The sequence below is a fragment of the Neoarius graeffei genome, chromosome 20 (genome assembly GCF_027579695.1).
Source record: "Neoarius graeffei isolate fNeoGra1 chromosome 20, fNeoGra1.pri, whole genome shotgun sequence".
Classification (NCBI taxonomy): Eukaryota; Metazoa; Chordata; class Actinopteri; order Siluriformes; family Ariidae; genus Neoarius; species Neoarius graeffei.
This window is the reverse complement of record NC_083588.1, coordinates 64,523,928-64,668,106: the sequence shown is the minus strand read 5'-3', so window position 1 is coordinate 64,668,106 and position 144,179 is coordinate 64,523,928. Positions and strand designations below refer to the sequence as shown.

At 42.0% G+C, this 144,179-nt stretch overlaps 2 protein-coding genes across 5 annotated transcripts; one reads left to right on the top strand and one right to left on the bottom strand.

Annotated features, from left to right (window-relative positions):
- Window positions 1-29,715: 29,715 nt before the first annotated feature.
- ppfia3 (PTPRF interacting protein alpha 3) lies at window positions 29,716-99,742 on the top strand. Its single transcript, XM_060902248.1, has 31 exons — window positions 29,716-30,021; window positions 38,897-38,998; window positions 39,605-39,769; window positions 39,887-39,961; window positions 40,096-40,155; window positions 40,240-40,368; window positions 41,006-41,098; window positions 44,503-44,555; window positions 47,065-47,158; window positions 56,901-57,035; window positions 57,378-57,461; window positions 59,126-59,257; window positions 59,345-59,407; window positions 61,812-61,891; window positions 62,333-62,498; window positions 62,581-62,774; window positions 63,022-63,262; window positions 63,760-63,893; window positions 64,146-64,297; window positions 65,371-65,464; window positions 66,242-66,323; window positions 67,506-67,706; window positions 68,527-68,589; window positions 71,944-71,970; window positions 76,815-76,990; window positions 78,404-78,501; window positions 85,121-85,296; window positions 87,221-87,289; window positions 89,630-89,792; window positions 95,963-96,021; window positions 98,037-99,742. Exons 1-30 carry the CDS (start codon window positions 29,716-29,718, stop codon window positions 96,007-96,009), a joined length of 3,654 nt encoding a protein of 1,217 aa, XP_060758231.1. The 3' UTR covers window positions 96,010-96,021; window positions 98,037-99,742.
- Window positions 67,055-138,908, bottom strand: LOC132868929 (neurotrophin-3). Of its 4 annotated transcripts, XM_060902246.1 has the most exons (3): window positions 137,960-138,895; window positions 137,737-137,770; window positions 108,042-109,686 (listed from the first exon to the last, which is right to left on the bottom strand). In XM_060902246.1, the coding sequence occupies exon 3, from the start codon at window positions 109,665-109,667 to the stop codon at window positions 108,324-108,326; it is 1,344 nt and encodes a 447-aa protein (XP_060758229.1). In that variant the 5' UTR covers window positions 109,668-109,686; window positions 137,737-137,770; window positions 137,960-138,895; the 3' UTR covers window positions 108,042-108,323. The 4 variants fall into 4 exon arrangements, 3 of the variants coding, with proteins under 3 accessions (XP_060758229.1, XP_060758228.1, XP_060758230.1); XR_009650898.1 differs by lacking the exons at window positions 108,042-109,686; window positions 137,737-137,770 and adding an exon at window positions 67,055-67,704 and having other exon boundaries at window positions 137,960-138,908; XM_060902245.1 differs by lacking the exon at window positions 137,737-137,770.
- Window positions 138,909-144,179: the final 5,271 nt, after the last annotated feature.

Below are 144,179 nucleotides of genomic sequence, written 5' to 3'. Positions count from 1 at the left end.
ATCTCATCTCATTATCTGTAGCTGCTTTATCCTGTTCTACAGGGTCACAGGCAAGCTGGATCCTATCCCAGGTGACTATGGGCGAAAGGTGGGGTACACCCTGGACAAGTTGCCAGGTCATCACAGGGCTGACACATAGACACAGACAACCATTCACACTCACATTCACACCTACGCTCAATTTAGAGTCACCAGTTAACCTAACCTGCATGTCTTTGGACTGTGGGGGAAACCGGAGCACCCGGAGGAAACCCACGCGGACACGGGGAGAACATGCAAACTCCACACAGAAAGGCCCTCGCCAGCCACGGGGCTCGAACCCGGACCTTCTTGCTGTGAGGCGACAGCGCTAACCACTACACCACCGTGCTGCCTAATAAAAAACCTTCACAACCAAACTCAGATGGGAATGCTTCTTTATCTGGGTGACACCAGGTAGTGAGATTATAAATAATTCCCTTTCTGTAACTACACAGCCAAAAAGTGCAATTGTGTAACTAGGAATTTATGAGCGTCTGAGCAACTTCTGAATATGAGCATCAGAGTCATTAATGAATTCATTGTGGTTTTAACTTGAAGTCTGTTTTGTTGACGTTATCAACTGTTCAGTGATGGAGACTTGAGTGCAAAACTGAGCATCGCTATTGCAGTCCGAAGGCGATGCAAGGAGGAACATTCACAGCCGTCCTTATGGTTTCTATGCGGTAACATTTACGTATTTATCTAATCAGCCAATTCTGTGGCAGCAGCACACTGCATAAAATCATGCAGACACAGGCCAAGAGTGTCCAGTAATGTTCAAACATCCAACATTTGCATGGGGGGAAAGTGTGATCTCTGTTACTCTGTTAACCGTTGCATGGATTTTGGTGCCAGATGGACTGGTTTGAGTCGTTCTGAAACTGCTGATCTCCTGGGGTTTTCACACACAACAGTCTGAAGAGTTTACACAGAATGGTGTGAAAAACAAAAAGCATTGAGTGAGTTCTGTTTGTTTCCTGATCTTCTCCTCCTCCTTCTTCTTCTTTTCCCATGCTTAACTTATGATCGTGCATAAAGTGTGTGTGTGCTGCGTAATGCTTTGCATGCTGGCTATTAACTTTCAACAAACAAACAAAAAAAGGTCAACCAAATTGTTAATACAAGTTGCCAAAATGTACAAACTACGTAATTATGAGTTGACAGCACCTTAAAAGGTAAGATTAAACATACACTAATAATTGAGAAACAAAATTGTTTAAGGTTAATTGATTAATACAGTGATTGATGGAATTATATACATTCGTGTTTCTAGACACTTAAAATCAAGTCAAGTCAACTTTATTGTCAAATATGCTGTACATGCTCGATATACAGCACAGATGAAATATCAGTCCTCTCTGACCCACGGTGCAAACAGGCAATGCAATAAATAAAAAGAGAATAATTGAAAAAAACAAACAGTATAAACACTCTAGATAGGAACTAAACGTAGACTAAACACTCAAACAATATAAACAGTATAAACACTCTAGATATGAACTAGACGTAGACTAAACACTTTATATATATATATATATATATATATATATATATATATATATATATATATATATATATATACACACACACACATAAATTGGTTCAAATAACCAAACAGTCAAGGGCACTTGAGGTATATATTTAAGTCATAAAAATACAATGGCTATATAATGTGCAACTGGGCACGGGGTCTTACAAGAGAAAGAAGGGCTGCATTAGCACATTACTAGAGCTTTGTGACCAGCGATGCCCAAATCTAGAAAGACACACGGAGTGCAACCATGCCATACCTGTCCAAGTGCAGGTATTAACGGTCTTGGGGTTCCTGGTTACAGGTACCAGTCACAGGGTATTCAGTGACCACACAGGAATTTCACAGCCATCATTCAACCACATCACACTGCCTGTGCTCCAGGTCATCATTCGTTTGTCTCCTGTCTACATTAATTTTTCATTCACAGCAGCTGAACAAGTGCGCGTAAAAGAAGAGTTTCTGTACTCAAGAAACTTCCACAGTGTTATAGGTGCAATCAACTGTACCCACGTTGCCATTCCGATAATGTGCAGCTCATTTGTGATGCCCGTATGCCAATACTCACTTCCATTGCTTGACAGCACGGATCAACCCATGATTCGTTCATTTTGTACACCAGCAGCTAATGGAAACACTAATGCAGTGGTGTTTATAAGACGATGCCAGTTGGTACACATTATTTTGTCATGTATGAAAACATCAAAATAATCAACAAATAAGAAGACTGTTTGTGAATCGTTTATTTATTCATTTTTCTGACAAGTCCAGCATCCAAACTTGTTCCACTGTGATGAGTTGGAGTCTGTGAGGCGAGTCGTACTGAACCCCGGCTGTGTGTTTTTTATAATGATGTTGATGATGAATTGCTGGATTTTGCCTCGTCTTCATCTCCTTGCTACGTGCTAACAGCATGTGACTCATGGTGTCTTTGTTGTGATGCATTTCTGCCGTTTGTTAAAGGAGTACCGAGACAGCGTGTCTCCTGGGCGTTGGTGGTGTGTGGGACTGCACCTCGTCTCACACTTCCTCTTCCTTTCCTGGAGTCATGATCCCTCCTTTCCTTCTCCGAGTCTCTGGAAATCCGTCATCATGCTGAAAATGAGCAGTGAGGAAGATGAGCGTTTCAGCTCAGGCTTTATTAAAGCTAATTCACTCCTCTGTCTGCTGACTATCTCTCCATTCATCTATCTTTCTGTTCTTCCAACAGTCCATCTATCCATCATCAACTTGCTTAACCTTCCTACCTCCAATCTCTCCATCCATGACTTGCTGTTCTTCAAGCCATACTTATGGTGCATTCATCCTTCTGTCAGCCTCCTTACCATCCATCCATCCATCCATCCATCCATCCATCCACACCACTCCAACAGCTTGTTCTCCAGCCAGCCATCCAGCCTATCCTTGTTTTCACTTTCTCTCTCTCTCTTATCCTTCTTTTCCATCCTTCTTTCTCTCTCATCCTTCTTTTCCATCTATCTTTCTCTCTCGCTCTCATCCTTCTTTTCCATCCTGTTTTACTCTTCCTTGCTCCACATCATCTCCACCACTCTGTCATGTTTTCTCTCTCCTCCTCTATCTTTCCATGCTGTTTTCAGTCTCTCGAACTGGAACAACATTTAAGGTATACATATTAATATTCATGAGGTAACTATATAAAGAAGGTGTTGGTCAGATGACATCACACTGATTATTCAGTGAGAGTCTCAGCTCTGGCTGTATGTGGGACACGTTGCAGTTATGTGGATTATCAGGAAGAGGGCGCACTCCGCACACACACAGGAGCATCACAGCTTCCATCCACATTTTCACGCTAATTATTTAGTGATTCATCTCGATGCTGATGTTTTATTGTTCTGCTCGATTCCCATGAATCCGTCCTCAGCAGCGTAAACTAAAACATCTGCTCATCCAGGGTGTTAAATAAAAGTATAATTCCAGCAGCCATGGGGATGATTTCAGGTCATCCATCTTTCTGGATCCTGAGGCCCTTTCTCTATCCACTTTAGAGTGAGTGTGTTCTTCACAGCGCTGTTGAATTCTGGATTCTGATTGGTCACAAGGTTTTGATTTGCAGCTTTATGTATATTAATGCACTCATCGTAATAGGTTATCATTGTTGTTGTTGTTGTAATAACAGTTCCCTCCTGGGGCCAGGTACAGCAGACACTCCACATCAACTGCTTTGTAAAAACTCGCTGAAGTGTTGAACGTTTCTGGAAGGAGTCTCCAGTTTGAGCGCTGTAATAGTCAGAAGTGAAGCTTTTATTTTACGTTTTTCAACTTCTTCAGGACAGAGGAGATTATGCTAGTTTACGGTTTCTTGTAACATGACAAGGTGAGAGACTTTGAGAGAGAGAGAGAGAGAGAGAGAGAGAGGCTAGTGAGGGGAAGACTGTTTACAGCTGCTATAATGTAATTGAGAACAGGAAGTAACGTTACGTTGGCAGCAGTGTTGGCAAGTCGCTGAGATATAAGAGGAATAAAACACTTGGGGACGTGCTGTTAGAGGAAAATAATCAATTTCAGGATTGCACTGGAGCTGTGATGCTAGTCTTGCTAACAAGTAATGGAACATTATAGGCTCCAGGCTGGCAAGATGCAAAGTGCATAATGTTTGGAGGATCATTTGGACTCCAGACTCCAGATATACGAGCACGAGCCTTGGAGCACGACTTCTTAAAGAAATCTCTCGGTGTATAGTGAGAGAAAATGTGAAGAGATCGAGGAGTCTGAGTGTGGTGTGTGGATTAGCGGAAATCCTGCTGCCTTTGGAGACACAGTGATGAACATGTGGTTGGTGTGATCGTAGCCACAGGTCTGCTAGAAGGTGTGGAATGTAAAATAATGATGGCTAACTTGGTAGCCTCAGCAGTAACAGTGTAGTACAGCGAAGGAAAACCACGTTAGTGGCACATTGACACAGGCACACTAGTCGGCTACAGGACAGGAGGTGTGAAATACGCTCGGAGACAACGCAGAGGAAGGAGCTGGCCAGAGGTGCTGTGAAAAATCTAATCTCTACAGTGTACGGTAAAGTCATAGATAACGTCAGCAATCGCTAATAACGTTAGCAATGATGCTATCCAGGTCACTCTCACTGCCGCAACTGGGGATGAAGTAAAGTGCATTAGTCATGTCTGTATACCATATCACAGAGCCATGACACTCACCAGCCACTTTATTAGGAACACCCCTACATCCACCTGCTGTTCTGTTTTCTGCAGTTCTGTAATCAGCTGATCGCTCAACAGCAGCACGATGCATCAAATCCCACAGATACAAACCAAGAGCTTCAGTTAATGTTCACAATGTTCAGACATCAGAACGGGAAAAACTGTGATCTCACAGTGTGACTTTCTCTCACTGTGGTATGGGTGTTGGTTTGATCCAGATGGACTGGTTTGAGTATTTCAGAAGCTGCTGATCTCCTGGGGTTTTCACACACAACAGTCTCTAGAGTTTACACAGAATGGTGCAGAAAACAAAAAACACTGAGTGAGTGAGCGACAGTTCTGTGGGTGGAAACAAACACCTTGTTGATAAGAGAGGGTCAGAGGGAAATGGACAGACTGGTTCGAGCTTTTCTTTTTTGCCAGGAAGGAACTCAGTAACTCATATAATCACTCTTTACAACTGTGGTGAGCAGAAAAGCAATCAACAAGTTCCTATTAAAGTGTCCGGTGAGTGTATATACAATTAAGTGCAAACGTTTGTACCCCCACGGTGCAGGAAATGTACTTTTATTTACCGAGCACTTGACGGTACCTTTGTGTAAACAAACAAACAAAAGATTTTGTTATAAAGGATGATTATCTTGTGCTCATGTGAATATGAGCTAATTTTAAAGATTAGAGGTTTTTTTATTCTGAATTTGTGCACTATTTACTAGCATGTTTTCTTTAAGAACAAATAATCTCATGAAAATATGATGTAATTTTTTAAAGGTAATTCTCGCAAACTGACTCACTTCAAAGATTTTTTTAATATGCATGTTTTTTTCCCCAAAAAAAGGTCCTTTCAGGAGCGCCGTAATTTCATAAGACGTTTATTAAAAATAGAATTCCACAATTAAAATTTGTGGGCGTCCTGCAGAAAGACAATGACGAAAATCGAAAATTTTGAAATTATACACACTACACAATTTTAAAGAAATATTTATTTTGCTGTTTATGTATCATTTTTATTTATCTGTTTTTTATATTATAAAGAATAATATATTTATTTTTATATTTCCAAATATTCAAAATTCAATCTTTCTTTTGCTGCATTTTCTTCTTTTTGTTTTGTGCTTTATATAACATGCAAACATTAATGTAAATATTTTAGCTTTTATAAAAAAGTATATATATTTTATTAATTTTTAAATCATATTATTATTATTATTATTATTATTATTATTATTATTATTAAATGATGAGAGAAGATGGTATTAGAAGCACTGTGATTAAAAATACATTGATGTGTGACCTCTGTCCTTTCCCTGACCCGTATAAAAGTGTAACGATGTCGTGCGTGGACGTTCTCTCAGAGGGCTTCCCCCATCATCTGCTGCTTCAGCTGCTACGCTGTGCTCCGAGCCGGACGCCGGTGATGCCGCAAGCTCCAGACAAACACGCCGGCTGTGCTGCCTCTGTTGCTATGGAGACCGCAGGCTGGCGCTGATGGGTGGACGGTGAGCAGTTTATTGTTCGGGTTTATGGATCTGTGTGTGTTTTATTTTCACAGTTTTACTGGTGCGATGTCGTCCAGTGTTTTGGATCGATATCGCTGTGAGCGATGCTTGGTATCGTATCATATCGTATCATATCGTATTGGTGTGGCCCTTTTGAATATATGCATGTTGAGGGGGGAAAAACGTGTGTGTGTGTGTGTGTGTGTGTGTGTGTGTGTGTGCAACCTGAATTTCCCAGAACAGCATGAGACTCATCAGCAGAACTGCTGGTAAACACCAGAACAAAAAAAAAAAAGGAACATGAACAACAGCAATGATGCGGCTGCTCGATATCCTCATTTGAGGAAAAAAATAGTAAACAGTAAAACGTTCCAGCGTAACACCTGACACCTTTACATCAACTGAAAGAACTATGGTGAACGTGAAACATCTTCTTCACTGCTAATTATTAACAGTCCACAAGAGTGGAGAGATGATGGAGGAGAGCGAGACAATCTCTGTGGCTTTAAATCCTTCCCTTGTGCAATAGGGATGACATCATCCTCTAAAAAACCCATTACGTCATCCCTTCAGGGAGCCTCCTCCCCTACCCCACCCTGCTCCCTCTCAGCACCTTCCTCCTCCACCACCTCCTCCTCCTCCCCGACACCTGATTGGCTCGCATCAGTGTAAGGACCCTCCTCGTCTTGGCTCTGATTGGCTGAGATAATCCACTGGTTCCACTGGAGAGAATCCTGTGTTATTGGTCTGGTGCTCTCTGGGATGCTTGAACACACACACACACACACACACACACCATTATCCTCATGCACAATGCACTCATTATTAACACAATAACAGCATCAGAGATGCAGCATCACATTTAATGGAAGATGAGATGAGTGATGTGTGTGAAGGACTAGAACAAAGAAATGTTTCACACTTTAAGTGAATCTCAGGGTCTGAGTAAAAGACATCTTAACAATTGTCTTTGCATTGTGTGTGTGTGTGTGTGTGTGAGAGAGAGAGAGAGAGAGAGAGAATATGGAATGGAAGGAGTTGTAATACCAGTGATGGTCACTAGAGGGAGGCATTAACTCGGGTTGCCAGATTGGGGATTTTTCCTCCTAATTGAAACACTTATTTAAAGCAGGGATATAGTTCTGTGTCCCGTGTGTACTGGGAATTCAGGATTTTCGAGTTCCCAGACATAAATATCAGCTGGAACACCCGCTGAAGTCAGAATTTTGACTCGGAAAATCCAAGGAACCTCACCAAGCCCTGACTTCAAAATCCAAAATGGCTGCTCCATGCATCAACATGAGTGAACACTGTAGTAATATACTGTTTATTAGCACTTCTGTCTTATTTGTGTCCCATTAACTCAGTCATACACACAGAACTGTCCAACTTCTATCTGTGGGAACGTTGCTGCACTGTTTGTATTACAAAATAACACTTAATGCATTGTTATCAACTGGTATTGCTAACAACAGCTAGAACTGGTATTGCTAATTGCTGGTACTGTTGTACTGGAATGCAGTCAAGTCATTCAACTCAACTTGGGAATAGGAAGTCATAATGTCTGTAATAGATCTAAAGCAAATAGTATTTTATACTGACTTTCCGAGTCGATTGAAGGGACGTTTTCTTTGTTTTTGTTTTTTTCCTAGTGAGAGTCAGAATCAGGTCTGAGTTATAAGTTTTTAGTCAAATGTAGCATTAAAAACTTCACAAGGACAGAAATCCAAAACCAAAAATAAACAATTAATAGTTCAATATTAACTGAACATCATCAAAAACACAAAACAAAATCACTCTAAAGTGTTCCAGAGTGAAAACCTTATTTTTTAAAAGTGCTCACCTGCTTCAAGGCGTTACGTACTTTTCTGTTGAAGTGTGATTTAATTAAGTGACTCCTAAGAACCGACCTCCAACTTGGAAAAATAAAAGAAACGCACCTAAACTCAGACTTCCTACACTGGAAATCGGCATGGTCTCCTAAACCCCGAGTTCAGGAAGTGACATCAAATCAACCTGGTGGCTCACAGCATCAGCAGTAAACACAGCAGCGCGTCTTCCCTGTAAACAAGTTCCACTGTATTTACACTGAATTCACTTTAGAACAATCAACGTAGAAACATGTTCATGTGTTAAATTTGTAACCCTGACTATACAGTTCACTTCTTGAGGAAAATATACTTTAGCACAGTTAGCTAGCTTGCTGCTAACAAACCGATGAACATGGAGGTGTGTCTTTCCCCCCTCCCCCCAGCTCGAACCTACGAAGGCATATTAGGACCATTGTTATTAAAAAAATATATATATAAGATTAAAAAAAAAGGTTGTTGGGACAGATTGTAATATTCCGAGAAAAAAAACAGAATTTCTGAGATTAAAGTCATCCATTTATGAGAAAAGTTAGAAATTTGAGAGAAAAAAAAACCCTCAGAAATTGAGATTAAAAAATCAGAAACTCCAAGATTAAGAAGTCAAAATTTTATGAGGGGAAAAAAACTGGAATTTTTTTTTGGTCTAGGAACCACATTGCATTTTTAACTACATTTCCTAGAATGCACTGCAGCCAGGAAGCATGTGATTGATTGTTGTGCTTATTGGCTATAACAGGAGTTTCATTTTTTTTCTCGTAAATTTATTATTATTTTTAATCTCGGAATTTGAGTTATTTTTTTTTCTTGCAAATTTATGTTATAATCTTGAAGAATATCCTAGGTTTTTTTTTAACCCTACAAAGTCCCTAATACGCTGTTGTACAAACGCTACCACGGACGTCGAAAATGATATAGTTACAAGCTCCGACTTCCCATTTCTGAGGTAAGTGGAATGCTGTGTATAGCCTACTTCCTGTCTGGAGTTCATCACTTCCTGCACATCTGGTTACAGGAACATCTACAGCCAGGATTTCTGAAGATTTCAGGAAAATCTGCGTAGAAATAATTTTTTCTGCTATTCTGGAAATAATAAAATTAAAAAACCCCAAGAAACAAAACACAAAATGGAAAAATGCTCTGAATATATTAAAAATAAATTAGTGTTTCTGGATGAATGCAGTGTTTGTGTATATTATATATTAGTGTTTATTATACAAAGTCGTAACAAGCAGTAAAAGATGGTAATGATAAAAAAAGAAACTTTAACAAACACCATGAAAATGTTTTAAACCAGGGGATGGAAAGGGGGGAGGGGGAGGGGGTGTATTTAAAATCGATAATGTAACTGATCTGAAAAAATGAATTATTTCTTAAAAATAGTGTGAACTCTGACATCCTCAACAGGAGAGTCGCATGAAACATTACGACTGTGTAGTTGAATGTTTGTAGGATTTATATGGAATCATCATCATCATACCCAGCAGGTGAGCTGATTCGATTTTAGAATTGATCCAAACAGGTTGAAAGTCACTGCAAGGTCAGATGTCTGAAATAGGGTTTTTTTAATGAATAAATTAAAAATTAATGAACGTTTTTAAACTTTTTAAATCAAACAAACAAAGTGGTTCATTCTCAAGATTAGGATCAAAATACAAATCTATCATCTCATTATCTCCTTTATCCTGTCCTACAGGGTCGCAGGCAAGCTGGAGCCTATCCCAGCTGACTACGGGCGAAAGGCGGGGTTCACCCTGGACAAGTCGCCAGGTCATCACAGGGCTGACACATAGACACAGACAACCATTCACACTCACATTCACACCTACGCTCAATTTAGAGTCACCAGTTAACCTAACCTGCATGTCTTTGGACTGTGGGGGAAACCGGAGCACCCGGAGGAAACCCACGCGGACACGGGGAGAACATGCAAACTCCGCACAGAAAGGCCCTCGCCGGCCACGGGGCTCGAACCCGGACCTTCTTGCTGTGAGGCGACAGTGCTAACCACTACACCACCGTGCCGCCCCACAAATCTATCATCTGTAATTAAAAACATCAATATTTAATCTTTGTTTTCTGTATTTAACACTTAATTACTTTCATGTAAATAAAGTTTTAACCTTTTTATATACGACGAATATGTGCATAAATATTCACCCCCTTGAACATACTATGTCCATATAATGGATTTGTTTGAAATTATACGTCATGAATCTCTACACACAGCCCATCATATTAAAGGGGGCTGGTTGCAAAATTATTTATAAATAAAAAATGTAACATTTGTGATTGCAGAAGTATTCACTCCCAATCCATACCCCGTCAACTGCCCCTCTCTCCAGTTAGTTGAATGGAGTTGACCTGTGTATGATTAAAGGGTGACATGATCTCGGTATAAATAAACATGTTCCTGGAAGAACCCAGAGTGTGTCAGAGAACCTTCATAAACACACAACATCTTGAAGACCAAAGAGAGATCAAAGCAAATCCAGGAAAAATATTGCAAACTTTAAACATCTTCAACTCTGAAATTTTATGAAAATAGAAAGTAATACATTACAACTTATTTCTTATAGCAAGAAGTAGTCTTGGGCCCCACCTCCTCAGAAGAAAAGAACTATTGATGGATTTTACAAAATTCTATCATTTCTATCAAGAACACAGACAAAATGAAGTGGCGGTTGTGGAGTTGGGAAATAAACATGAAGGAAACGGATACAGATGGAACTCACTGGTATTACGATAAATATCACTAAGAACAAAAAAGTGCATAGGCTGGAAAACTATGGTGATCAGTGATTGCTCAGTAGGAACAATGGTGAATGGTGATTGGTTGTCAGGAATAATGGTGATTGGCGATTGGTCATTGAGAACAATGGCAATCAGTGATTGGTCATTGGGAACAATGGTGATCAGTGATTGGTCATTGGGAACAATGGTGTTCAGTGATTGGTTGTCAGCAACAAAGGTTATTGTTGATAGGTCATTGGGAATAATGGTGTTCAGTGATTGGTTGTCAGGAACAATGGTTCTTGGTGATTGGCCATTGGGAACAATGGTGATTGGTGTCCCACGGAGCAGTTGGGGGTTAGGTGCCTTGCTCAAGGGCACTTCAGCCCAAGGCTGCCCCACATTAACCTAACTGCATGTCACTGAACTGTGGGGGAAAGTTACAAAAGTGGTCTCAAAAGACAAGACTGCAGCACTTCCTGAGTCATTCTCTGAAATACAGCCACTGCCACTTTGCAGTTTTCAAAATTTTTATCAAAAACATTTTTTTTCATCCACATCATGAAAGGTATGCTAATCCTCCAAAAACATATGTACCCACCTCAGGCATAAAATCCATATTCATATTATTCTTTTTAATTCAGACAAAGGAGCCATTCTTCTACCACACCATCACGGACAATACGGCCATCATTTGAGTAGCAATACAGGAAATACCTTTTAAACATCTGATGATCTCCTACTAGTAAAATGTCCTGTTTTTGGAAACCATCTACAGAAAGAATGTACTTTAATCCTTTTTTCATTTTTAGATTCTTAATCTCAAAATATGAATTCTATATGTCAGTGAGCTCACTTTTGGACAAAAAGTACGAATTCACTTCAAACTTTCGAATAAAAATTACAATTCCTTGATTCATCCACAAAACAAGAATGTTATTCAACATTAATTTATGGAGATTTTCGCTGCCTTTGCATTATTTTTAACAAAATGTCAGTTACCACAGTAACTGATGTGATGGGGTGGTTCACTGTGACAGGGTGGTAACTGATGTGATGGGATGGTAACTGATGTGACGAGGTAGTTCACTGTGATGGGATAGTAACTGAAGTGAGGAGGTGGTTCACTGTGATAGGATAGTACTGTAACTGATGTGATGAGGTGGTTCACTGTGATGGGATAGTAACTGATGTGATGGGGTGGTTCACTGTGACAGGGTGGTAACTGATGTGATGAGGTAGTTCACTGTGATGGGATAGTAACTGAAGTGATGAGGTGGTTCACTGTGATGGGATAGTAACTGATGTGACGGGGTGGTTCACTGTGACAGGGTGGTAACTGATGTGATGGGATAGTAACTGATGTGACGGGGTGGTTCACTGTGACAGGGTGGTAACTGATGTGATGGGATGGTAACTGATGTGACGAGGTAGTTCACTGTGATGGGATAGTAACTGAAGTGACGAGGTGGTTCACTGTGATGGGATAGTAACTGAAGTGACGAGGTGGTTCACTGTGATGGGATAGTAACTGAAGTGATGAGGTGGTTCACTGTGATGGGATAGTAACTGATGTGATGGGGTGGTTCACTGTGATGGGATAGTAACTGAAGTGACGAGGTGGTTCACTGTGATGGGATAGTAACTGAAGTGATGAGGTGGTTCACTGTGATGGGATAGTAACTGAAGTGAGGAGGTGGTTCACTGTGATGGGATAGTAACTGATGTGATGGGGTGGTTCACTGTGATGGGATAGTAACTGATGTGATGGGGTGGTTCACTGTGATGGGATAGTAACTGATGTGATGAGGTAGTTCACTGTGACAGGGTGGTAACTGATGTGATGGGGTGGTTCACTGTGATGGGATAGTAACTGAAGTGAGGAGGTGGTTCACTGTGATGGGATAGTAACTGAAGTGAGGAGGTGGTTCACTGTGATGGGATAGTAACTGATGTGATGGGGTGGTTCACTGTGATGGGATAGTAACTGATGTGACGAGGTAGTTCACTGTGATGGGATAGTAACTGATGTGATGGGGTGGTTCACTGTGATGGGATAGTAACTGAAGTGACGAGGTGGTTCACTGTGATGGGATAGTAACTGAAGTGATGAGGTGGTTCACTGTGATGGGATAGTAACTGAAGTGAGGAGGTGGTTCACTGTGATGGGATAGTAACTGATGTGATGGGGTGGTTCACTGTGATGGGATAGTAACTGATGTGATGGGGTGGTTCACTGTGATGGGATAGTAACTGATGTGATGAGGTAGTTCACTGTGACAGGGTGGTAACTGATGTGATGGGGTGGTTCACTGTGATGGGATAGTAACTGAAGTGAGGAGGTGGTTCACTGTGATGGGATAGTAACTGAAGTGAGGAGGTGGTTCACTGTGATGGGATAGTAACTGATGTGATGGGGTGGTTCACTGTGATGGGATAGTAACTGATGTGACGAGGTAGTTCACTGTGATGGGATAGTAACTGAAGTGATGGGGTGGTTCACTGTGATGGGATAGTAACTGATGTGATGGGGTGGTTCACTGTGATGGGATAGTAACTGAAGTGAGGAGGTGGTTCACTGTGATGGGATAGTAACTGATGTGATGGGGTGGTTCACTGTGATGGGATAGTAACTGATGTGACGAGGTGGTTCACTGTGACAGAGTGGTAACTGATGTGATGGGGTGGTAACTGATGTGACGAGGTAGTTCACTGTGATGGGATAGTAACTGAAGTGATGGGGTGGTTCACTGTGATGGGATAGTAACTGAAGTGAGGAGGTGGTTCACTGTGATGGGATAGTAACTGATGTAATGGGATGGTTCACTGTGATGGGATAGTAACTGATGTGACGAGGTGGTTCACTGTGATGGGATAGTAACTGATGTGATGGGGTGGTTCACTGTGATGGGATAGTAACTGATGTGATGAGGTGGTTCACTGTGATGGGATAGTAACTGATGTAATGGGATGGTTCACTGTGATGGGATAGTAACTGATGTGACGAGGTGGTTCACTGTGATGGGATAGTAACTGATGTGATGGGGTGGTTCACTGTGATGGGATAGTAACTGATGTGACGCGGTGGTTCACTGTGATGGGATAGTAACTGATGTGATGGGGTGGTTCACTGTGATGGGATAGTAACTGATGTGATGAGGTGGTTCACTGTGATGGGATAGTAACTGATGTGACGAGGTGGTTCACTGTGATGGGATAGTAACTGATGTGATGGGGTGGTTCACTGTGATGGGATAGTAACTGATGTGACGAGGTGGTTCACTGTGATGGGATAGTAACTGATGTGACGGGGTGGTTCACTGTGATGGGATAGTAACTGATGTGACGAGGTGGTTCACTGTGATGGGATAGTAACTGATGTGACGGGGTGGTTCACTGTGATGGGATAGTAACTGATGTGACGAGGTGGTTCACTGTGATGGGATAGTAACTGATGTGACGAGGTGGTTCACTGTGATGGGATAGTAACTGATGTGACGGGGTGGTTCACTGTGATGGGATAGTAACTGATGTGACGGGGTAGTTCACTGTGATGGGATAGTAACTGATGTGATGGGGTGGTAACTGATGTGACGAGGTAGTTCACTGTGATGGGATAGTAACTGAAGTGATGGGGTGGTTCACTGTGATGGGATAGTAACTGAAGTGAGGAGGTGGTTCACTGTGATGGGATAGTAACTGATGTAATGGGATGGTTCACTGTGATGGGATAGTAACTGATGTGATGAGGTGGTTCACTGTGATGGGATAGTAACTGATGTGACGAGGTGGTTCACTGTGATGGGATAGTAACTGATGTGATGGGGTGGTTCACTGTGATGGGATAGTAACTGATGTGACGAGGTGGTTCACTGTGATGGGATAGTAACTGATGTGATGGGGTGGTTCACTGTGATGGGATAGTAACTGATGTGACGAGGTGGTTCACTGTGATGGGATAGTAACTGATGTGACGGGGTGGTTCACTGTGATGGGATAGTAACTGATGTGACGAGGTGGTTCACTGTGATGGGATAGTAACTGATGTGACGGGGTGGTTCACTGTGATGGGATAGTAACTGATGTGACGAGGTGGTTCACTGTGATGGGATAGTAACTGATGTGACGAGGTGGTTCACTGTGATGGGATAGTAACTGATGTGACGGGGTGGTTCACTGTGATGGGATAGTAACTGATGTGACGGGGTAGTTCACTGTGATGGGATAGTAACTGATGTGATGGGGTGGTAACTGATGTGACGAGGTAGTTCACTGTGATGGGATAGTAACTGAAGTGATGGGGTGGTTCACTGTGATGGGATAGTAACTGAAGTGAGGAGGTGGTTCACTGTGATGGGATAGTAACTGATGTAATGGGATGGTTCACTGTGATGGGATAGTAACTGATGTGACGAGGTGGTTCACTGTGATGGGATAGTAACTGATGTGATGGGGTGGTTCACTGTGATGGGATAGTAACTGATGTGATGAGGTGGTTCACTGTGATGGGATAGTAACTGATGTAATGGGATGGTTCACTGTGATGGGATAGTAACTGATGTGACGAGGTGGTTCACTGTGATGGGATAGTAACTGATGTGATGGGGTGGTTCACTGTGATGGGATAGTAACTGATGTGACGCGGTGGTTCACTGTGATGGGATAGTAACTGATGTGATGGGGTGGTTCACTGTGATGGGATAGTAACTGATGTGATGAGGTGGTTCACTGTGATGGGATAGTAACTGATGTGACGAGGTGGTTCACTGTGATGGGATAGTAACTGATGTGATGGGGTGGTTCACTGTGATGGGATAGTAACTGATGTGACGAGGTGGTTCACTGTGATGGGATAGTAACTGATGTGACGGGGTGGTTCACTGTGATGGGATAGTAACTGATGTGACGAGGTGGTTCACTGTGATGGGATAGTAACTGATGTGACGGGGTGGTTCACTGTGATGGGATAGTAACTGATGTGACGAGGTGGTTCACTGTGATGGGATAGTAACTGATGTGACGAGGTGGTTCACTGTGATGGGATAGTAACTGATGTGACGGGGTGGTTCACTGTGATGGGATAGTAACTGATGTGACGGGGTAGTTCACTGTGATGGGATAGTAACTGATGTGACGAGGTGGTTCACTGTGATGGGATAGTAACTGATGTGACGGGGTGGTTCACTGTGATGGGATAGTAACTGATGTGACGGGGTAGTTCACTGTGATGGGATAGTAACTGATGTGAAGGGGTGGTTCACTGTGATGGGATAGTAACTGATGTGACGAGGTGGTTCACTGTGATGGGATAATAACTGATGTGACGGGGTAGTTCACTGTGATGGGATAGTAACTGATGTGACGAGGTGGTTCACTGTGATGGGATAGTAACTGATGTGATGGGGTGGTTCACTGTGATGGGATAGTAACTGATGTGACGAGGTGGTTCACTGTGATGGGATAGTAACTGATGTGACGAGGTGGTTCACTGTGATGGGATAGTAACTGATGTGATGGGGTGGTTCACTGTGATGGGATAGTAACTGAAGTGACGGGGTAGTTCACTGTGATGGGATAGTAACTGATGTGATGGGGTGGTTCACTGTGATAGGATAGTAACTGATGTGACGAGGTGGTTCACTGTGATGGGATAGTAACTGATGTGATGGGGTGGTTCACTGTGATGGGATAGTAACTGATGTGATGGAGTGGTTCACTGTGATGGGATAGTAAGTGATAGTAACTGATGTGATGGGGTGGTTCACTGTGGCGGGTGGTAACTGATGTGATGTGGTGGTAACTGATGTGATGGGGTGGTTCACTGTGATGGGTGGTAACTGATGTGACAGGGTGGTAACTGATGTGACGGGGTGGTTCACTGTGATGGGATAGTAACTGATGTGACGGGGTGGTTCACTGTGATGGGATAGTAACTGATGTGACGGGGTAGTTCACTGTGATGGGATAGTAACTGATGTGAAGGGGTGGTTCACTGTGATGGGATAGTAACTGATGTGACGAGGTGGTTCACTGTGATGGGATAGTAACTGATGTGACGAGGTGGTTCACTGTGATGGGATAGTAACTGATGTGATGGGGTGGTTCACTGTGATGGGATAGTAACTGATGTGACGAGGTGGTTCACTGTGATGGGATAGTAACTGATGTGACGAGGTGGTTCACTGTGATGGGATAGTAACTGATGTGATGGGGTGGTTCACTGTGATGGGATAGTAACTGAAGTGACGGGGTAGTTCACTGTGATGGGATAGTAACTGATGTGATGGGGTGGTTCACTGTGATAGGATAGTAACTGATGTGACGAGGTGGTTCACTGTGATGGGATAGTAACTGATGTGATGGGGTGGTTCACTGTGATGGGATAGTAACTGATGTGATGGAGTGGTTCACTGTGATGGGATAGTAACTGATAGTAACTGATGTGATGGGGTGGTTCACTGTGGCGGGTGGTAACTGATGTGATGTGGTGGTAACTGATGTGATGGGGTGGTTCACTGTGATGGGTGGTAACTGATGTGACAGGGTGGTAACTGATGTGACGGGGTGGTTCACTGTGATGGGGTGGTTCACTGTAACGGGGTGGTAACTGATGTGACGGGGTGGTTCACTGTGATGGGGTGGTGACTGATGTGATGGGGTGGTTCACTGTGACGGGTGGTAACTAATGTGACGGGGTGGTACCTGATTTAAAATCAGAACTGTAACTGGTCATGGCCCTGATGAAATGAATTATTTCCTAAAAGAGTTGGATCTCTGACATCCTCAAGAGCATCAGGACAGTGAGTGGAAGAGTCGCGTTCATACATCCCTTTGGATTTCCATGTGATGAGATGAGTGATTGAAAGTGTGTGAAATACCCTTTCACACCCCTGAACATCTCCCTGGGGGACATCTCTATGTCACCTTCACCCAGCACAAAGAACCTATGGGTGGTGTTCAACAACAGACTGTCATCCTCCGCAAACATCACTGGAGTGACCCGGACATGTAGATTTCTCCTTTACAACATCCAAAGGATCTCCCTCTTCTTTACCACCTGCCCCTTCTTCACCACCTACTCTACTCAGCTCCTGGTCCAAGCACTGATCCTCTCCCACCTGGACTACTGCAACTCTCTCCTTGTTGGCCTTCCAGCTTCTGCCATCAGACCCCTGCAGCTCATCCAGAACACTGTGGCCCACCTGGTCTACAACCTCCCTCGTTCCTCCCATGTCACCCCTCTGTTGCTGACCTGCACTGGCGACCTGTTGCAGTTCACATCAAATTTAAAACATTGGTGCTAGCTTACCAGGCTATCAAGGGGTTAGGGCCAGCATACCTCCAGAGTCTGATCCGCCCCTACACACCAGCCAGAGCCCTACACTCTGCTTCTACTGGTCATCTGGCCCCTCCTCCCCTCTGCTCCTGTGCAGCCCACTCAAGACTGCTATTGGTCCTGGCTCCCCGTTGGTGGAATGACCTTCCCATTGAGGTCAGAAGTGCCGACTCCCTGATCGCCTTCAAGTTCAGACTGAAGTCCCACCTCTTCAGGCTGCACCTCTCCCCTGCTTCCCTGCCCACTGTGTAACTGCATAGTAGTCTTGACTAACCCAGATTGTGTACTGAGCCCGGGGTTAGCCACTGGAGTTTTATTTTCTCTATTTAGTTGTACTTTGTATGGTTGGTTTGTTTCCTTGGCTGTTTGCTGAGTGTTGGTACTTCAACAGGATATTACACTAAGTATTGTTCTATCACTCATTCAGTTGGCATTAGAGCTTTCCTGTCTTGAAGTTCAGCACTTCATGTACCTGACTTTTGCACTTGTTGTACATCGCTCTGGATCAGAACATCTGCTAACTGCCTGTAATGTAATGTAATGAAAGAGTGAGTGAGTGAGTGAATAGGTGAGTGAGTGAGTGAGTGAGTGAGTGAGTGAGTGAGTGAGTGAATGGGTGAGTGAGTGAGTGAGTGAGTGAGTGAGTGAGTGAGTGAGTGAGTGAATGGGTGAGTGAGTGAGTGAGTGAGTGAGTGAATGGGTGAGTGAGTGAGTGAGTGAGTGAGTGAATGGGTGAGTGAGTGAGTGAGTGAGTGAGTGAGTGAGTGAGTGAATGGGTGGGTGAGTGAGTGAGTGAATGGGTGGGTGAGTGAGTGAGTGAGTGAATGGGTGAGTGAGTGAGTGAGTGAGTGAGTGAGTGAGTGAGTAAGTGAATCGGTGGGTGAGTGAGTGAATGGGTGAGTGAGTGAGTGAATGGGTGAGTGAGTGAGTGAGTGAGTGAGTGAATGGGTGAGTGAGTGAGTGAGTGAGTGAGTGAGTGAATGGGTGAGTGAGTGAGTGAGTGAGTGAGTGAGTGAGTGAGTGAGTGTTAGTGAGTGAGTGAATGGGTGAGTGAGTGAGTGAGTGAGTGAGTGAATGGGTGGGTGAGTGAGTGAGTGAATGGGTGGGTGAGTGAGTGAGTGAATGGGTGAGTGAGTGAGTGAGTGAGTGAGTGAGTGAGTGAGTGAATGGGTGGGTGAGTGAGTGAATGGGTGAGTGAGTGAGTGAGTGAGTGAGTGAGTGAGTGAGTGAATGGATGAGTGAGTGAATGGGTGAGTGAGTGAGTGAGTGAGTGAGTGAGTGAATGGGTGAGTGAGTGAGTGAGTGAGTGAGTGAATGGGTGGGTGAGTGAGTGAATGGGTGGGTGAGTGAGTGAATGGGTGAGTGAGTGAGTGAGTGAGTGAATGGGTGGATGAGTGAGTGATATAGTGAATGAAAGATAATGAGTGAGTGAATAAGATAAAAAGGGAGGGAGTGAAAAAGAGTGAGTGGGTGGGTGAATGAATAAGTGAGTGAAACAGTGAGTGGGTGAGATAGAGAGTGAGTGAGTCAGTGAGTGAGTGAGTGAGTGAGTGGGTGGGTGAGTGAGTGAATGGGTGAGTGAGTGAGTGAGTGAGTGAGTGAGTGAGTGAGTGAATGGGTGGGTGAGTGAGTGAATGGGTGAGTGAGTGAGTGAGTGAGTGAGTGAGTGAGTGAGTGAGTGAGTGAATGGATGAGTGAGTGAGTGAATGGGTGAGTGAGTGAGTGAGTGAGTGAGTGAATGGGTGAGTGAGTGAGTGAGTGAGTGAGTGAATGGGTGAGTGAGTGAGTGAGTGAGTGAGTGAATGGGTGGGTGAGTGAGTGAATGGGTGGGTGAGTGAGTGAATGGGTGAGTGAGTGAGTGAGTGAGTGAGTGAGTGAGTGAATGGGTGGATGAGTGAGTGATATAGTGAATGAAAGATAATGAGTGAGTGAATAAGATAAAAAGGGAGGGAGTGAAAAAGAGTGAGTGGGTGGGTGAATGAATAAGTGAGTGAAACAGTGAGTGGGTGAGATAGAGAGTGAGTGAGTCAGTGAGTGAGTGAGTGAGTGAGTGAGTGAGTGAGTGAGTGAGTGGGTGGGTGAGTGAGTGAATGGGTGAGTGAGTGAGTGAGTGAGTGAGTGAGTGAGTGAGTGGGTGGGTGAGTGAGTGAATGGGTGAGTGAGTGAGTGAGTGAGTGAGTGAGTGAGTGATATAGTGAATGAAAGATAATGAGTGAGTGAATAAGATAAAAAGGGAGGGAGTGAAAAAGAGTGAGTGGGTGGGTGAATGAATAAATGAGTAAGACAGTGAGTGGGTGAGATACTGTAGTGAGTGAGTGAGTGAGTGAGTGAGTGAGTGAGTGAGTGAAAGATAATGAGTGAGTGAATAGATAAAAGGGAGGGAGTGAAAAAGAGTGAGTGGGTGGGTGAATGAATAAGTGAGTGAGTGAGATAGTGAGTGGGTGAGATAGTGAGTGAATGAAACAAAGTGAGTAAGTGAATGAGTGAATGAGAGTGAATGAGGGAGTGAGATACTGAGTGAGTGAGAATTCAATCAATTTTTACATTCCAATGTGAAGCAGAATCACCTTCACAATTAAACATGTTTGTGGTAAATTTCATCCTAAATGGTTCTGGTTCTCCTTGGGGTCGAGTTCCTGATACACACATTCAGTTCAGCAGTCAAAAAGTGTTAACAACATTTGATTAAATAAATCTAATATAAATCTGGACATACACATAAATTATCCTGATAATAATAAAGATTTGATAAAAAATAAATAATTTATTGGTGAAATTTTAGCTGCAGATGTTTTTAACACAGATGTGTGAAAATGGCCATGTGCTCCAGAAAACTGATGTAAAAGAGTATTTCACTTTTTGTAAATTGTATTTTCTCATAAAAAAAATCTTAACAAAAAGACTTGAATTAATAGCGTTAAGCTTTGGACACACTTTGGCACATTTTCTGTCTCTTATGCATCTCATTAAATGTTGGACCCAACGGTGCCGGTTCTCCTTCAGATCACAAGAACAGGAAGTTTCCCATCCGCCCGGGTTCTTACTCCCACGTGACCTGAATGCGATCATCTGTGGTTTATTTATGACTTTTAGATAATCAGGTTGGTTTATGGAGAAAAGGGGCGGGGCTTTAAACCGGGATTGAGAGGAGGCCCAATCTGGCAACCCTGATGGTGTGTGTGTGTGTGTGTGTGTGTGAGAGAGACTGGGATTGTCTGTAGTCGCTGTGTCCTTACACATGTCGGGTTGATGGGGATGAAATTGGGATTAAAACCAGGAAAACTCTCTCGGATGGATTTGACCGGATGTGACTGAAAGAGCACCGGCGATGACAAGGGTGAGAACCGGCGGATAAAGGCGCGCGCATCCGTGCCTTATTTTTCCTCTCCTCGATGTGTGTGTGTGTGTGTGTGTGTGTGTGTTATTATCGGCCAGCTGTGAGGAGGGTGAAGAGGGGGGAGGCGGAAGGATGCTGAGGGGAAATAACGGGGAGGAAGGAGTGATGCAATGGCTGCGACGTCGTCGGTAAAATATTCAGCGATTTTAGTGCGGAGTTCCTTCTTCTTTTCCTTCTTCTTCTTTTCATCATCATCATCATCATCTTCTCCTTCTTCATGTGCGAGCGTGTAATGGTGGAGTAAGAGTCGCCACAGCATCCGTGTGCTCCATAAACACCACCCCGGTGATGCTGATGCTGAGATGATGGACAGGATGCGCTCAGGCGTCGCGTGCGTATTTGCGTTCAGATCTTTTTCTCTTCTTCTTCTTTCACCTCCACGCCATTTTGGAGCATCACGACTCCAAATGTGATCTTTTGCAGACTAAATGTGACATCTCTGCATGCGTTTACCATCTCCTCCCTGTCTGTCTGTCTGTCTGTCTGTGCACACACACGCGCGCGCTCGCGTCTCTCCCTCTCTCCATCTCTCCCTCTCTCCATCTCTCCCTCTCTCCATCTCTCCCTCTCTCCATCTCTCCCTCTCTCCCTCTCTCCATCTCTCCATCTCTCCCTCTCTCCATCTCTCCCTCTCTCCATCTCTCCATCTCTCCCTCGCGCCTCCATTACGAGCCTGATGGCTTCTACACGCGCGCGCACGCGGATGCATGTATTTATTCATCACGAGGCTTAATTACAAATAAACAAATAATCATTCTGATTGAAGAGGGGAAACGCAATCTGTAAATGATTTGACGGGTAGAGGTGTGTGATGGAGGGAGGGAGGGAGGGAGAGAGAGAGGGAGAGAGAGACCAAAATAGATATGGATTTGGTTCTCGGTGATGAGCTTCGTATCGCCTCCGCCTCAAACTGCGGCCTGCTTTCAGATCAGGAGGAGAGAGAGGAGGAGAGAGAGGAGGAGAGAGGAGGAGAGAGGAGAGGAAGAGAGGAGAGGCCTAAACATCCTTAACCATTCTGACTAAACTGTGACTGGCTGGGGTTTATCTGTTACAGAATGTTCACTCTCTCTCTCTCTCTCTCTCTCTCTCTCTCTCTCTCTCATTCTATCACTCTCTCTCACTTTCTCTCTCTCTGTCACTCTCACTTTCTCTCTCTCTCATTCTATTACTCTCATTCTATCACTCTCTCTCTCTCTCTCTCTCTCTCTCTCTCTCACTCCATCAGTCTCTCTCTCTCACTCCGTCTCTCTCTCTCTCACTGTCTCCATCTCTCTCTCTCTCTCTCTCTCTCTCTCTCTCTCGCTCACTCTTTCCGTCTCTCTCAGTCTCTCTCTCTCAGTCTCTTTTTCTCACTTTGTCTTTCTCAGTCTCTCTGTCTCTTTCTGTCTCTCACTCTCTCTCTGTCTCTCTCACTCTCTCTCTCAGTCTCTCTGTCGCTCTCTCACTCTATAAGTCTCTCTCTCTCTCTCTCTCTCTCTCTCTCTCTCTCTCACACACACACACACACACACACACACACACTTTTCATGTTAGGGTTCACACATTTTTCACATGCAGTGCATTTATTATTATTATTATTATTATTATTATTATTATTATTAATGTATTTATTGTCACCTGATTTATTTTTTGTCATTTGATTTATTGATGTCATTTCCCCCCAAGATTCCTTTATTTTCACATATGATTCCTCAAACAAATCTTTTCCCCACATGATTCATTCCTTTGCACATATGATTTCTCACATGATTCTATTTGAACGTGTGAGCTTTCCCAAAATTATTTCCCCCGATGTTTATGTTCACGTGATTCCTCACACGAATTATTTCCCCCGAAGCGATTCTTCGATTGCAATTCATGATCCACATGATGTTTTTATTTTCACATGTGATTCCTGACACGAATGTAAGAATCTTTCCCCCATGATTCATTCAGTTTCACATATGATTTCTCACATTATTTATTTTCATATGATTTATTTTTAAAGACATGATTCCATTTTAACATGTGAGTTTCCACAAGATTCTTTTATGTTCACTTGTGATTCCTGACACAAATCTTTTTTCCTCCACATAATTCATTCGTTTGCACATCGGATTTCTCAAATGATTCTATTTGAACATGTGAGCTTTTACCAAGATTCTTTTATGCCATGATTGATTCATTTTCATGTTTGATTTTGTTTATGATTCATTAATTTTTAATCTGATGTTTTGACATGATTTATTTGTCTCACGTGACTTTTTCATGATTCATTTATGTTCACATGTGACTTCCTCATAGAATTCATTTGATTTTGTTCATAATTCATCGATTCTCACATGTGGCTTTTCTCATTATTCATTTATTTTCACGTGTTATTTTTACAGTTCTTATATTCACATGTATTTATTTCACATTGTTCATGATGCCCTCATTTTCATATGTAGTTTTCAGTGATTCATTTTTCACTTATCACAGTTGATCCATATGTTTTCACACGTGTTTCACAGTAAAGCAATTTTATCGGTTCATATTTTCACATTTTTTCTTCATGATTAATTACATTTTATGTTTTTCTATGTATTTCATTTATTTTCACACATAGAGCAAGTGCTTTTATGTTTACATGTAATTTTCTCATATGATTTTCACATGATATTGTGTGTGTTTACTCGAGCTATTTGGTGCACTCATCTCATCTCATCTCATCTCATCTCATCTCATCTCATCTCATTATCTGTAGCCTCTTTATCCTGTTCTACAGGGTCGCAGGCAAGCTGGAGCCTATCCCAGCTGACTACGGGCGAAAGGCGGGGTTCACCCTGGACAAGTCGCCAGGTTATTTGGTGCACTTTCAGGGCAAAACATAATGAACCACACCATGTGATTGTGTAATGCTCCTGTAATCACATGGGGGAAAAAACAATGATCTCGCCAGATTCTGTAAGGTCCATAGTCATGTTTTGATGCTTTTTTTTTTTACCTTTTATATATTTATACTGCGGGTTTTGTCCTGTTCAGTTTAGTGCTGTTCCTCCTCAACTCTGCACAAGTCTTCAGTTCAGTGAGCATGTTTATCATCAAATCGTTCTGGACCACAGATGGTCAGATGCTCTAATGCTCACATCCGGCTCGTCAATAAGCCCATAAACTGTCATCAGCGTTACTTATCATCAGGATGTGAGTGTTTGCCAATAATGTGTTCTGTGATATTCTATCATGACATCTGAATTCTTCTTGAATTTGTGGAAGGAGTCTCCACTGCCAAATTCGGGGTGGGGTTGGGGTGTAGGTTCAAGAGCATGGAGGTGTTGGGATAGAGCTACTTTTAAATAGTTATTTTCAGTTTCATGGTTAGTTTTGAATAAATATGGAAGTTGTTGTTTTTTACAATGTTTTTGTACGATTTTAAAAAATATTACTTATTATACCTTCAGACTGAAAAAGCTGAGCCACAAAAGCAAGTATAAAAATACAAAATAAGAGATTCGTAGGTTTAAACTTCTTTATTGTGAACAATTTATTCAAAAGCACAATTCACTTCGATTCAAATCCATTTCATTTTTGCTTTTTAAAAATTAACTAATTAAATACGTACGAATGGACAAGACGAACGTTCACTACTTTACTGCATGTCAGTGTCCCACTGATGTCAGATCACGTTTATCGATCAGCTGCAGATCTTGAAACTTCTTCTTATCCCTGTGAGAAACTAGCGGTTGTGTGTCGCTATTAGCATGAACGTTGACGCTTCGGAAGCTGATCTGTTTAAGCAGAGTGGTTAGGGTTACAAACCAGGAAGTGAGAGAGCTGAACACGCTGAAGCTATAAAGCGCTGCTGCATTGCTCCTTTTAGGTAGAAATGACATGAGCGTTAAATCCTATTGGACCATGGTTAGCAGGTAATCGATTGAATGGCATTATGGGTAATGTCAGAATCTGTTTAACCAAAGAGAGAAACTTCAGAATTTCATTATGAAACAAATATTGGATGTCGTTTAAATATCATGTGTTAATTGTACAGATTAATATGCAGACCATTCAGTGGAGTGGGTGGAGTTTTCCTGTAAGTGTTTGCGATGTGACTGAAAATCAGTACAAATCGGTATTTCTGACCTCCAATTGGAAAATGGCCCTTCAGTCTGGAATTCCTACCAGGAAAGTCAGAAAGGTGGGTTCAGCAGGATGTCATATCAACATGGCCGCTCAGAAATGTCAGCAGGAAATAAAGCAACACCTCAACTTTTAAATGAGATTAAAAAGTTAAACCCGTAACAATGACCAGCTGTCACGAAGATGTCCATGTTTTTTCCCATTTTCTAGAATTTCCAACTTCCCACTGCCAAGTTAAGATAAACGCATCAGTAATGTGAAACAATCGAGCAACATACAGTTTAACTTTGGTTTAAATGTCAGGATTTGATTGGATTGTTTAGTAAACGTGCGATGTTATGTACGATATGATAAGCTAGAATTTCAGGTAGTACATTACACCCTACGATTAAACTTAGCAAAACTAGCGAGCGTTCTGTAATTGTGTGAAGATTTGAGGAATGTGATAAACGTTGTAGCTTTAATACTCGTGCTAGCACGTGCACTAACTCATTGTTTATGAAGGCAGAGTCGAGGAATCTGGGTTTCATGCCATTAGACACCTAACTTCAGTTCACAAAAAGACTGATTGATAAATATAAATGAGGCTCATCATACATCATTGCGAAGGTTTAGTTGTAACATGCAAAACTTTACACGTTTTTGTCACGTACGCAGTGATGTAATGAGCTCTAGTGATGATCTTACCGTATATCTACAGTGGATGGAAAAAATTGCAGGCTTTGTTTTTTCATTAATGTTTTACCACCTTTAAGAAGACAAAAAGCAAACTTTCATTAACCTGCTTGCGTAAGTGTGCGCATTGTTTTATAATGGGTCATGTGACTGTGCGCAGGATGAACCAATCACATCCAAGCTCATGTTCAAAAGTAATTCTCACACCCGATCGTCAGTGAAGTGATTCTGATGAACCGTAAAAAAAGATCAGCTGTTTCTTTACAATTTTCTCAACATCTCTTTAGTTTGTTATGACCGTTGAAGCCACCGTCTGTAAAGATCTTACAAAGCACGGACTATACAGGATCTCATTTTCAGAAGGTATTGATCAGAAGAAGGCTACAAAAAAACCTTCAAAGTATTAGCTGTACCAGCATTTCTCAACCTTTTTTCAGTCACGGCACCCTTCAGAAGTATGCAAATTCTCAAGGCACCTCCATATAAAATGTACGCAGTCACGCTGACCCCGACAGTGATGTTGTGACATGGGAAACGGGGCCGTGAGACAAATTTTGATGATGCATGAAGCGGCGATGATCTGCATTAGTGTAACTATTGTTTTTTGGAATTTTAATTCATTTTATTTATTTCAATGTTTGAATATATAATTGATGGCACCCCTAACGAAGCCAGACGGCACCCCGGTTGAGAAAGACTGAGCTGTACCATGGAATATGGTGAACGGTGATCATGTACAAGTGGAGGAAATGGGGCACCACAGTGACATTACTGAGAACAGGTCGTCCCTCTGTGACTGATGGAAGGACAAGATGAAAGCGTAGGGAGACTACCATGTCTGGAGACCTAAAATAACATTAATGAAGCTGCAGAAATACTTGGCAAGTTCTGGTCACTCCCTGCATGTGAGAATAAGTTCTCATATTCTTCCTGTGTCTGGGTTATGGGGCAGGATGGCTTGGCTAGATGGAAGTCAAAAACATATATAATTTGCCAAAACAGACATTAAATAATTCCAACCCATGTAGGAAAATGTATTAAGGTATGATGACACTAAGAACATTTTGGGCATAATTCTAAAGCATTTGGTGCAAAGGTGCAAAAAAAAAGTCCCAAGACCATTATCACTCAAAGAACACCATATTTCAAATGAAGCATGGTGCTGGCAGCATTGTGCTATGGTGCTGCTTCTTTTCAGCTGGGACTGGAGCTCTAGTCAAGATATTTTGTCACAAAAGTCGCAGGCATATGTTAGAAGAAGAAGGCTTTGTCACATATATACTCAAGCACAGTGAAATTCCTCCTGTGCATTTAACCCATCTGAAGCAGCGAACACAGGTACGGTATGTGAAAAACGAGCAATGAGATAGGTGCCTTGCTCAGGGGCGCTTCAGCCATGATACAGAGAAAGGGGAAAGTGCTGTTCATTCACTCAAGTCCCCTCACATTTTCCTTGCTGGTCCCAGGAATCAAACCAGCGACCCTTTGAGCCCAAGGCTGCTTCTCAAACCTATAGGCCATGGCTGCCCCTATTAGAGAGTTGGAAAATTTCACCTTACAGCATGATAAAAAAAAAGCACAAATCAACAAAGGAATGGCTTCAGAAGAAGATGGTCAACCTTTTGGAACGGTCCACTAATACTCAACTGTACTACTCAAGTCCGGTTTCAAGACCACTTTTTGAAGGTCTCGGTCTCGTCTTAGAATCGACTGCGTTTTTACTTGGTCTTGTCTCAGTCTCAGACATAGAGGACTCAGGATTTTATTTCAAAACCAGTCAAGACCACAACTGCAGGAGGATTTCACTAAACTGCCTGTGCATTGTCTGATTTATTTGTTAGCATCCTTACTGTGATTGGATGTAAAATTTCCTGCTTCAAATGCAACCAATAACGTGGCTCATTGCTAATTCGAAATTTTCATTACTGGTAACAGCTGTCACCCCTCGTCTTCCCCCGCCCCTTTCACATACATTGGTCTGGTTCTGGTTTTGACTTGGTCTCGCTCTGCCTTGGTCTTGGTCTTGACTTGATCTGAACCCCTCAAAGTCTTGGTCTTGTCTCAGTCTTGATACACTCTGGTCTTGGTCATGACTTGGTCTCGGTTTAGGTGGCGTTGACTCCAACACTACGGCCCAATCAGAAACCAGATCTAAATCCTATCGAAAACCCATGGAATATCATGAAGGAGCTCTCCTTACTATCTCATCAATCTGGAGAATTTTTGCAATGAAGAGTGGAACAAAACTGCTAAATCAGGATCTGCTAAGTTGGGAGACTCGTAACCAAAACCACTGATTGGTGCATTACAAAAAAAAAGTGCTTTAATAAAGTCTTAATTAAAGCATATGCATACAGTTTTCCCTTAAATTGTTTCTATTTGGTGTTTACTTTGTCGGTTGTTATCTCACATTAGCGATCAAGAAAGTTCTGAGATGATTTATCTTGGTTTCTATACCAGTGGCGGGCATACTTTTTATATTGACCGTATTTGGAACTGTTGTATATCTGTGCATTCAGACTGACAATGATAACGTGCGACAAAGCATGCGACCTACATTAATCTGCAGAGAATCAAAGATTTTGCATGTGAAGGCAGCCATTGCATTAGCCAGATGCTAACAACTAGCAAGAACTCTGGCTCATGACCTGTTTTTTTTCTTCTTCACCCTGTGAGGTGTTTATTGCTATTTAGATCATCCAGAGTTCCCTAAGTTTTGGTGTAATTATGTAAACAGTGTTTGCATTGATGTGAGATGTGAGAAACCACGCCTCTTTTCCCTAGACTGGCCAATAGAGACTATGCCTTTTTCACTGAGCCGAGCTATTGTCTGGGTTCCATTGCTAATTTCTTCTCTTTGTTCCTTCTCTCCACAGCTGTCTCATAGCTGATCATCCCTAGAGGGTTTGACAGCCCTGGTTTATGCCCCGCCCACCTCTCCTGCCCCTCCCCCACAGCCCATTCGTCCTCCTAGATCCTCCTGCTGGTTTCTCTGGACCACGCCCATTTTCTCCATCCCAAATTTCACCCAAACCGAGGAGCTCAGGTGCGTTCTGGATGAAGAGCAATTAAACAGAAAGGACTACGTTTAAAAAAATGGATGATTTGAAGAAAACAAGAGGACGCAATCTACCCGTGAGCGTCCATATTTAGAGGAGAAGAAAAAATTGTGGGTTGAGAAAGAGGACATTTTGGTTGGAGAAAGGATTGAAGAAGGGTGGACATTTGTTGATTAAAGAAATACTTTCTGTTTACTTAAAGCATCATCTTTACAAGAGTACATACTTATACACTTCAGAAGAAGTCGTAAGTGTTTTACACACACACACACACACACACACACACACTATCACGTAGCCCACTCCCACACATCCCGGCCTCAGGATGATGTGCGAGGTGATGCCCACTATCTCAGAGGACGGTCGTGGCGGAGGAGGAGGAGGGCCGTCCTCGCCTGCTGGGGGTGGGAGTGGCATGGGAGGGGGTATGGGGGGCATTGGGGGCGGGTATGAGGGTGGCAGCACGGGCAACCTGGAGTCTCTGATGGTGAACATGCTGACGGAGAGGGAGCGGCTGCTGGAGAGCCTGAGAGAGACACAGGAGAGTCTGGGGACAGCACAGCTCCGCCTCCGGGAACTGGGACACGAGAAAGACTCGCTCCAGAGACAGCTGTCCATCGCCCTGCCTCAGGTATAGCAGCATCTGTGTGTGTGTGTGGGGGGAAGCTATGTAGTAAAATAGAAAACTTCCATCAAATTTCTGGATCTAAAAGCTCCAGAATTCCAAAACTCTCCTGAAAAAGGATCTAAAAGAACCTAGCGTTGATTGAGAACAGAAACAGAAAAAGTGCAAACAAGCTGAAGTGCTGGTGGAAATTGTAAAAATCTGATGATGTAGATGAGAGGCTGAGCAATGACTAAACATTTTCTCATGAGGGAGAGAGAGAGAGAGAAGATGATGACCTGCTTTCGCGCATCGGGACCTGTTCTCCTTTGACTCTCACTCATCTGCTCTGCTACGTTGCCGTTATGTCTGAACTGAGCGGCGTTTGTTGACCCACCGGTCTTTATTTCCACAAAGCGTGCTTCCCGTAGTGCATCCCAGATCACTGATCTCAATGAGAAAATAAAAATGGGGCAGAAAAAAGAGAAGAAAAGAGAAGAGATTTCCTCATAACCTGAGCACACAGGATTGTACTTAACAGTTAGCAGATAACATTAGAAATCAAAAACAACACAGAGATAAACCATTTATACACATATACAGTATATATATCATGACATGGTTAGCTCTTTTTGATTTTAACTTGTTGATTTTTGTGTGGTTTTGCAAAACATTGTTCCTAAACATGGCTCTGGATCTCGTCTGCAAATACACGAGTTTATCTCGTTTACTCACCACTGACCAAAAACTACAACGTTAATATCATTAAAATGCTGTGAATTTCTTTTTTATTCAGTGGTTAGTCTAAGTCTTGCACACATTGTTTCAAAGCGTTCAAAAAAAGATTTTCCGTCATAAACCGGAGCACAGATTGCATCCTGCAAGATCCTGAAGCTCAGCGCCAGAAAGTGTACAAACACTCCGGGGCCGTGGGGCTGTGATTACTCTTTTCATACAGCCGAGTGAACTGTTAGGCCTGTTAGCTAAACGCACATCAAGCTAGCTAAAGTTAGAACAGCTGAGGGACGTCTCGCACTCTGTAAAATAAACAAACTAAACTAAACTGTAAAGGAGACAATATAACACGTTTACATTTTCTACTTCTGTTAAATACAAGATTATTCCAAAAGAACATCTACAAAAAATCAATACAAACACTGAAAGAAAGAAAGATTTAATCTAGTGATTAGATGTGAAAGAAAGAAACAAATAATAGAAAGAATGAATTTAAAGAAAGACATTTAGTTTTGTGATGTTATAGAAAGAGAAAGATGCAGTTTTTAGTATGATACAAAAAGAAATAAAGAAAAAATAAACAGTTAATTTCATGATTAGATGTTATAGATAGAAAGAAAGAATTAATTGTTTTTAGAAAGATTAAATGTTATAGAAAGAGAGAAAAAAGAAAGAAAGAATGGATAGAATTAAGGTGTTACAAAAACAAAGACAGAAAGAAAGAGAGAGAGAATGAATGTTGAGATGAGGGTGTGGTATAAACAGCTGTTGTGAACTCTCAGGTATGGAGTGTAATGTTCCTTTCTCTCTTCCGTGATCCGGTCTGTGAGCGGTTCTCTTCCTGATTGTCCTGGAGATTGTCTCGGTCCTGCTGTGTTCCACAGGGTTGCGTTAGCAGTGTGTTGTGATGGTGGTGTTGGGGAGGTTTTGGGGGCAGTGTTGGGGCGGTTTTGGGGCGGTGTTGGGGAGGTATTGGGGCGGTGTTGGGGAGGTTTTGGGGCGGTGTTGGGGAGGTTTTGGGGACGGTGTTGGGGAGGTTTTGGTGGCGGTGTTGGGGAGGTTTTGGGGCGGTGTTGGGGAGGTTTTGGGGCGGTGTTGGGAGGTTCTGGTGGCGGTGTTGGGGAGGTTTTGGTGGCGGTGTTGGGGAGATTTTGGGGCGGTGTTGGGGAGGTTTTGGGGGCAGTGTTGGGGAGGTTTTGGGGTGGTGTTGGAGAGGTTTTGGGGCGGTGTTGGGGAGGTTTTGGGGCGGTGTTGGGGAGGTTTTGGGGCGGTGTTGGGAGGTTCTGGTGGCGGTGTTGGGGAGGTTTTGGTGGCGGTGTTGGGGAGGTTTTGGGGGGTGTTGGGGAGGTTTTGGGGCGGTGTTGGGGAGGATTTGGGGCGGTGTTGGGGAGGTTTTGGGGCGGTGTTGGGGAGGTATTGGGGATGGTGTTGGGGAGGTTTTGGTGGCGGTGTTGGGGAGATTTTGGGGCGGTGTTGGGGAGGTTTTGGGGGCAGTGTTGGGGAGGTTTTGGGGTGGTGTTGGAGAGGTTTTGGGGCGGTGTTGGGGAAGTTTTGGGGCGGTGTTGGGAGGTTTTGGGGCAGTGTTGGGGAGGTTTTGGTGGCGGTGTTGGGAGGTTTTGGGGCAGTGTTGGGGAGGTTTTGGGGCGGTGTTGGGAGGTTTTGGGGCGGTGGGAGGTTTTGGGGCGGTGGGAGGTTTTGGGGCAGTGTTGGGGAGGTTTTGGTGGCGGTGTTGGGAGGTGTTGGGGAGGTTTTGGGGCGGTGTTGGGAGGTTTTGGAGCGGTGTTGGGAGGTTTTGGGGCGGTGTTGGGAGGTTTTGGGGCAGTGTTGGGGAGGTTTTGGTGGCGGTGTTGGGGAAGTTTTGGGGGCGGTGTTGGGAGGTTTTGGGGCGGTGTTGGGAGGTTTTGGGGCGGTGTTGGGAGGTTTTGGGGCAGTGTTGGGGAGGTTTTGGTGGCGGTGTTGGGAGGTTTTGGGGCAGTGTTGGGGAGGTTTTGGTGGCGGTGTTGGGGAAGTTTTGGGGGCGGTGTTGGGAGGTTTTGGGGCAGTGTTGGGAGGTTTTGGGGCGGTGTTGGAAGGTTTTGGGGCAGTGTTGGGGAGGTTTTGGTGGCGGTGTTGGGAGGTTTTGGGGCAATGTTGGGGAGGTTTTGGGGGCGGTGTTGGGGAAGTTTTGGGGTGGTGTTGGGAGGTTTTGGGGCGGTGTTGGGGAGGTTTTGGGGCGGTGTTGGGGAGGTTTTGGTGGCGGTGTTGGGGAGGTTTTGGGGCGGTGTTGGGGAGGTTTTGGTGGCGGTGTTGGGGAGGTTTTGGGGCGGTGTTGGGGAATGGGAGAATGTTTGTTAATGGGATCTGCAGTATTTCAGCTTTCGAGTTTAGCTGCTGTGAACATTTCCCCGCCGTATCGTCCTCTTAAGTGTGATCACTGAACACATGGAGCCGTTTCAGAGGGGGTCTGTTCATTGGAATTAAATCCTCCCTCCTGCTAACTGATCCCAGTAGATCCGGAGAACATCTCGGAGCAGTGAGAGTGTCATACTGTTCACCTTAAACATCTGCGTTCAGAACTAAATGCTTTCTTCTTCCTGGATTTTATAAAAGGAATAAAATGTATTTATCAGATTAGATTCCATCAGTCTTTACTTTTCACTGTGAAGATTTTTACATGAGGAATTAAACACCGAGTTGTTCTGTTATGGGAAAATAATAAACAACAGGATGGTGTGATGTAGAGGAGTTACTGTTCCCACCCTGAAGTTGAATATTTTCCAATATCAGCACATAGCTGAGTGTTTTATTCCTCTTTTACCAACAATTATAATTTACATTATTTATTACTGAAGTGTTTTAAATAATGTACAGCACTTCTTGTAGTGGACTCAGACTTCAGACCGTGCTCTGTGTGTGTGTGTGTGTGTGTGTGTGTGTGTGTGTGTGTGTGTGTGTGTGTAATGCAGAGCTGTGCACTTCTTCACTTCCTGCCTGTGGTCGGATCTGAATGCTGTTAGATTCCATTAGCGTAGGATGAAAAAGCAATGAGTGACGGTAATGTGAACATGTGGGCGGAGCTGTGATATTTTTCTGGGGGATGTGCTGGGGGACATGTTTGGGGGATGTGATGGGGACGAATTGAGAGGTTTAGTAGATACAGTATGCTGGGGAATGCGTTAGGGGATGTGCTGGGGTTGTGTTAGCGGTGTGTTGTATTAGGAAGTTGTTAGGGCTGAGTTGGGGATGTTTTGGGGATATGTTGAGAATGTGTTAGGAGTGTGTTTGGGACATGTTTGGGGGGTATTTAAGGACATGTGGGGGGAGGCAGTGTGGACATTTTGGGGGATGTGTTAAGGATGTATCAGATACTCATTACGGATGTTTTAGAGGAGTGTTGGGAAGGTGTTACGGACATTTTTGGGAAGTGTTTTTAGATATGTTGAGGGATGTGTTGGTGAATGTGGGGGGGACATATTGATGGACGTGTTGGTGGATATGTTGGGGAACTTGTTGGAGGACTTGGTGGACATATTGGAGGACCTGTTGGGGGACGTGTTGCTGGATGTGTTGGGGGATGCGTTGGTGGACGTGTTGGGGACCTGTTGGAGGATGTGTTGGTGGACAAATTGATGGATATGTTGAAGAATATGTTGGTGGACATGTTGGGGGATTTGGTGGGCGACTTGTTGGGAGACATGTTGGTAGACGTGTTGGGGGATGTGTTGGTGGACATGTTGGTAGACCTGTTGGGGGATGTATTGATGGATATGTTGGTGGACGTGTTGGTGGATGTATTGATGGATATGTTGAAGGATATGTTGATGGATGTGTTGGGGGACCTGTTGATAGACATGCAGGTGGGCATGTTGGGGGACGTGTTGGTAGACATCTTGGGGGACACGTTGGTGGATGTGTTGAGGACATGTTGGTGGATGTGTTGGAGACATGTTGATGGACATATTGATGGATGTGTTGATGGATGTGTTGGGGACATGTTGGTGGAGATGTTGGGGACATGTTGGTGGATGTGTTAGGGGACATGTTGGTGGATGTGTTGGTGGATGTGTTAGGGGACATGTTGATGGATGTGTTGGGGACATGTTGGTGGAGATGTTGGGGACATGTTGGTGGATGTGTTGGGGACATGTTGGTGGATGTGTTGGAGACATGTTGGTGGATGTGTTGGGGACATGTTGGTGGATGTGTTGGTGGATGTGTTGGGGACATGTTGGTGGATGTGTTGGTGGATGTGTTAGGGGACATGTTGGTGGATGTGTTGGGGACATGTTGGTGGATGTGTTGGGGATATGTTGGTGGATGTGTTGGGGACATGTTGGTAGATGTTGGTGGATGTGTTGGTGGATGTGTTAGGGGACATGTTGGTGGATGTGTTGGGGACATGTTGGTGGATGTGTTGGGGATATGTTGGAGGATGTGTTGGGGACATGTTGGTAGATGTTGGTGGATGTGTTGCGGACATGTTGATGGATATATTGGTGGATGTGTTGGTGGATGTGTTAGTAGACATGCTGGGGGATGTGTTTGTTGGTAAGCATGTTGGTGGATGTGTGAGGGGACACGTTGGTGGAGGTGTTGGGGACATGTTACTCCACCCTTAAGACCTGTTTAAGTGTGTAGGACTGCACTGGCATTCCTGTCCAGGGCCTGACACAAGCAGGGAATTATGGGAAATCAGTGCCAGGCAGAACTGGAGCCCGGTCTCAGTGAGGTCCACTTCCACAACGCAAATGTGCCATGAGCCCACTGTGATGCCATCTGTGTGTGTGTGTGTGTGTGTGTGTGTGTGTGTGTGTGTGTGTGGTTCATCAGCTTCTCTCACTCCTGTTTCTCACTGCAGTGTGTGTGTGTGTGTGTGTGTGTGTGTGTGTGTGTGTGTTTAATGAGTGTGATCGTTTAATCTGGAGATAAACCACATCGTTATTGTGATGTGTCATAACTGTGTAAATCAGCGATGCTGTTGGATTGAGAAAGGAGTAAAATAAACAGTGACTGGTGTAATGAAGCGGAGTCACTGTTACCATCCAGAAGTTTGTTATTTTCCGATAACAGCACATCGCTGAGTGTTTATTCCTCTTCAACTATAGCAGGTTCCTGATAATTACAGTTTCCTGTTGACACGCCGTAATATTTATCCACTTACATTCCATTGGAGGTTGTGGATGTTGTGGAACATCCAGAAAACAAGTTAGTTCCCATTATTATTCATGTCAATGCAGCTATAAACAGTTGTTTATGTAAACAGTGAATGATGAACACAGAGGCCACGCCTCCTTTACGTCTTTGTATTCTGACTTCGTGCACAGTGATTCACTGTGACCCAGACCAGGAAAAAAACAGGTACTAAAGATGAATGAATGAAGGAACACACACACACACACACACACACACACACACACACACACACACACACACACACACACACACACACAGAGTGAACCATGTCGTGTCAGTGGGTGTGTGTGGATGGGCGGGGCGGAGATGACACGGTGTGAGCAGTACTGTAAGTGGCATTTGGAGCCATATGTTGGTTTGCACAATGTGCCAGTGACACTGTGGTAGCTTGTAAATGGCTAATATCACACACACACACACACACACACACACACACACACACACACACACACACACACACACACACACACACACACACCGACGTTCTCATACACTCACCATGTATCAGAACAATGTGATAAATAAGACGTCAGGTTTCAGATGAAGAGAAGCGACAGCACACATGAGTGAAGCTGCTACGCTTTTTATATAATTACGGCGTTGATGATCACAAATACGATAAAAATTATATTAGCGATGGTTCGCGAGCTCATCGGCTAAACACACGATCTGCAAAGACATTTTCCCTCAGTGTCGTGTAGTCAGTTTAAATAAAAGTTAAAGTACGGAATGTGACAGTCGTTTACTACGTGGTCCTGAAAAAGTGCTGAATGTTCCACACGTGGATCAGTCGATGCTACAATTAGGAATAAGACACGCCCATTTGTATACGTACACAGGAAGTTATGTGCATGTGTTATGAATTTAATGTGAAAATTAAATTGTGAACGCTGATATTCTGTGTTGTGCTGGATTTTCAGAGTTTGCTGAAAAACAGAGGCGTATCTCAATTACACATGAATCTGATCTTTAATTTAAATGTTTTTTCCTGCGTGATGTCGTGAGGAGCGGTATTCCATTTAACTGCTTCAATGTGTCACGCCGAGATTTATGTTTCTACTTTAAATACACGCCAAAACACCACAGCAGCCAAAATAAAATACTACATCAATACTTTGAATACTTTCCTTCCTTCCTTCCTTCCTTCCTTCCTTCCTTCCTTCCTTCCTTCCTTCCTTCCTTCCCTTCTGTCCATTCCTTTCCTTTCCTTTCCTTCTTTCCTTCTGTCCTTTCCTTCTTTCCTTCCATCCACTCATCCATCCCTTTCCTTCCTTCCTTCCTTCCTTCCTTCCTTCCTTCCTTCCACCCAGCCATCCATTTCCTTCCTTCCTTCCTTCCTTCCTTCCATCCATTCCTTCCTTCCCTTTCCTTTCCTTTTCTTCCTTTATTCCACCCCTTTCCTTCCTTCCTTCCTTCCTTCCTTCCTTCCTTCCTTCCATCCATTCCTTCCTTCCCTTTCCTTTCCTTTTCTTCCTTTATTCCACCCCTTTCCTTCCTTCCTTCCTTCCTTCCTTCCTTCCTTCCTTCGTTCCTTCCTTCCTTCCTTCCTTTTCCTTTCGTTCTTTCCTTCCGTCCATCCCTTTCCTTTCCTTCTGTCCTTTCCTTTACTTTCCTTCTGTCCTTTCCTTCTTTCCTTCCATCCACCCATCCATCCCTTCCTTCCTTCCTTCCTTCCTTCCTTCCTTCCTTCCTTCCACCCAGCCATCCATCTCCTTCCTTCCCTTTCCTTTTCTTCCTTTATTCCACCCCTTCCCTTCCTTCCTTCCTTCCTTCCTTCCTTCCTTCCTTCCTTCCTTCCATCCATTCCTTCCTTCCCTTTCTTTTTCTTCCTTTATTCCACCCTTTCCCTTTCCTTCCTTTTTTCCTTCCTTCCCTTCCCTTTCCCTTCCTTCCTTCCTTCCTTCCTTCCTTCCTTCCTTCCTTCCCTCCCTCCCTCCCTCCCTCCCTCCTTCCTTCCTTCCTTCTTTCTGTTGAAGTGCAGAGAAATGACAGGAGAGGAGACGCAGCATAATGAGAAACGTTTCGGTGATTTTGGAGGAAAACGTCGAATAAGCTGGAAGTTCACATCCAATATGAACAAAAATACTGACTGTTTTATTAATTGTACAAATCAAACCAGTAAAAACTAAAACAGTGAAACAGAAATGAACTCCATCCTGAACACATGATCCTTTCATCACCTCGGTTTTGTTTCTCAGAGCGTCGCTGAAGTTGTGCTCACAGTCCGCGGTTCTGAAACTCACCATGTTTTGTTGAATGATTTTGTGAAACGGAGTGAATGAGGCGGGACGTGATCTCGAACAAGAATACGGTGCACATCTGAAGCAGCACCAGTGCGGGGCTTTACTTCCAAATATTGTTTATGGATTTAAAAAATGTGAATAAACCTCTCTCTACTGGATTTCTAATCGTAAACATGGCGGCTGTTTGAAGGGAAGAAGATCTAAAAGTTTTTCTCAATTTATTACTGAAAGCAACATCAGGCTTTAAATCTCTTCATTATCTCTCTGTTTCATATCGCTCTTTCTCAGGTGTAAACTTTAGGTATTATCATCTTATTGTAGTTTTTGAATTAATGTGTGTGTGTGTGTGTGGGCGGCACGGTGGTGTAGTGGTTAGCGCTGTCGCCCCACAGCAAGAAGGTCCTGGGTTTGAGCCCCGTGGCCGGCGAGGGCCTTTCTGTGTGGAGTTTGCATGTTCTCCCCGTGTCCGCGTGGGTTTCCTCCGGGTGCTCCGGTTTCCCCCACAGTCCAAAGACATGCAGGTTAGGTTAACTGGTGACTCTAAATTGAGCGTAGGTGTGAATGTGAGTGTGAATGGTTGTCTGTGTCTATGTGTCAGCCCTGTGATGACCTGGCGACTTGTCCAGGGTGAACCCCGCCTTTCGCCTGTAGTCAGCTGGGATAGGATCCAGCTTGCCTGCGACCCTGTAGAAGGATAAAGCGGCTACAGATAATGAGATGAGATGTGTGTGTGTGTGTGTGTGTGTGTGCAGGAGTTTGCCGTGTTGACCAAAGAGCTGAATGTGTGTCGGGAGCAGCTGCTGGAGAGAGAGGAGGAGATCGCAGAGCTCAAGGCCGAGAGGAACAACACACGGGTCAGTACAGTGTGTGTGTGTGTGTGTGTAACAGACTCATGCATAACTATCAACAGTTCAGACTGTTCAGTTCTGTGTGCGTGTTTATACTTTCCTTCTTTCTTTTTTTATTCATTCAATTATTCCCTTCTTCCCATTTCCCCTTCCTTTCCTTTGCTTTATTTTCTTCCCTTTTCCTTCCTTCCTTGTTTCCTTTCCTTCTCTTTGTTCTCCCTGTATGTTCTTTCTTTTGCTATTATTTCCTTTCCTCTAATTTCCTTCCTTCCTTTTCTGTTCATTCCTGTCCTTCCTTTTGTCCTTCTTGCATTCCTTATCCTTTCATTTCCTTTTCTTCTTTCTTCCTGCCTTTCCACCCCTTTCCTTTCCTTTCCTTTCCTTTCCTTTCCTTTCTTTCCTTCCTTTCTTCATTCATTCTTTCTTCCTGTCCCTCCTTTTTCCTTTCGATCCCTTTGTTTTTATTTCCTTCTTTCCTTCTCGTTTTCTTCTCATCCTTTTTCCTCCATCTTTCCTTTCTTCTCCTACATTCCCTACCTTCCCATCCTTCCCTCCCCGTGAGATGTGTGTGTGTGTGTGTGTGTGTGTGTGTGTGTGTGTGTGTGTTTGTAGTTGTTGTTGGAGCATTTGGAGTGTCTGGTGTCTCGTCATGAGCGCTCTCTGAGGATGACGGTGGTGAAGAGACAGGCTCAGTCTCCAGCCGGCGTCTCCAGTGAGGTCGAGGTGCTCAAAGCTCTCAAGTCTCTGTTTGAGCACCATAAGGCTCTGGATGAGAAGGTAACACACACACATGCACACACACACTCTCACACACACACACACACACACACACACACACACACACACACACACACACACACACTGCTACAGGGATTTCTCTCCATCTGTGTGTAGGTGAGGGAGCGACTGCGTGTGGCTCTGGAGCGAGTGGCCGTCCTGGAGGAAGAGCTCGAATCCTCTACCAACGAGGTGACCATCCTCACACATCCTCCTCTATCCATCCATCCATCCATCCATCCATCCATCTCTCTCTCTCTTTCTCTCTCTCTCTCTCTTCTTCTTCTTCTTCTTCCTCACACGCTTCCTTCTGCTCTTCCTCACAGGTTCTGAGTCTGCGTGATCAGATCAAACGACGTGAACGTGGACAGGACAACGGTAAAGAGGTGAGACGAGACTCGTCTTGGAGCTCAGACTCTCACGTTTCAGTCTTTCACTCTATCTCACTCTTTTTTTCATTCGTTGCTCAGCGCCTCCCGAATGGCCCGTCCTCCATCTTGGATGATGGAGAGATCGACAGACAGAGGGAGGGAGAGATTGAGCGCCAGAGAGCGGAGCTTTCACAACTCAAAGAGCGACTCGCCCTCATGTGCAGACAGGTGTGTGTGTGTGTGTGTGTGAGAGAGAGAGAGAGAGAGAGAGAGAGAGAGAGACCTTTTGCATTAGAAGGTTCCAGGGATTAACAGCTCCATGGTTCTTATTGAAACTTGTGTAATAGTTTCACCCTGATGCCCTCTAGTGGACGCCTGTAGCACTGCACACAATCATTTATTACAGTTACATCACACCTCTCTCTCTCTCTCTCTCTACCAGTCTCTCTCTGTCTGTTTCTCTCTGTCTGCCTCTATCAGTGTCTCTCAATTAGTATCTGTCTGTCTCTATGTGTCTGTCTCTATTAGTCTCTCAGTCTCTCTCCATTAGTGTCTCTATCAGTCTCTCTCTCTCTGTCTCTCTTTATCAGTTTTTCTCTTTCTCTCTCTCTCTCTCACATCTGAAGAACCACAAATCTGCTTCGTCTCTTGCTCAACAGCACCACATCCATTTGGACCAAAAGCAATAATAATTTCTGTTTAATTTCACATTAAAACATTATATTTTACTAATCATCACTCGACTGCATGAAACTCCTCCCACTTTCACACACTCTGTTATGTGACAGGAAATAGACACAGGGACGCGACCAGGGAGACGGTAGTTATTAACATAGGTGTGTCTGTCTGTATTGTGTGTGTGTAGGTTGGAGAGATCGAGGAGCAGCTCACTGCTGCCAGGAGGGAGGTGACGAAGACTGAGGAGGCCAATCAGAAGCTTCAGAGGGAGATTAAAGAGGTTTGAAAACACACACACACACACACACACACACACACACACACACACACACACACACACACACCATAACACACCAAAATACACACACTTATTACCCTCCCCCCATTCTTTCACCACAATGATTGCTCCTGTCAAGAAGTGGTGATTAATTGTGACGGGTGTGTGACTGTCAGATACAGCGGAACACACAACACACTAATCACACACACTGCCTGTCATTCCTCTCTGATTTTCTGCATGATGTTGAGTCACTTTGTTTTTGTGCTTCAGTTTGAACGTCTGCCATCTTGGCAGCAGCGAGTTTTCATGTCACGGCACAGTTGTTCTGGAATTTTCCTTTTGTGATAGAGAGCTTTTTTGATGCAACACGGCTTCTGCTCACTCACTTTCTTCGTTACAATTTCTGACCGTTCCAAACTGATGATTCAAAACAAGTGATTCAAAGCAAGTGACTCAGTATACAGATATGCAGTTCAAAGCAAAAACATTTAGACCAAGTGATTCAGAGCCAGCTTTCAAAACAGCCCATGCAAAAGAATCAGTTTAAACCGAGATATTTAAAATGAACTGAATCAAAACATTTAGATTCAAATCAAATGAACCAAATGAGCCGTCTGAGAAAACTGATTCAAAAGAAGTGAATCAAAACAGTTGATTTGAAATCTTCAGTTTAAAACCAGGCGGCACGGTGGTGTAGTGGTTAGCGCTGTCGCCTCACAGCAAGAAGGTCCTGGGTTCGAGCCCCGGGGCCGGCGAGGGCCTTTCTGTGTGGAGTTTGCATGTTCTCCCCGTGTCCGCGTGGGTTTCCTCCGGGTGCTCCGGTTTCCCCCACAGTCCAAAGACATGCAGGTTAGGTTAACTGGTGACTCTAAATTGACCGTAGGTGTGAATGTGAGTGTGAATGGTTGTCTGTGTCTATGTGTCAGCCCTGTGATGACCTGGCGACTTGTCCAGGGTGAACCCCGCCTTTCGCCCGTAGTCAGCTGGGATAGGATCCAGCTCGCCTGCGACCCTGTAGAACAGGATAAAGCGGCTTGAGATAATGAGATGAGTTTAAAACCAAAATAATTGATTCAAAGCAAGTGATCCAGAACATGTATTTTATATCAGCCAAATCAAAATTCATTAATCATTTCAAAACAAGATACTGATTCAGTTCAATTCCAACACAAACAATTTAACACAGCAAACAATTTGAAATAATCAATTTAAAACAAGCTAAAAATAACAGAATCAGAACCACTGATTCAGCAATTCAGTGCAGTGATTCAGCTCCAGAATAAACCTTTTAAAACATCTCATTCAAAACAAATGACTCCAAGTGAATGATGCAAAGCAAGCATTATAAATCAGTTCACGTAAACAAATCAATTTCACACAGGATGTTGAAAAACAACCGAGTCAAAGCCACTGATTCAAAACAAGTGATTCGTTTCAAAGCGACAAAGTAACACAATTGATTCAAAACCAGCGATTTGCAGAAAATTAAAACGAGCATTTCAAGACAGACAATTCAAAATAATCCAGACAAGATCTTTGAAAAATATGGAATCAAAACCACTGATTCACAACACATGATTCAGTTCAGCTTCGAGATAAACTGATTGAAAACAAGGATTTCAAAAGAGTCAATTCAGAATGAATCAATTTAAAATATAGTAGTTATTATTATTATTAATAATAATAATAATAATAATAATAATAATAAACAGATTTAGAACAGGGCGGCATGGTGGTGTAGTGGTTAGCGCTGTCGCCTCACAGCAAGAAGGTCCTGGGTTCGAGCCCCGTGGCCGGCGAGGGCCTTTCTGTGCGGAGTTTGCATGTTCTCCCCGTGTCCGCGTGGGTTTCCTCCGGGTGCTCCGGTTTCCCCCACAGTCCAAAGACATGCAGGTTAGGTTAACTGGTGACTCTAAATTGAGCGTAGGTGTGAATGTGAGTGTGAATGGTTGTCTGTGTCTATGTGTCAGCCCTGTGATGACCTGGCGACTTGTCCAGGGTGTACCCCGCCTTTCGCCCGTAGTCAGCTGGGATAGGCTCCAGCTTGCCTGCGACCCTGTAGAACAGGATAAAGTGGCTACAGATAATGAGATGAGATGAGAATAGAATGCCTTTATTGTCACTATACACGTGTACAACTGATTCAAAACAAGTAATTCAAAGAAAATGATTCTTCAAAACATTATGACTGAGAACATTCTGTCTCTCTTTATCAGTATCTCTCTCTCTCTCTCTCTCTCTCTCTCTCTCGTGTAATCCCCGACCACCCACAAACTACTTATAACACACAAGTAACATCCTGTTAGCATTCCAAGCTACTGTCTACTGGCATTAACTCGAGCATGTTAGCACTCGCCTGCATTAGCCTTTGTTTCTGGTTGGCCTCTAGCTGTATTACACATCACCTGTCAACAACTGTTGTGACACGTGGTGCTGATCTTTAACAAAAAGCGATGTTTACACACTGTCTATTCATGTATGAATAATTTGATGGATAGCTTAGTAGGAATATAAAAAAAACAAACAAAAAACATGTTTGTTTACACTCTAAATCACCGCACGGTACAATACAAGAGTCTGAATGAAATTAAATCTGGATAACTGATCAGGACTTCTACAAGATTTACAACTTTAGAAATCAACATTTTGTCCAAGATCCAGTGTAAAGCCTTATACACTGTTGATGTGGCCCGTGTCAGTGCGCCTCAACTCATGGAAACTGGATTAGCGCTTGACGCTAAATTCATCTCCGGTGTAATTTTAGTAATTCTGAGCCTTTTCCTGATCATTTTCCAACATATCTGAGGTAAATGTTAATGTTCTAAACACTTTTGGCTCATTTTCCGCTGCCTTTATATTGTCTATACGTGCTGGCTGGTTAAATCATTAGCCTCAGACGTTAGCTAGCTTTTAGTCTGCATCTGTATTTTTCAGTTGCCTAGCAACAGTGCTATATTTTCTGAGTATTTTCTGTTGAATATTTCTCTCAGACAGAATTAAAGCCGTCTTCTGAGGAAGCAAATATAATTTATATTTTAAAAAAAGAGAGAGAGAGAGCTGTTAAAGGTAGTATTGAGGATGAGAAACATCCAGATAGCCAATGTTTTAGGTTATTTTTTTTAAAAGGTATTTTCTTTTATTAGTGATGTCTGGGAAATGTTTTGCTAACTGATGAACTCTAAACATCCACGTTCTTATTCAGTTATTCGTCTTTAATTTGATTATATTATGATTATAAATTATTCAGTAATTAATGTGAAATTAACAGGAAATGTCAATATCAATGGAATTTAAAGGGAATTTAAAGCATGCTGAGCTGTTAGCTACCTTAATGCTAGATACCTTACATAACATTCTCTCTCTCTCTCTCTCTCTCTCTCTCTCTCTCTCTCTCTCTCTCATAGGCTCTGTGTCAGAGAGAGGATATGGAGGAGAGAATTACGACCCTAGAACGCAGGTAAAGTGTGTGTGTGTGTGTGTGTGTGTGTGTGTGTGTGTGTGTGTGTGTGTTAGCTTGCTAAGGTGTTATGCTAGCACCAAATATAGTGATTAAATCCTCCACATAACTATTCTAAAACTGAAGTCTGTTTTATTTCTTCAACTCTAAAAGGTATTTAAAACTACACCGCAGCCCCGCTATAACAAACTCCTTGCTTGGGGGACGTCCAAATAGTTCATTATACCGAAAAGTTCGTAATGCTGAAATGGAGCCACTTGTCACACCAAACACTCACATTATACGCAAAATTTTCGGCATATTAAAATTCCTGATCACAAGTTTCTCCTTCCGAGTCACTACTGCAGTTCACTGACTGAGTTAAAGGATCACGAATGGAGGCGATGATTGATTTCTTCGTCTGTTATGGAAAAGACGGAGGTTACCGCTGTATCGTTGCCAATGTCCACACACTGACTCGCTCTGTTTTCTAAATCTTCACCATGTGTCGCAAATTGCTGATGATGTCATTTACGTCGCGCCATGGGGCGGGGCTGGGTGAAGCAGGGGGTATAAAAACACCACCGGTGCACTTTAACTAGGTGTTAAGTTTAGCGGTATCAGCAGTCATGTTATCCTTTTATCGATCCTTTGATCACCGTTCTCGATAATTGTTAGCGATCGACACCTAAGCAAGGCTTGTTAATAATATGTATTGTTAACTTGACTGCGGACTTGTTTACTTATTGTTTGTCTGTGGGGGGGAAGAGGAGCACATGACTCAGTGTATGTGTAAGCAGGTGAATGATGGATGTAATTACAGGAAGAGTGTTTATTTACAAACAGGCAGTCAAACAGGACAAAAATGTAAGACAAAGGCAGGATTGTGAAACAGGCAATGGTCACAAACAGAATGGTGGAGGCAAAGATGAAAGGCGGAGTCCAAATACACAAAACAAAGTCAAAACCAGAAAAGCAATACACAGATATAAGGCTTGGTAATGTGAGACACTTGGTACAGCATGTAAATTTCACCAAGTCTGTGTGTTTAGAGAGTGTTTATAAGCCCATGCTGTGATTGCGCTCTAATCCGGAACAGGTGCATGGTACTGTAATTAGTTGTAATGGTGGTGGACATGACACAGTGATGGTTTTTTTTTTGAAGATTCCGACTCATCAGCAAAGCTGTCCTGGCTATGTCAGAAAAATTACAACTTTACCTCTGACTGCTGAGCGTCCAGCGTACAAGTCACTGTGTATGAGCTGTTGCTATGGAAACAATAAAGCATCAGAACAAGTGCATTAATATATTATTATTATATGGCACAAGGCCCTGTGATGATCTTGTCCAGGATGTACCTCGCCTTTCGCCCGTAGTCAGCTGGGATAGGCTCCAGCTTGCCTGCGACCCTGTAGAACAGGATAAAGCAGCTAGAGATAATGAGATGAGATATGGCACAAGCTACTTCCAGTAAACTCATGTGCTCTGATTGGTTCCCTGACAGGCAGTATTTTCCCGTAATGCCCATGGGTGATTACGGACTTTCTTTCCAAGGCGCCGGCTTTCAATGTTGCAAAAAAAAACAAAAAAACAAAATGATAAAAAAGATGAATTGGAAATCAAAACGGAATCAAAAATGGGTGAAACACAAAAGAAAAACAAGAGTCACCGAGTTATTCAAGAAATGAGCAACAAAGAGCCTTCAGAAACTGCTAACGGCGAACAGAAATTCAGTTTTGAAACCGCTAGCCGTTTATTCTGCATGCACGACTCAACTATGTTACAAATATGACGTCACGGAAAGCAGCGTCACGTCTCATTATAATAACCGTCTCTTTTAATCTTAGAAATAAAAAAGCCATATAATAAACTCATTATTAACCTCTCTTGCTTGGTCTTTACGGAAAAATATCAGACCTTGGACTCGGTCCGTACTGTCAAGACCTCGGTCTGATATTTTCCCGTAAAGACCTCGCACTCAGTTAATAAGGAGTTAATATTAACCTGTCATTCATTTTATGGCTGGAACCGTAATCCCATCCGTGCTGCTGTACAAAAATAATGCACATCTTCTGACCAATCAGATTTGAGCATTCAGCTGCTCTGTGGTATAAAGAACATTAATTACATGACTAGCTGGTTATTAAAATTAATTATTACATGGCTTTGTTGAATACTCAATTCTGATTGGTCAGTTACAGCATTCTGCTGTATAACAGACTGTTGCTATGGACTGTATCATGGGCCGAAGCAATAAAATGATTCTTAAATCAATATTATTCATTTCTTTTGAAAGTAGGCGTGTAATAAGTGGAATAAAGTACAGCGAGGTGTTTATCATGAAATAATTGCGGGTTTGTGTCGACGTCCTGCATCACTGTGTCGTAATAATGACCGTCTCGTTGTACATTACCGCTTACATAATGACCAGTTATAGCTGTATTGATGTCACTATTTCAAAACAAGTGCATTTTATTTCCGCTTCTTGACATCAGTACCGAGATACAGGAGTGTGTTCTTTTCCTGCAGGTACCTGAGCGCCCAGCGGGAGGCGACGTCTCTCCACGACTTCAAAGACAAGCTGGAGAACGAACTGGCCAGTAAAGAGTCTCTGTACAGACAGGTACACACTCGGACTTCTGTTTTGTTTTTTGTCGTTTAACATCTGCTGTGGATTTGAGCTATAAATAGTGCCCTCTGTGCGTGTGTGTTTATAATTCACTACTAATGTATCATTACGACCACTTTGCAGTGCATTGTGGGTATTCTGACTCAGACAGAGTGCGAAAGTCAGATGTAGTAGTGCATTCTGGGATACTTTCATCACCATGATGCTCTCACACAACAGTGTGTAATGTATTGCAAAGGGTGTGGTTTTGGACGAGTGCACTGACAACTCATTTTACTCACTGAATGCTGTTTGAATTTCCATATTTTTGTCTTCAAAGTAAAAAAATCAACATTTGAAGTTTTAAGACCGGCCTCATGTTATGACATTTTTAGCGAAGTAAAATTTGAGTGTAGCTTCATGTATAAAAAAAAGTACTAAAATCTCGTCAATTCTAGTTTACTGTGTTTCTACATATCAAAAGAGTTTCTGTCATATTTTTAATTTCTGACTTAATACAACCCCGATTCCAAAAAAGTTGGGACAAAGTACAAATTGTAAATAAAAACGGAATGCAATAATTTACAAATCTCAAAAACTGATATTGTATTCACAATAGAACATAGACAACATATCAAATGTCGAAAGTGAGACATTTTGAAATTTCATGCCAAATATTGGCTCATTTGAAATTTCATGACAGCAACACATCTCAAAAAAGTTGGGACAGGGGCAATAAGAGGCTGGAAAAGTTAAAGGTACAAAAAAGGAACAGCTGGAGGACCAAATTGCAACTCATTAGGTCAATTGGCAATAGGTCATTAACATGACTGGGTATAAAAAGAGCATCTTGGAGTGGCAGCGGCTCTCAGAAGTGAAGATGGGAAGAGGATCACCGATCCCCCTAATTCTGCGCCGACAAATAGTGGAGCAATATCAGAAAGGAGTTCGACAGTGTAAAATTGCAAAGAGTTTGAACACATCATCATCTACAGTGCATAATATCATCAAAAGATTCAGAGAATCTGGAAGAATCTCTGTGCGTAAGGGTCAAGGCCGGAAAACCATACTGGGTGCCCGTGATCTTCGGGCCCTTAGACGGCACTGCATCACATACAGGCATGCTTCTGTATTGGAAATCACAAAATGGGCTCAGGAATATTTCCAGACTACATTATCTGTGAACACAATTCACCGTGCCATCCGCCGTTGCCAGCTAAAACTCTATTGTTCAAAGAAGAAGCCGTATCTAAACATGATCCAGAAGCGCAGACGTCTTCTCTGGGCCAAGGCTCATTTAAAATGGACTGTGGCAAAGTGGAAAACTGTTCTGTGGTCAGACAAATCAAAATTTGAAGTTCTTTATGGAAATCAGGGACGCCGTGTCATTCGGACTAAAGAGGAGAAGGACGACCCGAGTTGTTATCAGTGCTCAGTTCAGAAGCCTGCATCTCTGATGGTATGGGGTTGCATTAGTGCGTGTGGCATGGGCAGCTTACACATCTGGAAAGACACCATCAATGCTGAAAGGTAGATCCAGGTTCTAGAGCAACATATGCTCCCATCCAGACGACGTCTCTTTCAGGGAAGACCTTGCATTTTCCAACATGACAATGCCAAACCACATACTGCATCAATTACAGCATCATGGCTGCGTAGAAGAAGGGTCCGGGTACTGAACTGGCCAGCCGGCAGTCCAGATCTTTCACCCATAGAAAACATTTGGCGCATCATAAAACGGAAGATACGACAAAAAAGACCTAAGACAGTTGAGCAACTAGAATCCTACATTAGACAAGAATGGGTTAACATTCCTATCCCTAAACTTGAGCAACTTGTCTCCTCAGTCCCCAGACGTTTACAGACTGTTGTAAAAAGAAAAGGGGATGTCTCACAGTGGGAAACATGGCCTTGTCCCAACTTTTTTGAGATGTGTTGTTGTCATGAAATTTAAAATCACCTAATTTTTCTCTTTAAATGATACATTTTCTCAGTTTAAACATTTGATATGTCATCTATGTTCTATTCTGAATAAAATATGGAATTTTGAAACTTCCACATCATTGCATTCCGTTTTTATTTGCACGTTGTACTTTGTCCCAACTTTTTTGGAATCGGGGTTGTACAAAATGCAACAAAACTCAAGCAGACATTTATTGTTTATTGGAGATGTTTTTTTTCTCTACAAATGATGATCACAATTAAGAAAATCTTGAATATCGGTCAATTAAACTAACATTTCTTAGCTTGATTATGAATGTGTTTTCTATCAGTGTTGTAGTCGAGTTACTAAACCTCGAGTCCGAGTCCAGTCTCGAGTCCCCAGTGTTCAAGTCCAAGTCATTAAAGAAAATTTCGAGTCGAGCCCGCTATTGATCCGAGTCGAGTCCGAGAACAAGACTCTAACGGCACCATGCGATGGTGTCTGTTGCTGCCTTTATGTGAAAGCGTCTCTGCTACTGTGTTGGACTGACGTTCCTGCTCCACTGCCCCATTTTAGTTAATAGGCTACAGATAAAAAGCTTGTTCATTGCTCAGCAAGCCCCGCCCACTATCAACAGGGCAATGAACATAGCGTGTCACTTCCTTCTCTGGGTGGAGTCTTACCAAATGATGATTGAAGTTCGAGGTCGTCCCCGTCGTCTCCTCGATAGTTCTTCTACATATGGAACACATCGCAGTGCATTTTTTCCCACTGCACGAGAAGTCTGTATCAGCAAAGCGGACAATCCTAGCGGCGTCTCTCCAGGCATTTTAGCGCCATTAACGTTAGTTTGTTCCTGAACATGACGTATGAACAGGTGAATGTGCTTCTCTTGCATGAAATTAGTATAAAAATTTATGTAGCTATAAATATCTTATGCCAAATTATTATGGCATGTTGCCAAAAATAAAGAAAAAATCTGAGCCCTCGTCTCCAATTTACGAGTCTGAATGCAGTTAATGTCCGAGTCCGAGTCATCAGTGCTCAAGTCCAAGTCAAGTCACGAGTCCTTAAAATTAGGACACGAGTCAGAGTCGAGTACTACAAGCCTGTTTTCTACGTATGTTTACTCATTTTAAGATTGAAATCATCTTAAAATATTGACAGACAATTTTGCTTATTTTAAACATTCAAACCTTTATTTCTAGAAATAAAGAAAATGATGTTTCAGTAGAATAAAACAATTTCAAGTTTAAAGTAAGTACAAAACATATCCAGGAATAGGTTTAATAATCTTATATTCATTATGTTATAATCTCATAATGAGGAATATTAGATACATTTTCCTTTATTTAACAGTCTTTATTAAGCTGTCATTTTTGTAATGTTGTGTCCCTCAGATCTACACTGCAAAAAAATATTGTGTATATACAGTGCCTTGAAAAAGTATTCATACCCCTTGAACTTTTTCACATTTTTCCACCTTACAACCACGAACTTAAAAGTTTTTATTGAGATTTTATGTGATAGACCAACACAGAGTAGCACATAATTGTGAAGTGAAACGAAAATGATAAATGGTCTTCAAAATTTTAAACAAATAAAAATCTGAAAAATGTGGTGTGCATTAGTATTCAGCCCCCTGTACTCTGATACCTCTAAATACAATCCAGTGCGTTCAATTGCCTTCAGAAGTCGTCTAATTAGTTAATAGAGTCCTACTGTGTGTAATTTACTCTCAGCATAAATACACTTGCTCTGTGAAGGCCTCAGTGGTTTGTTAGAGAACACTGAAGAACAAACAGCATCATGAAGACCAAAGAACTCACCAGACAGGTCAGGGATAAAGTTCTGGAGAAGTTTAAAGCAGGGTTAGGTTATAAAAAAATATCCCAAGCTCTGAACATCTCAAGAAGCACTGTTCAATCCATCATTCAAAAATGGAAAAAGTATGGCACAACTGCAAACCTACAGTACCAAGACATGGCCGTCCACCTAAACTGACAGAGCGAGCAAGGAGAGCACTGGTCAGAGAAGCAGCCAAGAGGCTCATGATCACTCTGGAGGAGCTGCAGAAATCCACAGCTCAGGTGGGAGAATCTGTGCACAGGACAACTATAAGTCGTACACTCCACAAATCTGGCCTTTTTGGAAGAGTGGCAAGAAGAAAGCCATTGTTGAAAGACAGGCATAAGAAGTCCCGTTTGCAGTTTGCCAGAAGCCATGTAGGGGACACAGCAAACATGTGGAAGAAGGTGCTTTGGTCAGATGAGACCAGAGTTGAACTTTCTGGCCTAAATGCAAAGCGCTATGTGTGGCGGAAAACTAACACTGCTCATCACCCTGCACACACCATCCCCACTGTGAAACATGGTGGTGGCAGCATCATGCTATGGGGATGCTTTTCTTCAGCAGGGACAGGGAAGCTGGTCAGAGTTGATGGGAAGATGGATGGAGCTAAATACAGGGCAATCCTGGAAGAAAACCTGTTGGAGGCTGCAAAAGACTTGAGACTAGGAAGGAGATTCACCTTCCAGCAAGACAATGACCCTAAACATACAGCCAGAGCTACAATGGAATGGTTTAGATCAGGGGTTTTCAAAGTGTGGGAGAGTCAGCCCCCCTTCAGACAGCAAATAAACAACAGCGCCCCCCCCCCCCCCCACACACACACACACACAATTTTTGTTGTTGTTATACTTAATGTTCCATTCGTATTTAAAAAAATGGTTGTTGTACACATTTTTATTTTTTTCTTTTACACATTTTAAACATCTGTGCTTTTTGAAAACATTTTTTTTAACACATTTTAAACATCTGTGCTTTTTGAAAACATCTTTTTTTAACACATTTTAAACATTTGTGCTTTTTTTTAAAACATCTGGTTTTTTTACACATTTTAAACATCTGTGCTTTTTGAAAACATCTTTTTTTTACACATTTTAAACATTTGTGCTTTTTTTAAAAACATCTGGTTTTTTTTTTTACACATTTTAAACATCTGTGCTTTTTTTTAAAACATCTTGTTTTACACATTTTAAACATCTCATAGCATCATTAGCTAGCACCTCTTGGCAGACAACACACTGTGGCAGTGGAGCATCTTCAGATCCAGTCCATGAAAATCCAAACTTTAAATAATCGTGGTCAGACTTCCTTCTTTTTTTTGCTTGGCCCAGACTCTGTCTCCTCACTCACTGTAGCTTTAGGTACTAAATATCAATCCATTTTGTCTCTGGCAAAGGCTAGCTGAAGTTCGCTAAATGTCCGCAATAGTAACTTATTCTGGTTTATTTTTCCTCACGTTGCACCCCCCCTGAAGAACTCTGGCGCCCCCTAGGGGAGGCACGCCCCACACTTTGAAAAGCCCTGATTTAGATCAAAGAATATTCATGTGTTAGAATGGCCCAGTCAAAGTCCAGACCTAAATCCCATTGAGCATCTGTGGCAAGACTTGAAAATTGCTGTTCACAGACGCTCTCCATCCAATCTGGCTGAGCTTGAGCTATTTTGCAAAGAAGAATGGGCAAAAATTTCAGTGTCTAGATGTGCAAAGCTGGTAGAGACATACCACAAAAGACTTGCAGCTGTAATTGCAGCAAAAGGTGGCTCTACAAAGTATTGACGCAGGGGGGCTGAATACTAATGCACACCACATTTTTCAGATTTTTATTTGTTTAAAATTTTGAAGACCATTTATCATTTTCATTTCACTTCACAATTCTGTGCTACTCTGTGTTGGTCTATCACATAAAATCTCAATAAAAAACTTTTAAGTTCGTGGTTGTAAGGTGGAAAAATGTGAAAAAGTTCAAGGGGTATGAATACTTTTTCAAGGCACTGTACATGTGCCAAAGACTTTTACACAGAACTGTATATTAATATTAGTGTAACATAGTCTAATATTTTGAATATTTCCTAAAATAGAAAGTTGTATGGACACTAATGAGAGTGTACTAATTGTACAGTTTGGGACACAGCCGCTCCACAACATGATAAAATCTCACAATTACCCATGTTGTGGTCTGAGGCCGAGCGTCTGTAATCACGGATTGTGTGGTTTCTCGGTGCTGCGGATGCTGTGTGCTCGAGATTAGATTTATTTTGTTAAACATCTTTGAAGAAAATTCTCTCATCTTGTCTCGGTTGAAAAGTTAAAGGCTTCATGCGACAGGATTAACTCTTTGAGCCCAAGCTTAGTTTCGAGCTTTTAGAGTCAAACTACAGCTTCATACGAAAAAAATGTCAATTAAATATTTTTATTGATTTCTTTTTATCTTCTTTCTTTCCCCTGTTATGTCCTTAAAAATTTTCTTTGATAGCCAGTAAGCAATAGGTTGTAGTATATAATAATAATAATAATAATAATAATAATAATAATAATAATAATCTCATCTCATCTCATTATCTGTAGCCGCTTTATCCTGTTCTACAGGGTCGCAGGCGAGCTGGATCCTATCCCAGCTGACTACGGGTGAAAGGCGGGGTTCACCCTGGACAAGTCGCCAGGTCATCACAGGGCTGACACATAGACACAGACAACCATTCACACTCACATTCACACCTACGCTCAATTTAGAGTCACCAGTTAACCTAACCTAGGGTGACCAGATTTCCCGAGTCTGAAACCGGGACACTTTTGCGCGCAACCATGCTCGTGCATGCACACCTTTTTTTTTTTACGTAAACGTGACACTCAGAGAGGTGCTCTTATCATTTTGTTGAAGCTCACATTTATCAACATCTCACATGAAATAAAACAAACAGGCATTTTGTTATCTAGTAGCATAGTGGTATACAGATCAGTTAAATTATGGTCAGACAACAGATTTTGTAATGGCTGAGAATAGGCCAGGCTATGTCCATAGGCCACATTTAAACTGATTTATTTCACCTGTTTGTGAGACACCAAGAAGAATGCATATGCACATGTAGGCTATATCTCTAAAATTGTATGCACTATAGCATGAACTTAAAAAGTAGATATGTGACCTCAACATAGCCTCGGTCAGAATCAACCTTACTAACCATTCCCCACAACTGAATGAATAAAGCGAGAAGATGTGGACAAAAGTGAACACTTTAATGGAAGGTGCAACAAGCTGTTCAACACAGCAATATGGCCAAACTGTCAGAATGGTATGTTAAACAGAAACAAAAAAGAGACAAGTGATTTGAGAATATATACTACGGAAGCCGAGAGAGGCCCTTCATATAATCCTTTTTTTATTCAGCTTGTTATCCCGAGATAACGACATAATTAATTCAGGATCTCGAGAAAACAACACAACTAATTCGAGATCTCGAGAAAACAAAACCGTTATTCTGAGATCTCGAGAAAACAAAACCGTTATTCTGAGATCTCGAGAAAACAAAACAATTATTCCGTGATCTCGAGTAAACAGCTGAGAAATGGTTCATTCAGGAGCGCCAAGAGACTTGTGATATGCTGACTTTGGGGCTATTTCTCATTCTGTATAGACGCAGCTTTGGTCATTAGAATGTCTGGAATAATCGATCACCTAATAAGGCAATATTTTGATCAGGGGTTGACACAGGGAGAGATTGCATTAAGTCTTTTAATAAGGGATCATTTCAAAATGAGTCCGCGGCACCTCCGCAGAAGACTGGCCCGGCTTTGTCTCTACCGACGGAGATGCAGTGATCCAGCTGAGATCATGAAATAATTGTTTTGTTTTCTCGAGATCTCAAATTAGTTGTGTTGTTTTCTCAAGATCCTGAATTAATTATGTCGTTATCTCGGGATAACAAGGTGAATAAAAAAAGATTATATGAAGGGCCTCTTGCGGCTTCCGTAAATATACACTCAAACAAAACAGCAGTAAAGGAGGAGAGGGGCGGCAGCCCGAGGAAAGCCCCCACATGAGCGCACAGCATTTGCAGCATAGGCTACCCAACTCAGTACAAGAACAAAGCACTTACAGTGTGTGCAGTCGGCTTCGTGCGCATTGTTCTGCACCTCTCGGAGGAAGGGGTAGGTGCCCTGTAAATCTTTGGAAAAGGTACATTTTCTTTTCGGCATAATTGCTGCGGCATTACTGCTGCTAGCTGCTAAACAAAGAACATTTGCGCCAGTTAATGTTTATTTTATTGTTGCATGGCAACACGTTCTGTTGTCTGGAATAATGTGGCTAAATAAACACCCATGCCACAGGGCCAGGGGGCAGTAACCAGGAAAGTTTGCGATTCCTGTCAATTCATCAAAATAGTAAATGCAGACATTTCTCCGCTAATGATTCCCACGCTGCTCAGTCGCAAACGTCGCAAGTGGCGAAAACCGGGACATATCCGTGTCCCGACAGACTTTTCTCGGGACACACAACCCCAAATCGGGACTGTCCCGGTAAAGCCAGGACGTCTGGTCACCCTAACCTAACCTGCATGTCTTTGGACTGTGGGGGAAACCGGAGCACCCGGAGGAAACCCACGCGGACACGGGGAGAACATGCAAACTCCACACAGAAAGGCCCTCGCCGGCCACGGGGCTCGAACCCGGACCTTCCTGCTGTGAGGCGACAGCGCTAACCACTACACCACCGTGCTGCCCAGCAATAATAATAATAATAATAATAATAATAATTTTTCTCATACTAAAGGTTGCTGTACAACCAGAAAACACAAAATACACAGATATCACTCCAGTGATGTGCATTTTGTATCAAAAAATGTCTAGTTAAGAAAATGTTAAGTTTACGTTCAAAAATATGCGAACATCTATTTCAAGTGCATGTAATAAATGTACATCACTGAAATTACACAAAAAATGGCCACAAAATAACAAAAAAAATTTATTCAGTTACATTCAGGCTTCTTTTATCAACTTTTTAATAAAGTTGTGTGAAAATAATTCCTTCTAGATTGACAAAAACTTTACTGATTTTCCTCGTATTCACACGTCTGTGTCGATAAACGCCAATTCGCCATAAATTACTGAGCATGCTCACGATACATTTACATTTAGCCACACCGTTTAACAAAACTCCATAAACGGCAAAGAGAGGTGAAAACGATAAACTGTGAAAAAGATACAGTACCAGTCAAAAGTTTGTACACTCCTACTCTACTCATTCGTACCGTAGATGTTTCTATATCGTGACTTTTCTCTACATTGTCGAACAAAACTGAAGACATCAAAACTATGAAATACCATCTGGAACACATCTGGAATGATGTGGTGAATAAATAAAACTGTTAAAAAACAAAAAAGCGCTTGATATTTTAGATTCTTCAGCGTATCCATCGTTTCCCTGGATGACACTTTACACACTATTGGCATTTTCTTAACCAGCTTCACGAGGGAGTCACCTGGAACGCTTTTCAATTGACAAGTGTGTCTCATCAGAAGGTCATTAGTTAATCAGTGGATGAGTTTTTGACCTTCTTAATGTGTTTGAGATCAAACAGTAAATAGTAAATAATAAAAATGCTATAAGTAAATAGCCCTATTCAACAGCACAACTGTAGTAATCCATATTATGTCGAGAACCGAACAACTAAGTAAAGAGAAATGACGTTCATTATTACTTTAAGACATGAAGTGACTTTTAATTCATAAATATAAATAAAGACCACTGAATTCGAAGATGTGCCCAAACTTTTGTCTGGTACGGTATGTTCCTGAGCAATTCTGTCTTTTTTAATGTTGCCGCAGTGTGGCCTGAACATTTGTGTGAATTAATTTCCAGTCGTTTAGTACTTCAGCTAATATTATGCCGTACGTGTTAAGGAGTGTTCAGTCAAGCGTGTCTTTCTCATCTGCTTGTCTGTTCTTTTGTCTCGTTCTCTCTCTTCATCTTTCATTTCTCTGTGCAGAGTGAGGAGAAGAACAGGCAGCTGCAGGAACGTCTGGATGACGCAAAGCAGAAGCTCCAGCAGACGCTGCAGAGAGCCGAGACGCTGCCCGAGATCGAGGCTCAGCTTGCTCAGAGAGTGGCTGCTCTCAACAAGGTATCACACACACACACACACACACGGACACAAAGTGTAAAATCCTGACAAATTATTTTCACCGTTTTATCTCAAAACTATCAGATCCACTAAGACGTGTTCGGTATGTTAATACGCTGAGGTCAGCACATGAATACATTTTTAATAAAAGTGAGGCCACGCCCACAAGAGAAACTACAAGCGAGACAACTGACTTGTCACCTGCTAGTGCGTGAAAATTGTATTACTGTAATCCAACACAGTGTTGAGTATTTTTATTCAAATTAGTCCCTTTTTAAACGTCTTATTCTCTTTCTCTCGTCCGTCACGCTTTGTCTGTTTCTCTCCGTCCTTCTGTTACAGGCGGAGGAACGCCATGGCAACTTCGAGGAGCGCCTGCGACAGATGGAGGCACAACTGGAGGAGAAGAACCAGGAGCTGCAGAGAGTGAGTCACGATTTTCTCCTCTTTTACATCATCTCTCTCTCTCTCTCTCTCTCTCTCTCTCTCTCTCTCTATCTCTTTCTGTCTCCCTCTCTCTCTCCCTCTCTCTGTCTTTCTGTCTCCCTCTCTCTGTCTTTCTGTCTTCCTCTCTCTCTCTTTCTGTCTCTCTCTCTTTCTGTCTCTCTCTCTCTCTGTCTTCCTCTCTCTCTTTCTCTCTCTCTGTCATTTTGTTTGATGCTGGAGTTTAACACTCAGAGCTCCAGTGATGAATAACTGGAGCATTTTAGTCCATTATGTTTTAGACGAAGACTCTGTGGAGTGTGTGTGTGTGTGTGTGTGTGTGTGTGTGTGTGTGTGTGTGTGTGTGTGTGTGTGTGTGTGTGTAATAATTGGAGCTCTGGGTGTCAGGAAGGCACTGTAAAAAAAGAAGACGACAAAAATGAAGAAGTTATTATTAAAAAGTGAAAAGAAGTGGGAAGAAGGGAACCGCCAAGAAAAAAGAAAGAGCTGTCAGCTGTTTGTGTGTGGGACAAAAATATAAAATATCATTTTTCACCTTCTCTTGCCACACGAGTGAAGAAAAACATGAGAACGCACCTCAACTCAGACCGAAACAGTGTCACATGACGCATAACATCATCGGCACGATGTATAAATAGCTGAGAGAAAGCCAGGATGAATAAAGGAACAGTTTGGTGGACGACTAAAATCTAAATAAAAAGGTACGCACGGTGCTCAGTGGAAAGAGTGTGAACAAGTCCTGGCAGACTTTCTTACCAAAATACTTACTTGGGTATTGTTATGTATTTGCTCTAAGGCAAGTGTCTTATAAGGCATGACTTTCGACCAGACGCATCTTCTGACAACGACCTTTTAGGAGAGCATTAGTTTACTTGTTAACTTTTATTTCTCAGTAACTTTTCAAAAAAATCTCAGTGAAAAAAAAGCCCCAAAAATGATAATTTAAGAAAACATGTTTTCTTAATCCATATCCAGGTATCATTAGTCTTGCATGGTGTGCGGCGTTCTCTGTACAAGTCACTGTGAACGAGCCGTTACTATAGAAACGATAATATATTAGGACGAGCGCATTAATATAAACCTGTCCTTTGAGTACCGTCGGCGTTACCGTCTTTTCGACTGTCCAAGCTGCTGTTGGAGAAAATTAATCAGCACCGTCAGATTTGAGAAACAGCACTGTGGTATAATTAAGAATAACTGGAGGCTTTTAGGGATTTTGGGACATTTATTAATATTTAGCGTTTTTTTTTACTCTGCTTCACTTTCTGCCTTTCTCTCTTTCACTCTGTGTTTCTCTATTTCTTTATATTTCTTTATATTTCTTGTGTTCCAGAATGTGATACTCTTATAGTGCACTTGTTTTGCAGAGTGGCGTGTATGGCCATGCACGAGTTTAGAGAGAGAGACTGTGTGTGTGTGTGTGTGTGTGTGTGTGTGTGTGTGTGTGTGGCTCGTTGTACCGTGTACATGTTCTTGTCACTGTGTATGTGTGGGATTTGTTTTACATTTGCTCTGCTCTCTGCCAGGCAGGCATTTTTTTATCACAGGCCAACACACTTTTTTTCCTCCCACTCACTTTCTTTCTTTCTTTCTCTCTCTCTCTCTCTCTCTCTCTCTCTCTCTCTCTCTCTATGTCTCTCGTCCAGGCGAGACAGAGGGAGAGGATGAACGATGAACACAATAAGCGTCTCTCCGACACTGTGGACAAGCTGCTGTCCGAGTCGAACGAGCGCCTGCAGCTCCACCTGAAGGAGCGCATGGCAGCGCTCGAGGAGAAGGTGGGCGTTCACGCGGAACACGACTCGTTTGATTTTTTTATTCTTTTTCCATGTGTGAACTAAGTAAGACTCCTTCATGTCTCACAGAACGCCTTGTCTGAGGAGCTCGCCAATATGAAGAAGATCCAAGATGATCTGCTGGCAAACAAGGTACATTTTTCTGTACACACACCTGCACGGGTTAATACACACCTGTGCACATGTGTAAAAACACAGTCAGTGACCATGACATTATACAGTACTACACACGTCAATACACACCTCTGCCAGTCAATACACACCTCTGCCGGTCAATACACACCTCAGCAGGTCAAAACACAATTCCACAGGTCAATACACCTCCACCGGTCAATACACACCTCCGCCAGTCAATACACACCTCCGCCGGTCAGTACACACCTCCGCCAGTCAATACACACCTCCACCGGTCAATACACACCTCCGCCGGTCAATACACACCTCCGCCAGTCAATACACACCTCCGCCGGTCAATACACACCTCCGCCGGTCAGTACACACCTCCGCCAGTCAATACACACCTCCACCGGTCAATACACACCTCCGCTGGTCAATACACACCTCTGCCAGTCAATACACACCTCCGCCAGTCAATACACACCTCCGCCAGTCAATACACACCTCCGCCAGTCAGTACACACCTCCGCCGGTCAGTACACACCTCCGCCAGTCAATACACACCTCCACCGGTCAATACACACCTCCGCCGGTCAGTACACACCTCCGCCGGTCAGTACACACCTCCGCCAGTCAATACACACTCACACAGGTCAATACACACCTCCGCCGGTCAATACACACCTCTGCCAGTCAATACACACCTCCGCCAGTCAATACACACCTCCACCGGTCAATACACACCTCCGCTGGTCAATACACACCTCTGCCAGTCAATACACACCTCCGCCAGTCAATACACACCTCCGCCAGTCAATACACACCTCCGCCAGTCAGTACACACCTCCGCCGGTCAGTACACACCTCCGCCAGTCAATACACACCTCCACCGGTCAATACACACCTCCGCCGGTCAGTACACACCTCCGCCGGTCAGTACACACCTCCGCCAGTCAATACACACTCACACAGGTCAATACACACCTCCGCCGGTCAATACACACCTCTGCCAGTCAATACACACCTCCGCCAGTCAATACACACCTCTGCCAGTCAATACACACCTCTGCCAGTCAATACACACCTCCGCCAGTCAATACACACCTCCGCCAGTCAATACACACCTCCGCCAGTCAGTACACACCTCCGCCGGTCAGTACACACCTCCGCCAGTCAATACACACCTCCACCGGTCAATACACACCTCCGCCGGTCAGTACACACCTCCGCCGGTCAGTACACACCTCCGCCAGTCAATACACACCTCCACCGGTCAATACACACCTCCGCCGGTCAATACACACCTCTGCCAGTCAATACACACCTCCGCCAGTCAATACACACCTCCGCCAGTCAATACACACCTCCGCCAGTCAGTACACACCTCCGCCGGTCAGTACACACCTCCGCCAGTCAATACACACCTCCACTGGTCAATACACACCTCCGCCGGTCAGTACACACCTCCGCCGGTCAGTACACACCTCCGCCAGTCAATACACACTCACACAGGTCAATACACACCTCCACCGGTCAATACACACCTCCGCTGGTCAATACACACCTCTGCCGGTCAATACACACTCCCACAGGTCAATACACACCTCCGCCAGTCAATACACACTCCCACAGGTCAATACACACCTCCGCCAGTCAATACACACCTCCGCTGGTCAATACACACCTCTGCCGGTCAATACACATTCCCACAGGTCAATACACACCTCCGCCAGTCAATACACACCTCCACCGGTCAATACACACCTCCGCCGGTCAGTACACACCTCCGCCAGTCAATACACACCTCCACCGGTCAATACACACCTCCGCCGGTCAGTACACACCTCCGCCGGTCAATACACACCTCCACCGGTCAATACACACCTCCGCTGGTCAATACACACCTCTGCCGGTCAATACACACTCCCACAGGTCAATACACACCTCCGCCAGTCAATACACACCTCCGCTGGTCAATACACACCTCCACAGGTCAATACACACCTCCACAGGTCAATACACACCTCCGCCGGTCAAAACACAATTCCACAGGTCAATACACACCTCCACCGGTCAGTACACACCTCCACAAGTCAATACACAATTCCACAGGTCAATACACACCCCATACATCAATACACACCCCATACATCAATACACACCCCATACATCAATACACAGCAGCACACATCAGTACACACCTGCACAGTACAAAGTGCTAAAGACTAAGAAACACTGCTGTTCTGACATTCTGTCTACTTTCTTTCATTTTCTCCCCTTTTCTCTTCTTTTGTATTTTTTAATTACTTTCCCCTCCTTTCCTCCCATTTCTTTCGGCTCTATCATTCTTTTTTGTTCTTTTTTCATCCTCATTAACTCTCTCTCTCTCTCTCTCTCTCTCTCTCTCTCTCTCTCTCAGGATCAGCTGATTGCGGAACTGGAGAGGCTGCAGCTGGAACTGGATCAGCTGAGGGGCCGGTCTGGCTCCTCCTACTCTCGGTAAGCCCCTCCCCCACCCTCCCCTCCCCCCTCCTCCTCATTGGTGTTCTGAACGCTTTTAAGATTGTAACATTGCCAAGTCATGATGTGATGGTTTTTTTTCCCCGAGTGATTTTTGTAATGCAGTATTTAGAGCACTATGACTCGAAGGAACTGGACCTGGTGAGGATTTATGTAGCCTTTATAATGGACTTTCCCACTTATGGTTTTGCTCTGCAAGTATAAATGAACATGTTTAATAATTTAGCCAACTTCTAGTTCGAATAAGAGAATCACATTTACTCACATAATGACTTACCACAGTTACGACACCTGTCAGTCAAAGCAAAGGAACCTCTCAAAATGTAAAATACTCCCTGGTGGGCTGAAGTTCCAGGTCCCGGTTACGTTTAAAGGTACAGTTCAGTGGGAGTGCTGATGGTTCTCGGTTCTCCTCGGCAGCTCTCTTCCCGGCAGTGCTCTGGAGCTCAGGTACTCCCAGGGAGGCGGTTCTCTTCCTGCTGGCTCCACCACTCACCTGGATCATTATGGCAGTACAGGCTCAGGGGGTGTGGTCAGACGGGCCCATCGAGGACGTTGGGGCGGAGCCAGAGAGGATGCCAGCAAGGTGAGAAGCTTCAGTTATTTTTTATTGCTACAATGGATGTGTATCTGGGGTCATATTGCTAAACCCCTCCTCTCCTATGCAGTACGGCGAATGGGAGAGCGGCGCTTTGCTTGGCCCGGGTTTCGAGGGCGGAGTCGAGGGCGGCTGCTCTGATGAGGATGATGATCGTGAGACGCTCTTTGGCTCTGAGCTACTTTCTCCCAGCGGACAGACAGATGTCCAGACACTGGCCATCATGCTTCAGGAGCAGCTGGAGGCCATCAACAAGGAGATCAAGTGAGCTTCAGATGCACAAACACGTTATGTAACATGACAAATGACACAAAACTTTAATTTTATAACAATTTAAAACAGTAATATTTCACCTCATGCCAAATAAAGAGGGGAAACTTTTGACAAAAATATAGAAAATCTGTCATTTATTCGTTGGTCATTTCTCCATTTTGAGTTCCTTCCAGTTCTTCACACACTTTGCATATCTGAGATCTACCAACGCTTATTTCATTCTGTCTGTGTGTCTCAGATTGATTCAGGAGGAGAAGGAGAACACAGAGTTGAGGGCTGAAGAGATCGAGAGCCGCGTGAGCAGCGTGGCTCTGGACGGACCTCCGGTTCCTCCGTCCTCTTTAGGAAGAGACGCCAGTGGCAGGACCTTCATTACTCCGTCCCTCACCTCCTCCACCCTGGCGTCTCCCTCTCCGCCCAGCTCGGGTCACTCCACCCCACGCCTGCCCCACTCTCCGGCACGCGAGACTGAGAGACAGGTAGCGTATCAGCAAAAACTCGTCAATGACAATAAGACGCGGTTCTGTTGTTGTGTTTGAGAAATGCACCATAAGTTCTGGAACAGGTCTAGCTGATGCTTTGACTTGCAAATGTGCTATATTAAAAAATTAAGCAACAATAATTCAGGGATATACACAATCTTAGCATTTTAGATCTTCGGATTAACTACGGTAATGCTAACACTACAAATGCTAAACTAAACAGCGAGGCTACGGCACAAAGGGGGCACTGTAGTACCATTAAAACAAAAAATGCTTGATAAATTCCACAATTAATCAATTCATATTTAAATTGTTCTTTTAATCAGACATAATTTAAAAGGGTGGATCTTATAATATATATTGCTTAATTTATTTAAAATATGCTTATTTGACAAAATGCTTGACCGCTAATTTTAAAAAATGAGTTTTTCTTATTTATAGATGCATCTAATCGTCTGATTAAATCACAGGATTTGATTCGTTTTGTTTCTCAGAACAACAAGGAAGACGACAGGTCCTTGGCCCTGCTGGACTCCACCCCTCCTCCCACCCCTCGTGCGCTGAGATTGGACAGAATGAGCCACACCCACCCCGGAGCCATGCTGGATGACAGCCGCGAGTTCCGCAGGTCCGTGAGACGCTTTATATTTTAACATCAGCTGCTTCTGGGTCAGAATTTGAAACACGGGAAAATGTTATATTGCGATACAACATCTCGTAAAGTGTACTGCGGAATAATATGATAGCTAGCTTAACATGAGCAAACATGTCTGGTTAAATTGTCCTGAGACTCCACCTTAAACTGATCTTTTTTTTTTTTAAAGTATGTTTCTCTCTGTGAATCTGTCTCTCTCCGTCTCTCTGTCTCTTGTCCCTGAAGTCTGTCGGCAGACGGCAGCAGCTCTAACAGCAGTCAGGATTCTCTCCACAAGGCCAGCAAAAAGAAAAGTATCAAGTCTTCCATTGGCCGTCTGTTTGGAAAGAAGGAGAAGGGACGCATGGGACAGCCAGGCCGCGAGTCCACCTCTTTGGGTGAGCCAGGGACAGGAAGACAATGGGCAGAGACAAAGGACGTTAACATGAAGAGCTGAGACATCAAGGGTGATGACATGTAGGGCCTGTAAGACAAGAGGGACGAGAACATAAAGGGCAGAGATACAAGAGACTGGGACGTAATAGACATTAGGGACAGGGATGTGATGGGCAGAAACATAGACAGGGGTATAGGGGACTAAGAGATGAAGGGGAGAGACAAAAGGGACTGGTTCATGAAGGGCAGAGACATAAGAGACAGGGACATGAAATGCAGAGACACAAGGATTATGACATGTAAGACAAGAGAGACCAGAATATGAAGGGCAGAGATACAAGATTCAGGGACATGATGGACAGAGACAGCATGGGAATAAGACAGGAATATAGGAGACCAAGAAATGAAGGGAATAGACACAAGGAACTGGTTCATGAAGGGCAGAGACCTGAGGGACAGGGATGTAAAGGATGGGAACGTGATGGGTAGAGAAATAAAACAGGGGTGGGGTATAGGGGACCAAGAGATGAAGAGGAGAGACAGAAGGGAGTGGTTCATGAAGGGCAGAGACATAAGAGACAGGGACATGTAGTGCAGAGACACAAGGGCCATGATGGGACCAGAACATGAAGGGCAGAGATACAAGACACAAGGACATGATGGACAGAGAAAACATGGGCATAAGACAGGGGTATAGGAGACCAAGAGAGACACAAGGGACTGGTTCATGAAGGCCTGAGGGACAGGGACACAAGGGACAGGGGCATGATGTACCTGTACATAGAGGTTAGAGACACATGAAGGGCAAAGATATGAGGGACCTGGAGATGAAGAGCAGAGACATGAGGGACAAGGATATAAAGGATAGAGATATGAGTGACAGGTGGACGATGTGGCACAAAGGGACAAGGACATGATTGGCAGAGATGAAAGGGACTTTCATATTAAGTATAGAAACATTTAGGACATGGACACACATGAAACTGGGACATTCTTAAATGTTAAATGTATTTTAGCGTCCAAAGTATCTGAGTCCACTACTAACTATCAAGTTTATCCTGGTTTTCTATTCCAGCTTCCACTCCGTCTGATGATCTGGGCTCCGTCGACCCACTCGGTCTCACCAAGATGGCTGGACCCGTGGACAAGGACCGCCGCAGCAAGAAGAAGTACACTCGTCTGTCTTTCTCCATACGGGCTGCGTCTCGAATCACTCACTATATTCTTACATTATACACTTTATAGTGGACGTTTATAGGGCAGTGATGTTTGAGCTGTCAAATGTCCAAATTTTCAAAACCGAGACCGAAAAGTGCAGCAAAGCTTCTAAATCTACAAACAGGAAGCTGTAACTAACTAATGTTAGCTAGCTAAATAACATTAAATAAGCTAACGGGCTCTGCAGGGCGTTAGCTAAACATAAACAGCTAGCTTGTTGAAAGCGTAATAACATGAAGGATTAAGCAGAGCAAATTAATGTGATACCACAGCCCTGTCGAATTCTTGATTCTGATTGGTCATGAGGTGTTGATTAGTTTTCTCATTTTCTGTCAGTGAGTCACATTACAGGTTTATACTAACACGCTTGTTTTAATACGTTATCGTTTCTATAGTAATAGCTCATTTATAAGGAAATAACTTGTTTTACAGATGGTCCACAATATTAAATGTAACTAGAAAAGGATAAAAAGTTTTTTAATATTAAACACTTTGTTATGTGGACATGGATTATTTTACTATAACAGCGTGTGTTTTGTTCCTTACATTCAAGGTGTTGTTGTTGTTGGTGGTATAGAAAAGTATAAAACTTGAGACGCAGCAGCTATTTCTGTTCACTTGTTTCCTCGTCTTTTCATTTCTTTCTTCTCATTCTTACTGATTTTGGTTTTGATGTTGAAACTGTACTTGTGTCATTTTATTAAACCGAGAATCTTTCTTTCTTTAAGACATGAGCTGTTGGAGGAGGCGTGTCGTCAGGGGCTTCCCTTCGCCTCCTGGGACGGCCCCACCGTTGTGTCCTGGCTAGAGGTTTGGACTGTTTTTATTTACATACATGAATAAATATCTGCATACTTATTACTTGTAAGCCTCGTCAGTATCACGCTACAGGGTCTCCACAACACCAGAGGGCGATATCTGGACAGGCCACCGTTAATGCACCACTAGGTGTCAGTATAGAGCACTAAGAACACTGTTATAGGAGAATATCTGCGCCATTAGGCCTCGTTCACACCTGGTGATCAGATTACATTTGTAAATTTATAAATGAATGAAAGATGAGCCAATGAATGAAGCTATGAAAATCATTTCCACACGTTCTCACAATCATGATCTATTTATGTTTTGTTGCTGTCTGGGACACAGTGATAATGCGTTCACGTTCAAGCTACAGATATGATGTGGACGTATTTGCCTCAGACCACCTGGGTGGGCCGAGGGATCGGATTACAGTTTCACCTCGTTTACTCATTCTGCCTTCAAATGGAGCTCATGATTACGACATGGGAGATTGTATGAGAGCTCCGCTGCTAGGCAACGGCAACATGGACGCCAAAAGACTCCATGTTCAGGCTAGCGTTAGCAATTTAGCACGCTAACAAGCACATAATGGAATGTAACGTAGGAAAAGCAAAGGCATTATGAAAACATTGGGAATATCAACATCTTCCTCAGACATATAAAATTATAAAGAAAACTATATGAGTTAAATTACAAGATATGAACTTATCATCTAATGAGAAATGGATTTCCATGGCCTCCACTATTCCTGAAAACGTCGCCAAACACGTCACTACTCATGAGCTTTCAGAAAATTTCCACTTCCGAAGTCGTGAATACCACAAGAGGGCGTCGTTCGTGTGGACTCTTCTTGTGAACATGGTAAACGCATCATTAGCTCTGGACCTTTAAATAGCATGACCATAGAGGAATACGAATGGGCGTCTGACTCCAATAAGCCACACCCATTATTATTTTGAGCTTGAAAAAGGGAAACTAACCTAAAAAAATCCAAATTTTAGTGACCTCTGTGTGATCTTATCATTAATGCAAAAAAGCTGCTTTCTTGTGTTGAAAAGATTTTAGCCTTTAACGTCTCACACACACACACACACACACACACACACACTTGCGCTCCTTGCTATTTTTCTCTTTTTCTAAATGTATTTCTTCATTGCTTTATCTTTCTCTCTGACCATCTCTCCGTCTCAGCTGTGGGTGGGCATGCCAGCGTGGTACGTGGCAGCGTGTCGTGCTAATGTGAAGAGTGGAGCGATCATGGCAAACCTATCTGACACAGAGATCCAGCGTGAGATCGGCATCAGTAATCCGCTGCACCGCCTCAAACTGCGCCTCGCCATCCAGGAGATGGTGTCACTCACCAGCCCATCTGCTCCAGCCAGCACCCGCTCTGTACGCACACACACACACACACACACACATACACTGCACATTAACACATCACAAAGTGGACCTATTTCTGTGTGTCAAACCCGAATCAGAGTGAAATTGATTCTTTTGATTCGTTTGCTGTTTCGTTTTGCACTACACATAATTAAATAAACCACAAAGCTACAATCATTATCGGAGTTGTGTGTAGGGCTGAAAATGTGTTTCCTTCGTTGGTCAGAAATACAGCAGTAAACAAACTTTTACCAAGTGCTTGTAGAAATCACAAAAGTCTCCTGAGCATGGAGGACATGGAGCTGGCACTGAATAAATGAACTAATCATAAAGGTATAATTATATAAACAACTACTGTAGTTTAAAACATTTTGTGTAGTACATCCTGCGTTTATTTTCGCTTTTTGTTTTTATTATCGGTCCATATCTCTAGAACACATGGCATTTCTGAAGTTTTTTAAAAATTGCGCAATCAGAAACAGCATGGCACGTTTGATTCACTTTCCGAGGGTGAGTCGATTCAGAGTCGAGTTCACTTGCTTTTGGTCCACACCTGAGTGTGATCGCTGTGTTCTCACCTGCCGAAAGAACCGCACTGAAGGGAAGGAGAGAACACACAAGACCTTCAATACTGCATGTGTGAAAGCATCCTAAGATTCACTTTCACTCACCAAAGCAGGATTTAACAGCATTATAACGGTATTCATTTAAAACACACACAGTATCAGGTCCTCATTTGGCTTTACACTGAATGTTCAGTAAGAGAGCTAAATATCCAGTTCTGAATTTTATCACTGAGTAACAACGTCCTGTGTCTTTCTGTCTTTAGTCGACCAGTAACGTGTGGATGACCCACGCTGAAATGGAGTCTCTCACCGCAGCCACTAAACCAGTTAGTAACTTTCATTTTTCTGAATTCCTTAATGACCACATGTACATGCTGTTATCCATCTGACAGAGAGTTCACTTACAATATTAGCAACTATCCATTTTAGCTAAGATATACGTCCTGACTATAACTAATCTAATGACAGATTTCACCAACGTATTTTGTTCTGGATCATCCATCTGTCATTCAAACCAATCACACTGCAGCATATAATAGCAATAATGCTAGCTAGCTCACTATTTTACTCTTAAAGGTCCCATGGCATAAAATTTTCACTTTCTGAGGTTTTTTAACGTTAAAATGAGTTCCTCTGACCTTCGCAAGTCACCCCAGTGGCTAGAAATTTCATAATGTGTAAACCAAACTATGCCCAACATTTGAGAATGGCGCGTCAAAACGGCGCGTTGATAAGCTCTTCCCTTTACTACGTCAGCAAGGGAGATGATCCCCACGCCCCCCCTCTGGATTCCCACCCACTGTATGGATTGCCCCGCCCAGTTGTAGTGAGGAGACCATAGAGGACACAACAACATGGCATCACCTAAGCGAGCGAAACATGGAAATTGCGCTGTACATGGATGTGACAACACAGAAAAGAGTCTGTTTTTACTGCCGACGGGAGAGCCCCTGAAGACGCAGTGGCTTAATTTTATTTACTTCAATAATACGCCGTCGAGTCTACCTAAGACGGTGTATGTTTGTCGGAAGCATTTTCCTGAGGAATGTTTCCACAACTTGGGACAGTACAGGGCAGGTTTTGCACATCAACTGTCACTGAAGCCTGGGTCCGTACCAAGCATCCCTGCCGCATCAGCCACAAACACCCAACAAGTAAGTGTATAACTGGTTGTTTTGCCGTGTTTTAAAATCGGTGCGTTAGCCTAGCAATGGCTACATTAGCTGTGCAGCTAACTGCTTCCTGCAGTTAGCCAGGTACTCTGCACTACAAAACTAAAGAGCATGCAGCATGCTCTGTTAAACTGAGTTTAGTCTGGAAATTGACTGTAACTTATGAGCTTATGTTTGACTATTGCTCCGCAATGCATGTCTTCTGTTGGATAAGCGATATGTTGCTGTAGTTGCTGCTTCTATCCTCTTTGGTTATGGAGTGCGTGTTCAAGCCTAGGGTATTATACGTTCGTAAACTACCACTCCGAACACTCTCACTCTCTGTTCTCTGTGTCACGTTGAGTTTACGAAAGGAGTCCGAGGGAGAACGGGGTTTTGTCTTAGCAGCGTGGCTACAGGCGCTGATAGCAGCGAGTATGTGTGTGCGCAGCTTGGTCAAGCCCCTCCCCCTCCCCCCATGGCCTGCCCCCACCCTCTACCCTTCCCCGCCTCCTGCTTCTCATTAGCAAAACGACGCACTGGGAAAAGCGCTGAAATGGGGCTTTCTCCCAGGAGGCTATATTTACGTGCCGAGGGTTCATTTTGAGAAAGGTTGCGGATATAACATCCGGAAGCCTCCACGAGCCCGTTTAAAGCATCAACAAACCACCATGCCATGGGACCTTTAAAAGTATCTAAAGACGTTTTCTCAAACTGTTAGGTTTTTTTTTTATGTTGCCTAGCTGGAGCTAGCAGTGAAGATTATGAATATTTATGATAACGACTTTTAAAATCTTCTCAGAAATCATGTTGTGTTAGCTTAGGTTAGCGAGCTAGCAATTTTGCCCTCAGAAGTAGCTAAGGATGTTTACTTAAACCTGTCAGGTTTGTTTATGTTAGCTAGCTAGTTATTTTGCCCTCAAAAGTACCTAAATGCGTTTTCTCAAATCTGTGAGGTTTTTATGTTGGCTAGCTAGAGTGAGGATTGAAGATTATGAACATTTATGATAACGACTTTATAATCTCAGAAATCATGTCGTGTTAGCTTATGTTAGCTAGCTAACTCTTTTACCCTTAAAAGTACCAAAAGACATTTTCTCAAACCTGTCAGGATTTTTAGTGTTGGCTAGCTAGAGTTAGCAGTGAAGATTCTAAATATTTATGATAATGACTTTTAAAATCTTCTCAGAAATCATGTTGTGTTAGCTTATGTTAGCTAGCTAGCTATTTTGCCCTCAAAAGTACCTCAAGATATTTACTTAAACCTGTCAGGTTTGCTTATGGTAGCTAGCTAGAGTTAGTTGTAAAGAAAATGAATATGTATGAGTAGAAAGCCAAGAGAAGTCATTTAAAGGTTTCTACTGGTTCCTGATTGGGTTTAACATATTTCCAGTGGTCTGGAATGGTCGGCTCTAATGGTTCCTGATGGCTTATCTAATGATACTCTGATGGAAATAATTTCCTTTTGAAAGAATGTATAATTTAGTTTGGATAAGATTTAATAGTAACTAGAAAATCAGACCATTAGAACAAGTCTTAGTAAAATCTATAACATAATGGAAACCGTTAGACATAACGAGTGATAACGAATAGATTTTAACGAATTTCTAGTGAACGCTAAAGTTGGCTTAATGGAATGTTTGCTTGTAATGGTTCCTTGATGGACATTTTCAGGAATCTGATTGAAACCATGAAGCCAAGTTTCCTGAAGGTACATTATAGAATGGAAAACACTGGTGATCTTTACTGGTCCCTAATTGACTTTAATGCATTTTTTGGTGGTATCTAATGGTAGTTTAAGAGAATATGGTGTTTCTACTGGTTCCTGATGGTGTTTCTAATTAGATTTGGATGGATGGTACCCAGGAGAAACAGTACTATTAGGGTGAAGTGGAATTTAATGGTTAAAAAAAAAATCACTAATGGAATATGATGAACATCGTTAAGGCAGGTCTGATTAAGGTCCGTTACATAATGGAAATTGGAGATTTTCCTAATGATTTTTTTTTTTTTGTTCAGCAGGGACCATATTGTATAATAAATACTATTAAGTGTTTGAGACGCAGCTAATGGATTTATTTAGTGCGCTTTATACATAATTATATAACACAGTGTTTGATTTCTGATAAAGATAAAACGTTTTAGTGTGGTAAAGCAGTGCTGAGAGACCGAGACCACCCTGAGTAAAGACATCAAGAAGAAATTGTTGGATATGTGTTGATCAATCTCTCTCTCTCTCTCTCTCTCTCTCTCTCTCTCTCTTTCTCTCTCCCTCTTTGTGTGTCCTCATTAGGCTTTAGTGTTAAGCATCTTCTGCTTTTCCCTCAGAATTCTGTCATAGCGTACACACTGCTTCCACCTAATGACCCAGTCACTAACAAACTGTTCCCCCCTTTGTTCCCTTTCTTCTTGTCCTCCCTCGACATCCCTCCTTCTTCTTCCCTTTCATCGGCGTGTCTTTCCCGCTGCTCCTGCTGCTTTTCCTCCTCTCCTCTCCCCGTGTCTCTCTTTAACTCCTCGCCTGTGCAGGAGCTGAAGGAGTTCAGCTGGGATCAGGTACGTCAGCACGACACAGCACAGCAGGTTCACGCAAACTTCATGACATAAATGCTGTTTATGGGGCTTTTGATGATTGTAGATGGATAGAAATGAGCTCATTTGGCTTGGAGAAGAAAATAAAAATAATCCAGCCTTAGTGTGTGGTCCTCAAATAGCCTCTTAGGAGCATGCCTTTAAAAAAACAGCAACTCATTTCTGGTTTAAGAGGCAAAACTTTGTATAATCTGAAAAAAAAAATGTTGGCCTTCCTTCAGGCATGGTGTAAAATAATAACCACAATGCATCACATCATCATGTCCAATCCTCAGAAACAATCTCATAAACATAGGGAAGAGCTGAAAATTTTTAAATTAAAATTTGCCATGTATTCCTTCAATCCTTCATTCATTGGGATTTGTTTCTCTATTTCGTATTTGGAAGCTTTGCCTTCATCTTCCAACCACTTTTATAAATCAAATAACTATCCTTCCATTCTATAATTAACTGGCTAGCACATACACTCACCGGCCACTTTAATAGGAACTTGTTGTTGATTGTAAGATCCCTGTTCTTGGCTGCAGGAGTGGAACCCAATGTGTTCTTCTGATGTTGCATGCTGAGATGCTTTTCTGCTCATCACGGATGTAAAGAGTGATTATATGAGTTGTCAAGTCAAGTCATTTATTTATATAGCACATTTAAAAACAACAGGGGTTGAGCCAAAGTGCTTCACAAAAAAGTTAGCTAAGGAGTCTTAACATGGGCAATAAGACCATACATCTACACAAGATTATGTGTGGTTATTGGTGGCACAACAACAACAACAAAAATAAGTAAGTAAATAAAATAAAACCAGACATCAGTATGAATTAAAAACAAGTGAGAAAAAATAGGTCTTAAGATTGGATTTAAAAGAAGTAATTGTAGAGGAGGATTTGATGTGCGGAGGGAGGGCATTCCAAAGCTTTGGAGCAGCTACAGAAAAAGCTCGGTCACCACGGGTTTTGAGGCGTGAACGTGGGACGGTAAGGAGTGATTGATTTTGTGACCTGGGTGCAGAGTGTGGGAGCAGAAGTTCAGAAATGTATGGTGGGGCTAAACCATTAAGGGCTTTAAAAACAAAAAGTAAAATTTTAAATTCAATTCTGAATTTAACTGGAAGCCAGTGGAGCTGAGCTAAAATCGGCGTAATGTGTTCCCTCTTTTTTGTGTTGGTACGGAGCCTGGCAGCAGCATTCTGTACAAGCTGGAGTTTGTTGAGATTTGATTGTGACATACCTATGTACAGGGAATTACAGTAGTCTAAACGGGAGGAGATGAATGCATGGATGACTGTTTCAAGGTCTGTTGGGGATAGAATGGGTTTCAGCTTGGCTATGGTTCTTAATTGATAGAAGCTGCCTTTAACCACGCTACTGACTTGCTTGTTGAAATTTAAGGAGCTGTCTAGTAGAACGCCCAGATTTCTGACTATGCTATGTAGGTTTGACGAATGAGGACCAAGTGCATTACCAAGGCTAGCGACAGAAGAGGAGGAGCCAAATAGAATTATTTCAGTTTTGCTTTCATTAAGTTGCAAAAAGTTGTATGCCATCCAATATTTAATATCCTCAAGACAGCTAAACAGTTTGTTGAGGGTGGAAGTGCAATTTGGAGTGAAGGGCAGGTAGAGCTGTGTATCATCGGCGTAGCAGTGATATTGAATGTTATGCTTCTCGAGGATAGAGCCCAGGGGCAGCATGTAAAGGGAGAAGACCAAGGGGCCTAGAATGGATCCTTGGGGGACACCATATTTACTTGCAGCAGTGGAGGAAGACTGGCTGCTTACTTTAACACAAAAGGTTCTGTCCTCCAAATAGGACCTAAACCAGTTCAGGACTGGGCCTTGCAGTCCTACTTTGTCATGTAGGCGTGCCAACAGAATATTGTGGTCTATAGTGTCAAATGCAGTACTGAGGAGAAGGATGGCACATGAACCAGAGTCTACAGCGAGCAAGATGTCATTATGCACTTTAAGTAAGGCAGACTCTGTGCTGTGAAGGGCTCTGAAACCTGACTGAAGTTTATCCAAAATGTTAAAGTTGTTTAGGTGGAGTTACTATATCCTTCCTGGCAAAAAAACTCAAACCACCTAAAATCTGTTCATTTCCCTCTGACCCTCTCTTATCAACAAGGCGTTTGTTTCCACCCACAGAACTGTCGCTCACTCACTCAGTGTTTTTTGTTTTCTGCACCATTCTGTGTAAACTCTAGAGACTGCTGTGTGTGAAAACCCCAGGAGATCAGCAGTTTCTGAAATACTCAAACCAGTCCATCTGGCTCAAACCAACACCCATACCACAGTGAAAGTTCCACTTTGAGATCACAGTTTTTCCCGTTCTGATGTTTGAATGTTAGTGAACATTAACTGAAGCTCTTGATTTGTATCTGCATGATTTTACGCATTGTGCTGCTGTCAAGTGTTTAGCTGATTGGAAAACAGCAGGTAGATGTATGGGTGTTTCTAATAAAGCAGCCGGTGAGTGTATTTCATTTTAATAATGCTTAAGAACATCTGTTTCTAAACACTCACTTAATCTTTCAGAATAAATTGACATTAAATATGACGAAGTAGAGATTCTGAGAGCTTCTGAGATTTTATTTCGGCCTCCCACAATTCGAGGACCTCTGTAATAAGTGCTGTATTTAAAGAAATTCAATCATTTTCATGTTCAATTAAATTCAACACCAGCCAGGTTATAAAGCGTATGTGCTTGAGAGATTACACATTTGAATATAAGGTATGCATGCAGACTTTTCAATATCGATTTTAGTACCAAATTTGAATAATTTTACTAGTTACGAAAATAATCAAAATGTGAAAGCGGCTTTACATTTGAACGCATGATGACATGCCCCCTTGTGTCCGAGTCAATATTAATTATGTGATTATATTCACATCGAAATAACAAACTCAAAAATTATTTGTTGATGTTTTGACTGTAGGAGTGTGATTTATGGTGGGATTTACAGTGACCTTGATCATTTAAAAGCTGCTGTTAACTTGTCACCAGGATTTTAAAAAAATGTATAGCTATGCTAGCATGAATTAGCGTTAACATACAACCCCGATTCCAAAAAAGTTGGGACAAAGTACAAATTGTAAATAAAACGGAATGCAATGATGTGGAAGTTTCAAAATTCCATATTTTTTTCAGAATAGAACATAGATGACATATCAAATGTTTAAACTGAGAAAATGTATCATTTAAAGAGAAAAATTAGGTGATTTTAAATTTCATGACAACAACACATCTCAAAAAAGTTGGGACAAGGCCATGTTTCCCACTGTGAGACATCCCCTTTTCTCTTTACAACAGTCTGTAAACGTCTGGGGACTGAGGAGACAAGTTGCTCAAGTTTAGGGATAGGAATGTTAACCCATTCTTGTCTAATGTAGGATTCTAGTTGCTCAACTGTCTTAGGTCTTTTTTGTCGTATCTTCCGTTTAATGATGCGCCAAATGTTTTCTATGGGTGAAAGATCTGGACTGCAGGCTGGCCAGTTCAGTACCCGGACCCTTCTTCTACGCAGCCATGATGCTGTAATTGATGCAGCATGTGGTTTGGCATTGTCATGTTGGAAAATGCAAGGTCTTCCCTGAAAGAGACGTCGTCTGGATGGGAGCATATGTTGCTCTAGAACCTGGATATACCTTTCAGCATTAATGGTGTCTTTCCAGATGTGTAAGCTGCCCATGCCACACGCACTAATGCAACCCCATACCATCAGAGATGCAGGCTTCTGAACTGAGCACTGATAACAACTCGGATCGTCCTTCTCCTCTTTAGTCCGAATGACACGGCGTCCCTGATTTCCATAAAGAACTTCAAATTTTGATTCGTCTGACCACAGAACAGTTTTCCACTTTGCCACAGTCCATTTTAAATGAGCCTTGGCCCAGAGAAGACGTCTGCGCTTCTGGATCGTGTTTAGATACGGCTTCTTCTTTGAACTATAGACTTTTAGCTGGCAACGGCGGATGGCACGGTGAATTGTGTTCACAGATAATGTTCTCTGGAAATATTCCTGAGCCCATTTTGTGATTTCCAATACAGAAGCATGCCTGTATGTGATGCAGTGCCGTCTAAGGGCCCGAAGATCACGGGCACCCGGCATGGTTTTCCGGCCTTGACCCTTACGCACAGAGATTCTTCCAGATTCTCTGAATTTTTTGATGATATTATGCACTGTAGATGATGATATGTTCAAACTCTTTGCAATTTTACACTGTCGAACTCCTTTCTGATATTGCTCCACTATTTGTCAGCGCAGAATTAGGGGGATTGGTGATCCTCTTCCCATCTTTACTTCTGAGAGCCGCTGCCACTCCAAGATGCTCTTTTTATACCCAGTCATGTTAATGACCTATTGCCAATTGACCTAATGAGTTGCAATTTGGTCCTCCAGCTGTTCCTTTTTTGTACCTTTAACTTTTCCAGCCTCTTATTGCCCCTGTCCCAACTTTTTTGAGATGTGTTGCTGTCATGAAATTTCAAATGAGCCAATATTTGGCATGAAATTTCAAAATGTCTCACGTTTGACATTTGATATGTTGTCTATGTTCTATTGTGAATACAATATCAGTTTTTGAGATTTGTAAATTATTGCATTCCGTTTTTATTTACAATTTGTACTTTGTCCCAACTTTTTTGGAATCGGGGTTGTAGATTACTGACAAAATATAAACTATATAACATGTATATTGATTTTCTGTAAACAGAAAACCTTTTTGGGTGCCTTTTATAGTCCAGAGAAAATGTTTAGCAGGTAATCAAACTACGTGAAAAAGTCTTTGTAATGCAAGTGTGTGTGTGTGTTAGATTCTGGCCTACGGTGATATGAACCATGAATGGGTAGGGAATGACTGGTTGCCCAGTCTGGGTCTGCCCCAGTACAGGAGCTACTTCATGGAGTCTCTGGTCGACGCCCGTATGCTGGACCACCTCACCAAGAAAGAGCTGCGTGGGCAACTCAAAATGGTGGACAGCTTTCACAGGTACCATTAACACCTTCAATCCTTTGCTGAGTATGAGAGCTTCAATAGGACAAAGTACACAGTGGCCGTTAAATGCAGAAAAACTTCCCTGTTTGAAGAAGAACCGGGTGTACACAGGTTTTAAAATGGCTGAAATGGAACAATGGAGTTTCACTATTATTATTATTATTATTATTATTAATTTTTCAGCTTTTTTTAAAAACCATATTGATTATCTTAAAGAAGCTTTCCAGACCCATCAAAAGGCTTACTTTAAAATTCATGTTCTGACCCAGGGGTTTCTCAATATTGCAGCAACACTGAGAGTTTAGCGGTTTAAGATTAGCGGTTGATGTTAAATGAGGTAATTTTACTCAAACTGAACTTTTTCTTGATAATTTATCAACACGTCTGAGGTAAATGTTGACATTCCTGATTGTTTTATCTTATTTTCGAGAAGATTACATGCACTCTTGAGTTATTCACTACTTTAGAAGTCAGTATTTTTAAATTCATGTTGTGACACAATGCTTCGTTTCTCAAAATGGCAGATCCTGGAAATTTGATTAGCGGCTGATGCTAAATATATTTAGAGCATAATTTTATATATTAAGCTATTTCTTAATAATTTACCAACACATCTGAGGTAAACGTTGATATTCCTGATGGTTTATCTGGTTTTCACTTGTGCTAGCTTAATTGTTAGCCTCAGTTTTTAGCTAGCATATACACAGGGATATATAAATATTTAATTCAGCCAGTCCAAATCCATAGACTTCAAAATGCCTGATATGGAGTATGATTTTTTTTTCATTATACAAATCATCTTAAAGCAGCTTTACACATCACTGTCTTATGCTAATTTAAAATATGATCATGTTTCACTAAGTTTATAAGAAGATTTCACATAAAGAATCTACTCTTGTTGTATTTATACCACTTTAGAAGTAGGTTTTTTTTTTTGTTAAAATTTATGCTGTGATGTAGTGATGACATTTCTCAGTGTTTAAAAGTTGGATTAGCGGTTGATGCTATACATATTTACAGTGTAATTTTAGTCATGCTGTGCATTTTCTTGATAATTTACCAACGTATATGAGGTAAATGTTGCTATTCCAGATGTTTTTATCTGGTTTTCTCTTTCACTATGCCTTTAGCTTGGGTGTAAATGGTGTTTGTGCTAGTTTAATCATTAGCCGTAGGTTTTAGCTAGCACATGTATGGTGTCCTAGTTTTTACTGGAATGAATAAAGGAGATAAAGGGAACAAACTGGCCCTAATGAGCAGTGTGTGTGTGTGTGTGTGTGTGTGTGTGTGTGTGTGTGTGTGTGTGTGTGTGTGAATGAGCTGGTAGCTGTAATGATACTAAACAGTGTTTTGCCACTGTATTAGTCTTTGATCCATCTTGTTGACTCTCATGACCTTTGACCTCAGGGTGAGCCTGCACTACGGCATCATGTGCCTGAAGCGGCTGAACTACGACCGGAAGGAGTTGGAGAGGAAGAGAGACGAGAGCCAGCACCAGAATAAAGGTCTCGTATCTCTTTAGACTTTCATCACGTCGTATTATTAAAATTCGAAAATGGCTTTCACCAAAACCACAACTGACAAATTACCAGGTTGCAGGTCCGTTTAAAGAACACTTGACAAGTGAGGAGAATGATAGTGAGTAAATCTATATCTAATAAATTAAACTGTAAAAACAACAACAACACAGGAACAACTAAGCTATAACCAGAATAATCAGATCACATTCATGCAATTTATCCATTAAGGGACATATTCAGAATTGGAGATTTGAGTCTGAAAGCTAAGTCAGTGTTTACGCAAGGGAAGTACACTACCGTTCAAAAGTTTGGGGTCACCCAGACAATTTAGTGTTTTCCATGAAAAGTCACACTTTTATTTACCACCATAAGTTGTAAAATGAATAGAAAATATAGTCAAGACATTTTTCTGGCCATTTTGAGCATTTAATCGACCCCACAAATGTGATGCTCCAGAAACTCGTCTCGTCTTCTTCCGCTTATCCGGGGCCGGGTCGCAGAGGCAGCAGTCTAAGCATGGAAGCCCAAACTTCCCTTTCCCCAGACACCTCGGCCAGCTCCTCGGGAAGAACACCGAGGCGTTCCCAGGCCAGCCGAGAGACATAGTCCCTCCAGCGTGTCCTGGGTCTTCCCCAGGGCCTCCTCCCGGGGGGACATGCCTGGAACACCTCCCCAGGGAGGCGTCCAGGAGGCATCCGAAAAAGATGCCCGAGCCACCTCAGCTGATTCCTCTCGATGTGGAGGAGCAGCGGCTCTACTCCGAGCTCCTCCTGAGTGACTGTGCTTCTCACCCTATCTTTAAGGGAGCGCCCAGCCACCCTGCAAAGGAAACTCATTTCGGCCGCTTGTATCCGCGACCTTGTTCTTTCGGTCATTACCCAAAGCTCATGACCATAGGTGAGAGTCGGAACGTAGATCGACCGGTAAATTGAGAGCTTCGCCTTTTGGCTCAGCTCCTTCTTCACCACAACGGACCGGTAAAGTGACCGCATCACTGCGGAGGCTGCACCGATCCACCTGTCGATCTCACGCTCTAGCCTTCCCTCACTCGTGAACAAGATCCCGAGATACTTAAACTCCTCCACTTGAGGCAGGACTTCTCCACCAACCTGGAGAGGGCAAGCCACCCTTTTCCGGTCGAGAACCATGGCCTCGGACTTGGAGGTGCTGATTCTCATCCCAGCCGCTTCACACTCGACTGCAAACTGCCCCAGTGCATGCTGAAGGTCCTGGTTTGAAGAAGCCAACAGGACAACATCATTTGCAAAAAGCAGAGATGAAATCCTGTGGTTCCCAAACAGGATTCCTTCTGGCCCCTGGCTGCGCCTAGAAATTCTGTCCATAAAAATTATGAACAGAACCGGTGACAAAGGGCAGCCTTGTTGGACTCCGGCAGGGCTCCAGAAACTCAATCTGCTCAAAGGAAGGTCAGTTTTATAGCTTCTCTAAAGAGCTCAACTGTTTTCAGCTGTGCTAACATGATTGTACAAGGGTTTTCTAATCATCCATTAGCCTTCTGAGGCAATGAGCAAACACATTGTACCATTAGAACACTGGAGTGAGAGTTGCTGGAAATGGGCCTCTATACACCTATGGAGATATTGCACCAAAAACCAGACATTTGCAGCTAGAATAGTCATTTACCACATTAGCAATGTATAGAGTGGATTTCTGATTAGTTTAAAGTGATCTTCATTGAACAGAACAGTGCTTTTCTTTCAAAAATAAGGATATTTCAAAGTGACCCCAAACTTTTGAACGGTAGTGTACTTTATATACAAACTTCATCTGCACACACACTGACGTCACTTATCTGAGAAATATCTGAGATGGGGTTTTTCATAGCATTCAAACCATCATGTTTTAACACAAGCCCTTGCCTTCAATCCTGAAAAAATCAGGGATAGAAAATGCAGACTGAAGAAGGAAATAGGTTTTTTTCCCCCCCCTTGGCTTTCAAGTGTTAAAAAGGTGCCACATACAGTAAAAGCAAGAGACAAAATGAAAAATCAAAGTAATATGATGATCTACAAATGAGAAGATGGCGAGCGTTGAAAGAAATCTAATAGGAATCTAGTAAATTGCCAGTTTATCACTGCATAAAATAGTCCATCCATTATCCGTAACCGCTTATCCTGTGCAGGGTCGCGGGCGAGCTGGAGCCTATCCCAGCTGACTATGGGTGAGAGGCGGGGTCCACTCTGGACAAGTCGCCAGATCATCACAGGGCTGGCACAGAGAAACAAACAACCATTCACGCTCACTTTAGAGCCACCAATTAACCTAACCTGCATGTCTTTGGACTGTGGGGGAAACCGGAGCACCCGGAGGAAACCCACACAGACACGGGGAGAACATGCAAACTCCGCACAGAAAGGCCCCCGTCGGCTACTGGGCTTGAACCCAGAACCTTCTTGCTGTGAGGCGACAGCACTATACCACCGTGCCACCTGCATAAAATAGTCCTAGTTGTAATTATCACATTAATCACTTTTGTTTAATTTTAAAAATATGGTTTCTAAATTCAGTATTGAGCACCTAATCAAATAGCACTTGATCCAGCAATACTATTATTTTGCATTTTATTTGTTAATACCGTTTTGACAGCTAACAACACAAGATCAAGGTCGTGAAATTGTAATTGCATACGTGGGAATTTTTCAAACACGTTTAATTCTTTAGCTATTTTTATTTATGTTTGTGTTTCTTTGCACTCAACTTCCTGATTTCTTTTGTGCTGATCTGGACCATTTCCATGCTATGTATCTTGTTTGATCAAGACAGATTTAGTTGTTTTGGCGTTTTTCCCCACCCCAGTACCCTGATGTTAATAAAGCTTGTGCGCAATGACTGACCCGAAGCTCATGTGCTGTTTCAACACACATTTCAGCTAATAGCATGTTATTTGTTATGATGACTGAGTGCATGCTGGGTAACCTCCCTTCCGCTCTCCACACACTTTATTTTAAATTGTGTCTCTCAAGTGGTTCTTTTGTCGAGTTTCCTGAGCGATGCAGAGACTGAGCAGCTCACGGCTCTATTTCAGACTTTTTAGACAATAGTACATATAAGAAAACATGTTTAAGTTTGGGTGTAACGGAAATCACTGTACATTTCCCGACTTAATCAGACGACAGGAGAAGTTCCTGAATCGAGTTGCATTATTTACTGCTAAATAATCATCGGCTTTGGGTGAAACTTTAGTACAAATTATGTGCATTAGGCAAGCTCCAGGATTACTGGACCCCTGAACTTTGACTTGTAAGAGCATGTGGGAATCCAGCACAATGTTATTTTAGTTAAATTTTTTATTATTATTATTATTATTATTATTATTATTATTAATAATAATAATAATAATAATAATTTACTTAAGTCACTATTTGATAAATTCAACAAATATGCTTAATATATCACAAGTTGTATTATACTGATGAGATGCTTAAATAACTAAGGCTAACTTGGGGCCGTGGTTATAGCCACAGCATTGCAATATGTTCTTCTGTAGCAGTACAACATCTGTGCATCAGAGTTCTTATGTAGCTGTACAGTATCTGATGTACAATATACGTCAGACTGTTTAAAGCTACATAAAAAAAACTTTACAATGCACATCAGAATGTATAGAGCTACATGAGAAAGCTTTACAATGTGCATCAGAATTTGTAAAGTTATATAAGAAAACTTTACAGTGTACATCAGAAAGTGTAAACGTACAGTACATAAGCAGACCTTGCAATATACAGGAGATTGTTTAAAGCTACATAATAAACCTTTACAATGTATATCAGATTATGTAAAGTTAAATTAACAAACTTTACAATGTACATCAGATTGTTTACAGCTAAATATGAAACTTTTACAATGTAAACCAGAATTTGTGAAGCTACATAAGAAAACTTTACAGTGTACATCAGAACATGTAAAGGTACATCAGCAAACTTCACAATGTACATCAGATTGTGTAGAGCCACATAAGAAAACTGTACAATGTACATATGAATGTATAAAGCTATGTGAGAACTTTTACACTATTCATCAGATTGTGTAAAGGTAAATAAACAAATTTTACAATGTGCATCAGATTGTTAAAAGCTACATAAACTTTACAATGTACGTCAAGTTATGCAAAGCTACATGAGAAAACTTTACAATGTACATCTTTACACTGGAAGGCATTATAATGTAGCTTTTCATAAACTTATGTTCTTACATAGAGTTACACTAAACTAATGTGCACTGTAAAGTGTTCATATGTAGCTATCTAGTAGACACTGAAAGGTAATATAACATTTCAAAATCTTCTGTTAACGTAAAGTGTTCTTATTTGGCTTTATATTATCTCATGTACACCAGATTTTGTAAAGTTACATCAGAGTGCTTTAAAATGTAGCCCACATTAGATTCTGTAACACTACCTAAGAACACTTTATGAACACTTTACATTAGAACGTAATGTAACTTTTCAAAATCTTCCATTAATCTAAAAGTGTCCCTATGTATCTTTGTGCTCTCTGGTCTACATTGTAAAGTATTTATTTTTAGCTATGCACTATCTACTATATATTTTGAAGCATTCCAACATTTTACAAACTAAGCTTTACAAACGTTTGCTGTACATCATAAAGTGGAACCTTACGAAATCTAATGTACATTGTAAAGTTTTCTTACGTAGCTGTATATCACAAATAGAATAGAATAGAATGCCTTTATTGTCACTGCACAAATGTACAACGAAATTTAGTTCATCACAGGAGAGCAAAGCCACTGCATACGTACGCGCCGCCACTCTTGGGCACTTCAGCCCAAGGCCGTCCTATGTTAACCTAACTGCATGTCTTTGATAGTCTTTGAAGTAGTGTTATAGCTTTACACTATGTGCCAATTTCTAAAACAATTCTTATGTATCTTTATAAAATTTGCTGTACATCAAGTGTAGGTTTACTCTATCTGATAGACATCATGGAGTGCTTATGTAGCTTTTTAAAGCATTCTTATGTAGCTATGTACAACCCCAATTCCAAAAAAGTTGGGACGCTGTGTAAAACATTAAATAAAAACAGAATGTGAAGATTTGTAAATCATGGAAACCCTATATTTCATTGAAAGTAGTACAAAGACAACATATCGAATGTTGAAACCAACAAATTTTATTGTTTTCTGAAAAATATTTGCTCATTTTGAATTTGATGTCAGCAACACATTTCAGAAAAGTTGGGACGGGGCAACAAAAGAGTGAAAAAGTTGTGTAATGCTGAAAAAAACCTAATTTGGTTAATTGGCAACAGGTCAATAAGATGATCGGGTATAAAAAGAGCATCCCAGAGAGGCGGAGTCTCTCAGAAATAAAGACGGGGATGGGTTCACCGCTCTCTGAAAGACTGCATGGGCAAACAGTGCAACAATTTAAGAATAACGTTCCTCAATGTAAAACTGCAAAGAATTTGTGGGTCACATCATCAATGGTCCATAATATCATTAAAAGATTCAGAGAATCTGGAGAAATCTCTGTATGCGAGAGACAAGGCTGAAAACTGACATTGGATGCCTGTGATCTTCAGGCCCTCAGGAGACACTGCATTAAAAGCAGACACGTGTCTGTAGTGGAAATCACTGTATGGGCTCAGGAACACTTCAGAAAGCCATCGTCTGTGAAAACAGTTCATTACTGCATACACAAATGCAAGTTAAAACCAGATATAAACAATATCCAGAAACCCCGCCCCCTTCTCTGGGCCCGAGCTCTTTTATGGTGGACTGAGGCGAAGTGGAAAACTGTCCCGAGGTCTGACGAATCAAAAGTAGAAATTATTTTTCGAAATCATGGACCCCACGTCCTCCAGGCTAAAGAGGAGAGGGACCATCCGGCTTGTTATCAGTGCACAGCTCAAAAGTCAGCATCTGTGATGGTATGAGGGGGCGTTAGTGCACATGACATGGGTAGCTTTTACATCTGGGAAGGCATCATTAATGCTGAATGATATAAACACGTTTCAGAGCAACATGCTGCCATCCAGACAAAATCTTTTTCAGGGAAGGCCTTCCTTCTTTCAGCAAGACAACGCCAAACCGCTTTCTACACATATTAAAACTGCAAGGCTCCATAGTAAAAGAGTCCGTGTGCTAAACTGGCCTGCTGCAGTCCAGACCTGTCTCCCATTTAAAACATTTGGTGCATTATGAAGCATAAAATACAACAAAGGAGACCCCGAACTGTTGAGCAACTATAATTGTATATCAGGAAAGAATGGGACAGCATTTCTCTTTCAGAACTACTGTACAGCAATTGGTCTCCTCAGTTCCCAAACGTTTACAGAGTGTTGTTAAAAGTAGACGTGATGCATCACAGTGGTAAACACGCCCCTGTCCCAACTTTTTTGAAACGTATTGCTGACATCAAATTCAAAATGAGCATATATTTTTCAAAAAACAATAAAATTTCTCAGTTTCAACATTTGATATGTTGTCTTTGTACTGTTTTCAATGAAATATAGGGTTTCCATGATTTACAAATTATCGCATTCTGTTTTTATTTACAGTTTACACAGTGTCCCAACTTTTTTGGAATTGGGGCTGTAAAAAGATTGTCTTTTTTCATGCACAGATGTGATGGTGTGGTCAAACGAGCGTGTGATGTGCTGGGTGCAGTCCATCGGTCTGAAGGAATTTGCAGATAACCTGGCTGAGAGCGGAGTGCATGGAGCCCTACTCGCCCTGGACGACACCTTCGACTACACGGACCTGGCCCTGCTCCTGCAGATACCCAACCAGAACACACAGGTGAGAGAGCGTTCGAGTGATCTCATGGTAGTACCAGTGTGTCATGAATTTCATCACCCTGCTTTCATGTAATATGCCATGTGTCTTTTTTTTTTCTGTGTCCTTCCTGTCTCCGCCCCTTGTCCTGTCATTGGCATGTTGCCCTATTGCGTTGACCTGCTCAGTGTTTCAGTCTTTAATCGTTAATCAATTCCAGGATGACTTAAAACGTACTTGGATATCTTAAGTGAATGATTGATTGTTTTGATTGGTCAGCTAAAAGAAAATAGGTGCATACAATGGAGTGCAAACATTTGCGTATCCTTAGGACAACATTAAGAAGAAATTTCAGGTCTGGTTTTACTTTGGTAGGATGGAGTGTATTAAAAATGTTTTGGAAAAAGTATCAGGATTCAGATGTCCAAGTTACAGGATATAGACTCGGCATGTTATGCTTCGTAACCTGTTGTTTGTATTTGCCACAGTAATGCAGCCTCTGTAATGCACACTACATTTTGTTTTATTTTTTCCTGATATGGTAAATGACCTTTAAAATATTATCCAGACAAATTAACGGAGAAAAAAATTCCTGAAAATGAGTCAAATATCTTTGGGAGGTTTTTTTTGGTTTGTTTTTTTGAGTGAATGTTTATTGATTAACGGATATCGGAAGCAGATGTAGCATGGTTTTCCCCAAAGCGTTTTAGCGTATCGGGCCCGATACGCTCGCTCTGCCTGCCGATACGCTTAGTCGCTTTAGTTAAAATCCGATACGCTTAGATTTATACCGATACGTTAAATTTCCTACCCACAAGTAACTAGATACATAGGAGAGCAAATACCAGATCCATTTACACACTGACTGATATTTGTGTCAAACAAGCGGCCCTTTCCCCCCAATGTTTGCATTGATTCTGTCAAAGTAATATGTCCATGTGGTATGATGTAAACAAACTAATCTGTTGGCTACGTCAAGATCACGTGTTCAAACCGTCCAATAAAAATATCGAAAGAAAACGTCAGACATCCCGGAAGTTTCCGATTCATTATAAGCGATCTCACTGGCTGCCGATGTCGTCCCGCACCAGACGGACAAAGCCGACTGATTTTAAATCACAAAAGTTTGACCTCGTCTATTATCGTTCATGAACATGTTTATAAGTACATAATCTTTCTGCAAACTTAAATGTATGAATTAAGTTTTCTTTTCCTTTAAATGTTTTAATCTTAATCTAGTCCATTTAATAAAGTGCAAAAATTTAAACTTTATAATATGCAGCTGCCTTACTTTTCTTTTCAGTGCATCTTAGTTCTACATATATTACGGTAATTGCATCAGAAACATTCTAAATCATTACAGTTATAGTAATACAGCAACTTATTTTAAGGTGGCAGGTCTTGGGTTCGGATCCCTTTGTGATCAACAGGAGGTCATGATGATCGATTCTCTTCATTGGATTGCATAAGACGGAGCAAACCACTGTTCATATTTTCATGCACATTTGTTACAACACTACTTGATAGATAATTAAGGGATCCCGTAGATTTTCAATCTATCATAGAACTCAGTAATCTATAACAAAACAGTTTAACCTGCATGTTGAACTTTAAGGTGAAATTTCAAATGTGTTTACATTAATACTATTTAGGTAGAAATCATTGAAACGCTAGTAAAATCTATCCTATAATCATCATGGATCTAAAACCTCTGAGACCCTGAAAATGCACCTGAGAGCATCGATTTTCAAAAAAAAAATGTTTCCGGGGGAGCATGCCCCCGAACCCCCCAGTTTCATTTCGCGCCACTGGTGCTCAATTGTCTGTGTATTATCATGCCAGAATTTAGGGCTTTAACTTTTTTCTGGGGAAAACACTGTGTAGGTATTTGGACTGTGTTGTGTTTTGATGTAAACTGTTTATGAAATATTATTCTCTACTTTCTCAGGCACGCCAGCTCCTGGAGAAGGAGTACAACTCCCTGATCGCCATGGGAACCGAGAGGAGACCAGATGAGGTGATTGTTACACAACACAACAGACAAAAGTTAGCAAATGGTGATCTAGAGAACATGAGTAATATCAGCCAATATATTACGCTTTAGGGCGTCACGGTGGTGTAGTGGTTGTCACGGTCACTTCACAACAGGGTTCTGGGTTCAAACCTTGCGGCTGGCTGGGGTCTTTCTGTGTGGAGTTTGTATGTTCTCCTCATGCCTGTGCGCGTTTCCTCTGCGTGCAAAGACATGTGGATTGGGTCAACTCGTTACTCTAAATTATCTATAAGTGTGACTTTGATGGTTGTTCGTCTCTGCGTAGCCATGTGATACATTGGCGACCTGCTGCCTCAGGGTAAACCCCGCCTCTCATCTGAAGTCAGCTGGGATTGGCTCCAGCTTCCCTGTGACATGGATGGATGGATGGATGGATGGATGGATATTATGCTTTATGTGTAACTGAGAGTAAAACACGGAGCAACTGAACCACAAATCTCTTTTTAGGAGAAAAAGTGTTTAAACAAATTTTCTGAAAGTTGTTAAAATATGTGGAGAAAGCACCACTTACAGTAACAGTGTGAGTTTGTGTGCAATTCGCTCACTGTTCAACCAGTTACAATTGAAGAATACTGGGGAACGTGGATGCTACTGGTGAATAACACTTAGCACTGACTGCTAGCCATGGGCGTAAATTGCAGGGTCAGTACAACCAGCCAATACCCCCCCCCCCCCCCCCCCCAAAAAAAAAAAAAATCATATCATCATGATGAGTGAAAATTTTAACTATTATAAAACATGAAGCAAAGAATGACATTTTCACACACACACACACACACACACACACACACACACACACACACACACACACACCCATCCCTGTTTAAGACTTGGTTGCCCCCAACCCATCCTCCTCTCCCACAAGCAGTATCTGGTTCGAGCAGTAAAAAGATCCATTTTAACTTGATGATCTAACAAAAAGAGAAAAAAAACTTTTCCCAACTGGAGGTACGCTACGGTAATGGCGCTACCACTCATGAGTCAAATAACTAGAGGAAAGTTTTATTTCCTGCTCTGGTTACATTGTGTTAAGTGAACTGTTAGCTAGTTAGACTAGCCATCATAGAATCGGACCACTTTTATCGTAGCTGTTAGCTAGTTGTTATTACTTTGATTATTTCTAAGGTATATCAAGTGATTAGTTATTGCTAACAAATAATAATAAAAGGTCTTGGCAGCAATTAATGCTCCGATAATTAGACCAGAATAATAAGGATTAAGTACTGTTAAATTGTGGAATAACTAGGACACGGCTAAGTCCTCTATACTTCCTCTATATTCAGGAAGTGATCCATTTCCATTTTCCAATACTGGAACAACAAATTGATGCATTACAAATTTGGTGATTTTGTCACAAAGTGAATCATTTTATGATATGATATTCAACTGCACTAATTGGGAAATGGATATCATATATCATGTTGTTTTGGTATAGCTCTTCAACATAAAATTCATGGGAAACAGCTCATCTCATCTCATTATCTGTAGCCGCTTTATCCTTCTACAGGGTCGCAGGCAAGCTGGAGCCTATCCCAGCTGACTACTGGTGAAAGGCGGGGTTCACCCTGGACAAGTCGCCAGGTCATCACAGGGCTGACACATAGACACAGACAACCATTCACACTCACATTCACACCTACGCTCAATTTAGAGTCACCAGTTAACCTAACCTGCATGTCTTTGGACTGTGGGGGAAACCGGAGCACCCGGAGGAAACCCACGCGGACACGGGGAGAACATGCAAACTCCGCACAGAAAGGCCCTCGCCGGCCACGGGGCTCGAACCCAGGACCTTCTTGCTGTGAGGCGACAGCGCTAACCACTACACCACCGTGCTGCCCGGGAAACAGCTTTTTTGGAAAATATCTGGGGGGGGGGGGGGGCATGCCCCCGGACCCCCCTGGACTCCCTAAATGGGTGGAGACCTCAACCCACCAATGTTCAACCCAAAGTTACACCCTCACTGCTAGTTGAACTTCCATCAGTTCCACCATATTGGAATTAAACCCCAACACTGCATCCCAACTCATAAACTTTGTGACTTCTGAAGCTACAAAAAGCACAACAATGGATTGTTCACATGGAAATGGTGTAGATTTAAGCAAGTTGCCCTGAATTCCTTAAAAAAGAGACATGGTTAACCTCAGAGGTTCATGGATCTGGAGTTTGTCTGTGGATGCTTCCCTTGTATTTGAAACACACTGCTTAAATTTAAGAGCTGATTCCACCTTCATTCAGAGGTAGATTCTAGACACGGCGTAGAGACCGATGCAAAGTGTTGATGTTTTTGTGGTTCTCTCTCAGGATGGCACCAAGACGTTCACTCGGTCCCCGTCCTGGAGGAAGATGTTCCGTGAGAAGGACCTGAGAGGGGTGACGTCAGACTCTTCAGAGACATTGCCTGCTAACTTCCGCGCCTCGGCCATCTCCACTCCATCCGTGACCCTGCGCAAGGTTCAGAGTGAAGGTACGACGCTCGATTATACATCCGTCTTCAGAGCTCAACAAGATGAACTAGACTTGAAAATTATGACTATTAAGATGTCTTTGTTAGATGTGATTATGTTCTAAGTCAGGGTTCAACTGTCTGATATTGGAACAGCTTACATGAAATTGCTGTCAATATGCAGATAATTATTAGCGTCATGACTTTGGATTCATATTTAATTCCTGCTTTCGAAGTGTGATTTATCAAGATGTCGCAGGCCACAACGAATTTCTTACGCTGTGTACCACGAGCAGCCTTATGATCTGAAATACATTCTAAAGCACCGTCAGTGATTTTGCTATCTGTCTGTGATTTTGCTATCGCTAGCATAAACCGCATGAGGTGAGTGACTGGATTATTTAAGGCAGGGGTCCCCAACCTTTTCAGCCCCAAGGACCGGTTTGGTTCTCATTTTTTTCCCCAGCGGACCGGGGGGGGGGGGGGGGGGGGCACATATGTTCGCGTGCACATACTTTTACAAATGAGGATAGTCAGCAGGATACAATATGTGGGGGTATTTATTCACAAGTGACTTTAAGGTTGGTACATTCCAACCATTGGGGGTCTTTGGGGGGGGGGATACATGATCATTTATTATTAGGGGACAATTTTGCTGATATTCTATATAGTGTTGTGCATGCATATTAAAAAATAACCATTTCAGCCATGAACAGTAGGTAACAAACTATTGAAAAAGAACGTGAACTTGAACAAGTGAAAACTGAATTATGAACAGGAAGTAAACGCGAAACAACATGCACAACACAATATGTACTGTACAAATTAATACAACGAATTAATAAATTTAGCGCGCGTTGAGGCCAAAATGCAATTTATTTTAATGGTTGCCCTGTGCTTGTTTCCCTGCAACAAGAAGATTCCATCTGGGGGTGATGGAAGACAGTGACACTCTTAATGTGTTTGAAATGTCCAATCGATTGCGCAGTTTTGTTTTGGTCACGGTCATTGCAGAAAACCCGGCCTCGCATAGGTATGTGGTTGGAAAAGGAAGCAATGTTTTGAGTGCTTTTGCGGCTGTTTCCGGGTATTCCGCTTTGGCTTTGATCCAAAATGCAGGTAAAGAGGTTTGCTCGAACATACTGTAGTCTTAGGCCCTGTCCACATGGCAACGGATTCAGGTGAATCTGATAAAATTGTTTATCGTTTCGGCCTGGCGTCCACACGGCACCGGCGTTTTGGATGCCCCAAAACGAAATCTTTTGAGAACAGGTTCCAGAGTGGAAAAATCTGGCAACGGCGCCGTTGCGAAGTCGTCTGGATGAGTAGAACAGATTTGTTTACGATGACGTCACAACCACATGACAATCCCGCCAGCAAAAATAGGGAAAAAAAGGAGCGATCTCACCTCTTCAGATGTTGGTTTAAGTCCGACAATACATTCCTCAAAAAGGGCGTAGAAGAACAGAGTAATCCATAAACGTGTAGCATTCAATTTATTATAATTATGAATAAATATTTATATTATGAAATATAAATAAGTGTCTTAGACAATAGATACTATTTTACGCTACTGATTAATAATCAAAACTTTATGTGGCTGATGCTACAGAAGAAGGGGTTTATGCGCATGCGTCTACTTCTTCTATTGTTCTGGTGTCTCCGATGGGACCGTCTTACAGCGCACGTAGAGGAGTGGCATGTGTATTGCATCGTTTTCAGCAAGTGTTGCGTTGCCATATGAACCTGATATTTTACTGATCCGTTGCCCATGTGGACACGATATTAAAAAAAAAAATCTCGTTGCCGTTGTCGTGTGGATGTAGCCTTAAGACCACCGTCATTTGCTAGTTCGAGAAGCTGTGCTTCCTCCTGAACGGGCAGGTGATTGGGGATGCTGGCAAACGGGTTGCGGATCCACTCATTCTTTTGACGCGGCTCTGTGGAGGCTGGGAAGTACCGTTCGAATTCTTTCGACAGCGCAACAAGGTGATCACGAATCAGCTCCGACAGAGCTGGCACTGCCTCAGTCTCTCCCAATATCCCCACTAACGTATGAAACATATCAAACACACCGCTGCCTACTCAACGTCCCCACTGAGCCAGCTTTGCTTTAAATGCAGCAACTTTATCTGCCACTTTAAAGACCGTTGTCATCCTCCCCTGGAGTGTCAGGTTGAGCTCATTAAGCAAGCTGAAAATGTCACAGAGGTACGTGAGTTTTGACACCCAATGGTCATCACTAAAATGCGCGGCCAACTCAGATTTCTTTTCTGCCAGAAATTTCTGCAGAAGCTCTCGCAACTCAAACACTCTGGCCAGTGATCTCCCCCTCGACAGCCATCTGACCTCTGTGTGCAAGAGAAGGCGTTTGTGCTCTGCATCCATTTCATCGCAGAGCTGTTCATATAACCGGGTGTTGAGTGCGTGTGCTTTGATGTGGTTGACAATTTTAACTACATCATTTAGTACAGCATTCAACTCAGGTGACAGTTTACGGCTGGCCAGCATTTCTCTGTGAATGACACAGTGTGTGTGTTCGCAGTCAGGTGCAACCGCTCTGAGCCTCGCAGTGAAACCGGACAGGCGCCCAGATTTTTTTTCTGCATTTTTTGCATTTAGCAATTCGATTAGCCACTAAGTGTGAGGCTTTTAGCGCAGCCACATTCACAGATGCAGTTGTCTTGAGCACGAGTTTTTGTGAATCTTGTTCACGTTTTTTACGCTCAAAGAATTCAAGGGGTTTGTGTTTAAGTGTCGGATGTTTGGATTCTAGGTGTCGAATGAGCTTGGATGGCTTCATAGCCTCATTCGACAACTTATTGCCACATACCGGTACCACACACAAGGGATTTGGTGCATGTGAGTCACCGGTCTGTGCAAACCTGCAGCCCCATCAGTACAAACGCCGATGCAGAAGGACCAGTCTAACTTCCCGGACACATAACCATCCAAAGCTCGAAATAATTCTGCACCTGTGGTGTTTGTTGGGAGTGACAGTACACACAACAAATCCTCCTGCACATCCTCCTCAAAAATGTACCACACAAAAACAAGCAGAATTGCCCGGTTTTCCACATCAGTGGACTCATCAACCTGAATCGCAAACCACGGTGACCCTCTTACCCTCTCCAACAGCTGTGTCTCAATATCCTCCGCGATGTCATCAATCCGCCTATGGACAGTACTGGCCGAAAGAGGTACCGCGCCTATCTTTTTTGCTGCTGCCTCCCCAAAGACTTCATTGCACATGTCTTTTGCACATGGCAGAATTAGCTCTTCCCCAATAGTGAAAGGTTTCTTGCATTTAGCAATTCGATTAGCCACCAAGTATGAGGCTTTTAGCGCAGCCACATTCACAGATGCAGTTGTCTTGAGCACGAGTTTTTGTGAATCTTGTTCACGTTTTTTACGCTCAAAGAATTCAAGGGGTTTGTGTTTAAGTGTCGGATGTTTGGATTCTAGGTGTCGAATGAGCTTGGATGGCTTCATAGCCTCATTCGACAACTTATCGCCACATACCACACACAAGGGATTTGGTGCATGCGAGTCACCGGTCTGTGCAAACCCATATTTAAGATATGACTCGTCATATTTGCGATTGAAAGATCCCTTCTTTTTCTTCAACGTTTCTGGTTCACCAGTATCATCAGTGGGCCTTTTTTCGCCCCTACCCACACCAAAGAAATTCGCTAACGACGTCTGCTTTTTGTTCATTTTAGCTAACGTGTAGCACTGACTGTACAGTACCGCTGACCATGAACTGAGCTGAACTGAGACTGCGCTGCGGGTTAAGTAGCCTACGTGTTGAGGGGCGGGACAGACAGACAGTCATCATGATTGAAAAAAAAAGCTGTTTAATATGCTGCTATGGGCCACCTATGCAATCTGTGCAGTCTCCACGTAGATGTTTGACATCTAAACGGGTGTGATGAGCGCATTTCTGTTTGTTTGTTTGTTTGTTTGTTTTTTTGCCCCTCGCATTTTTTTCGTGTCAAGGCCCGGTTTGGAATGGGGACCGCCAATTTAAGGAATTAAAGATCATTGGAGAAGTCGCTGGAATTTAGCTAAACATGTGTAAATAACTACATAACTAACCACTAAGCTAACCACTCAGCAAATAACTAGACATCAGCTAGGTCTACTGTATATATAACATTTTGAATGTATTAATTAAACCACATTTTACCACATTGCCGTTGAGGTCTGGATTCTCCTGCTGAGTTTATGAGCAAAATATTTACGAGGGCACAAAATCACCCTGAATAGAATAATAATATTACAGCAACATGAATGAACCATCAAATTGTGTCGTGTCGTGTTTTTCACCTCAGTAAATCACTGTATTATCTTGTGACATTATTGTGAGACCAGTAGTGAGAGATGCATTGCAGTTACGATACAGAGTTATTCCTTTCTTTGACGCTGCATGCCATGCACCAGAAACAACACCACTACATTTATTATGGTGTGAGTCTGCTGGGTGCCTGGGGGACAGCAGTAAACCAGCGCTTTCACTTTACAGCACTACTGTAGAGTTACCATCTAATATCACACTCTATACGTCATACAGTTGTCTGGTTACATCTCTCACATCCACGCTTGAGCAGTGCCATTAGGGCTAATTCCCATGCACCTGTTCCTGATTAGAGTGCAATCGCAGTGCATACTGTACATATAAGTACTCTCAGTAACACAGACATTTTGCGAAAGCCTTGTATTTTGTATCACTTTTCTAATTTTGACCGTTTGTTTTTGGATGGTGAGTACTGTATTCCCTCTGATATCCTGCCTGTGCCTCACTGCCTGTTTATCAACTCTGCCTTTGTCTCCATCTTGGTGTGCTATAAATTACAGGTCCTTCCCCAAAGCACAGATACATGACGCTGCACTGCACTGTGTGATCTTAGCATTACGCTGTCACTTGCACACCAAAAACAAAAAACCCCAAAAACAATACCATAAATTGAACAATGCAGAGTACTTTTCGCACCTAAATCTCTCCTATTCCCCTCTGAAAATGAGTAATAACTATAGAAATAGGAAGATATTGTAATATATAGGTCTAGACTCTCCTGGGACTCGACCCAGAAGTGAAAATAAAGGGTTTCGCTGCGTGCACTGACTGCCATTCGCAATCATACATAAAACCATGTTCTCGGTGCTGGTCACTAGATGGTGCTGTTGCGTGATTTGACCTCGATTCTGTTCCTGGCATCCTGGAATTGGAAAATGAAGGGGCGTGCTATGAAGTGTTTTTGTTTCAAATCTAATTTTGCCCTTTAAATTTTGCCCCTTGCATATTTGACAAGGTAGCATAAAAACCTCCAGCAAATTTAATAATGTTGAATTGTGCCTAATTCACAGCCCTCGGTGCCACCAGAATGCACCATTTGAAGTCTCTAATTTCAAAATGTTCTGGGGGAGCATGCACCTGGACCCCCCCAGCAGCCTTCGGGGCCCTCCAGGCTGGGCCAGCCCTTACAGGCTGAGCTCTGCATCAGTACCACTGCTCTGATATTTTTCCTGGAGAAAGCCCTGAATAAAACTCTTCCTGCACTTACATCAGTCTTCCGCCATTTTATATGAAACTGTCATAAATATTTTCTGTAAAATGTCTTGGTAAATAATCCTATGTTATTTTTTTAAATGTCAGCGCTGGATAAAAACCCATCTATTTTATGTAAATAAAGATACAAATTTCGTTTTCCAGTGGTCAAGTGTTTATGAGATACGTTGCCTTGCGCTTGCAGTTGAGTTCCCTGTGGCGGTACAAGTTCATCGTATGGTCAAAGCCATCAAAAATCAGGTCGATGCATTTCTATAAGTATGGGGCTCCGCTATTAATGTTCTGATACATGATGGTTTCTATAGTAACAGCTTATTCATTGGGACTTGTACATCAGACTCGTCACATAAATGGATTTCAAAAATGTGTGTAATTGTTGATATGTAAGGAGAAGTTTATTTAACGTTATCTACAGAAGCCAGATAGTGCTCAAACTCAGCACTGTAAAGTGAATGTGGTCCTTGTGACCTGTGTGAAAGATGTCACACTAGGGTCTTTCTCATGTACAAACCTACTTCAAGGTATTTTCTACGTTCTGAGCTAGCATACACTCTCAGCATAGTAGGTTATTTGAGATGCATCCTTATAAACATGGGGTTTACCTCTTTTTCTCTCTCTGCAGTGTCTCCAAGAGGCGAGTCAGCATCAGTGAGAACATACTCTTGCTGAAGACCTCAAAAGGTGTGCAGTCAAACCAAGCACACACATATACAGTGGGGCAAAAAAGTATTTAGTCAGTCACCAATTGTGCAAGTTCTCCCACTTAAAAAGATGAGAGAAGCCTGTAATTTTCATCATAGGTACACTTCAACTATGAGAGACAGAATGGGGGGAAAGAATCCAGGAAATCACACTATAGGATTTTTAATGGATTAATTGGTAAATTCCTCGGTAAAATAAGTATTTGGTCACCTACAAACAAGCAAGATTTCTGGCTCTCACAGACCTGTAACTTCTTCTTTAAGAGGCTCCTCTGTCCTCCACTCGTTACCTGTATTAATGGCACCTGTTTGAACTCGTTATCAGTATAAAAGACACCTGTCCACAACCTCAAACAGTCACACTCCAAACTCCACTATGGCCAAGACCAAAGAGCTGTCAAAGGACACCAGAAACAAAATTGTAGACCTGCACCAGGCTGGGAAGACTGAATCTGCAATAGGTAAGCAGCTTGGTGTGAAGAAATCAACTGTGGGAGCAATTATTAGAAAATGGAAGACATACAAGACCACTGATAATCTCCCTCGATCTGGGGCTCCACGCAAGATCTCACCCCGTGGGGTCAAAATGATCACAAGAACGGTGAGCAAAAATTCCAGAACCACACGGGGGGACCTAGTGAATGACCTGCAGAGAGCTGGGACCAAAGTAACAAAGGCTACCATCAGTAACACACTACGCCGCCGGGGACTCAAATCCTGCAGTGCCAGACGTGTCCCCCTGCTTAAGCCAGTACATGTCCAGGCCCATCTGAAGTTTGCTAGAGAGCATTTGGATGATCCAGAAGAGGATTGGGAGAATGTCATATGGTCAGATGAAACCAAACTAGAACCTTTTTGGTAAAAACTCAACTTGTCGTGTTTGGAGGAGAAAGAATGCTGAGTTGCATCCAAAGAACACCATACCTACTGTGAAGCATGGGGGTGGAAACATCATGCTTTGGGGCTGTTTTTCTGCAAACGGACCAGGACAACTGATCCGTGTAAAGGAAAGAATGAATGGGGCCATGTATCGTGAGATTTTGAGTGAAAACCTCCTTCCATCAGCAAGGGCATTGAAGATGAAACGTGGCTGGGTCTTTCAGCATGACACTGATCCCAAACACACCACCCGGGCAACGAAGGAGTGGCTTCGTAAGAAGCATTTCAAGGTCCTGGAGTGGCCTAGCCAGTCTCCAGATCTCAACCCCATAGAAAATCTTTGGAGGGAGTTGAAAGTCCGTGTTGCCCAGCGACAGCCCCAAAACATCACTGCTCTAGAGGAGATCTGCATGGAGGAATGGGCCAAAATACCAGCAACAGTGTGTGAAAACCTTGTGAAGACTTACAGAAAACGTTTGACCTCTGTCATTGCCAACAAAGGGTATATAACAAAGTATTGAGATGAACTTTTGTTATTGACCAAATACTTATTTTCCACCATAATTTGCAAATAAATTCTTTAAAAATCAGACAATGTGATTTTCTGGATTTTTTTTTTCCCATTCTGTCTCTCATAGTTGAAGTGTACCTATGATGACAATTACAGGCCTCTCTCATCTTTTTAAGTGGGAGAACTTGCACAATTGGTGACTGACTAAATACTTTTTTGCCCCACTGTATAGACATGTGCACACACACACACACACACACACACACACACACACACACACACACACACACACACACACACACAGATGTGAGCTCTACATTTACAAGCACAACAGGAATGCTTTGAGTGTCTGTTTGGCTTTTGTTTACGAGGCTTTAATAATGTAATGACCAGGGCTACAGTTTCTACACGTCTAAAGGGTGTCATGTTCAGGAGCTGTCTCGTCGTGTTCTCTTTGTTGTTGTTGTTGTTGTTGTGATAAATTATACTCGAATCTTTAGTGGCTTGTAAGAATATTTGGTTTCAGGCAAATCACTATTGACGTGCTCGTGAATTGAATCCAGGTCACGCAAGCGCTGACGTTGACATTCTGTGTCTCTCCACAGGGGGCGCTGTGAGCACATGACTGGGAAATGTAAGGAAAGAGGAAAAAAAAAAAAGCAATGATTACATACATTTTGAAAACATGAAAAAAAAAACCCACTGGTCTGAACCATTCTGCAATAACAGAAGACGGAGCTGTGGCAATCGGAAGAAGAAAAAGAAAAACAAACAAACAAAAAAACCCTTAAGGACTAAAGACATGACGAATGTATGACATAGAAAGGACAGCGAGGACACTCAGACTGGTATGGGACTGGAGGACTCTTTTTATCTTTCGCTCTGTCGTTCTCTCGTCCCTTTTTTTTTTGTCTGTGCCATGATGTCTCTCAGTCGTCGGTTTAATCAAAACTGCCGCTTTCTCCCCCTTTTCCTTTCATTTGGACCGACCCTGTGCACTGGTGCCCATTTTATTGGATTGTACCATCTCAGAAAAAAGGGGCTGTCTTTTTTTTTTCTTCAACTTTTCGTTACGGTTTTCCACCCAGACAGGATGGAAGATAGCACAGACAGAATCAGAGAGAGTGAATCCGAGGTCAGCCGTGACGGAAGGCGTTATCTCCACTCCCACCGTGCGAGGAACTTCATGGTGAAAATCATGACAGGATTTCCTTTAAGGCGAGGCTTTTTTTTAAAAAGGTGTGTAAAAAAGAAGCAAGGATGTAGATCCGTAACCCGATTATGTAGGTTTTGAGCAAAACTTTAGACTTTAGGGCGAGACCGATGCAGATAGATGGAAGGAAAGAGGGAAAGAGAAAGAGAGAGGGAAAGATAGAAAGAGAAAATGGGGATGTTTTAGAGAGGTGAGAAAATCCGCAGCATCCTCTTAAACGCGATGACACAAGCCATAACAGAAGATGAAGAGCGACGCACTGAGGAAAAAAAAAAAAAAAAAAAGAAGGAATCTATATGAGAACTGAGAGTGAATCGTTTCTTCTGTGTTGCGATGCATGTCGAACATCGAACAACGACTCAAACCTTTGGGGAATAAGACAACGTGACAATGTGAATTCAAAAACTCATAAGTGTACATTAACATATGACGACATTGAGAGCCTGGGGAACAATTTGTAAAATGTGTGTATTTTCATTTTTATTTTTTTTTATTTTGTATGATAACTATATTTATTTTCTTTATGTATGTATCGAACAACTGTATGTACATGTTCATTTATTACCTAATTCTGACTGTAAGTTTGATTTTATCTAGTTCGAAGCGTAAATATCTAAAAAGGAAAAAAAAAGTATGAAAAACATGGTCATATGAAATTATGCTACTTGTAATGTGTAAAATTTTGAGGACAAACTTGTGTTATGATTTCAAAATGAAACGACGACGCCGAGCCGAGGACGATGGCGACGGCGACTCGGATCAAACACGCCACCTGTGAAATAAAACGTCATAAAGCCACTGACTATATATAAAACGGAGGATGTGAAAATAAAAATAAAGCGGTCCTGAACGGTACCTCAGGTCATCTCGGTGTGTTTGTGATCCGCTCAGAGGGACTCTAGAGCATGTACCGGGTTTCGTGTGTCGTGTGTGCGTACGTGAGTATGTGTTCCGCTGTGTAAATGACCGTTGTTGATTCGCTGCAACCCTAAGACTGAGGACATGTATGTATGTTTGCAAAAAACAAAAACAAAAAAACAAAGGTATTTGTACATGTGCAAATATATTCATTAAGAATTCACGCGGTGTCTTTGCATGCTTATGTGTGCGTGAGTGAGTGAGTTGCTCTGAGTTACTGTTGCTGTGCAGCTGAGACAGAGACACAGCGTAAGGGAGCTAAACACTTAATTTAGCAAGCTAGCACATAGCTATTAAATCTTTTTAAACAGACATTCTAAAGCTGGAACGACAATGAAAAGAAGACAAATGTATCAGGAACGTCAACATTTCTCTCAGATCTGTTCATAAATTACTAAAAAAAGTCTCTGTATGGCTAAAATGACACTGTATTTACACTTAGCATTAAACGCTAACCCACCTGTCATGGATTCAATATCATGAGTCATTTTGACTTGCTTCAAAATACAAAATGTTGTCTTCTGGATCTTTTCCAAATCATCACACACTTGCTTAATGCTAAACTGGATGCTACAAGCATACAGTACCTTACTTGTTAGCTGCATTAGCATCATAGCTCCAGGACAAAACTGAAGAACTAATCTTCAGGAGCCAAGCCAATATACACTACCGTTCAAAAGTTTGGGGTCACCCAGACAATTTTGTGTTTTCCATGAAAAGTCACGCTTTTATTTACCACCATAAGTTGTAAAATGAATAGAAAATATAGTCAAGACATTTTTCTGGCCATTTTGAGCATTTAATCGACCCCACAAATGTGATGCTCCAGAAACTCAATCTGCTCAAAGGAAGGTCAGTTTTATAGCTTCTCTAAAGAGCTCAACTGTTTTCAGCTGTGCTAACATGATTGTACAAGGGTTTTCTAATCATCCATTAGCCTTCTGAGGCAATGAGCAAACACATTGTACCATTAGAACACTGGAGTGAGAGTTGCTGGAAATGGGCCTCTATACACCTATGGAGATATTGCACCAAAAACCAGACATTTGCAGCTAGAATAGTCATTTACCACATTAGCAATGTATAGAGTGGATTTCTGATTAGTTTAAAGTGATCTTCATTGAAAAGAACAGTGCTTTTCTTTCAAAAATAAGGACATTTCAAAGTGACCCCAAACTTTTGAACGGTAGTGTAAACGCAAAATGACAGAGGAAATGATACAAAAGTGTCAGGAACTTCAACATTTCTTTCAGATCTGTTGATAAATTGCGAGAAAAAAAAAGTCTCTGTATGGCTAAAATTACACTGTATTTACACTTAGCATTAAACGCTAACCCACCTGTCATGGATTCAATATCATCAGTCATTTTGATTTACTTCAAAATACAAAATTTTGTCTTGTGGATCTTCTCTAAATCATCACACTTGCTTAATGCTAAACTGGATGCTACAAGCATACAGTATCTTGCTTGTTAGCTGCATTAGCCCCATAGCTCCAGGACAAAACTGAAGAACTAATCTTCAGACACCAAGGCAATAAAAAGGCAAAATGACAGAGGAAACTGTACAAAAGTGTCAGGAATGTCAGCATTTCTCTCAGATCATTTGATAAATTGCTAAGAAAAACTCTGTGTGTCTAAAATTACACTTTAATTCCACTTAGCATCAAGTGCTAATGCAGGTTTCTGGGGTTCTGCCATATTGTTCACAATGAAAAATGAAAATTTGTGTCTTCTGGATCTTCTTATAAGTACAGTGAACACGGTGAAGTATCCTTTATAAACAAGTATTTATACCTTACGTAATATTTGTACTGCTTTAAAAACATTCCGAGCAAAAATAAAAGTTTTTTCCCCCTCCTCACTCACCTCAGGGGACTGCTAACCTTGCACTATTACTATAAAACTAATATACACTCACCGGCCACTTTAATAGGAACTTGTTGTTGATTCTAAGATCCCTGTTCTTGGCTGCAGGAGTGGAACCCAATGTGTTCTTCTGTTCTGCTGTTGCATGCTGAGATGCTTTTCAGCTCACCACGGTTGTAAAGAGTGATTATATGAGTTACTATATCCTTCCTGGAAAAAAGAAAAGCTCGAACCAATCTGTCCATTTCCCTCTGACCCTCTCTTATTAACAAGGCGTTTGTTTCCACCCACAGAACTGTCACTCACTCGCTGATGTTTTTTGTTTTCTGCACCATTCTGTGTAAACTCTAGAGACTGTTGTGTGTGAAAACCCCAGGAGATCAGCAGCTTCTGAAATACTCAAACCAGTCCATCTGGATCAAACCAACACCCATACCACAGTGAGAGAAAGCCACACTGTGAGATCACAGTTTTTCCCGTTCTGATGTCTGAACATTGTGAACATTAACTGAAGCTCCTGATTTGTATCTGTGGGATTTGATGCATCGTGCTGCTGTCGAGGGATCGGCTGATTACAGAACTGCAGAAAGCAGCAGGTGCACTGAATGGGTCTCCCTAATAAAGTGGCCGGTGAGTGCTGCTAACAATGAAAGAAATCTTATAGCGTCCACTTTCGTACATATTGTTCAAACAGCTTGTCTAAATCATCACACACTCTTAGGCCATGTACACACGTAGCCGGGTATTTTTAAAACCGAACATTTTCCCCCCCTCCGTTTATAAAAATGTTTTATCCACACCACCTCGTCTTCGAAAAAAATCCCTTCCACACATAACCGAACATCTGCGTTTTCAATCACATTCATAAGCATTCCAAACCTGTAGATGGCATTATTTCCCCAAATCCTACCCCCTAATCACATCAGAATAGCCCTCTGTTGGCGTCACTTCCGCCTAAACATAAAACATGACGCCAAGCTCGTTCATCTGGACAGACTCGGAGACAGAATTGCTTCTAAACACAATTTTGGAATATAAACTTCAAAAGACGCAAGAAAACGTTGATTGGGAATCTTATCAGTAGTTGGGCTTCTAAAATTAAACATGTAAATAGCACCTGCACAATAATTAACGCTTTCAAGGCACTACTCCGATCCATTACTCTTTGTCCATGCTTAATCTGGCTTCTGCAGTAAACAAAGGTCGCACGTTTGACATCAGGGCAGATTTGTTGTCATTTTTTTGGCGCAGATTGTGACGTTCTAAAACGCAAACCTCCGGTTATCTCTGTCTACACGAAAAGGCATACACGGAGTTTTCAAAAATCTTCACTTTGCCCGGAGTTTTTTTTAAATATTCGTTTTTGATGGGTTTTCATGTGGATGACAGGCCAAAACGTAGAAAAATATCTTCGATTTAGCAGATACCCGGCTACGTGTGGACGGGGTCTTAGTTTCACAACGCTAAAATACAGTATATGCGCTTAGCTAGTTTATCTGTGTAGCTCCAATGCAAAACTAAAGAATTAAATGTCGGACACAAACGTAACATAAAGGCAAAATCACAGTGGAAATGAGACAAACGTATCAGGAACATCACTGTTCTCAGATCTGTTGGTAAATTACTAAGAAAAGGATCTGTATGACAAAAATTACACTGAGTATTCTTAGCATTAAGTGCTAATCCAATATCTGCCAAATGGTTCCACCATATTAAGAAACATCAACACTGGACATCAGTTATCAGTTTTTTTGTTTTTTTTTTAATCTAGTACCAACTACTCATGAATTAGTCCTGCTACACGGTGCTACGCTGGAGCAAAACATTAGCTTAATTAGCAGGTCATTATCATCATCAGCAGGAATAATCCAGGCAAGTTGCCAGATTACTTAGCTATGTAAGCAAATTGTCAGTTTATTGTCACTTCGTAGCTCATTATGGTGCATATAAATGATCAATTAATCACAATAACTTTAATAACAATAATTAAATTGGAAGAATTGTTCAATGCTCAGTCAATAGCGCATTAATTAGGAGTAGAAATTAGGCTTAATGGATAATTGACTGGTTAATATGAAAATGGACAATAATTTATTACACCTTTTTTGGCTTTCACATCATTATTTATTAATGCCTTTATATATATTTATTTAATTACATGGTTTTTATTTCTTTCAAAATGACAAAAGTCGAATAGAACTCTACAAATCACCGTAAACAAAGATTTTTTCTTTTAGAAAAGTTGTTGATATTTTGCAGGCACTAAGTGAAATTCTTCCACACACACGGACAGTGATGCAGACATGCTATGAGACGCTGGATAGAGTCTACAACACACACACACACACACACCAGACTCCTGACCAGACGCAAGTCGGCGCCTCTCGGAGGCCACAGACGAGTGTTTTGTAATCCTATAAATATATACATAGTTACATACTTACACAGATGCACATGTTTCCCATACGGAACATTCACAAGGAAATATATTAATATCACAGGTACTCATGCTTATATACTAATAAACAGTAATAACTTACAGCATGTGTGTAGACTAGATACATAACAAAAATATATATAGCTAAAAAAACAGCATTTATGGAACTGATATTACAACAGGTACGTTTGAGATAAAAATTCAGAAACTGAGGTTGTTGTGTTTTATTGGGGTTTGTGGTAAACAGACTGGCCTCGTGAGGAATGGCTGCTGTGGATGAGAGAGGCTTAAAGAAACCGAGAGGCAAAGGGAGGGAGGCAGGGAGGGAGGAGAGAATGAGTGACCGAGAAAGCTACAGTCAGGTCCCGAAGTCCGACTTCACCACCAAGAACTTAGTTACTGAAAACAGATGGTAGCCAGTGGCTGTATAGCTACATTTAACAATCTTAAAACAAACATCTCCGGTTTCATCATAGCATTAAGATTTTTCACGTTCCACATTCCATGAATAATCGTAAATGCTACAACTTTTTTTTTTTTTAATGTAAAGTGACCACTGGTGATGCAACAAAGGAATTAGGAATTTTAAGCTTAAGGGGGTTAGGTGCCTTGCTCAAGGGTACTTCACTTCGACCTTTCATGAATTTCAAAGGAGGGGAAAGTGCTGTTCATCCACTCTCCTCCTCACATTTTTCCTCCTGGTCCAGGGAAATAAACTTGCAACCTTTTGGTCCCAAAATTGCTGCTCTAACCTTTAGGCCATGGCTTGTCCAAAGTTTAACTTCATGCAAATGAGAAACATAACAGTTGCATAACCACCAACAGGACTGAGGGGCGGGGTTTTCTGTATACTTTTTTCAGTCCGTCAAAAACTTTAAGCCCCGTCTACATGATCATACATTTGTCCATGGACATCGTCATACAAATGTATGATGATGTTTATGGACAAATGTATAATCGTGTGGACGGTTTTCCCAACAAACTTGAACAACGTCATACTTGTATGACGTTGTATGATGTTCAAATTTTTAGAATTGTGTTTCTACTTTCCAACAAATGTTCACAACATCTTACAACATTTTGGGTCATCCACCAATCAGATTGTTAATTCGGGTCATGTGATCTACACTGCCTGTCATGTGACATACAAAATGTATGCTCGTCTGGACAGAAATCCACAACATGATCATACAAACTCGAACATCATCATACATTTGTATGATAATGTTTAGGACAAATGTATGATCGTGTAGACGGGGCTTTAGGCTCATAAAATAGGCAGTAGATGATGTTTCATTCTTAATTGGTAGTTTTAGATGTATATAATTCATAGACACTTGTGAGGAAATCGATGAGTTGTTTTGATAAATTTGGGGACTTTTTGTTTGTGAATGTGTCGATATAATAAAAAGAAAATCACACGTTGGCTTAGAGATATGAAGTTTATCTTCTCGTGTTGAAAAACTCACATTTTTCATATGAAATCCATCGAGTGACATATTTAAATAATATTGGCTGGCGTTGAGTGGTCTATCGGATATATTCCGTTCATCTAGCATGATACTGAACGAGTCGAAGACGAGTAGCTGAATGGAATATATCTGATAGACCACGAAAAAAGCCATTATCTCATCTCATCTCATTATCTCTAGCCGCTTTATCCTTCTACAGGGTCGCAGGCAAGCTGGAGCCTATCCCAGCTGACTACGGGCGAAAGGCGGGGTACACCCTGGACAAGTCGCCAGGTCATCACAGGGCTGACACACAGACAGAGACAACCATTCACACTCACATTCACACCTACGCTCAATTTAGAGTCACCAGTTAACCTAACCTGCATGTCTTTGGACTGTGGGGGAAACCGGAGCACCCGGAGGAAACCCACGCGGACACGGGGAGAACATGCAAACTCCGCACAGAAAGGCCCTCGCCGGCCACGGGGCTCGAACCCAGACCTTCTTGCTGTGAGGCGACAGCGCTAACCACTACACCACCGTGCCGCCCACTGAAATATTTGAATTAAGAATTATTATAAAAAAATGTAATCATTGGAAGCTTATGTTACTAGCTAACTTTAGCTCATAAAATCATAAAATTAAAAAAAAATTGTTAAAAAGTTAAAGAGTTTCCCCAGTTTCTTGGCCACATGATCTACGCCCTGTGATGAACCATCATGCGACAAAATGTCCATAAGAAAACATTTTTACAGCTGCAAATGTGTAAAAAAAATGCAAAAGCTCTTGGTAGTGGACTCATTCCTGGACCCTACTGTTCATCTTCACTCCCTGCCCATGTTTTACCCTGCGCTCACACTGGCAGCGATGCGAAGCACTGCGACTCAGTGGCCGAGACAGGAAGCAAGCAAAACTGTTAACAATGCAAAGTGGTCAGGGCAAGTAATGCAACAAAGCTGAGCAAAGTTTAACGTCGTGTAACTGAGAAGCAAAGCCATTTGGGGATTACCAGTAGGAGCAAGGGGTGGTGATGGTGTTCTGTTTGTTTTCAGACTATAAAATACAGTATTATCCATGTTTTTGGTTCATTCCTGCTTGAAGCTCCTGATCAGTCAGTCAGTGAGACGGATTTATCTGCAACCGAACATCGCCGGCATTTTCCTCATTCTATACTGATACATCAAACCCTTTAAGCTTTTAAAATATGCAGCAGATATTATAAACAGCAAAACATTTTTGGTTCATTCTAGCATTATGGACTGATTCAATGCACGGAGATGCTTGCTTTATACAGAACTGTGCAAAAGTCTTAGCCCCCCTACTTTTTTTTCCATGCAAACTTTGTTATATATTTCTATTTTATGACTTCTACATTATCGAGTCAAAATATTACAAAAACATTTTAGAGTTCCAAACATTCGGTTTCCAGCACAAAATTAAATGTTACGGGAAAAAAGGGTTTGTATCTGAGCATTCCGTAAGAGACCACTTTTCAGATTATTTTTTTTTTAGGGGCGTTTTTCACCTTTATTATTGGATAGGACAGTGTAGAGACAGGAAATGAGCGGGAGAGAGAGACGGGGAGGGATCGGGAAATGACCTCAGGCCGGAATCGAACCCAGGTCCCCGGATTTATGGTATGGCGCCTTATCCACCTGAGCCATGACGCCCCCCACTTTTCAGATTAAAAAAGAAAACATAACTAGATAGAGACTGTGACTAAAGTCACAGTAATTTGCACGAGCTCTTATAAACCGGGACATCTAAGATCCGGAATGGTAAGAGATAGAGAATGACACTTAGTGAGGGAGGAAAAAAAAGCCTGTTTTTCATGGATTATTCCGGTTAAGTGATCCAGATCGGCACTAAAAGTCATAGCAACGTAATTCAGCCCAGAGGGATTCTTCATGTGAAATTTGGTGATGATTGGTTGAAAACTGAGGGAGAAACAGTATCCCAAAACACATAATAATAATAATAATAATAAAAAGAAGAAGAAGAAAGTAGAAAGATCCTGAGTGAGAGTAACAATTTGTGCCAGCGCTGATAGCGCAAATTAATGAAGGCTGCTGGGTTTTGGTGTAAAATGAAGAAGTGAGTGTGACAGTCAAAGTGTCCAGAAGAACTGTGGCTGGTTCTGTAAGATGCTCAGGAAAACCTACAGATCATTTCCGCATAAAACTGCACTCACTGGACCTGAGACTAATATATATGTAATTTTTAAGCAAAGGGTCGTCTCACACCAAATATTGACTTTGTTTCATTTATTATGGCTCACTGATTACTGTTTATAATGTTTTTTTAATATTGAAACATTTCATTTTATTATTTTCAAGCCATTTTTAGTCGACAGCATCTCTTTAGACGTGCCTAAGACTTTTGCACACTACTGTATGTCCTGGAGTTAGTGTGTATCAATATGACACTACCTTGGGGTTACCAGTGAAACCAGTGAAAAGGCAGGAAAGACCAGTATAGAGGAGTTTCAGCAGCAGTGCAAAATGGCTGCCAGTGTGAATGCAGGTTTAGGTACAAATCCTCCACAAAGCTGCACTTGTGTACAACTGTATGGTAGTGTGTGTGTGTGTGTGTGTGTGTGTGTGTGTGTGTGTGTGGTGTGAAGTTGATTGGGGTTTTAAACACATACACATGATGCACTTTATTACACACACCTAATTTGTTGGTCACCATGTAGGTGTAAAAGACTAAGAGGCTAAGACTAAGGTGCACACATTCTGTGTACAGTGTGTGTTTATTGTCCTCAATCCAGCAACAGCTACAACACCATTACTGCTGCCAATTCACTCGTACATGCACCACACACACTACCATGTCTGACAATGAACCCCAAAATCTCCTATATATCTGCTCTTATGGTATTCCCTTTACACTGATGGGTGGGGTAGATGTGATGGGCTACAGTCGATATAATGCGCTATAAGGCACTATGTACCTCATACCAAAACCATAACCAGGTGACTTAATGTTTCCCCATGTCACACTCATCTCGTTCCCTGACGTGTGTTTAAGGCTCGGGTTCTTTGTGTCTTCGAGTACAACACGCAGACGCATGATGTATCGATGCGGATCCACCTCCATCCTGTCCTCCTGGTGTTGTCTGATGTGAATGCTCTCACAAATGACTGCTTGGTCTGACACTCGCTCACCCAATGGCGCTTATCCACGCCAAGGCAGCCAGCTCCAGCTAGTCCATGCTCCCCAGGTTGCACTCCACGGTGATCTGGTCCGCGGCACCGTGTCTCGTAGAAGTACTGCATTATCATGCCCCTCTTGGTGGGAAATTTGTCCAGGACAGTGACGTTTTGCCTATGCGTGTCAATCGCCGTTCGCCGGTCCATCACCCAGCTGCTTATAGACTCACAAACCGAGCGCTCAATGCCGTTATGTGTGGGTTCGCGCTTCCTACGGCGTGGGGATGGCGTTGCGTGCTCTGATGAGTTTGGTAAATCCAGCAGGAGGTTTCTGTAGGATTCTCCATCTTCACCCTTCTCCAACTTTATCTCCTTGTCGTCCATTTCATGTTCTTCCTGTTGCTCGTGCATGAGCCCCAATTCCAGCATTATTTGCAAAGGAGGATGTTTGGGAGGTGAAGGGGAAGTGGAGAACAGCACTCGAGGGTTTGTATCCAGCAGCAAAAGTTCATCATCTGCCTGCAGGAGTCCATCTAGGCCCAATCCCAAGCCCTCAGGGAGTACTGCAGGCATCATGGGCAATGTGTTTCCCTTAGTTCCATCTCTGCCCACCTCCCTTGGATCCTCCTTGGTTGTAGGCCTGTCTGCAGGGTACAGGTCCCTTGGCCACTCTTTTAATGTCAATCTTTCCACTGACACCTCCTCATTTCTCCTATTCAGCCCATTGTCTTTCGTCCCATCTTCAATATGAGTTTTTAGCTTGCTATCCTCCTGAATCTGATCGTCTGTTGATGTGTAATCCCTAAGTATGTGGTTCTCCTGGAAACTGTGGTGTTCTTGAAGTTTGTTTGGAGTTTGCAACTCGAGGTCCATCCTGCCTGGCTTTGCCTTCTTGTGTTCATTACTTTCAGGTGAAAAGTCCTCATTCACAAATGAAGATGTGCCGTTAACCTTCAGATCAGTCTGAACGTGGGTATCTGCTGTCCTGTGAGGTAATTTTTCTTCTGCTTTTTTACCACTTGACGTGTATTCCGCATGAGAATTGGTAGATTTGGAAATGGGATTTACGAGTGATCTGGTGCTGAAGTTGTTGCCAGGCTCCATTGTTGCATCAACAAGCCTGGGCACACTGGGACAATGAGGGAAGAACAGGGCCGAGGCAATCACCATGGCAACCAGGGGAAGCCAGTGCATCACTCCCAAGACGTATCAACTGGAAGAGAAAGAGAGGAAGTGTGAGAGAATGGAAGACCTGGAAATTTAAGATTACACAGCACATAGCATCTGTCGGAGAAATTCCAGGCACATTTCCATCTCACAAAATGAACTGCAATAACGATAAAGTTTAAGTGTCTGTAGCCCTACAGCTCTGGCAGACACTAGTGGGAAAAAAAAACTACAACGTGAGAAGTCTCCATGCAGAAAAGGAGTCGGGCTATTTGACAAACTTAGACAATGCAAAACAAGAACATAGAGAATCTATAGACATCTAACATTCCTTTGCTTTGGACTGAGATACACCTCGCCACTATCTCATAATTTATAGGTCCACTTATCCTGCTTAGTTGTTTTTGAAGAATATCAGAGGTCAGATAGATCTCAGACCAGCTTTCAGTTGAAGACTTTTTTTTTTTTTTACAGTTATTGACTAATGATGGTGTTTCAAGAAATATTCATTTGTTAATGTAACCACTTGATGGACATCCATGAGAGGACATCGGACTTACACTCACCGGCCACTTTATTAGGTACACCCATCCACCTGCTGTCTGATGCAGTTCTGTAATCAGCCGATCCCTCGACAGCAGCACAATGCATCAAATCACACAGATACAAATCAAGAGCTTCAGATAATGTTCACAATGTTCAGACATCAGAACGGGAAAAACTGTGATCTCACAGCGTGACTTTCTCTCACTGTGGTATGGGTGTTGGTTTGAGCCAGATGGACTGGTTTGAGTATTTCAGAAGCTGCTGATCTCCTGGGGTTTTCACACACAACAGTCTCTAGAGTTTACACAGAATGGTGCAGAAAACAAAAAACACTGAGTGAGTGAGCGACAGTTCTGTGGGTGGAAACAAACGCCTTGTTGATGAGAGAGGGTCAGAGGACAATGGTGAGATTGGTTTGAGCTGCCAGGAAGGATATAGTAACTCATATAATCACACTTTACAACCGTGGTGAGCAGAAAAGCATCTCAGCATGCAACAGCAGAAGAACACATTGGGTTCCACTCCTGCAGCCAAGAACAGGGATCTTACAATCCCTATTACAAGTTCCTATTAAAGTGGCCTTCTCCTTGGTAGTAAGCATAAACATGGATGAAATTATTCCCTTGATGAGTTACACACTAAATTTACTTCAAACAGTGTATAGAATCGTATCAGTAAGGAGACAACAGTTTCAGGAGATGCTCACAAACTTCAATATGACATAAGTTTACTTAACGACTTTATGGTTTAGAACTTCACTCGTAGTAGGCTTTATAATGAAAAATGTGAACATGCTGTACTTTATGAATGAATGTTTTTGTCTTTTTATTGCTCAGACTTGCTTTGCACTATTTTTTTCAGAACAGGAAAATGAAATTGGGTTAGATCACAATGAACCCTCCAAACCAACAAACTTCAGAAGAGCTAACAGGAAGTACCCTCAAGAAGGCCATGAGAATGCCCCCAAAGGGAAGTGAAGTGAACAAGTTGGTGTTAAATCAGGGTTCCTACAGATATTTTATGTTGAATTTACTACCTTTTTACTACCTTTTTACTACCTTCACAATTTTTTTTACTACCACAGCGACAATTTGGATTTGGACATTTTCTCACAATTTAACAAGGTAATGTTTGAGTGTATGTGTTAGTCCAAGTGAATGTGCTACATAAGTTAGTGACAACTCTACCCAAAGAGTTGGATTGATGAGACAAGATAGAAAGAAAATCTGAACGTACCGGTAGTGTAACTCTTTCCCTTTGGACGCATAATAGAACCTCCCATTGCTAGGGCTACACATGGAGTAATGCATATTTGCATAAAAGAAAACAAACTTCCACATATAAGTTATAATTTTATTGAACTGTGAAACTGTGGCCCATAACCTCTTAACGGGTACACAGATTTGCACTAAACCTTGTGTGTCAACACTTCACATTAGGTACAAAATCTGATTACATTTTGTCGGCCAACACTTTCAAGATGGCCAACCTTTTGTTTGTGGAATAATCTTTTGAACAGGTGAACAGATTTGCACAAAAAATCTTATGTGCTTAGGTACATCAACTCATTACATTTAGATCAGGTCAAATGGCAAACACGAACCCACCCACACACACACACAAAAAGCGCACACACACATGACAAAGACAAGACACACACCCTAAAGATACAAAACACACATAACCCAAGCCCTATTTTGGCAGTCTCTCAACACATTGCCAAGTTTGCTTAAGATAGTCATTTGCACCAGTCCTGTAGTCGTGAAGGCCCGTGGGCAGAGTCAACACCTTCCTCCCAGAGATCGGTGTTTTAGAGGGTTAATCTTAATCATTTGAACAGTTCAACAGATTTGCTCATCACATTTTGGATGCCTCAAATGGCGCGCACACAACGCACCAGGCGCGCGCGCGCACAACGCATTACATGTGCCTCGATCAACTTTTCAATGAACGCCTCTCGCTGATTGCCATCTACCGCCTTTAACCAGTCTTTAAAATCAGGTTCCTCCAGCCAGAGGTCTGAAAATGTGCATTTCCCCATTGTTTAATTCTCGTGCAGATGTCGCCAGTCGGGTTAACAGATAGATTCGACTAGAGCCGTATAAACAAAGTCAGTCTCGTACTAAACAATCTCTGGTATAAATTTATACTGGATTCGACCGTTATTGGAATTCAATGCGCATGCGCCACCAACTCCTCACTGCGGTCCTCCTCGATACATAAAAATAAATTCGCCCAAATGTAGTAATTTATGGATATTATGGCATGCAGGTTAATTAAACGAATTAGAAAACACATAGGCCCAGTTGGATGGGGGTCAAAAAAATTTACTACCACGTCAGATTACGTTTACTACCTTTTACTACTTTTTACTGGCCATAATTTAGCCTATTTTAATTAACTACCTTTTACTACCTTTTAAAACCCCGCGGGAACCCTGTAAATAAATTGTTGAAATGGTGCTGTGTACATGAGCTAACAGGTACCTGCTCTTTGTCTTGCACCATTCTGATCAACAAAACAGAAGTAAACCATCTTTCAAGAATCCTCAACCGGAAACTGGCTTTCAGCCAGCATCACTTACCGTCAAGAGCAGATCAAGTTTCTTGTCTGGTCTGTTACTCAAGTACAGTTCAAGTCTTGACTGGGACTTTCCATATGTTTGCTCTATCCCAACTCAACACATTACATTACAGACATTCTTACCCAGAGCGACAGACAGCTTCTGCTCAGAGTATCCTGGGGAACTTTGCTCAAGGGCACTTCAGCTATTCCTGCTGGTCTAGGGAATTGAACCAGTGACCTTTTGGCCCCAAAGCTGCTTCTCTAACCACTAGGCCATGTCTTCCCCTGGTCATGCAGGACCAGGGGAGCAAACATGTGGACTCTCTCAGAAGCCCTGAGGACTGGTGTTTTTCACACCATTCTGTGTCACTTGAGTACAGTTCAAGTCCTGAGTGGGAAACTGGCTTGGCTTATCGCAATTCCAAAGAAATCATTATCAATCCCAAACCTCCCCCAAACCAACAGCACCCCATTGGTGAAATGGTGTGTGTCTTAGTAGTTATCTTTCAGGTGAAGAATCGAGTAGTTCTGGGTTGGAGATCTTGGGCTGGAGTTAAAAATGAAGAAACTAGCCAGATAAACTGCATGTAAAATTAAGGCCAATTGCTCAGTTATTCACCATCAGCAAGACCACGAACATGAGTGTGAAGATGTGGCTTTATTTGCCCCCTGATGGTCAAGGCAGACCCATAGCTCTCTATTAAAGCACCGAGAGCAAAATGCCTACATGCTAATTCCATGGGGAAGCCATGGCCTAATGGTTAGAGAAGCAGCTTTGGGACCAAAAGGTTGCCAGTTCGATTTTCTGAACCAGGAGGAATGGTTGAAGTGCCCTTGAGCGAGGCACCTAAACCCCAACTGCTCCCCAGGCTGCTCTGGGTACATTGTATGTCGCTCTGGATAAGAGTGTCTGCTAAATGCCATTAATGTAATGTAATGCATGGCCCAGTTTCTGAAAGAAATCACACCGAGTGGCAATTAGAGAGGCCAATTAAGCTACAATCAGGTTTTTGAGATGCAGAAGAAAGCCAGAGGATGCAGAAGAATGGGGAGAACATAAGTAGCTCTGTATAGACTCTGACAGTCAGAAGTGGCGCTTATTGTAGATTTTACTCACCGGCTATAAATCCCAGTTTGGGGTTTACACCCGATTATGCTCCAGGCTACATGTGCATTCTATAAATACAGCAGGCTTCAAAAATAATATCAAAGCCCATGATTATAAATTTCACTGAATACAGATTAAGTGCACTTTATGGCAGTGAACCGGCGTCAGTGAAACTGCTTTTTGGCAAATGTGATCCAATTCATCGCTTCCTTGGAAAAATCTTTTTATTTGAGCCCTAAATGTTCTCTGTGATTAAGTAAAGGTTAAATAAATGTAATTAAAAGATGAAAAAATTTTATTGGATTTTTAATAGCAGTAACCCCATCCTCCATTTCATACACAAAATGTGTTCCTTATGTTCTACCTCAAAGCCTGTAATGAACAGCAGACTTCAGGGAGTGCGGAGTGAAATCCTGGCAGTTGGCATCATCACTCTGACTGCTAATGATTCAGATGATGGTTTAATGGAGACCATGATTGAAGCAATAATTGGCACGCAAGAATTTTGCTTTCGGCACTTTAATAGAGAGCTATTGGTCTGGCTTGACCACCAGGGGGCAAACAAAGCCACAGCTTCACACTCATATGTGTTTGTGGTCTTGCTGATGGCGAATAATCGAGAAATTTACCTTAACTTTCTGGCTGATACCAGCTGTTGATCATGAAGGCTGCTAGTCAAAAGCATCAGGAGCGAATGCTGGAGAAAGAGTGTGAGAGAATGAAATAGAGGAGGAATGCTCAGAATGTGAAGGATGTGGCTCCTCCTGGGCGACCCCAGGCAGGGCAGAATAAAGACAAACAGTGAGAGCGAGAGAACAGCGAAGAGAAATTTTGCATGTCGTCTTTTTTTTTTCAGGACAAACTTTCGTCTAATGCCAAAAAAATGTAACACTGAACCAGCCTGGGCGAATTCTCTCTTTCACAGCTATTCATGTGGAAAAATGGGAAGAACATGAAACTAATAGTCCGTGTGAACACCTGCCATAACATGAAAGACCTTTTAATGATTTTTTTTAAAAAGTCCTGATTTCCTGTTTACCACCTTAGTACTGTATTCTGTTGCTGTCCTCCTAGTCAGACACAAAGCTATGGCTGTCTTCCCAATCATAAATCCATAAAGGGAGGGTACAGATGCATTGTTCTGCATTAAAGGAGATGATAATGCCTAAAGTCAGAACTTCCTGTGGGGTTTTTGTGTATTTTGAATGTCTATAAACAGTCACTGACCATTTATTTTGCTTTTTCCTCAACGTCCAGTTATGCATGAGTTACAAATGTAAATATGTTTTGATGACACGGAGCCAAATCTTATCCACTGGCCACTTTGTTAGGTACGCCCATCCACCTGCTGTTTTCTGCAGTTCTGTAATCAGCCGATCCCTCGACAGCAGCACAATGCATCAAATCATGCAGATACAAATCAAGAGCTTCAGTTAATGTTCACAATGTTCAAACATCAGAACGGGAAAAACTGTGATCTCACAGTGTGACTTTCTTTCACTGTGGTCTGGGTGTTGGTTTGAGCCAGATGGACTGGTTTGAGTATTTCAGAAGCTGCTGATCTCCTGGGGTTTTCACACACAACAGTCTCTAGAGTTTACACAGAATGGTGCAGAAAACAAAAAACACTGAGTGAGTGAGCGACAGTTCTGTGGGTGGAAACAAACGCCGTGTTGATAAGAGAGGGTCAGAGGGAAATGGACAGATTGGTTCGAGCTGCCAGGAAGGATATAGTAACTCATATAATCACTCTTTACAACCGTGATGAGCAGAAAAGCATCTCAGCATGCAACAGCAGAACAGAAGAACACATTGGGTTCCACTCCTGCAGCCAAGAACACGGATCTTACAATCAACAAGTTCCTATTAAAGTGGCCAGTGAGTGTATATTAGACTCCTGTTCCTATTAGATTTATTTCAGTACTCGCAATTTTCTCATTCATAATGTATATCAGTGTATCAGTGGTTTTATTTTTTCATTTTAAAAACCATCTCATGTGCTTAGGGCGGCACGGTGGTGTAGTGGTTAGCGCTGTCGCCTCACAGCAAGAAGGTCCGGGTTCGAGCCCCGGGGCCGGCGAGGGCCTTTCTGTGCGGAGTTTGCATGTTCTCCCCGTGTCCGCGTGGGTTTCCTCCGGGTGCTCCGGTTTCCCCCACAGTCCAAAGACATGCAGGTTAGGTTAACTGGTGACTCTAAATTGAGTGTAGGTGTGAATGTGAGTGTGAATGGTTGTCTGTGTCTATGTGTCAGCCCTGTGATGACCTGGCGACTTGTCCAGGGTGAACCCCGCCTTTCGCCCGTAGTCAGCTGGGATAGGATCCAGCTTGCCTGCGACCCTGTAGAACAGGATAAAGCGGCTACAGATAATGAGATGAGATCTCGTGTGTTTATGTTCCATCATCTAACATTTGATAGCAAAGAAAAAGTTTCTATTCCCAGATTTTTTGGAGCTTTTTTTTTTAGAAAGAAGAAAGGCAAGTGCTTGTGTTTAAAAGTGTGCTAGTGGTTTAGAAAGCTCTGCTCTTGGATGCTTCTACTCAATGAAAAATCTGGCAACCTTAGTGGTGTGAACTGCATAAATGTGATTTTAATAATCTGAATGACAAGGCCAGAAAGTCAACTTAAAATGTTGCATAAGAAACTCTGAAAACATAACTTTCCCCATGTAAATAATAATAATAATTTAATAATAATTTATTTCTATGTGCATTCCATAACAATCTCAATGCCCTTACAATAATATATGTGAAATAATAATAATAATAAATAAATATCTATTGTCCATGAAAACTCAATACATAAAAACATTATCAAAGAAAATAAGAGAGGTGAGAGAAAGAGTCCAAACGCTCTGACAAAACTCCGACGAAACGCTGAGACTCCCTCCCCCATCCCCCTCATAAATGATCACAAATCAAATATTCATTAAAAATTACTCAAATATAAAAAACCACGAAAATTCAAAAGTCTAAGACTGGAAAATAAGACATATAGTCCATAGTATATAATACTCATAGAAAAAAAAATTTAAAAATAAAAAGAAAAAAGAAAGATGAGAGAAAGAATCCAAACGCCTCGGCAAACAAAACGTTGAGATTCCCTCTCCCACCTCTCTCATAAAGATAAAAATCAAGAAAACATAAAAATCAAAAATCAAACTAAAAGGATGAGATATGTAAATCGAAAAGATAAGTCTTAAGTCCTTTTTTAAAATCATTAATGTCAGTTGATTCTTTTAAGGCCTTTGGAAGTTGATTCCACAGTCTCGGTGCACATGAAGCGAACGCACGCTTTCCATAAGTATCGGTTCTGTAACGTGGCGTAGAAAGAACAATGATGTTATTACTGTTAGAGCGTAGTGTCCGTAGTGGCTTCTTCACCACCAGTAGATCGCTGAGGTATGATGGCGCCAATCCATTGAGTACTTTGAAGGTCATCAACAAGATCTTGAATATTATTCTCTTCTTCACTGTCAGCCAATGAAGTGAGCGTAAGACAGATGTGATGTGGTCATATTTCTTCTTCAAAGTAACCATCCTTGCAGCTGCATTTTGGATGCACTGCAATTTCGACAAATCCTTGTCAGGGAGACCATACAACAAACTGTTGCAGTAGTCCAGCTTGGATGTTATGAATGCATGTACAAGTTTTTCCGTGGCGGCAGTGTCAAGATATTTTCTAATCTGACCAATATGTCTGAGAGAATGTGAAGCGGATTTACATGTTACTGACCTGGGAAGACATCTTAAGATGGTGATCAAAGATGACCCCAAGATCACGCGCTTCAGATATTGGCTCCTTCACAGATTCATCAGCGGTGACATACTGGATGGCATCAACTGCAAGATACCGTGACTGAAAATGCAGAACCTCTGTTTTCATTGTATTGCACAGCAGCTTATTGCACTTCATCCATTGAACAATGTCGCTAGCACAGTATTCAAGAGCTTCGATGCTGGTAGATCTTTCAGAGCTCTGTGTGACCAAGTACAACTGCATACCTGCCAACCTTGAAAAAAATTTTATGAGTACAAATTTTACAATTTCATGAGCCCCCCCCGCGTCAACCTCACCCCAACCCGGCACGCATGCGCCCCCACAGACCCCAACCAGCAGACCAAAAACACACTTTCAATCCAGTTTTATTGATTGACCTTGGGAACATAGTCCAGTTTTGTAAAACATTCCTATTGATAGACTTTGGGAAACTGTTATTGATGGCTCTTGGGAACTTCCTTCCGTTTTGAAAAGCACAACAAACATTAAATACATGTGCAAATGAAATGAAATTAAACCAGAGCCACTCTTTCAAAATAAATAACACATTAAATTAATACAGTATGTAAAAAAGGCACTTTCAACACAAAACATGGTCTGCACAAATTTCCCATGCAATAGGTTTAGACTTTTGCATTTTTTAACATGTTGGAAGTATATTGCATTATACAGTACACTGCAGTATTTTGTAGTACGCCTTTTTCATATGCAAACTATTGCATTTGCATTCGAAATATTGCATTTACTGCAGTAATACTGTATAAAAAAGCATTTGATACTGCAGTACCACGCAGGTTTTTTCATAAGAGGGATGACCAATTTTCGACTTCACATCATCTGCAAACATTCTAGGCTACCATTGACAGAAGTTACCGACTGCCCTTAAAGGAACAGTCCACCGTATTTCCATAATGAAATATGCTCTTATCTGAATTGAGACGAGCTGCTCCGTACCTCTCCGAGCTTTGCGCGACCTCCCAGTCAGTCAGACGCAGTCAGACGCGCTGTCACTCCTGTTAGCAATGTAGCTAGGCTCAGTATGGCCAATGGTATTTTTTGGGGCTGTAGTTAGATGCAACCAAACTCTTCCACGTTTTTCCTGTTTACATAGGTTTATATGACCAGTGACATGAAACAAGTTCAGTTACACAAATTGAAACGTGGCGATTTTCTATGCTATGGAAAGTGCGCACTATAATGACAGGCGTACTAACACCTTCTGCGCGCTTCGGCAGCGCATTGATACGGAGCTCAGATATCAATGCGCTGCCGAAGCGCGCAGAAGGTGTTAGTACGCCTGTCATTATAGTGCGCACTTTCCATAGCATAGAAAATTGCCACGTTTCAATTTGTGTAACTGAACTTGTTTCATATCACTGGTCATATAAACCTATGTAACCAGGAAAAATGCGGAAGAGTTTGGTCGCATCTAACTACAGCCCCAAAAAATACCATTGGCCATACTGAGCCTAGCTACATTGCTAACAGGAGTGACAGCGCGTCTGACTGCGTCTGACTGACTGGGAGGTCGCGCAAAGCTCGGAGAGGTACGGAGCAGCTCGTCTCAATTCAGATAAGAGCATATTTCATTATGGAAGTATGGTGGACTGTTCCTTTAAGATATACAACACGCTACGTTTTGTTGAGCACATCAATAAAGTGGTACTTATCATAGTGATTCAATGAGAGCGTGAGAGGAATTGTAATCAGGTTTCGTTGGTTACTGCATCGAATATGCAACCTCGAGTGACGGCTTCCAAGTTAAATGAAGAACTAGCCTGTACTGTTGGTGTTGTAAATGCACAAAATAACGGCTAGGAAGCTCGAGTACACGTGAAACGCAACTGTTTCTGTTACAAATATAAAAACGATGTCTCTAACCGACGTTTCAATCCCCGACTCGCTCTAGCCACCTGGCTGCACCGCTGCACTCAAGTCAGAGACGCAAAGGAGGAAGGGGAGGGGGTGAAGAGGGCAGAGCCACACGCTCTGGAAGAGGGGCGGGGGGATTGGGCAAAGCGTTCCATTCTGGCTTTGAGTTTTCTCACAGATCAGCGGTATCAACTTCAGCGAGAACTTGACTGAAATGCGAGTTCGGACGATATGCATACTTTTTAATGTGAAAACGTACAGTCGTACAATGAGGTAAAAATTCGTAGCGGCTACGCAAGATGCGTACAGGTTGGCAGGTATGCAGCTGTGTGTCATCAGCATAAATCATGGTCTGTACATTATGTGCATTTACAATATCCTCCAATGGAGAGACATATAAGGAAAATAATAGAGGGCCAAGCACAGACCCCTGCAGGACACCATACATCAAGGAAGATGGTGCCGATGGAGTTCCATTGATGACAACAGATTGACTTCGGTTAAACAAGTAAGAACAGAGCCATTTAAGTACAGTACCATTCAAACCAAAGCGAGATTTCAATCTTTCAATCAAAATGATAGTGTCAAAAGCGGATAAGAGATCGAGTAAGACCAGAATGACCTCCTTATGCTGATCAAGTGCCAAGTTGATGTCATTATATACGTGAAGTAAGGCAGTTTCAGTACTATGGTGAGGACAGTAGGCAGACTGCATCTTTGAGAGGAGATTGTTCACAAGCAAATGTTCATTAAGTTGTGTCGCCACAGCACGCTCAATAGTCTTAGACAGAAACGACAAGTTGGAGATTGGTCGATAATTCTTGAGATCCTCAGGATCGAGAGAGGCTTTCTTAAGTAGTGGAGTAACTAGAGCATGTTTAAGGCTTGATGGAAATTCTCCTTGCTGTAATGACATATTGATGATTTTAGTAATGGGTGATAACGGCTTACTGATAAATTCCTTTAGCAGTGTAAATAGAAGTGGGTCCAAACAGCAAGACTTAGCTGGTGATCCCATAATTATATGGGTATATAATAATGATGTCAATTATTCTGTTGACATCATCAATAGATACTGAAATAAACTCAGAAAAACTGCACAGTGATTGCTCTTCCACGATAGCACGATTGACAGATTTTGATGGCAAATCATTAATGTCATTGTGAAAAGCAACAATTTTTCCAGAAAAATATTCACTGAACCTCTGGGCAAGCTCAAGTGATGACGTACGAGTAGGAAGTGGCACAGAAGACTTTACTTTGAACAGCTCATCGATGAATTTGAACAATTGCTTCTGATTAAAACCTGATACTTTATCACAGTAATAATTAGTCTTGTGCTTCTCAACAGCTGAATAATACTGGCCAGCGACATCATTATAGATCTGCCTGTGAATTTCTAAGCCTGAATTCTGCCATTTCCTTTCCAGTGGCGGCTCCTGAATTTTTTTTCAGGGGGGCAATTTTCCCCCGTTATGTCTACACGGACCATAAATGTCCACAGGACTGAAGTAAATTGACCTGGGTAGCAAGTCAACTGTTCTACAGAATGTTCTGTAAATAGATTTTGTACTTCAAACTCCAAGACCAGCAAGAATTTTACAGACTGTGCAACTTAAGGACAAACAGGAAAGTGCACTTACTGTAACAAAACATTGTAAATAGTTGGCTAACATAACAATAGCAGTTGAATAAATAGATGAGTGGATCTTTAGATCTTGCAATTACTGGTATTTATCAAGGATATTACCAAAGTGCTAACTCTCAGAGCAAAGTGTGGCAAATATAAAAATGCACATTGAAAACATCAAAAGTGAACGGATTCTGTGACTCTGTGTGTGTGTGTGTGTGTGTGTGTGTGTGTGTGTGTGTGTGAGAGAGTCACGAAGTCAACCAAACCCAGAAAAACACCACGGTGACTGGAGCCCTCAGTTTCGTCTTTGCCTCGTAGAGCTAACTCGAACACTCCACAAAATTTCACGCGTTGGATGAGCCGGTTTAATACGTGCCTGTTCTTGCTCATCTCATCGTTGTAGCGGCGAACTGCTAGCCTGTAGCCCTCATCCGGTTGTGTAGCGATGTTCACTCTCCCAAAAGCCGAAAATTTCACGCAGCTGCCCATGTGAATCTTTGATGACTCATGTTTTTTAATTTTCTCCGACAAATGATGCATGTCCGAAACTCCAGTGACCGTCCAAGCAGTGTTGTCCGTGGAGCCCCTCCAGGGTGGAAAGTAAGCAGGGGTAGCAGAAAACTGCTGAGGCGTCCTCGCAGCCAGCTCGCCAGGATTTGCGCTGGGATCATGTTGAAGTAAAACCTCGAGTATATGATTTCCCCCCCTTTGTCGAAATTTGTTTTATGTTTAGATTTGGTCGAGGGGGGTCCAGCTTGTTTTGTTGCCAATTTAGCTCGATTTGATCGCTGACTAAATGGAACTTCTTTTAAGGACCGCACTGAATTGCTTTCCGCATCCATCTCACCTCAGAAACTGAGAGGATCGAACGCAACTTTGCCGCGCTGTGCAGTGACGTAAGCACGTTAGGGCACGCCCCCCCGGAACCCATAGAGATTGCATTGAAGTGTCAGTCAGGAGAAAAAAAATATATTAACATGGGACTCTATCAGTGAACTCTTGGGCGATTTTCAACGTGACTGAAATCGCCCCAAAAGGGGCGGTACTCTAGAAGCAAGACCACCCTGATTAGACAATGATACCCAGAGACAGATTAAAACGGCCTCGAGCAGCGCTGGTGAAAGTTTGTTTTAAAAAAAGAAAAAAAACTTTTTTTTTTCGTTTTGGCAGTGCGTCGCCCAATCGCCCTTATGCACCAGCTGCCCTTGTTCCTTTCCCAGCGACGCTTCTCAAATTTAAGATTATGTAGTTCTTCAGAGAACCAAGGTGAATGTGGTCTTACTGTAATAGTACGTTCACGTATTGGAGCATATCTATCAGGAAGATTGCTCAAACTGGTGTTGTACTCAGTAACAAGTGAAGCGACATCGGATGGGTTGGTGTTAAATAATGGCAATGTAGACAACTCTTTACCAAAGCAGTCCAGGTCGATCTGTTTAATTTTCCTATGCGCACTCTGGGCTTTAAATAATGCAGGTCTTGGAAAATTGAGACTACAAGTCAGTGTGGCATGATCAGATGGTAGTTCCATGCAAGCACGAAGATTCGATATCAGATCAGAGCCAGACTGGGTAATAACCAGATCCAAAATATGGCCTTTATTGTGAGTGACAAAGTCAACGTGTTGTACCAAAGCAGTAGACTCAATCAGATCATTAAGATGCTTGATGTCAGCATTATCAGTCACGTCCATATGAAAATTAAAATCACCACAGATGAGGTAATTGCAATGAAAAGAAGACACATTCTCCAACAGATGAGAAAAATCATCAAAGAACATGGTTGATGTAAGACCATTCTTTTTGGAAGGAGGAGGTCTGTAGATGGATATAAGGCGAAGAGATTTATTCCCAGCGCTAACATTGATGTCTAGACACTCCATAGCAGTAAATTTACACAATGGCTCGTTCTCAGTAATACTGAGGCCTTTCTGTGTTATCACTGCAATTCCACCGCCAGTTCTATTTAATCTAGGTAGATGAGTGATTACATGAGTAGGTAGTGCATTCATAAAATCAGCGATAGTCCAGTCGTCTCGACCATCACCGTTCAGCCAGCTCTCAATTATAACCATAACATCAATTTGGCAGGAAATTATAAAATCACACAAACTGGTTGATTTGTTCTTCATGGAACGGGCATTCCAAAAAGCGAAACGAACTTTAGGACTATACGAAGTTGGAATCGTTTTAAAGATGTTCACGTCTATTCTTTCTGTAATTCTTGAATTAGTTGGAATGTGTATCAAGTTTTGAGAACCAAAACAACGCTGGTAATTATATGCAAAATCGCGATGCGGCTGTTGAACCGTGACACGTGAAGCAATATTATAAATCTTCGAAGCTTCTCTTTCTTTTACTCTCCTCCCCACTCTCTTGCCACGATAACGCCAATGAAATGAGCATATTCCTGCGAAGAAACAATTGGAATGAGAGTTAAAGGAGCCAGACATTGAGACCACTAGAACTAGAGGCAGGAATTGTTGCCTGGGCCAAGGCGGGAGCTGAACAGCTGGATTGAGTCCGATGACAAAATCAGGATAAATACTCCAAAGTCGAGGCCAAAAACAACCAAAATAGATAGATATCAAGAAACAGATATCTAATAGTAAATTCAGGTTAATAATGACAAACATGAGTGCATAAAATCCAAAATAATAAACAACTAAAAGCCAGTGCAGCCTTACTCATCAGTGCATAACAATGACATCATCAAAAAAAAAATTATTAACGTAACTTTTGAAGCTGAGTCTCCGATTCTTCAAACAGCCCTTACTTTATATTTTATAAGATGCTTCAATGAGAGTTTAAGCTGCGTAACTGCTGAACAGGCATGTAATGATATATTGTGCAATAATAAATCATGATACAAATTTATGACGATTTGAATTGTGATTATTATCAGGGTGCATCATTTTTCGTTTTTTTCTGAGCTGTAATTGTGTTGTTAAAGCAGCAAAGGGGGCAATAACGTACAATAGCGGGAATGGACGTAACTTCAACGTAGGCGGAAGTAACACAGCTCTAATGCTGCAAAAACACACAACACAGATCTCAAGTGTGAAAGAGGTGTTGTGTGATTGTGTACAAACAGATTTAACAAGAAATCAGAGCTCTTTTTTTACAGACTGCTGAAAGATAAAGAAAAGAGAAGCAAATGGAGGCAGAACAAATGTTCAGAAAAGTTTATCAAGAAAAGGCACATTATCTATTATTAACTTTTTTCATTTTTAATAAAAGGAATATTTTACTTAATAGACTGCTGTATTTTACTCCAACCTTTACAAATGTGGGTAAATAATTATTGTTGATTGTTAAGAAAATGAAACAAAAGTTTGTTTGTTTTTTTTAATTAACAAAAGGAATATTTAAAGCTAGACTGCCTTTCAGATTTTTCAAGTGTAGGTCATAAAAAGATTTTTCCCCAACACCCAATAATTTTTGTTTAGTGACCGAAACCTACTGAATTTGAATCACAGACTTCCAATTTTATTAGTTTTTTTAAGAGACCAATTAATGATTTTAGCGCTATGTGGCCCTAAATTCTCTGCCATGTTTTCCTGCTTCACCATGACCCAATTCAAGATACTGTGTCATGCATCACGTGGTGGGCTTTCCCCGTTCATGCAAGGCATTGTGGGATACAAATTTGAAACAGGAGAGGAAAATGGAGGACGTGAGTGTGCGAATGAAACGTGAAAGAGCGACTACAGTAACGGAAAGAAAGCGAGAAGAAAAGCCGTTATGTTATATATGAAGGAAAGGAAACGCAGGACCAAACTAATAAATATTGGCGCTCAGCGAGCACCTCGGTGTGATCAGCTGTTCATTTAGCGACAGAATGATGGAACTGTCAGTGCACGCTCAATGGGAAACCTGTAGATGGCAGTAATGCAACACTGTGGATGCCAGCTGCTGTAAAACCCAAAAGAAGAAGGTAAACCTGCGCATGCGCACACGGACTTCCTCTGTCTGCTTGACTGCGCCAAGCGAGCGATTTCATGCACATTATTTGCTTTAATCCCCTCAAATTAAATAACTTCCCAGCCACAGAATGGCCTTTTTTTTGTGAGAGATTACAGAAATAAACAGATATCGCAATGACCACATTTCAGAGGAAACTAAATTTCATTGATTTTATGAAATCAAAAGGCCGTCTAGCTTTAAGTTGATAAAGAACAGGAAAATAAAAGTTGTAAGAAAATACAAATTTCTTAGTGTACAATTTTATTCAAATATATCGTAGGAAAAACAAATCATGAAGCCTGATATTGTGGCGACTCGTTCCATGCCTACTGCTGAAGAGCGGGTCAACTCCAAGTACAGTATATCGACACCACAACCTGTAATTAATCTGTTTTATTCCTATTTTCATTTTGGTCACTTATCTGTGAATAACTATTCATTATGAACACTGATTAGGTGACTGATTTGGTCAGAACCATAGCAAAGGAGAAAGATAAACAAAGATCTACCTGGTGCAAATAAATATCACACAAATCACCGAAGCATGGGGAACTCAGAGCAGTTGAGTCAATTCATAGTCAAAAAGCTTTCTTGGAAGTGGACCAAGCCCACCTTGCTCAGATGCTCTCAGACCCCAGTGTGATTGCTGGGTTCTTACCTGCCTAAAGAACCACACGATTAACATGTGAACGTATCCATAGACCCTTTAATTGTAATACTTAAACCTAACCCTAATAACCATACCTCCAACCCTCACCTCACCTGACCTTCACTGAACCCTAAATCCTAAACAGACCCCAAACTGTACCCCTAAAGTCTACCCCTGATCTTTGGGGTAAATGGGACTCTGAGGCTAAACATCAGCACATGGACCAGATATCAGTAATCTTCTTTCAATACGCTGGAAGTACTTTTGCACCTCTAAGCTGTGAACCTTCCTGAAAACAGCTTACAAGTGAACTACCTTTACATTCGAGACGCCATCCTAGACATTATCATGTCTGCACAGCGTACAGTACATTAGGATCACAGTAAGGTTTATTTTAAAGGCTCAAAACCACTTCAGTCAGAACACATTGGAGATTCACTACGTTTTATTATTAAAATACTTCGTTTTTTTGTTTGTTTTGGCTTTTCTTCAAAAACTTCTTCAGGAATCCGTTTAAAGCTTTTTACTGGCGGATGTTCCTGTCTCTCCACGTCACCTTCCTAAACGTCCTTCTTGGAGTTGTGAGTTCTGTGGGTTTGTGAAGTAGACAATTAATAGAGTTGTGTTTACTTTTGGAAATGTCATGCTGACATCGATCAAACAAGAGGATGATCATGCTCAAATGATTCTCTTGCACGAAATTCCACTCGTGTTATAAACAGTTATGGTAGAGTCTGGAGACTAAAGCACGGCGAATGTTTAATGTCGTGGAGGACCTTGAGGATCTGTGGTGGACCTCGTGTTTGTAATGTGGTCTGTACATTTGCGGTTGTTATGGGGATAGTATTGGCTGGTTTAGACTGCTCTGTGTATGTGTGTGGGTGAAAGAGAGAGAGAGGGAGAGAGAGAGAGAGAGAGAGAGAGAGAGAGTAGTGCGAGTGTGTAAGAGTGTGTCGATTTCCCGTTTGCGGTAAAAGCCTAGTGGTGAGATAGGACACAAACAAGAGCTTGTAGATGTGTGTATGTATGCGGGTGTTTAGGGTTTAAGAGTAATGGACTCTGTGTGTGTGTGTGTGTGTGTGTGTGTGTGTGTGTGTGTGTGTGTGTGTGTGTGTGTGTTTGATTATAAAGTACACTGAGCCAAGCTGTTTTGTTGTGCCTGGCTAGCAAACCCAATCGAGCGAATTATCACAGCAAATGGAGTGTTATGGAGATAAAGTGCTACTGTTTGTCATCGACCTCCTCCCAGTCCATCACCTGCATGTGTGTTCATCAAGTGCACACACACACACACACACACACACACACACACACACAAATCATGCCTGTCAGCCACAGCAAAGACTCATTTTCCAGTTACTCACCTCATAGTTGACTCACTGCCACCTGTCAGGCATGCAGCTCATCTGAACGTTTACAAGAAAAACATTCCAGACAGAATTTAAAACCTCTACAGTGTTCCTGTGAGTTTTCCAGGAGGGCAGGGCGCCAATGATTATCACGGGCAATTTTTCATGCATCTTCGGCAACCACCTTCAAGCGCAGACTGGAGATCCACCTCTTCAGGCTGCACCTCTCTCCTGCTTCCCTGGACACTGTGTAACTGAGCATCGGTCTTGACCAACCCATGAGGAAAGCTGTGTCCTAATGGTGGGCCCATAGGGTCACCAGTTCGATTCCCTGGACTAGCAGGAATGGCTGAAATGCCCTTGAGCAAGGCATCTAACCCCCAACTGCTCCCCAGGCTGCTCTGGGTATGTTGTATGTCACTCTGGATAACAGCATCTGCTAAATGCCTGTAATGTAAATTTCCCAACCCAGGCTGTGTACTGTCTCGCCTGGGGTTAGCCATTGAAATTTTTTCTCTTTGTCGGTTCATTTGTATGGTTGGTTTCTTTCCTTGGCTGTTTGCTGAGTGTTGGTACTTTAACAGCATATTACATTAAGTATTGTTCTGTCACTTGTTCAGTTGGCACTAGAACTTTCTTGCTGAGAAGTTCAGCACTTCTTGTACCTGACTTTTGCACTTGTTGTACGTCGTTCTGGATAAGAGCATCTGCTAAATGGCATGTAATGTAATGTAATTTTGCGCGCATCACTATAGACAAAGAATCTATCATGCAAAATTAGCCATACTGGGCATCTATGCAAGGTAGATTACTTTTGTAAAATAAAGTAAGCAAATCTGAAATTTTGTAGTTAACCAGTTTAATACAACACTTCATAATATCACGTCTGCGCATGTTTAGGCTTGGCATGCCTTGAACTGTCACTCTTGTCCACGTGTATTTGCCCTCTGAGCAGAGAGCACACTGCAAGCACTAATTACTATACACCTGATCCTGATCAGAGTGCAATCACAGCGTATGTATATAAATACTCCAAACACTAATAACAAAATGAATAAATTTAGCTTTGATCATATCACCAATAGCATGGTGCATTGGGATTGTTAGTTTTAATTAATATTAGCGCAAAAATATTAGAGCATATAAATCTGTAAATCATCACTATGTGCCAAATATAGAGCAATAACACCAGGCCTATTGACATACAGCAGCCTAACTGTTAAGCTCTAACATTTAAATAATATTGGCTGGCGTTGAGTGGTCTATCAGATATATTCCATTCAGTTAGCATGATATCGAACGAGTTGAATACGAGTAACTGAATGGAATATATCTGACAGACCACAAAAAAAAGCCAGCCAATATTATTATTATTATCTCATCTCATTATCTCTAGCCGCTTTATCCTGTTCTACAGGGTCGCAGGCGAGCTGGAGCCTATCCCAGCTGACTACGGGCGAAAGGCGGGGTTCACCCTGGACAAGTCGCCAGGTCATCACAGGGCTGACACATAGACACAGACAACCATTCACACTCACATTCACACCTACGGTCAATTTAGAGTCACCAGTTAACCTAACCTGCATGTCTTTGGACTGTGGGGGAAACCGGAGCACCCGGAGGAAACCCACGCGGACACAGGGAGAACATGCAAACTCCACACAGAAAGGCCCTCGCCGGCCACGGGGCTCGAACCCGGACCTTCTTGCTGTGAGGCGACAGCGCTGACCACTACACCACCGTGCTGCCCTGAAAAAGTGTCCTGTATGTATTAGATTTATTGCTGTATTATAATATTAACAGTTAGGCATTTTTAAAATTAATAATTAAATGGTTGCAATTGAATTGCAATTAGCTTTGACTAGGTCTAACATGCGTTAATACTACTAATCTGGGTGCGATTTACTGGGGGGGATGGTGGGGATCATCCCCCCCTCTGGTTTTTATCTCTGCTGAAAAAAAATCCTCAGGGACAACCCCGTCAATAAAACAAACAAACCAAAAAAAAAAGTTGACATGACAGGCATGTTGTGACACAGTTTCTATGGTCTACATTGCACTCACTTTCAAAATGACCCGAAGTGGCAGCTTTGATGTTCACGAACGTCTAGGGTTGCCAACCGTCCCGTATTGGGCGGGACATCCCATTTTTTGGGTAATTTTAATTTGTCCCGTCAGGGACAGATCCTGCCCCTCACTCCAATGCTGTAGTGTAAATCACGTAATTGCCGTGAGAAGCGCTATTACCGCGAGTCGCGGTCATCTGCGATTTAAAACCATTCACTGTTGCCATATCCTGAATTTTTAAGCTATACTGACAAAATAGGCATCAAATTAAACTAGAGCAGATGGTGCAGCCAGTGGATACAGCCGAACTGTTCGATAAGGATAGCAGATAGCTTAAAAAAAAAAACCTTCTGAAACAGGATAGACCTCAGCCTATAGTAGGGGAGCTTTTCTGCCTCACTCCTGCCTTTGTGATGTCTTTCTCTCTTCTTCTTCTGCTATGAAGCATTGCAGAAGGTTCTTAGGGTTTTCAAATGGACAATTAAGCAAATATCAGGGTTTTACAGCTACAGCAAATCATTTTTCAGTTTATGACATTGCCTTCATAAATATGGCCTGATGAATTATTTGGCCAAAGTTTAAAAGAGAAAAATGAGACAATAATATTAAAATTGTTTGTTATTTTGCATTAAGTTACTTAAAAATATCCATTAATTGGTCTATTAATTTTTAAAAGCTCTATTTTAGAAATGAATTTGTAGTGGCCTACATTTGAAACCCTCACCTAAAGGCGATTCGGTACTGTAACTATTTTGGGGCGCTGGGGTGCGTGTACAGGGCCTGTACCGGTACTTGTCCGCACCCGGAACAAAGTGTCCCTCATTTGGATATGAGAAAGTTGGCAACCCTACGAACATCCGCAGCAAATAGATACATTGTAGATAATCAGAGTGTGAACGTGGATTTAGCGCCATGAATCACATCCTTACTGATGAGCGCAACAGAATGAATGTATCCACACTGACAGCCTTCTTTTCCTCGCTGTCAATGGGCCAGACGTGCGTTCCTTCCCTGCTGAGAAATTCGCAGAAATGTGGATTAAAGAAGGGCGAAACGCGGCGGATAGCGCACCGACGGGAAAGCAGAAAAGGCCACATGAACTGCGCCATCAGAGCAAACTGTTCATTTAGTATTCATGTATTTCAGTGATTTTCGAGTCACTGTCCATTTAATCCGGAGGGAGAGAAACATCACAGCAACGCGACAAGCAATGCGAACTTTGTTGTGTTTGTTCGTGTATTTAGTCAGAGAGATAGGAAGATGAATTTACTATCTCTGGTTTAGTGTTCGTTTTCATTTAGTGTTATTCATTTGATATCATCGGATGTTATTGAGCTGTTAGCCTATTGTTACCTTAATTTTGTGACGTTTCATGATAAAAAAAAACCCCATCCCCCCTTCTGTTTTTTTGACAAATCGCACCCTGCTACTAATAGTAGTAACCGATAATTAATATTAGTCTGGAATATTAATGGTAGATTAGCTCGAGTCTAACATGTTAATGTTACTGTTAACATTAGTGACTAGATGTTCCATAGGTCTATATCTAGAGTTTTGATCTATCAGTCCTAACTTCTGATTGAATTTGTTTAGTCCTCAATTTCTAGATGTTCTAACAAACAGAGACACTCGGTTCTGTGAGCCTCTTACTGCTTTTACCAATTCTTTTCTCTTTCCCGTGTTTGTAGGCATTACTGTTTTTCAAACGTACCTTGCTGCACTGACTCATTATTGTAATAAGACAAAATGGCCGACAGAGCAGGTCTGTGACCCCGCCCTAATAGTATGTTTTGATTGGTCAACATTCGTTACTTTCACTGAAAGTCAGCAACGCTCTTTCTGTGGTGGAACATATGTGCAGGGCGCTTAGAAAGTTCTGGAAAATTATAAGTAGAGCACATATAAACTTGGGCATGGCGCTGGTATTCGAGGGCAGGGCATACGTTCTAAAGGGCAGGGCATAGCACCTTGGTAAAATAAACTAGCTGGAACCCTGCTCTCACAAAAACGGAACAAAATCTCAGTTTAAGTAACAGGCAGTTAAACACTATGCACTTTGATTTGAGTGATTTAAGGTAACACTGTTGGCAGACAATGAGGAAAGATGGATGCTGAGCATATCTTGCGTATCTTTGAGGCTTAAATTAACAGGAAAAAAATGTCAGGAATATCAAATTCAAGGATAAACCATATAAAGTGTGTTCGTAAGGCGTTGGGCCACCATGAGACACACGAACAGATTCAGGACATCTTGCATAGATTCTACAAGCCTCCGGTGTGATACCTTTGAAATGTTCTGGATGGATGAACATCATTCTTTCTAAAGATATTCCCTCAAATTATGTCTCAATGATGATGGAGATGGAGATCCCTGTCTAACACATTGCTCCAAAATCCCTCATAGGTGTTTGATTGAATCAGGCAGAAGAACTTTGTATTGCTTTGTCGTGACTCTTCCCCTTAAAGGGGCCCATCAAACCAAACCATGCTGAACAGCAGTCTCTTAGCGACTCACAATCAGTCAAAAGTCAAAGTCCTTCCTGTGCCAGGGCCTGGTCTTCCCAGGCAGTCTCCTGCCCCAGTACTAACCAGGCCCTTAAGGCACATTGGGTGGCGCCAATCTCTGCTTCTATAGCACTCGGCCTCTCACCTATACAGCTAGGGTTACAGTGGGGGGCAGGGGCGCAGATACGTTTTTTGAACTGGGGGGGACAAAAAACTGGGGGGGACAAAGCTGCCAGCAAACCAACCCCAACCCCGATATGCCTGTCAAGCTTGTTGTGGGTTACCATAGCAACCAAGCTCGAGCTCGCAACCTGTGCAGTCTGCGCAGCTCAACCAACCGAATATCAGTCTTTGTTTTGTTTTATGTGAGTTGTTGCAACTATGTATACACTGCTGTACACCTCAATAAACCGAATGGTAATTAGTCTTTTGATTTTTCCGTGAGGTTTGCCTTATGCAAAGAAAGACAGCATAGACGTTTTTTCCTCCCTATAAGTGGGGGGGACCGAACGAGGTGAATTTAAATCTGGGTGGGACGAATCCCCCCCATCCCCCCCTCTATCTGCACCCGTGGTGGGGGGGTCCCCTGGTAACCACAAGAGTTTGACTCTCCACTCACATCTGTATTGCAGCGTGCCTTGCCAGATGGCAGTGTGTTCCGTTTTTATGATGGTCTTTGGTATGATCCAACTGCGAGTAGAACTCACAATCTCCCCATTGAGAAGCAGACACGGTAACCACCAGGCCAGCTTGCAGTCTAACGACTCATGATTCTTCAGCTATATTAGCATGAATACCTTTGATTCAAAGTATCATGGTATCAAGGTATCATTCAAGGTATGTTGATGTTGATCTTGAGAAAAATGATGTTAGTTATGTCTGCATATAAAGGTCTGTTTTTCCCTTTAATTTCTCTCTCTTTAATTGATGCGGCACACTTTGTTACCTGCTCTGAGTGAATTGTAAGGAACCTTTCAAGACTGGTTTTGTTATGGTGCTTTCCAGATAACATGCAGAAGTATTGATGGTTCTGTCAATACCGTAATATTTGTTTACTATATATAATGAACATTTTTGTAACTAAACTGACCTAAAAATGTTTTACTCCTAATGTATGTATGTGTGTCTGTGTGTTGATGTTTAGTGATGCCCACAAAATCCTATAAAAGGCTTACAGAGAGCTGAAAACAACAAAACTGATGACAAAAAAGTGTTTTCTTGCACACTGTATGAGTCACAAAATTGACTGCAAAAATTTAATTGTTCATTAAATTGGTTTGCAATTGAAACGAATAAGCAATTTAAACTTCAAAGAGCATCGTCCAGATATAAAATCGTAAAAGCTAAGCTCAAAGCCAATTAAACGATCTGAAGCTGCTCAAATGAAGTACACATTCGTGAGTCTCCTTTATACAAACTCACGAGTGAAACATAGGACGCAAATGTTTTTCCCAAATGACTGCGTTTTCATCGACTCCACATTTCTTGTGTAAAAGCTCCTGCGACCAATTTATGAGTAAATTCCTTCGTATTCGGCTTGATCAGTAAGGCCCGGTGTGTGTGTGTGTGTGTGTGTGTGTGTGCAATATCACTTTACACTACTGTTCAAAAGTTTGGGGTCACTTTGAAATGTCCTTATTTTTGAAAGAAAAGCACTGTTCTTTTCAATGAAGATCACTTTAAACTAATCAGAAATCCACTCCATACATTGCTAATGTGGTAAATGACTATTCTAGCTGCAAATGTGTGGTTTTTGGTGCAATATCTCCATAGGTGTATAGAGGCCCATTTCCAGCAACTCTCACTCCAGTGTTCTAATGGTACAATGTGTTTGCTCATTGCCTCAGAAGGCTAATGGATGATTAGAAAACCCTTGTACAATCATGTTAGCACAGCTGAAAACAGTTGAGCTCTTTAGAGAAGCTATAAAACTGACCTTCCTTTGAGCAGATTGAGTTTCTGGAGCATCACATTTGTGGGGTCGATTAAATGCTCAAAATGGCCAGAAAAATGTCTCGACTATATTTTCTATTCATTTTACAACTTATGGTGGGAAATAAAAGTGTGACTTTTCATGGAAAACACAGAATTGTCTGGGAGACCCCAAACTTTTGAACGGTAGTGTATATCACAGTACTGATTATTGCCGTCAGCTGAAAGCTCGATAAAGAAGTTGCAAATATCAGCAATAAAAAAAAATGCCGGTCTATCACAAGGTCATGTTGAAACAAAGCCTCGATTAAATAGCGGCATATCTCTGATCCCTTGTTCTGCATCGGTGTGGATTAGTAGCATCCCACTCATCAACACACCCTGTGGAAAAAGGCCAAGTTCAGCATTCTCTCCAAGCGAGACAGGAAAATTAAACAGCGAAGAAAAGGAAATTGGTTGCAGAAGTTTATCGATTCATAATCAGTGTAGGAATGTTGATGTAACTTGGCACACGTGTTTCTAATATTCAGATTTTTAGATCAAGCACCAGAGCCACCGTGTAAAAGGACCATCATCATCATCATCATCATTATATAGATCTTACAAGTTTGGGTGGCCCTGCTCTCTCTCTCTCTCTCTCTCTCTCTCCTGCCCGAAGGCAGAGAAAGTCCAGACCCAGCTCTAAACCCTGCTCTGGATAACATTATCACTGCAGTGAATGAGAACGCTTCCCATCAATAGCCTTCTTTTTCTAATTTTTGTACTCATCTACATTTACAACTTTTTTTTTTACACTTGATCTGTTATTATTAGATGAGGAAGTTGCACACATGTAAGGTTTGTGTGTTTTTGTTTTTTTTTTCTTTCTGCCAGAGCTACACAGGTTAGGATAGACTTAACAGCTGCCACGGTGTGTATATCTGTTTTTTATTAAGTGCTACGTCAGTAGCTGATCCTCAGCTCTGGAAGCTATGCCCTAGAGATACATTTGTCCAGTGCCACTCTCGTTTCGCTTTATATCTGTTTTTTCCATAACACATGCACCATAATTCTTACATACAGCTCCTCTGTCCACAACAGTGACATCTATGTCTGCACTTTCACTATGGAAATAAACGATGGGTTTTCACCAGAATTGATGGGAAAAGGTTTGAATGGTTAGCTTGAGAAAAAAAATATTGATAGTTGAAGGCTCCTCCCAGTATTTGCTGAACTTAGAAGCGGAAGTCGAGTTCATCGCCGAGCATGTCCAGACAATCTATAGTGCCTGAAAGCCTCACTGATTTACTTCCTCGCTCACGCAAATGTCGTGGTGTTGTTACAGAATGTAGCTTAGTGCTTACGTCTCTATATTTAGTCTCTTATGCTTAGTGCTTACGTCTCTATATAATACCAGCATGCCTCTACTGGACCTTTGACTGAAATGCTTAGCCCACTTATATTGTAAATCTATTATATTTTTATATGTCAAATGGGCTTTAAGTTTTGCAACAGTGACCATATGGTTGTGAGGTCAAATCCTAGCGAAATCTCTCTTTAGTCCCTTGAACAAACTTGCTTAATTCCTAGGCATGTATATAGCCCTGCTTAAATGTGTAAAGCTTTCCATAGCGTGAGATGTATATACACTCCCCGGCCACTTTAATAGGAACTTGTTGTTGACTGTAAGATCCCTGTTCTTGGCTGCAGGAGTGGAACCCAATGTGTTCTTCTGCTGTTGCATGCTGAGATGCTTTTCTGCTGACCACGGTTGTAAAGAGTGATTATATGAGTTACTATATCCTCATCTCATCTCATCTCATCTCATCTCATTATCTGTAGCCACTTTATCCTGTTCTACAGGGTCGCAGGCAAGCTGGAGCCTATCCCAGCTGACTACGGGCGAAAGGCGGGGTACACCCTGGACAAGTCGCCAGGTCATCACAGGGCTGACACATAGACACAGACAACCATTCACACTCACATTCACACCTACGCTCAATTTAGAGTCACCAGTTAACCTAACCTGCATGTCTTTGGACTGTGGGGGAAACCGGAGCACCCGGAGGAAACCCACGCGGACACGGGGAGAACATGCAAACTCCGCACAGAAAGGCCCTCGCCGGCCCCGGGGCTCGAACCCGGACCTTCTTGCTGTGAGGCGACAGCGCTAACCACTACACCGCCGTGCCGCCAGTTACTATATCCTTCCTGGCAAAAAAAGCTCCAATCTGTCCATTTTCCTCTGACTTCTTTTATCAACAAGGCATTTGTTTCCACCCACAGAACTGTCACTCACTCACTCACTCAGTGTTTTTTGTTTTCTGCACCATGCTGTGTAAACTCTAGAGACTGTTGTGTGTGAAAACCCCAGGAGATCAGCAGTTTCTGAAACACTAAAACCAGTCCATCTGACTCAAATCAACACCCATACCACAGTGAAAGAAAGTCCCACTTTGAGATCGCAGTTTTTCCCATTCTGATGTTTGAACATTGTGAACATTAACTGAAGCTCTCGATTTGTATCTGCATGATTTGATGCATGTAAAGGGATTGGCTGATTAGCGAACTGCATCAAACAGTAGGTGGATGGGGGATCCTAATAAAGTGGCCGGTAAGTGTATGTCTAAATAGTGTTTGGCTCTGCACTACTGACCATAAGGTTGTAAGGTCAAATCCCACTGAGGCTCTGTCTGACCCTTGAACAAATTATCTTAACTGTTTGAGCTCTTATATTATAAACCTTGTCTGCTTTATTTTATATTTCAAATGGACATTATGCTTTGCAACAGATACCAGAAGGTTGTGAGGTCAAATCTTAGAGAAACTCTGTTTGGCTCTTGAACAAACCACCTTAACTTTTAAGATCCTATACCACCCCAAGTAAATTTGTATGGTGTTAGGTTTATATGCTGTATGTTACAGTGGCATATGGTTCTGCTCTAACAACCATAAGGTCATGAGGTTAAATCCCAGAGAGCCTCTGTTTGGCCCCTGAACAGCCCCAATTATACTGTATATATTTTGTGTGGGTTTATATGTAGAAGTGTGTGTCAAATGAATAAATGCACTGTAAATGAATGTTTTGTGATCAGTCTGATGGTAAACACACACTTGCCAACTGTTGAGAAAGAATGTAAATAACAAAATCCGTCTGAAAGCTGGAAAATTTAGATATTGGCTCCAACATCTTTGTTTGTCATCATGTTCAGGCCTCTCTCTCTCTCTCTCTCTCTCTCTCTCTTTCTCTCTCTCTTTTGCTTTCTCTCTCTCTCTGTCTTCCTTTTGGCTGTCTCTGGAATCTACAAGCAGCTGGAAAATAAGTGCAAAACAAAAAGCCTTTACTCATTCTGCGGAGAAACAATCCATCCAGGCCAGCAATTAGAAAAATCAACAAAACCCAGTGGGCATACTTATGGGATGATGTGTGAAGAGAAACACCTGCCTGAAGCTGAACTGTCATTCAGTCACGGCCAAATATAATGGGTTCAATCCGTAAACGCACGCTAGCCAAGAATCCGCACACATTTTTTTTTTTTGCATGTAGACGTCTATCTACATTTGCTAACAGGTAGGCTATAGCATAAATCTGGAAACTCTTCTCTTATTTTAGCCTGCAACTGAAATTTGGACTACAACAAAAAATTATAACCTACAGTGCTTGAATAACTTTTGTTTTTGTTTTTTACAGACAAGTTAAAAGTGAACACCGTATCTGACAAGATGGCGGAGATTTTTTAAAAAATATTTGTATATGTAAATACTTAATTTATCTAGAAGTTTTCTCTATTTTCTATTCTCTGTTTATAATGTAATGCTGGAATTTTTAATTTCCCTGAGGGAACCCTCCCAAAGGGATCAATAAAGATCTGATCTGATCTGATCTGATCTGATCTGATCTGATCTGATCTAATCTAATCTAATCTAATCTAATCTGGCCCTGTAGGTCCTAATCCATCACGGTGAGTATGTTTGTTTATTTAGCATTCAGGATTTGGCTACGTAGAAGAAATAAAAACTTCAGATATGAATTCGGAGGTGTCTTACAGAATCACTTGAAGGTCTTCTGAAATACACAGACGTACAGGAGCTGACTAAAAACACAAACGGGTTCTGCTAGCTTGCTTTAGGCAAATTATACAATTAACCTGCAGTGTTTCGAAGCCTGTTGGCGTGGTGTACCTGGGGGGGCAAACAAAAACAAAAACAAACAAAACCACAACCACTCAGACATGGTGTTAAGATTTGATATACACACCAACAGATAGTAGCATATTAAAACCAATCTTTTTAAAGTACAGTAAGAGGTAACACTCAACTTCTGTCATAAAAACAAAAAACATTAGCACACATGTCACCTCATGACTTTACCTTTCAGGCGAGTTTCGGACCGCGCGTCCTTTCAGCCGGAACCGCATTGATTCCACCAACAGCTTTCCCCTCTGAAGAAATCCAGCTCAAGATCACCTCAAGAATTTCATCTAGAGCTTTCTTTCTTTCTTCCTTCTTTTTTTTAGTCTTAAAATATCCGTCTACTCCGTCCTCTCTTCATTTTTTCACCAGGGTCCGCTCACAGTCCTCTCACAGTCCGAGTCCTCTCAGAATCCTCTCACAGTCCGCTCAGAATCCTCTCACAGTCCGAGTCCTCTCAGAATCCGCTCAGAATCCTCTCACAGTCCGAGTCCTCTCAGAATCCGCTCAGAATCCTCTCACAGTCCGAGTCCTCTCAGAATCCGCTCAGAATCCTCTCACAGTCCGAGTCCTCTCAGAATCCGCTCAGAATCCTCTCACAGTCCGAGTCCTCTCAGAATCCTCTCAGAATCCTCTCACAGTCCGAGTCCTCTCAGAATCCGCTCAGAATCCTCTCACAGTCCGAGTCCTCTCAGAATCCTCTCAGAATCCTCTCAGAATCATCCCGAGTTCAGCTCGCGAGACATCCGGCGCGACTCGCCTCGCGCGCGCAGTCCGTGCGCTCGCGACGTCAACCAACGGCTCGCCTAGGCAGGCAGGCAGATAGCTAGCTTAGCTTACTGCTACTGACTAAAGCAACTTCTCAGAGCTTTTTAAAGTAGAAAATCACTTCAGACGTGAACTATGAACGCAAACTTGACTGAAAACAACCGATTTCCGATTAAAATAAGAGTAAGAGATCTCTCTCAGGAGTCTCTGACGAGTGTCCGGACGGAAAGGTAATGGGTTTGTGAAGCTTTCCTGTGGTGTAGGACAGGACCCGTGCAGAAGGGGGCTGGTTTCAAGCGGAGGGGGATGAAAGAGAAGACAAGAAACGCATGAGAGGGAAAACGGAGGAGCAAGATCTGCTGCCTGTGGGTGTAATCAACCAACATTACAACTGACTGAAGAGAAAAGTTTTGAAACGTCTTTAAACTAGCTGGCTTGTTTCGGTTTGTCTCTTTACCTTAATAACTTAGAGATTTCACCTCATATAGCACACACTACCGTTCAAAAGTTTGGGGTCACCCAGACAATTTTGTGTTTTCCATGAAAAGTCACACTTTTATTTACCACCATAAGTTGTAAAATGAATAGAAAATATAGCCGAGACATTTTTCTGGCCATTTTGAGCATTTAATCGACCCCACAAATGTGATGCTCCAGAAACTCAATCTGCTCAAAGGAAGGTCAGTTTTATAGCTTCTCTAAAGAGCTCAACTGTTTTCAGCTGTGCTAACATGATTGTACAAGGGTTTTCTAATCATCCATTAGCCTTCTGAGGCAATGAGCAAACACATTGTACCATTAGAACACTGGAGTGAGAGTTGCTGGAAATGGGCCTCTATACACCTATGGAGATATTGCACCAAAAACCAGACATTTGCAGCTAGAATAGTCATTTACCACATTAGCAATGTATGGAGTGGATTTCTGATTAGTTTAAAGTGATCTTCATTGAAAAGAACAGTGCTTTTCTTTCAAAAATAAGGACATTTCAAAGTGACCCCAAACTTTTGAACGGTAGTGTAGTCTCTTTGTTGTCCAGATGTTGCATCCGAGGAACCTAATACCGTATCGTAGAAGCTTATGACAGCTGGGAGTTGCATGTTCTCTTCGTGCCTCAGGTTTCCTCTGGGTACTCCGGTTTCCTCCCACTTTCCAAAGAGTTAGTTAAATCAGCCACTCTAAATTGTCCGTAGGTGTGTCTGTGCACTCTCAGAAAATAAAGTACCTTTAGCAGTACAATGGCTTGGCAGTACCTTTAAGGCACTTATTTGTACCCTTTATATACTGCTTGGGAACATATATGTACATTTTTGGCCCTAAAAAAAACCCCAACATTTTTGGCCTTGAGGTCCAACAATGAGCTCTCAGGGGTACATTAGTATGGATTCTACCGTGGGGGACAGAAATGGACTCCTACTGTACCCCTATTTCTGACAGCATGAATGTCATGTGACTTTCTGTCTCTCTGTGTTGGCTGTTTGATGGATTGGCGACCTGTCCAGGATGTACCCCACCTCTTGCCCGATGTCAACTAAGATTCTAGGATTGGCTCCAGCTTCTGCGAGACCCACAGTGGATAAACGGGATAGTGAATGAATGTGTTGAAAATTGTTTGGTTAATTTACAGACAACGTTCTCAGCTTAGTACTGACTTCATAGGCAGATTCTTAAAGCAAGTTAACTGTACGAACAATGCTTTTTGCTACTCCATTCCAATCTTTAATTTCTTCACACGAAGTGGGTTTCCATTGCAGTTTTGTGCAAAATAGAAGCAGTGTATAAAAAAAAAGAAAAACTTGACAAATGGTCTGTGTCTCCATGAGTGAAGTTACAGTGGCGCTTGAAAGTTTGTGAACCCTTTAGAATTTTCTATATTTCTGCATAAATATGACCTAAAACATCATCAGATTTTCACACAAGTCCTAAAAGTAGATAAAGAGAACCCAGTTAAACAAATGAGATAAAAATATTATGCTTGGTCATTTATTTATTGAGAAAAATGATCCAATATAACATATCTGTGAGTGGCAAAAGTATGTGAACCTCTAGGATTAGCAGTTAATTTGAAGGTGAAATTCGAGTCAGGTGTTTTCAATCAATGGGATGACAATCAGGTGTGAGTGGGCATCCTTGTTTTATTTAAAGAACAGAGATCTATCAAAGTCTGATCTTCACAACACATGTTTGGGGAAGTGTATCATGGCACGAACAAAAGAGATTTCTGAGGACCTCAGAAAAAGCGTTGTTGCTGCTCATCAGGCTGGAAAAGGTTACAAAACCATCTCTAAAGAGTTTGGACTCCACCAATCCACAATCAGACAGATTGTGTACAAATGGAGGAAATTCAAGACCATTGTTACCCTCCCCAGGAGTGGTTGATCAACAAAGATCACTCCAAGAGCAAGGCGTGTAATAGTTGGCAAGGTCACAAAGGACCACACGGTAACTTCTAAGCAACTGAAGGCCTCTCTCACATTGGCTAATGTTAATGTTCATGAGTCCACCATCAGGAGGACACTGAACAACAATGGTGTGCATGGCAGGGTTGCAAGGAGAAATCCAGTGCTCTCCAAAAAGAACATTGCTGCTCATCTGGTTTGCTAAAGATCACATGGACAAGCCAGAAGGCTATTGGAAAAATGTTTTGTGGATGGATGAGACCAAACTAGAACTTTTTGGTTTAAATGAGGAGTGTTATGTTTGGAGAAAGGAAAACACTGCATTCCAGCATAAGAACCTTATCCCATCTGTGAAACATGGTGGTGGGAGTATCATGGTTTGGGCCTGTTTTGCTGCATCTGGGCCAGGGCGGCTTGCCATCATTGATGGAACAATGAATTCTGAATTATACCAGCGAATTCTAAAGGAAAATGTCAGGACATCTGTCCATGAACTGAATCTCAAGAAAAGGTGGGTCATGCAGCAAGACAACGACCCTAAGCACACAAGTCATTCTACCAAAAATGGTTAAAGAAGAATAAAGGTAATGTTTTGGAATGGCCAAGTCAAAGTCCTGACCTTAATCCAATGGAAATGTTGTGGAAAGACCTGAAGCGAGCAGTTCATGTGAGGAAACCCACCAACATCCCAGAGTTGAAGCTGTTCTGGACAGACGAATGGGCTAAAATTCCTCCAAGCCAGTGTGCAGGACTGATCAACAGTTACCAGAAATGTGTAGTTGCAGTTATTGCTGTACAAGGGGGTCACACCAGATATTGAAAGCAAAGGTTCACATACTTTTGCCACTCACAGATATGTAATATTGGATCATTTTCCTCAATAAATAAATGACCAAGTATAATATTTTTGTCTCATTTGTTTAACTGGGTTCTCTTTATCTACTTTTAGGCCTTGTGTGAAAATCTAATGATGTTTTAGGTCATATTTATGCAGAAATATAGAAAATTCTAAAGGGTTCACAAACTTTCAAGCACCACCGTATGCCATTAAAACTAGGTTTTCTCCTCTTGGGATAGATTGTCTTTCGAATTAACCATGCCGATGGATCGCCAAGACCTGATAAGTGTTGGCACAATGATTTCGATTGCATCCATGTGACCTAAATACAAAAAATGTGTTTCCATTTCAATTTTGCAAAAATTTTGCTTTGTCGAATCATCTGAACAATGCCTCATGCAGGTGTATAATATAAACATTTTGGGATATTTGAGGTTTTTTTTTTTTGCAAAATTCACCTGTTTCCATTAATTATTTTTGAGCTTGCTAGTTCAAATTTTAGATTAAGAAGGTTAATGGAAACATGCGTAATGTCTCTCTATACATTTAATGAGAGGACATATGCTCACTGGCCACTTTATTAGGAACACCCATCCACCTGCTGTTTTCTGCAGTTCTGTAATCAGCCGATCCCTCGACAGCAGCACGATGCATCAAATCCCACAGATACAAATCAAGAGCTTCAGTTAATGTTCACAATGTTCAAACATCAGAATGGGAAAAATTGTTATCTCAAAGTGTGACTTTCTCTCACTGTGGTATGGGTGTTGGTTTGATCAGCCCAACTCAGCCGCGTTGGTAGTGGAAAAGCGGCATTAGTGAGTTATAAAACAGGTTCATTACTTGAAATGTTGTGTGAAGCTGTTGTATTGCACTTTATTCTGTGTTTTTTTGATGATTTTGTGGATTAAAAACATTGAGATGATGAAAAATCTGAAAGTCTTTTTTTGGGGGGGTACATCTTAACTTCTCCGAATAAGTAATGGTTACTAAGTGATATTAATTACCTTTGATTAGTAATTACCAGGTATTACCTACTAGCAAACAAGAGATAATTTTACCCAATTTCAATGAGAAAGTAGCTGTTGGATAGATACATAAATGTGAGGTAAATTTTACCCAATTTATTTAAGTATTTCATAGCTTTTTATTTCAGTTATTTTATACTCAATATATGGAATTAAATCTACCCCAAACAAGTCAATGCAAATTGTTACCTCAGATTTACTGGGTAAATTCTATAGGTTACTTTTTTCAGTGTACACCATGGATTGATCTGAGGAATTAACTGAGCTAATCTTTTGGATTTGTCGCTTTACTGCACCATACCTACTTTTTCAAAATCTCAATCCAAATGTTTCTTGTTGTGCTGTCGCTTTGTTGCTTGCTACTATCACTGAAATCCATGCCCCACGTTGCTCATGGATATAAAATATGAATGGTAATCTGTTGCTTTTGTAATGTAGGATTAGTATTCCGGAGAGAGAACAGTCTTTGACAGTGAGTATACCGACCTCAAGCATTATCTCAGTCGCATGAATCATACAATACTAATTTAACCTTAACATCATTTCCTACATTTATAATCTTAAGTGATTTAGGGATTTCCCCTGGCTAATATATGAACTCCAAATGTTTGTGGAGAGCCAGCAATTCATTATCTGTCATCAATTTGTAGTTACAAACATAAAGGAAAATAACCATTCCACAAAATCCACATGATATAAAAGCATTTTATGAATTAGATTATTTATGTGCACTCTAATAAGTTAGCACTGTTGTATCACAGCAAGAAGGTTCTAGGTTCAAACCTCTCAGCTGACGGGGACTTTTCTGTATGGAGTTTGGATGTTCTCCCTGTGTCTGTGTGGGTTTCCTCCCACAGTACAAAAATATGCACATTAGGTAAAATACCCACCCACTGGGATTACACAAGCCAGTGCATACTTAGTGGTGGTACCAAGCCCCGATAGATTGGAGAAGGTTGCATCAGAAAGGGCATCCAGTGTAAAAACCTATGCCAAATCAAATATATGTATGAGAAATGTACATTCCATAACGAACAACTTCAGTTCTAATCATTTTTGAATATGGATTCCCTCACTTTGATTAATATATTTAACATTTTTAATAGAGTTGTATTCAGTTTCATGATACTTGATTTGATCTTTATGATGTGACTTAAACAAACAATGTTGTTAGAGGCAAATGTGTAATGTTTTTGGCATGCAGCTGCACAATACTAATTGGTGGTTAGCTTCATAATTTCAGTGCAGATATAAAAACATGAAATTTGGCATACCAGACATGTCTTGGCTGATCAGCGAGATCTGAGGTAACCAAATTTTGTAGATCAGATTTTTCTTTCCAAAATCATTAGTACCGTAGACTATAT

Bases quoted from the DNA above. Each gene is read 5' to 3' on its own strand.
- ppfia3 (XM_060902248.1), top strand. From the start codon at position 29,716: ATGATGTGCGAGGTGATGCCCACTATCTCAGAGGACGGTCGTGGCGGA. The intron at 63,263-63,759 runs GTAGCGTATCAG...TTTGTTTCTCAG, and splicing joins CACGCGAGACTGAGAGACAG to AACAACAAGGAAGACGACAG. The intron at 87,290-89,629 runs GTGATTGTTACA...GTTCTCTCTCAG, and splicing joins CCGAGAGGAGACCAGATGAG to GATGGCACCAAGACGTTCAC.
- LOC132868929 (XM_060902246.1), bottom strand. From the start codon at position 109,667: ATGCACTGGCTTCCCCTGGTTGCCATGGTGATTGCCTCGGCCCTGTTC.